The following is a 144,179-nucleotide window of genomic DNA, read 5'->3' as shown; positions in this document are numbered from 1 at the left end:
ATTGCTCTGACTAATTATTTTTAAATAGGTTCCGGATGAACGTTCTTGTAATGTTTGAAGCTTAGTGTTCAAGTAAAACAAGTAGCATTATCTTAAAAAGATGGATCATCACATTAAAAAATAGAGTATGTTGCAATTAGTAGACCAAAAATTTGGTCATTGTTTTACGGTACGCATAGAAAATGACATACTCCACGTAATTAGCAATAACAATACATTTATCAGGTTTTGAACGAGGACCTTATGCAAAATGTAAAACGTTTCGCTTTTCCGATTTTTAAATGTTCTTGTTAAAAGTATATGTCACAGTGCTAAACTCACATTCTAACCATTAACTTTAGGTTTTTACATTGAGATAATTCTTTTCGAAATTGTAAGAGAGACCCTACCTTCAATTTAGGTAACTAATTAAATTATACTGTAACGGCAAAGCGCGCATACAAATACATTATGTATGATGGTGAACAAAGTATTATAGATAGAAGAGCTCGTACCTGTTGTGTACGCGATATGTAAATAAAAGTATAGAAGAGTTTTATGTTACGCACTACCTATCTTTATACGAAATCTTTGCTCAACTCATGTAAAGAGGAAACTCTGGCTTCAACCTCAAAAATAATTTAAACTACTAACTACTTGCTCGTAATTACTCAAGCGTAAGAACTACCCGTGTCTGCTCGGGAATGGATCCAGTTTCGCTATGAGATTTCGAATCCTTCCCTTTGCCACTAAATTCTTGAATAAATGGTCAACTCATGAGTATTTAAAAAGATTAGAAGAATGCCCTCAATATTTAGTTGCCTTCAATTGTTCAGGTAGCATTTAAAAGCGTCTCATTCGACTTTTATCCAAATTATTAATTATTTATGTAAAGGGAAACATTTATTTATCTAATTAGGATTAACAAATTAGATATGATTAATGGAAATGTAATAATTGATGAAAACAGTAGAATATTTGAAAGTGAAGAACAAGGTGTAAAGAATTCCTTGATGTTGAACAAGTATGAAATTGATCGAAATAATGAGGAGAATATTGATGAAATTGATCGCATAATGTTAATGAGTGAAAATAATATTAATGGCGATGTAATAATAATATAAAATGTACAAGTAAACTTGAAACTCAGTCAATCGACGTGAACGAGAGCGAATTATCGGATGAATTGCGTTCGGCCGTGGAGAATCTGTCAACATTGAATGATACGCAGAAGGGAAAATTCTTTGATTTGTTTTCAAGCAGATGTGACGGGGCCGTCGGCTTGGCCGACCGCTTCTGTCTGTCTCTCTCTATCTCGCAAGCTCGTGCCGTCGGTGCCAGCGTCGAGCGGCTGTGTATAGCCATTGCTAATGCTCGACGTTGGTTTCAGGCAACCGTGGACGATGACGTAATCGGCGGAGAAGACCAACGACCGCCGAAGAAAAGCGAACGAGAGAGTAGCCGCGAAGAGCGTTCGCGAGAGAGAGAGCACGCACATGTGTGACTCGAGAGAGCGAGTCGCCGGCTCGTTGGTTGGTAGAGTGGGGAGAGGAGCGTGCCGCTGCCGAATATTATATAGAAACGGGACTAGTGATTAGTGAGCCTCGAGCCTAATCGACGCCCGCTGATTAGCAATTGATTTCGACGTGAGATTATCAGATTCATCAAGATATCCTCTTTCACAAAAGTAAAAATAGTTTGAATTGGAGAGTAATTATTCCTCAGTTGATTGTGAGAGATTTGATTGTCGCTATACACGTTAAATTGGGTCACCCAGGAATCTATAAGACTGAAATGTACTTGAGAGGCTACTACTATTGGCGATCTTTGCACCGAGATGTGAAGTGATACGTTGTGTCGTGCGACTTATGCCAGCGCGTGAAGTATATGTCGAGAGCGATGGAAGGTGAACTTCAATGGGTCTCATCAGAGGAGCCGAATGACCTGGTGACGGTTGATTTTTTCGGTCCCTTTCCCCGCGCTCGAGGGAGAGTGCAGTACATCCTTGTACTTTTGGACGCGTTTTCAAAACTAGTACGCTTATATCCAATGAAAGCAGCAACGACTGCCGCATCCTAGAAACCAATTTTAGAGGAATACATTCCGGAACGTGGAAAGTAAGCGCATTTTAACTGATAATATAATGGGACGCAGTATACGGCCCATGCGTGGAAGAGTAAATTCAAGGCTGAAGGGATTCGAGTTTTGTACAGTTTGATTCGCCATCCTCAGAGCAATCCGTCTGAGAGAGTAATGCGCGAAATCGGAAGGTTGTTTCGCACATATTGTCGCAATAAACATACCAATTGGGCCAATCATGTGAGTAACATACAGGCGCTTTTAAATATGACAACTCATTTTAGTACGCGGTTTACTCCAAATGAGTTGCATTTCGGAACTTCGATTAAAGACGAGATTGAGAAGCTGGTTGCATTTCCCGATAGAACTCTCATTGATCGCTCGATAATGCTTCGTATAGCAAGGGAGAATTTAATTAGTAGTTTTGATAAACGGAAAAAGGGTAGGAAACCATCCACATTGGTGATCGATTTAGGCGACAAGGTCTTGTTGAGGGTAAGACATTTGTCAAATGCCCTCGATAAGGTAACGCAAAAGTTTTTTGATTTGTACGAGGGACCTTACGTGATCATGAGAAGAATTGGTCATAATGCCTTTGTTTTAAGCAATCCGGACGATAGTGACAAAGTTGTTGGCACTTACAACCGCTTAAACTTTCGAAAATACTGCAAGGAACAATGAAAATGTGTTTGTGCGAATCTATAATTGTATAAGCCATGCCTGTAAATTCGATGTAAATATATTGCGATTCGACACCAAAGATTGTAATAATACTTGTTGCGAAATTGATATGTGATAGGGATGTATGAGTGAGCGAAATGATTGGAGTAATGTATCAGCGTTTAACGCGTGATTAATGCGAGCTAGTAGTTGGTGTGCATGGCGATCGAAGCGGGGTACGTAACGATGATTTCAACGAAGGTTGTTGGTATCATTCTCAGACTAGAGAGGGGGAGATTGTAACGGTCGTGATGGTCTGAAGTTTCTGCGTGCTGAACTTCAGATTATCCAAAGATGCTTTGGCTCTGTTCTGAGAAGAGAGCAGGGCTTTGGACCGGGCAAGTAGGTACCGCTCATCAATTAAAAGAAAGATCAGTTGAATCAGGTTGGTCGAGCAGGTCTGACGCTCGAAGGACTCTCCTCAGGTCGACGCGTCTCCCTCTGTGAAGGAAGAAAATTTTAAGAATCTTGACAATTCATCGTGAAGAATACTTGGACGTCGATAACATGAGTTATCGTCATTTTACCTGACGATTCCGATGAAGCAGGGGGAGCATGACGACGGAGAGGAGCCACCAACCGAACACCTTGAATCTACGACTCCTAATCGCAAGATAAGTAGCGTGTTTCGCGACTCGGGCGATTGCTATTTTATACTAATACTAACAGCGCGCGAAGCAAGCGAGCTCTTTGTAAAGAAACCTATGACAATTCTCCGACGCTGTAAAATAATCATTGTTGTAGATTGTCCTTGTAAGAATGTTCTATGTCTCTAGTATAATAAATTGATTTGCATTCCGAATTTCCTGTGTTCTATTCAAATTGATAAATAGTTTACAAAAGACTGTGCGCTATATTTGAAATTTAGAATCAAATAGCTGGATATCTTTATTGAGTCATTTTTATTCTGCTAATCGTGGGAATCAAGGTTTTGGTTCAGTTTCATTTATAATGAACAAGATTGCTTAATTTATTTATTATCATTTAATTTATTTATTATCAATGTATTTATCCCTGTGTTTCGGCCTAAGATAAGTGAGCGGAGAGAGAGAGAGAGAGACGCAAATACACAGGGACTTACTAGATGTAAGAGTGAGACACGGAGAGAGATAGAGAGACAGGTGCACTCCTGCCGCGTTGAGTAACCGCGTGCGCTGATTGGCTATCGCGAACGGGTCGCAAGAGAGCCCGTAAACACAAAACAATACCATTTCGGTTCACCCCAAGAGCAGACACGGATTTTTCTTTTTCTACAGCACATGCAAGAAGCACATATAAAGACGAACGACGAAGTGCACCCAGTAAAAATAACTCAGGACAGAGCTATGGAGAAGGTGTCCATAGTGACAGCATAACGGAAGGAGCAAAAAAAAAAAAGTATTGTGTGCGGTATCGGAGTTTTGCGAGGACGCATTGAAACTTATACTGTTTTTCTTAAGCAGAATAAGCGAAGACGTATCGAATGTAAGTACCTCCTCGATAGCATTCTTTCACTTGCTTAACCTAGCATCCTTTCTCTCTCTTAGCTTTGGTGTAAATTTTATGCTTATCGTCATATAAATATCTCACTCTAAATTATTACTTGATTTCGATTATTTCTTCCATCATTTATCGTTTTCTCGATTCACACTTCGACTTATTTCGCGCGTTTCAGCCACTTTAGCCGATCTACGGCGTCTATAATCCCGAACCCTAATAATCGCCCAGGTTCCAGCTAGTTTCGGATAAAAATATATATATTGTCTTTCTCTTATTTTAGCGAAACTGGGTAAACTGGGGAAATTCACCGTTACATATTTAAGTAATAATGATTTATTTACCAATTCATCTATAGGAGAGATTTAATGAGCTTAAGGAATTATCTTATCTGTTGCACAAATGTTGAGTTTGCATAAAGTATTTAAAAAATGAATCTCGTGACAAATTATAAAACGTAAAAAATACTTACCAGTAATATTTATTATTGTGAGTAAAATAAAATTGATATTCTGATGTTTTTTTTTGTAGAGCCTCTTGTTTCAATAATAATCTTCCCTTATATTCAACCACAAAATCTCCTTTGGAAAAATTTTTGACAGCTTGAATGCCTCTCCCTTTTCCCAAATAATTTTTAATTTCAAGACCATCTTGACAATTTTTGTTTATTTTTTGTTCAATTTGTTTTGCGACAAATTTTTGAAATATTTGCTCATCTTTCCGATTCAAAGGCCTATTTGGATCTAAAATAGAGTTGATAAAAATCAATTAAAAAACTAAAATAAAGCTGATTAGCAGGCTTAGGTACCTTTTGAAAGTTAACCAACTTACTGTAGAGATCTTCTACTATACAAACAAGTTTTGATGATGCCATAATATCTGCAAAAAAAAAATATCGTAAATAAAAAGTTGCAACTACGAAATAGAGTCAATAAAAAAAAATATAAAGTACAAGTATAGCTAACTATAACCGATAAGCGAGATTAATGGTGGTTTTCAGTTCGCACACTTTTAAATAGTTTGTAATTGTAGAAATGAACTGGTATTTCTTTATTTATGTTGAAATATATTGCTGAATATTATAACGAATCGCACGTAAATTCATTATGTCTCTCTCTCTCTCTCTCCAAGAAGCCAGTAATTTATATAACTAATTATAATCATAAAATATTATGTTAATTAAATAATTGCAGCACAGCGCAGACGTCAGCGAACGGGTAAGTGGCGCGACTTATGTTGGATAATCGATATCGACTCGCGGCGCGGACCTCGCGGAGAGACGCTTCCTTGCAAGGAGAGAGAGAGAGAGAGAGTAATCGAAATTAGCATAGTCCGTTTCCGACCAGCTACCGGCCGACATTCTGTGCGCGCGTAGCCACATAATTTACAAGTTTTCCCTGGATAAGTCGCGCTAATGGCCAACGGGGAGTTTTCTCGAGAAATAAAAAGAAGCAGGGAAAGAATACGGACGTCCACCATTGTTTGGCGAGGAGAAAAGTAGCACCGACGCTAAAATCGCAGCGAAAGTGGATATGCCGTCAAAAGCGAGTTCGCTAACCATCACTTGCGATCGACACATAAATAAGTGTACAAGCGACGACCATGTAAGTACCAGATTTCTTACTTGGCTTCTCTCTCTACCGCTCTCTCTCCTTTCGCGTAGATTATAGTCGCGCGTTTACGCTCATTCTTTTTTTGTGTACTTTACGCCGTTGCTACTGCCTGTATCGGCACGTTCTCTCTCGCCGCGAGCGTACTGTCGCTTTAACGTATTAGTCATACGTAAAACATGCAAGTGCGGTTTGCCGTTCGCGAGTACCCGGCTCCAGCAAGGCGATTTCGCTGTCGAGCAGCTCGACGAGGTTAAGCGCTCTCGCTTCCTTGTTCAAACGGTGCGCGACGGTTCGCTGCCGCCATTGTGCTTTGCCGCTCACAACAGAGCGAGTGCTTGCACGACCGTAACCGCGTAGCGCGTGCGCAGTTCGTTTGCTGCAACGATAAATTGTTGCGAGTTTATTTGCGCTGCGATCCTTATAGTTTGTACAGACGTGTTTTGATATTCTGTATCTTTTTTTTGTCAATTAAAGATTAAACGCCCTTTTCAATTTTACTCGAGTGTTAATCTTTCGCCGTTTCTTGAATTCCGGTTACGTGTGCGACCGTGCACGCACAAATCTCTCTCTTTGGCTGTCGCGCATCCTCACACGCAGCTTACGACACTCTCCGCGGGCCAAGTTTTCTAGAGGAAAAGGAGGCAACTGAGCTGCTGGACCCAGGACACCCGGTGCAGGAGCACCATGCTGCTCTGAAGAGCAATTTCATTTATTTTCCGCGATTCAAATTTTATGTAGCGGTTCCTGCCCAGGCGAAGCTGAGCAGAAACCCCGTTATAATATGTAATAATGATTTTTGAAACTTTAATATCAAATTCAGTTTTTATATCTATTTCAAAAATATTATTAAAAATATGTTTATTAGTTGCGTGACGGCGGAACGTTTTTTATAAGTTTTTCCAAAAATGAGGAAAAATTTAAGAGAAATCAATTTTCAAAAGAGTTTTCTTGTGTTGAATAGCTAAGCAGTTATTTTGTAACGGTTAACCATTGTACCCTATTGAGGGGGCTCAAGCCTATTTTGGTGCGGAGGCTAAGCTCAGTGCTCAGAAGCATTACGATATGAAGTCTATGATTACACATATGGCAGAGGATACTCATGTTCGAGATGCTCAGTTTACCATCACTTATGAACCTGAGCTACTCATCCATGTTTTACCCTCCAATTACTAGGGTACACCTACAAGCTGCTATTGCTGTCCTCAGGGCAATGGGATTCGGTGGCAAATATGATCTCTCCCCTATTCCCTCTCGGAATTCGGATATAGAGCTTAGCGACACAGGCTCAAAAAAATCAGCCTCCTCAATAGCAGCAACAACAAATGGGACTGAGTCATTATTTTCTGCCTTAGTCTTCGGCCAATTCCAATAACTTGCAAGCTCGGGCCGCCCTTCATTTAATTTGTTTGCGTTCCTGGTTGCTTCTCCATCTATAAGGGACCGTATTATCTGATACTCTGGCCGACTCAAAGTCCATACGGCACAGACTTGACCAAGGTCTATGTTCGGCCCATCTAACCCAAGCTCGATATCAACCTTTTAACGAAAGCTAGAAGGGTAAGCGCGGAGTTCGGATATGTCTGGCCTGTTGTTAAAAAGTCTAAGAGTTTTCTATAGATAAACTATTCACTTTTATCTGATCCCCATCGTAACCGTTGATGACTTTTTTACCTTACGCGTCGGTCGGTATGTGTCTTCTCCACTTTGACTTCAGCCTCAGCCTCAGTTTTTACTGGCACCTATGTCCGGAATTAATCATCAAATTGTTGATCTTTAGGGTCGCAAGCTCCCCACTAAAAATCACGCAACAATGAAATCCATTTGTTAATTATTAATTTAGCAACATATCTAATTTATCTGTGATCAATTCACAGGTACCTCAAAACTCTACAGCCTCATTATTATGACCCTTTACAATTTTTCCATAAGCTACTATTTCATCTTTCGTAACAGCACATATTAATATTAACGGTCTCAACTTTTTCCACTTTAACCTACTAGAAATGCAACCACAAAATAATAGCAATGAGATAATAGCCATATCCAAGACTAAATTTATATAAACAATATCGCCGATTCTCACCTCGCCCCTCAAAACTATAAATTCTTCCGATACAATCGTGAATGCAAAAAGGGTGGCGGTGTCAGATTTTATGTACGATATATTTACAATGTAAAAACTCTTGTAAACTTCTAAGTTGTGACGGTGTAGGCAAGTTCGTGCCTGCACCGTGCAACTCTCTCCTCTCTACCCTCTACCCTCTCTCTCTCTCTCGTTAGGCCTAAGCTCGCGGTCTGCGTCAGACACACATATGCTATACGAGGTGTGATCAAAAAGTAAGGTGAATTTTGAAATTTAGCGGGCTACGTCCGTTCGATCTTCGACTTTTTTATTTGGTTATGTCGGTACACTCGTCTAGAACATACGTTCCAAATTTCAGCTTTGTAGTATGTTTGGTTTGTTTGTGAGAGGCATCAAGGTTAGAAGTGTTTTGCGTGCTCCACGATTTGCTGCTGTCTAAAAACATGGATCAAAGAGTTTGCATTAAATTTTGTGTGAAAAATGGAATCAAATGTTCCAAAACACTTGAAATGCTGAAAGTGGCATACGGTGAGTCTACTTTAAGCCAAAAAAATGTTTACAAGTGGTATAAACTCTTCCAAGAAGGCCGAGAAGACACCGACGACGAACCTCGTTCTGGACGCCCCAGCACATCAACAACTGATGAGAATGTTGAAGAAGTGAAGAAAATAGTGTTGGGAAATCGTCGAATTACCATTAGAGAAATTGCTGATGATATTGGCATCTCATTTGGTTCGTGCCAATCAATTTTGACGAGTGTTTTAGACATGAGACGTGTGTCAGCGAAGTTTGTTCCGAAATTGCTCAATTTCGACCAAAAGAAACGTCGCATGAGCATCGCCCAAGAGCTACTGAATGACGTCAACGATGATCCAGATTTACTCAACAGGGTTATAACAGGTGACGAAACATGGGTATACGGTTATGACGTCGAGACTAAGACTCAATCGTCCCAGTGGAGGCATTCTGGATCACCAAGACCAAAAAAAGCATGCCAAGTTCGATCAAATGTAAAGGTTTTGCTTACAGTTTTCTTTGACTGCAGGGGCGTGGTGCATCATGAGTTCTTGCCACAGGGTAGAACAGTAAATAAGGAATATTACCTGCAAGTTATGCGCAATTTGCGCGAAGCAATCCGCCAGAAACGTCTGAATTTGTGGAAAAATAAAAATTGGCTTTTGCACCATGATAACGCCCCTGCTCACACATCGTTGCTTGTGCGCGAATTTTTGGCTACAACCAACACAGTAACGATGTCACAGGCACCGTGTTCCCCAGATCTGGCCCCCTGTGACTTCTTCTTGTTCCCAAAACTGAAGAGGCCCATGAAAGGACGGCGTTTTGCCACGATTGAGGAGATAAAGACGGCATCGAAGGATGAACTAAACAAGATCACAAAAAATGATTTTTTGAAATGCTTTGAGGATTGGAAAAAGCGTTGGCATAAGTGCATTATATCCGAGGGGGATTACTTTGAAGGAGATAAAATAAAAATTGATGAATAAATAAATATTTTTTGAGAAAAATAAAAATTCACCTTACTTTTTGATCACACCTCGTACATGTGTGTCTGACACCTTACTTTTGTTTTCCAGCGACAAGGGACGAGAGGAGAAGAGGTAAGTCGTCAGGAGAGAGAGTAAGAAAGAGAGAGCAAGATAGAAAGAGAGAGAGAGAGATGATTAGCGTTGGCGCGTGGCTGCCGTTGTTTTTTCGGCAACACTGCGTGCCGCCGTCAGCGGCATCGATAGCGGTAGGGGGTCACGCGTCAGTCTGCCTTCTGAGTTGAATAGAGAGTCCTTACATCGTCGTACCGCAAGTTTTGTGCAAGTGAGTGCAAAAGGAAAGGACCTGGATTTCCACCGTGCCACTATCTCCCGCCATTATAGTGAGGCGGGAAATAGAAGAATAGTCCAGGACAGCGACGATCGGAATAAGTAGCGGCTGGTTACGTGGACTCGTCATGTAGTTTTCGACCCTTGGCAACCCCAGCACCAGGAAGCAAGTTCATTCTCTCTTCTCTTTCTTCTCTCGGCATGGCGACTCGCGTAACCACGACCGAGGCCAGGCTTTCACGAGCCGGCCTAGCATAGCGGTGAGGTCGGCCTGCGTTTGCGTTTCCTCGACGAGACGAATCAGCCAGGCGCTCGCGCGCCGGCTATTTCATCGCCTCGTCGAGTGATTACTTATATTTAAGTAGTACCTGTAAATTAGTTGTAAGGTTTTGTATCTTAGCGTTGCGCACAGAGGTAACGTATTTATAAAGTATTATTTATATTTCTAAATCGTTTGTTAATTATTCATTTCGCGACCTCACACACCTTCATCCTGCTCACTGTTGGAGCGATCCGTCGCATCCCGTATCCCACCTAAACAATTAGTCGCGTAGTTGTGGCCTTGGCGGGCCCGATGCACTGACATGGCAATCCCTTGTGGCTTGGTAAAAAACAGTGAAGCGGTGTGAAACGTATAAGGTGGACGCGAAATTAGAAGTAGCAAACGGTAAAAGTGTAATTAATTAAATTTAAAAAATTTCAAATTTTTCTTTGTCTCGTAAAGTTATTCGGAAATTTTATTAGCAAGAGCAAGGCGTCATAATGCGACCTTTTGCTAATGAAAACAGTACCAGTGTCGGGTTGCGGCATACCAATCGTTCGCGCTATTGCGTCCGTCTTATTTCTGAAAAGTTCGAGTAGAGTCGTATGTTTGTTTTGTTATTGATCGTCACATTCCTATGCGTTTGGTGGCAAGGCGATAGCTCGCCGGCCTAAAACGCAAGGACAATCGGCCGTTTTCTAAAAATCTGTGTTTGTTTGCTGTCGCAAAGTTATTTCCGCGGAATAAATAAAGTAAAGCCGTGCATGTGTGTGTATCACTATTAAAATAATAATAATTTTTTTTTTTTATTTTATTCTTTATGGATATTAGGTTAAGAGATTGAAATTATTTCTAAATATATTTATTAATATTAATTAGTCATTTAAATATTTTCTCTAAGTTAACAAAATTAGGCGACATGCCACCCGCGCGTGGTATTAGAACGTCGATGCGTCGACTGCTTCGCGACCCACGTGTTAAGGAGGTAAAGCGTCGCATTGATTCCACAGAGCGGGTCGCTCTATTAGAATTAATGCGCTTCCGCGAATTGTCATTGCATGGTGACATAGATGATCTGAAAGAGCGATACCTTCGGTATACGATCGCGTCAGAAATGCCGGAATTAGAATTAAATCTACTTCCCGGTGATTTCCTAACGAGTTGCGTACCTGATGCATCGCAGTACACATGTGCAAGCGGCACATGTTAGCGACGAACATAGAAACCGAGCAGACGAACCTGCGCGGGTTGCTTCGCCAAAGGCAGCTGAAGCAAGAACGCCAGAGCAGGCGATGCGAACATCTGTAAACGTTGCCGCTCTACGTGAACCGTTTCAGCCGCCGGGTGTAAGGGCGTTGACTCCCGTTCGCGAGGAGGTAATGATGCCGGCAGTCAGCGAGGTAAGATCGGCTACGCGAAATAGTGACGCGCAAATGTCGGTTGTACCTGAAGTAGAGGGACGTAGTAGTAGCACTCTAGGGTAATTGTGGAGGGCAATAACAGCAGTTCCGCGATGGATCTATAGGCGCGAGATAAAACAAGATATCACCGATGGCACCAACACCGTGATACGAGTGGAAAGAGAGGCAGTACAAGGCAGAACGACTCAGGCAATGCAGCAGGCTCAACAGCCGCTGCAAGCCGAGCCGTCGGCAGGCCGCGCGGCGCTCAACGCGCCAGCGACCGCCAGCCCTGTTGTGCACAGCCGCTCAATCACTGCCTCGCGGTGTGAGTCGCCAACTCGCGCATTCCCTGCATCTAGCCATACAAGCACTATTTACGATAGGCGTTCTAAATCGGATATAGAATCTTGGGTGGAAGAATGGGAAAGGGCTATGAGGGCGCCGTGCAAGGAGTCTAGGCGTTTAAATTTACCAGCGAAAGATCACTCGGACTTAGAATCTAGGGCTTCGATGGAGGCGTCGGTGTACAAGCCCCCCAAGGCGAAAATTTTGCCGGGGTCTGGCAGCATAGCGACAATCTCTAGCGCTACCTAGTTAGATCGAAGGAAAAGAACAGAGAGTAAGAGCGATAAACCGGTAAAAATCAAGAAAAAGAAGAATAGCCCTGCGCGCGTCAAATACATAAACGGTGTACCTGTCGACGGTGTGAGCGCGTTAAGCGCGTGGTCATTGAATTTCATGGGTGACGACGATATTTCAGCGGTTAGCTATCTGTCGAGTTTGGAAGATTGTCAATGCTACTATGCGATCCCGGACGAGGAAATATTAAAAGCGATAGGTACGACGCTCCGTGGAAAGGCGCGTTCGTGGTACGAACTCAATCGTAAGAGTTGGGCTAGTCTAAATGAATTTAAAAAGAGTTTTGCAGATAGTTTTTGCCGACTGCTCAACCGCGAACAGCTATACAGAGAGCTACGTCAAAGATCACAAGGTGAACGCGATCGGATAGCAAATTATGTCGCGGCTTTTCAATCGATTTTGAGGCGTTTTGATCCACCGGTTGTGGATAAGAGGCTATTAGTAATTATAGTTGAAGGATTACACCCTCAATATAAGCGTTACTTAGAAAAAAAACGTTTAAAGATTTGAGTCACTTTAAAGAGTTAGGAATGGCGTTAGAAGATCGTATGGCAGGTTGGAAGAGGTGGACGTTACTCTAGTGCCAGAATCCACGTATCAAGAACCGAAGAAATCGATCGTTAAAACAAAAATAGTCGCGGCGTTAGACGAAGCGGAAGACGCGGATGAGGAAATTTTAATCGTAGAACCGAATAAAAATAAAACTCAAGCGAAGAAAAAGAGAGCAAAGACGAAAGACAAGGGGACGAATAGCGAAATCGCCGTGGCCGGGGCCCAAGAGTCCAAGCCGCAGGCGACGAACGTCGCCGCGCAGCCTCTCGCCGTTCAGACGCCAGTGCTCTCTGCGCCGAATCTAATTCCTCAGCAACGAAGATAGGGTAACGGGGCGCAAGCAGGTAACGCGAGAGCAGAGCGACCATTCGGTGGAGCATGTTTCGCGTGCGGTATGGTAGGCCATCGTAGAGCTCAGTGTCAGGCTGCGCAGAGCGTACAGCCGATTGTTTGCTATAAGTGCCGACAACCAGGGCATTATGCAAACAATTGTCCACTGAGAACTGCGGAGGCGACGTCGGTATGTTAGGTTTGCGGAACCGTCGGTTTTTTTTTCGCAATTATCCGACCTGTAGTCAAACGAGACAGGAAAACTCGGGCGCAGGAGCCGTGAACCGCTCTGCGACTCCTGCCTAAGGCAAATCGGGCGGTTAAGTTTGGAAAGAGAGTTGCTAAGAACGATAAGCAACTCGACAGGTGCGTCAAAAATTAGAAATTTCGAACGCACAGGTAGTACAAGGTTAGAGGAGATACTGGGCGCAAGCGAAAGTCAGCAGGTCGCGTGTCACCCGGTAAGTACGGATGAAATAAAGTTTGAGGAATCGGATACAAGCGAAAGAAAGCCAGTCGTTTGTAGGCCGGAAATGTCGCGTAGCCTTAGTACAGATGATGTAGCTGGCGGGAAACTGGGAGTACCAGGCCCTACAGATAATAAAGAGTCTTTTTCCTCGACGTTGGACGGATCTTTAAAGCCACAGAACACGAAATCGGGCAAATCGCGAAACGCAAAGCGTTCGATTAGACGTGCTAGAGCTAGAGCCGATAAAGAGCAACGGGATGAGGTAATAAACTCTTTCTCATCAGATGACGAAGCGAGTTCAGTAAATTCGCGAGCGAGGCAAGCTACAGAGGTAGGGCCGGAATCGCGGACAGATAATGAACCTGCGAACGCACGAGTATTGAGTAAGCGTACGGCTGTCTGGATAGATGCACCGTCCATTTCGGTGAGGGGGGAAACTGAGGCGAGCTCAGGTGTACCTACACCGCCGAGAAACGAATCGGAATTAGCGCGAGTAGCCGTTATAGAAAATAGATTTTTCATAAGGGTAAAAATAGGCAATGATGTCTATACAGCGTTATTAGATTTGGGTGCACAGGAGACAGTAGCCGGGCCAGAGATAGCTCAGAAATACGCGGAACGATTGAGGACGCCTACGATTTTCGTACAAGGCATTTCAGGTGAAAAGCCGCGAACATTAGGCGATCTCAGATTGAGTTTCGAGATTAGAGGTAGAGTTGCGTAGTTGATTGCGACGGCCGTGTCAGCAATGAAGCACGACCTCATTTTAGGCGCCGATTTCTGGACCGAATGGGATATTAACATTAATGTGAAGAATCGCGCCTGGCGGTCGAGAGACTTCAGTGACTGGTATCAACTCGCCGACGGTGCTAGCGAGGCGGTTGATGTTTTCGCGGAGTGCGCAGGGTTGAATAGATATGAGCAGGCTCAGAGAGAGACGATCATGGCGCTCGTTCGCCGGATCGTCCCTGAGTCTGGAGATTCGTCGGCGGTTACAAACGTGATCGAGCACGTGATAGATGTAGGTGACGCGCGCCCGATCGAAACCTCGATGCATCGAATGTCGCCGAAAATTTTAGCTTTCTTGCAGGAAGAAACCATGCGTTTATGGAAAGCGGGAATAATTAGGCCGTCGAATAGTCAGTGGTGTAGCGCGCCGGTGGTTGTACGAAAGCAAGACGGAGGATATAGATTTTGCCTCGATTTTAGGCCGGTTAATAAAGTGACGAAGATAGATGCGTATCCAATGCCAAGCATGGACTCGATCTTAGAAAGGTTACGCGGTGCAGTTTACTTATCCAAAATAGTTTTAAAGTCGGCTTTTTGGCAAATACCGCTCTCGGAGGCTAGTAATCAGTATACGGCTTACGCAGTCCCAGGGTCAGGCCTTTGGGAATTCGAAAGAATTTGCGGCCGGACAATAATAAAGTACAGCCGATCGTAGAGTACCCAGCCCCGAGCAGTGTTGCTCAGTTGCGTAGATTTCTTGGGATGGTGAGTTAGTACGCTAGATTTATAGAACACGAAAGCGAGATAAAGGTCCCTTTAACTGAATTAATTCGTAAGGATCAGCCATGGTATTGGGAAGAAGTACAGCAGCTTGCATTCGAAAGGTTGAAGCGTGCGTTGACCGAGGCGCCTCTTCTTGCGCGCCCGGACTTTAACCTCCCTTTCTATTTACACTGTGACGTTTCTTCTTTCGCGGTAGGCGCGTGTTTAGTGTAGGTTTTCGACGACGGTGAACATCCCATATGTTACGCCAGTCGAATGCTCAATACTCACGAGCGTAACTACACAGTTAGCGAGATTGAATTTTTAGCCGTTTTATTTGCTGTTAAGAAGTTTAGACCTTATATTGAGGGGTCGCACTTTATTGTAGTTACGGACCACAGCGCTCTTACGAAGATTTTGAATAAAAGAGAACTTTCAGGCCGGTTAGAGAGATGGGTGCTTGAGTTTCAGCAGCATGATTGCGAGATCGTTCATAGGAAAGGAGCATTACACCACATGCCGGACGCTCTCTCTAGAGAATTTGAAAACGAATGCGAAGTATACGCGTTTGAGGATACTAGCGATAAGTGGTATTTGCAACGGGTGCAAGACGTGTTGTCTAGGCCGAAAAAGTATAGAACGTGGCAGGTAGAAGATAACACACTTTACAAGTTTATGCAAAACCATTTACTAGATCCGATTACAAACAGAGAGGAGTGTTGGCGTATGGTAGTTCCGGTTGAGCATAGGGAGCGCGTGCTGCGAGACGCTCATTGTGAGCCATCGTCCGGACATTTGGGCCGGGAAAAGACCTACGATAGAGTGGCTCGAGAATACTACTGGCCGGGAGTTTGGTACGACGTGAGTACTTTTGTTAGTGAATGTAAGAAATGTCAGGAGTATAATACGGTACAACAAGCTCCGCTAGGTTTAATGGGAAAGCGCGCTGTCGAACGTCCTTGGGCTGTAGTAGTTACCGATGTAGTCGATCTACCTCGTAGCAAAAATAGGTTTATGGTAGTATTTCAAGATCTATTCACTAAATGGGTAGAATTGAAACCGCTTAGGTCAGCAGACGGGCCTGCACTTGCTGCTGCATTGGAAGAACTTATATTATTTAGATGGGAAAACCCAGAATACTTAATTAGCGATAATGCGAAAGCATATAAAAGCAAAGTCTTCCAAAGCATGCTGCAAGAGCATGGCATAAAGCACGTACTTTGTCCTGCCTACCATCAACAGAGCGACCCAGTTGAATGCGTAAACAAGACGCTCAAAACTATGATCGCGATGTTTGTAGAAAAAGATCATCGTAGTTGGGATAGGTATTTACATGAATTTAGACACGCGCTAAACACGGCGACGCAATCGTCTACGAAGGTATCGCCCGCATTTTTAAATTATGGTAGAGATCCTAGGCCGGTTAAAAGTTTAAGACGCGAGGTGGAAAAGAAGATGCCGATAACAAAAATCGACACACAAGCATGGACAGATAGGCTACTGCGATTAAATGCGCTTAGAGATCTAGTTGCGAAACACATTGAAACTGCGCAAGAAAAACAAAAGCGACAATACGATAAAGGTCGGAAGCAAGAGTTCTTTTAAGTAGGCGATTTAGTCTGGAGGAAGGTGCACACGCTTTCGAACGCAGCCGGGGGTAAAAACGCGAAGTTATATACAAAATATGACGGACCGTTTAAAATTATCAGTGTTTTATTGCCGGAAATCTATGATCTACAAACGGACAGCAAACATCGCAGTACAAAAGTCCATGTTTCAGAGCTGAAACGGTATATTTCACCGCGAAAGGCTAAGTTAAATGGAATTAAAATGAAATAAAAATAGACGTTTTGATGTTCTTGATATTATTCTGTTTAGATATGGAACCTGAGAAGGCAGAACCATCGTCGCCAGTCGAAGACGTCGGAGGAGGTGGAATCGGGCCAGGCAAAGGAGCTCGCCGCTTGACCTTCACAAGGTGAGCAAGCGGCTTCTTTTGTCGAGGCTGATTCCATTCGCCCTTCGAGTATCTCGGCTGATGAGTCCGCACGCGTTGATTTCGTACGACACGCGATTCCCGTTTCGCCGCCGTTACCATTGAGTCCGGCCACCGGGGCCAGTATATATGGTCTCTTCGAAGAGGTTTCCGGGCTCTTCATTACAGTTGGTTGCGCCAGTTCGAACCTGGTCCAAGGCCATCTACAAGTGCGCCTCTTATCGCCTTGCCACCCTGGCGATTTGAGAAGCGTCGGATCGCGCTTCTCTAATCGACAAAGAGCGCGGCTTAATCTGTTCTCCAGCAACATCGAGTCGACGTTGCACTCGCGGGATCCGTTGCCGTTGCCGCCGCGCGAGTTATCAGTGGTCACTGTGATCGATTTGGAAAGTGACTCAGTGACCCTGGTGACTCGTTCGACGAGCCCTGTGCGCGGGCCGCGTGGGGTGGACGTCGAACCGATGGATGTGGAGGAACCGGTGGCGTCTCTGCCGACCCTCCCGGTTCCGGTTAGACGTGAACCTCTGCCTGTTTTGCCCGTGCCAATGAGACCTGCACCGATGCAGATTGCTCGAAACACTCCAATGTCATCGGAGGTGTGCGCACTGACAAATCAGGCTCCGTCAACAGCTTTTTGCGCGTTGGATAGGCCGGTTGAGGATGCGATCCGCGAGGTTCGACACGTGAGGGGCACGTTTCTCCGTGACGTGGCATATGTGCCGTGGGATGATTGTCTAGATTTCCCACCGTACAGATGCTTTAATTGCAGAACCGGATCGCATCGCAGATCTGACTGCTCGAGGGCGCCTCTCCAACGCGATTATTGTAGAAATTATGGGAGATTAAACACCATTGTCAGCGGTGTCCGCGCTGTAGAGGCGTTTGCGATCGAGCAGGCGAAAATAGAGGCAGCAAAGGTTGTGCCTGCCAGGGTCTCGAGCGAGCCGTTGGTGAGTTCGCCGCCTATTTCTCAAGATAGGCCGGCGCTTCAGCAGGTTCCTCGTGAACCGGAGGTGCGACCAGAGCAGCCAACCGCGACCGGAACCAGCACCTCGGGCGCGATTCGCAAACATCGTCATCGCTCGAGCAAGAAGGAACGCGCGAAGTTAGCAAGTAGAAGGGCTCTGCAGCAGGCTAGCGGGGCAGAGCTCCGCAACAACAACAGCGAGTTCAACCTGTTGTCGATTGATTTGTCTGCGAATTGTTGCGATAGAAAAGAGAGCTGTAAAATGATTCAAGAGTGAAAAGACTGAATGAAAGAAGCGTAAGCGTAGGCGGTTTAGGCGATGCTTGCTGTTGCAAATCGGGTTTACTTGGGGATTCCCTATTGATTAAATAGCAATAGATTAAAGAACAAATCAGCTGAAGTGAGGCTTTAAGTTGGCCTCAACTTGCCGTTCGTACTAGCCCGAACAGGTATGATATAAATCGGGGTGGGAATAAATGTGAGTAAAGCCGCTGTCCACGCCCTGCAAGCATGCGCATCGCTTAATAAGATGCTGCATTGCTTCTTAAAATCAGCAGGTCACAACAATTTGGTTGATGACCTCATCTGAGTCTCGTTAGCGAGCTCAAGGTTGAACGGTGGAGGGCGGAGAACGTGTCTCTCCTCCGAAAGCCAAAAGAAATCATTAATGCATGTTCGGGGAGACATCAGGCAATGCTATCACCATTGGCTGTAGAGCGAAAACATGCAACTCGCCTCTGGTCCTTGTTTGAGCTATAAGAGTGGGAGGGAGAGGGGTTCTTTACACTTTTCGGCTTGCAGTTATCGACGCATAGCTCAGAACGTTTCTGACGCTTCACTAGGCGAGTACCTTTTTTTTCTAGCGCTAGAGCTCTATTTCTCGATTTTTCAATACGTTGTCTGCAGCAACTTCTATTTTATTTTATTTATACACTTAAAAACTGTTTAACTTGTGTCTAGCTATAATTGTTTATCTTTATTCTATTTGTTATTGCGTTAATTTAATTTGTTCACCTTTTGTTCTCTATTTTTATATTTATAATGGTTTAAGCCTGTCCTTCCGTTACCGGCTAAACATCGTTTGAAATTAAAATTAACATTTCTAACTATTTGTTACTCTTTTAAATTATCACTAATCCTCAACCCGAACAACTACTCCACTACTATTCATAATTTTTTTGCATTCTCTCCCCCCGTTCGCTCTTTTCCATGATCTCATAGAGCTTTCCATTCTTTTTTTCTCCTCTTTGAAAACATTTCCCTCAAGATCTCCACAAAATAGATAAAATTGCTCTTAACACCGCCCTCTCTCGAAAGCTCCAGAACTAGATTCTTCCACATCTCAAATATCCTCTCCGTCAGTAGACATCCTAGAACTCATTTTTATCTCAGCAACGATAGCTCCCTTCAATGAGCTTGCAGCTACGTCTGATCTCTATTTCGAAAAAAAATAAACGATGGGTTACTGAAGAGATCTGCTGTCATGCGTATGCAACACGCGCCTTTTAAACTAGCCAAAATTTTCCAGAACTCTCAAGCTCTGCTCCAACACAAAACTCTCATAAACGCCATTTCCAGCCAACTTGATAAAGCCAAAATAATTATACCTCACGTAATTTACAGCTTGCTAAACAGACCAAATCTAAATAGCGTACATTAGATGTTATTAGTATTCCAAATAATCGCCCACCATCTCTCGCGCCAGCTCTCGCTCGGCGAAACATCGCCGTTGTGTCCAATCGCGACTTTATTCGCACTAGACGATGAGCAAAGTCGTTCACTTCATCGCCGATTAATTATCGTGAGCCTGCAAGCTTGAGCGATTTCCCTCACCTTTCTGTTTTCTTTTATATGCTACTAAGTTGTTTAATGTTATTCGGCGTAATAAAGAGATCGCCATTTTATACTTCTTTCTAATTGAAAGAGTTTCGTTGATTTAGCCGTCCCTCTACTTTCCCAACCATCGTGTCTATTCGCGCCGTGAGAGTCAGCGCCAACTCTTTTTATAGAGAAGCAACCCGTAAATAATTCACAGGGCGTAGTCCTGGCGCAACGCGACTACGTGCACCCTCGCACTTTTCTTCCCACAACTGATATAAAATAACATGTAACGTACCATAAATTGCGCTTAGGCTGCCTTTCTCTACAATCCCAGAGTAACATAGTATTATCTCTGCTTATCAATAAAACAGTCTACACACAAAATTCTCACTATCTTACAATTTATCTGCATCACGTGAATCAAGTAATCTCTAGATATTCCAGTCATGAAAAACATCCACCAATCTTACAACAAATCTTATAAAATATATGTCAGGAGATGGAAATCAATAATTCATACATTATCAGCACTGCATGATAGGTATACTGTACGAAACCTCAGTTTGGAGTCTCAGGTCATACTTTTACAATTTTAAGATATAATATTTTTCATTACATCATATTTATTTTATATTGTTGTGTGTATATATATAAATTAATTTTTTCTATAAATAAACAACAAGCAGAATAGTAAAAACAAGTAAAAATAATAAATGGGTAGATATACAATTGTCAATTATTTTAAAGACTACATAAAATGTTTGATGGATAGATGTTTGAATAAATCATGTTTATCAACTAAAATCTGAATTTCAGATAAATTTGACTTTGAAACCATATATTTACTTAAATTAAATATTTACACAAGTTTTATAAATAGGAAAACATAATTCCTTTCGCTTACAATTCCTTTAAAACCAATTTCTATCCATCGAACAATTTATATGACTTATTGAGAACTTATTATAACTCTGCAAGTTTTTATTTAAATTATATTTGTATAAAATGTTTCATGAATGAATGACTTACCTGCAAGTTAAATTTTAAAAAAGTATCATTTGAAAGTTAAATTTATTTCAAATTACCATTTTGATTGAATAATTTCTATTCAATCATTCATTCTTGAAATATTTGATATAAATATAATTAAAACAAAAGCTTACATTTTTATAATGTTCTCATAAGGTCATATAAATTGTTCGATGGATGGATATTGGTATTAAAAAAAATGTAAGCGAATGGAAATATATTGTCTTATTTATAAAGCTTGTGTGAATAATAAATTTAAATAAATGTATGGTATGAAAATCAAATTTATCTCCAATATAAATTTTGGTTCAAAAACATTTATTCAAACATCCATCCATCAAACATTTTATGTAGACTTTAAGTATCATGAATACCTACTGTAAAAATATGAACTTTTATATGTTTCAAACTTTATTGGTTCACACAATCATCTTATATAAATATAATTTAAATAAAAGCTTACATTTTTATAATGTTCTCATAAGGTCATATAAATTGTTGGATGGATAGATATTGGTATTAAAAAAATTGTAAGCGAAAGGAAATATATTGTCCTATTTATAAAACTTGTGTGAATAATAAATTTAAATAAATGTATGGTATGAAAATCAAATTTATCTCCAATATAGACTTTAGTTGAAAAACATTTATTCAAACATCCATCCATCAAACATTTTATGTAAACTTTAAGTGTCATGAATACCTTCTGTAAAAATATAAGCTTTTATATGTTTCAAACTTTATTAGTTCACACAATTATTTTTTATAAATATAATTTAAATAAAAGCTTATATTTTTATAATGTTCTCATAAGGTATATACAGAAAGAATGCATTCTGTAAAAAATAGGAACTTTTAAATGCTTCAAACTTTATTGACAATTCATTTTACTATTTAAAAGTCTTAAATGAACAAAGGTAATCTTTTCAATAAAAAGTATTCAGATGCTTAATAACGATACAAAATATTTCATGAATGAAGAATGACTGAATAAATGATTTTCAATCAAAATGTTTATTTCCAAGAAATATGAAGCGAAAGGGAAACTGTTATTCAAGTTATGAAGTTCATTTTTGATAATTATTTTTAATTTTTAATAATTATTTTTAATTTTTAATAATTATTCAATTAATATAATTAATATTTTTACAGTTAATATTTACATTTAAGGAATTGTATTATAATTACTTAATTTTTTTATGTAAATAAAATTTAATTATGAAATATCTTATTTTATGTATCTTAATTTTTTTATGTAAATAAAATTTAATTATGATATATCGTATTTTATGTACTTAAATTAGATTATGTATTTATGTAAAATTGTATAAATACAATTTACATATTCATTGTATAAATACAAATTTTACTGTAAAAGAAACTCAATCAATATAATTATAACAATTACAATATTACTTGTATAAAATCGCGGATAATACATATAAATATTTAAAAAATATTAAAATGAAATAATATAAAAGGAAAATCAGTATACCAATTCTAGAAAATATATTAGTAATTTATATTCTCACCTTTATGACATATGGTTATTAGGTTATTGCCATTGATTACTGATAATTTTTCATATCTATTTTTATAATCATTCTCGGATATTTAAATGTAACTGATAGCAACAACCAAAAATTAATTGTTATACTGCAAAAGACATTTTATAAAGAGAAAGAAACTTACATATCTTAATTGTGCACTTGTACTCTTAGAAGCGGAAACCGGAAAGAACTTTTTCATTAATTTTAACTAGATATTTGTTTAGGCATAGATTTGATAAAGATACGAGCAGTATTGATTAACCAGTTCGAGCCCGGGAACGAACTTCAGACTTATAAAACGTTTGAGTTACTAGTAGCTAATTGTTTGTCTATTTAATAATTTAATATTCATGAATGTTGGACGGTATGGCATTTTTTTTTCAAAAATGAAGAGAGAGAATGTAGGTGAAAAATCACTTTATTTGAGCGTAGCGCACACGCGCAACGAAAAAAACTCAAGGCGCATGCGCCTCCCTCCATCCAGGGAGAGATGATTCTCAAACAATTAATAAAATAGGGATATATTAAAAATATAAAACGGTTTTAGCTTTATATAATAGGGTGAAAATTAGCAATAATTATTTTCTTATTTATCCTCGTAACAGGGATAACCACCGCCCTGTTAAGTGCGTAGTAGTATACGTTGACTCACAAAAAATTATTTAACTCATATAACTAATTTAGTACATTAAAATTATAGTTAAATCGTTTTTACAGACAATGACTTTACCGAAAACGAGGGTTATATATTCTTCAATATATTGAAGAAATTAGGTTATTGGGGACAGCAGGGAGAGGTACTGATGATTGACTCTCTCTAGCGTTCAGCCGCACGTAAAAGGGCAAGTGCATAAAAAAGTTAACACGACACATGTTAGAGCTGAAGAGTGTGTTGAAGAAGAAGAGCCCTCATCACCCTGGTCTTAAGTGTTATAAGTCTAATTTTTTCTCTCACGCCTGCGCATAGTCCATTAATTTTCTCTTTTTCCCTCTACCTCATTAGTGGAGGTAGTGGGAGCTCACGGCCATCGCTGATTGGTACTCCACAACGGTCATCCCACTCTTTCGTTCTCCGCCAATGGGAGCGCGGTGCCGTAGCTCAGGGGAAGGAGATAAAGAGTCGCGTTTTTCCAGTTGTGCGTAATTCGGAGTCCACTCCACGGGACACCTCACTAGTCACCTTGTAAGTAACCTTGTTGGTTGGCGACGAGCCTCGCTCGAAGTCCCGCCGGCCAAGAGAGTTTTCTGGTGGGTGGCGAGCTCCAAAGATTCGAGTCTTGCTAGCCCGCAAGGACCGTGCTCCACCGGCTCTTCTGACGGCTAATTCGAAAGCGACCTCCTTTGTTCGACGAGCCTCGCTCAAAGTCTCACTAGCCAGAGAGATCGTCCTCCGTAGCCTGACCGCTCCTTTTTCAGGGCCATGGTCGAACGCGCGTTCAAGCGCCTGCCTTCTCGCCGGACAGTGAGTTTCGTGACAACTCAAGGTCCCGTTAGCCGAAGAGGATCGTTCTCGTCTGGAATAAGTCAGAAGCGCAAGGAGAAGAGACGAGAGCGTAATCTGAAGCGTCTACAACGCCGGCAAACCGAGATTAAGGCCAGACTCGCCAGGAAACTAGCCAAAAAGGAGACTCTTACGAGAATCATCATCGTCGTTGGGAAGAACCGGCCCTTTCACGGATCTGAACTCACTTCAGATCCTCATTTAGCTTCATCGACACCTAAGGTTGTCAACTCTTCGACTTCCAAGGTGGTCATGGGCGTACCAGAATTGGACGAAAACCCGGTCCTCACCCGCAAGTCGACACGTGCAATTCTGAGGCCACCTCCTTCTCGAGCCCCAGTGTATGAAACCTCGGAGACACATCCCCGAGGATTTTCTAAACTCGCACCAACTCCGGTCCTACGGAACGTTGTATGTCGACTGTCACAACGACACCCTTCCGCGCGACCCGCGATCGGCCTAATAGACCGCCCCGTCCTCGTTCCTCTTTCAGATAGAAAGCCGGTTGTGCGTCGCCTTTGCCATGGGGTGAAAAAGTGCCTTTTACCACGTAGCAACTGAGCCACGGATATCTATCTGGGCTTTTCTCTTGAGAGCAGCCTTCATCTGGTCCTCTCCTTTAAGAGAGACCAAACACTGGCTTTGTATGAAGCTGACCCGATCGTATTATGAATCTCAGGACTAAGTGAGTTGGCCTGGCGCTGACATGTCGGCTACCTCGCCTTAATATAAGTATTAGTACGAGTAGTTTATAAGGACATTTGAGTATTGTTGTTACTCTCGAGAGGTAGCGTATTTGTAGTAAATTAATAAAAATTATTTGCTCGCCTTATTGTTTCAATATTAACTATTCCCGCAGTTTTTGCTTAGAGCAACACACCGTCTCGCTTACCCCCACCTTAATAAATAATTGATAACAGATGTTGTTACGTACCGACACTATTATAGGGTAGATATATGAAATTGAAGCTGTAAATATAAAAATAGTTTTTTTTTTATTTTAAGGAAGTATCGAATCTTGATCCATCTGAATTCTAGCAATTCTAGACAATAAGTGCTGAATCACGTAAAGTTTCAGCAACATACATCTATAAGGAATTAAACGTTGTATCTGATTATTTACCCTGTACGTATTCAAAAATGAATACTTCAGTTTGTTTATTTACTAGATACTTAACCCAAGCAATTTTTTATTAAACATTCTTTTTCTGTAGACGACTCGTTTGAAGTAATCTTATTACATTAGTTTGCTTTTGAAAAGCTGCTAGTAACTTAGATAAGGCCGTGTGCTTCAAACTGTTTGAAGGTTTAAGAATGGAGATAAGAATAGAAAAAATACTGTACAGATGAGACAGGGTCGCTTAGCTTATTCTGCATGATGTATGTATAGCCATAACGAATACATTTACTGCTATAGTCAACGCAGTATGACTAAACCGTACGCTTAGTTAAGACTTCGTTGTGCAGTACGACATTATTAATATTTTATTAGTTGATAATTGAGTTAACTGCGATTTTATTTGCTGTGATTACAATGCATGGAGACGAATGACCGCTTAACGACAAATTTATTGAATTAAATATTCAGCAATATATGAAAATTCTATTGTTATATTATATAAATAGGTAAATACTGGCTAGATTACTCCATTAACTCAGAATATTTTAAAATATATTTTTATACATATTCTTAAATATAATAACATTATTTTTTACGTACCTTAAATAATGCAAATACAAGAAATATTTATCATTAAACGAATAATAAAAAATGACATGTAAAAATACTTACTAAATCAACATTCAATCTCCAAATACAAAATTACATTAATAACAATTACTAAATCAACATTTTTTCATCTTCCCAAGTTGAGTGTAATAAACTGTAGGAATAACAAATCGCTGAAATCAGTTAGAGTGTAACAAACTTATAGAAACTTAACATCAATAATAAAGCTATCGTATTAATTAGCAGTATGAGGGTACAACTGTTAATTACTTTGATAATAATAGATAAATAGACTTTGGTTATATTAATAAATTTAATACGGAAAACAATTGATAAATGATTTTCAAAGACAGTTTCGCGTAAGAAAAAATATTCTTATACTAACAAGGTTTTGCTAGCGTACTCCCCTTAATCAGAATAAATTAATATTATAATTAATTCCCTTTCATAGATAGTCAGTTTTTTTAAGATAACTTGCGAAATTTTTTAATATTATAACGACTTGTAGTTCGTTATGTCTCTCTATTCTCGCAAAGCCAGTAATAGAAATGATTTATAATTATTATTTGTTATTCCATAAAGTTGTTAACAGCGCAGCGCAGACGTCAGTGAACTGGTGAGTGACACGATAATCGTTCGATATTCGATTGTAAACTCGCGACGCGGACCGCGTGGAGATGCGATAGTCTCGAGGAGAGAGAGAGAGAGAGCATAGGCGCGAACTATAGAGTTAGCTTCCGACCGACAAGTGGTCAACGCCTGACAAGGAAAGTTTTGAGTTTCGTCACAGAGAAAAAAAAAGCTTTTATGTGAAAAGCAGATAGCAATACTCGAGGATTTTAATAATATCAAGGGGAAATCGATAAGACACGCTCATGATAATTAATTTCTGAAGGAAATATCTCGGAGAACCCGAGCGTGTGCTAAAAGAATTCACTAAAAAGAGAGGAAAGCGTCTACGCAAAAATTAATTGATCGAAGGCCATTGTTGTAAAAGCGTGTACGCTATTAAAGTTTGATGAGACTACGCCAGCGTCCAGCACTGTGCGTACCAGTTCTTTATCTGGTTTCTCTCTTTTTTGCTCTCTCCTCCTGTTTTAGTTTGCCATTCGCGCATTCCTCCTTGAATGATGCTTGATTTAAGCTGATTTCTCTGTTTGCGTGCGTACCGTTGCTTTCTTGTACTCGCATACGTGCAAAATGTTCAGATGTGGTCGTGTTTCATTCGTTTTTACGAGCCGAGGTTAAGCGTGATCGCTTCCTCGTTTGGACGTTACGCGCCAATTCACTGCTGCCATCGCGTCTTGCAGCTCACAACACGGCGTGTGCTTACATGCACTCTGTCCGCGTGGCGCGAGTGCAGTGTTTTCTTGTATGCACGGACGCATCTCAGTTAAGTTGCTTGCATTGCAACTCTCGGCGCTACTTTCAACGTATGTGCTCTTTGTAACTTTAATTACGTTTACTTCGAATAAACGAGCATCTTTATTCCGAAGTTGCCCGTATTTACTCGATTTCCATTTTCCTCGAATTCCCTCTAAACGTTTACTTGCGCACACACACATATCTCTTTTTGGCGTAGCACACGACACTCTCTGCGGGCCTATTTTCTAGAACGAGAAGGAGACAAATCTGAGCAGGTGGACCCAGGACGTCTTGCGTAGGAGCACAGTATCGCTCTGGAGAAAATTTCTCTCTATTATTAATTTAATTTCCGCGGCATTTATTAGTAATCTTTATATAACAGATTCTGTTCAAGCGAAGCTAGGCGAAAACCCCGTTACGATATTTCCTAGCAATTAAACATAAACTAGAGACCTATTGAATTGACTCATATTTTACAATTGACATTTGCAATCGAGTGGAGTAATAAAAAATAAACAAAGTAGATTATCTCAAATATATCTATCTTTCACATGATACAAGATTTAATATTTTTATAGTCTTTATATCACAATTTGATATTTCCTTTTGCTGTATAAATGATTGAAAACTTGAAAATTACAAAATATATGTTCATCGTTATTGGACAACATATAAGAATGCTTTATTAGTGATCGATAATGCCCTTTTCTATTCAATAATGCATTAATACATCAAAAATTATTTTTTATTCTGATCGATTTAAGAAACATGAACTCTCTTTGAAAATCATTTGTCTATAGAATGTTCTCATCAATCACGTCAGATGTTCAAACCAATACAACCGTTCAAGTTAAAATATAAGAAAATATCAACATTTCGAAATAACTGATATTATAATCACTATCATCGAAAATTGACATGCTATGCTTACGCAACATCAAATTATAAATTAATCATCGAAACCGCATCAGGCACTTGAATTGGCATAAATACTATGTGGGACTTAGTCTCTTTGATACTCTCTCAGTAAAAATGTAACATTCTTTAAATCTCAGCTATAAATATATTATATTAGATGCGTATTAATATTGTAATTTATTGAAAACACAAAATACATATTAGTTTTCGATAGGGTGACAATTTTTTTTCTAAATAAAAAAGATATTTTAATTATATAGTTATAGTTATACATATATAATTATCTGTTTAAAGGTGATTATCTATAAAAATTAAATGTGATTGAAACAAGCTAATTTTCTATATCTATTATTTAGATTGAACGTTTTGGCTCAATTCGCTTGCAATATCCAAGAATACAATTCTTCTCTCAATAACAAACTATATATTTCCTAAATTACTTAGAATCAATATAGATTTTCAAATTTTAAAACTTACCCAACTAGAGTTACAAAAAGATAAGTTTAGAAGATACTCACCTGAAAAATAAATGAATATATAATAATCTCATTACAAAACATAAGTATTTTTCAAATAACTTTACAACTCCTACTCAAATTTATATAATTAAAAATAATCAAATTCGAAGAAAATTTACAACATTGATATGAAGTTGGCTAGAAAGTCTAGTTTGCTCAGTTAGACGATCATTTAAGAGTTGCAACGATTGTCGAAAATCGTCTAGACTCGCGTGAGCTAATAAGCGTGGCTAAGCTTAATAGCCGCGATCGGTTTGAGAGAGAGAGAGAGAGAGAGAGAGAGGGCGCGTTAGGGGCAATGACCGGGAGGGGAGAGTTAGCTAGCCAGTATGACTGCGACCTTCAGTCCGGCTACATCATAGCTATTGAGTTTTAGCTGCCAACGTACTTGATAGTTTCGAGTGAGATCCAGGGAGTTTTGGTACTTTGTGCGAGAGTGTCGAGGTGGAAGTGCGCATCGCACGTCGTGTGTATAAACAACTGACGACAACAATTAGTGTGGTGAGACGGGTGTCCGCACTGTCCAACGTGTGTGACACCGTCGCCGATAACTACAACTGAGAGCGGAGTGCCGAGTGCGCGCATTGTCGAACGTGTGCGACCTCGGCCCCGGCGCACTCAACCTCTGCAGCCACGCAACAGCAACAGCAGAGCAGCAACAGCAGAGGCAGTTGATCCGAAGCGCGCGTATCGGATACGGTTGGCCACCGTATCCCCATCAATTACGCGGTAGGTGCCCAGCCCTATTAATTGTAATTAGCGTGCGATCCCGCGCAGCGTGCGCGGTGATATTATCAAAAGCGTGCGAGCGAAAAGTCCGCGACGATCGCGAAATTCACTCTCTCTCTCCCCGTTTCTATTGTCATTCGAACTTGCGTGCGGAAGTCTCTCGGCAAATCCCTCCCTTATACGAGTTTTTGGAAGTAAATAAAGTGGTCAGTAATTTACACGTAACGAGCGTATTATTTCGTCTTCCATTTGTTCAAGATCGGTGTTCTTGTTTACATTCAATTCAAACGCGCCGGTAGTTTAGCACGAATCGCGTAGGCAACATAAGAAGCGGCTCGCCAACCGAGTTATCGGCAGTGGCCGACGGAGCGCTACTAAGCAAGCGCGCCAACGCCCCTAGCGGAGAGATCGAGAACCCAACTTCGATCGGTAAGAGAACTCGGCGCAGGCGCACACCGGGACAAGGTGAGTTAGTGTGCTTACAGCACATAGATGACACGGCGTCGTTTGACCATACGAATAGATATATTTAACAGAGATTAAAGGTTAAACGGCAGCCTGTTACAGAGTTTATCAGAAGAGGTTAAATTTTATTGAATCCCAAATGAAGAATCTCTCATCAGATGTCAAGAAAGCAATAATATTTATTAAACCATTTTATTATTAATGATAGTGGAGATTAACTAATTTTGTACGTGAAATGTTACATGGGAACTGCTACATTATAAAAATGTCAAGAATACCAAAAATTATTCAATGATGAACAAAAATCGATCTTTGCTTCCTGAATACGAAGAAGCACATTTACTGAAAAAGAAAAACCCAAATCCATCATAATTGATGATTCGCACATTCGAAAAAACTCATCAATTAAAACAACTAAAAATTAGCACTACCATTATTGAGTATTTCACAATAATACATAAAGTCCAAAACTTCGGAATAATGAGTCAACTAAAAACATAAAAGCATCAGTACGTATAACTCGTCCCTTTAATACCGATATGAATAAATTGCAAAGCACTTTAAGCGGCACCATCAAAAGGTATGACATAATAAATCATTAATATAATTGATATTGCGGAAGCAATTAAATTTAAGGGAAGTATTATTGAGAGGCTTGTAACGGTCCTATTTATGAGCTTTTTATTAAATGACTGCGACTAGTCTAACGTATTTATCTGTTTAGTCAAAACAATACATTAAGCGGCGCTACCTCACTGTTTACGCGACTGTATACAAATAAGAGTCGAATCAAAATAAACAGCATGACGTCACAAAATAATAGACATAGATATAATGATTCATGATATTAAGAAAAATATGTTAATTATAGATAATTTTAATATAACAAAGTATCGATTATATAGATTTTAACATGTAGATTCATAATATCTCATTCAATTATAAATTAATAATGAATATCAATATGCAAAGTTGATTTATTTATTAACATATGAAATATTAGAAAAATATAAATAATTTATATGCAAAATGAATAAGCATAGAACATGAGTAAGAATTGGTTTCATTAATAACAGTTGAATAATAACTGTTATTAATAAATAAACAATTAATAATTTATTTAAACAATAAGCTATATATAGAACGAAAATATTAAGTTACTACTTAATAATGATAACTTTATAATTTAGAAATCTTAGATAATTAATCTAATAATTGTATATTAAGATTAGAAAAAACCGTTACAAATATGAAAAATTAGTCATAATTCAAATGTTATTAATTAATTTAAATAATTAATTTTGGAGAATACTTCCAAAATTAATCAACTATAAAGTTATATGAAAATTTAATAATTTTCTATTGTAAATATTGTAATATCACGTTAATTAACTCTATTAGTTAATAACTTTTGACGACACTATTTGCGATAATTGTATATTGTATAAAATCAACAAATAACAAATTCTGTAAAGTTGTGACGGTAAACGTCATATTAGCGCTGACTATTTAGCTTAATTGCTGCCTGTGAGGGCAGCACCTGCCGGGGGGGACAGAATAGGTAACGAAGGAATTCGGCACGCGAGCAGACGGAACGCGCGCGAACGAATTTGAACCAGTGAAGCATCGACCATCATAGTGTCCGTCCGCTTACGCTATCGTTCCATCGATTCACGTGCCCTTGACATCCATACGCTTTGAAAACAACAGCAATTAGTGATCCAGGAGTGCAGCCGCCAAGGAGCTATCGAGTACGAGCCAGAGGCCAGAACGAGAGAGAGAGAGAGAGTGTGTGAGGTTTCGCCATCGAGGGCGAAACCAGTGTGTGCGCGCGCTCGCGATCCGCGAACAAAAACAATATTAAAACTGTTCCGTGCTGTGCGACCTATCGTAGTTTTTCTCCGATCGCCAGCAAGTAAAAGGTAAGCTGGCCAGCTTAATTTCGCGATCGCGATTATACGAATAACAATTTGATTCTAACATTCGATGCGTGCATGTAACGGCTCTAATAACAAAGAGCAGCGTGCGTACCGGCAAAGCGTGTTGTCGACGAGCGGGCGTGCATGTAAACAAACGCGCGGGCCGACCTTTTGTGAATTTTGAGGGACAATAAAAGATTCGATTTACATTACTAACAAGTGTTTTCATTGATTCTCTCATCTCACATAGCTTCCACTCAATTTAGTATAGGTTATTAACGATTATCGGTTGACTGACGCATACTTTCTCGTGCTCTCCCGGAATAGTAGTGAGCATTGACAATTTCGCGTGTCTTTTTAAGGTAATCGCGCGAATATAACAATTAAACGGTTTCACCCCGTTACAAAGTTTACATGTGTTAAAAACTCAATATTAATGGTTATTTACTTGTAAATTAAGAAAACTCATTTCTCAAAATTCGCGAAAGTCTCTCGAATTTTCGATGACATCTCTCCTGCAAAAATAAGCGGGAAAATCTGTGTATAAATGGGCCACCTTTGCACAGGCTAGCATTCACTTCTAGCCTTGCAAGGTGAGCGCATGAGTCTGAATAAACTTGGATTAATACCTAAGTTCTTTCTCTCATTGTGATTAACTAAGCAAGACTATCCTCTCCTTATAATTTGAGCTCGACTTATAGAACATCTCGCGCTATAAGAAACTTGGGCTAAATTATATCCTATCAAAGAAAGACTTTAGCTCTGCTTATGGGACAATTCGCACCATAAGAAACTAGGGCATTGTTTGACTTTCCTCGAGATATTGCACTTACTTATGTATATTTGATTTATTTATTTATTATATTTAATTTATTTATCGATTTTATTGAGAATTAGAGTAAAATCATTGGAAACAAATTCTTACTCATTAGCTAGATTACGAGAGTTCGAATTATTTTATTTATAAGTGATACGAACATCACAGGCTTCCCAAATGAAAATCATAATTGACAGCAATCTCTACCTAGTTATAGTAAATAAATGCAGAAAAACAATGTATAGTAAGGGATTATTTCTTTAAAACGCTTGTAGAAAGTTAATTCTACCCATCCTCCGTGAGAGCATAATAAACGTGTGATTCTTAATGCAGCATGAAAGTGAAAACATGGCAACCTGATAACCACTATTCTGAGTATTTTCCCGAACGTGCATACATTCACATATTTCCGGAATCTAGTCGATTCCGACGACTTCCAGTACTGAAATACTAGGTAACCTAGAGAGTGCTAAAGAATATCCAATTCTCAGAATAGCAGCTCAAATTTTTAGCAGAAGTTTTATTCAGAGGCTTCCAAATTAAAATTAAACTTTGGCAAGAGCTGCTATCGAGTTATGGGAAGAATATGAGCGAGCTTGAAGATTTTTAATTGGATTCATAATCAATATACATCTTCAAAAAGAAAATTTTTCATAATGTCTGTTTTATTAACATAGCTAAAAATAGTATTTTAGATTATTAATATATTATCAGTGCTTCTGTCTACGGTACAATTATTTCTTTCATATAGATGACAGCAACACATGTTAGTAAATAGCAAACACTACCATTATAAATCGGTGCAGTCAAATTATGTTTCTTGAGCAGAAGTTTTATTCAGAGGCTTCCGAATTAAAATTAAACTTTGGCAAGATCTGCTATCCAGTTATGGAGAGAATATAAGCGAGCTTGAAGATTTTTAATTGAATTCATAATCTATTATACATCCTTCAAATGAAAATTTTTCATAATGATTGTTTTATTGACATAGCTAAAAATAGTATTTTAGATTATTAATGTATTATCAGTGCTTCTGTCTACGGTACAATTATTTCTTTTATATTCCAATTATGAAACGTGTAAATTTCAATAGGGTTATGAATTCCATTTGTTCATAATGTTAAATGGAAAAAACTGAACATCGGGGAATAACTTTCCGTTCAGATGTTCACGCACTCGTATGATGAAGAATATATGATATGCCTGACTGTAGAGCGATAGGGACGACTTCGGGCACATAAAACTTAGAGTCCCGTTTAATCTCGAAAGTATATCTACTAAGGATAATAAATCTACGATCCGGTGTTTCTCAATGCAGCATGAAAGTGAAAACTTGACAACCTGATAACTATTATTCTGACGATTTCCCGAACATGCATACATTCACATATTTCCGGAATCTAGTCGATTCCGACGACTTCCAGGACTGAAATACTAGGTAACCTAGAGAGTGCTAAAGAATATCCAATTCTCAGAAGAACCCGTTATAGACGACAACAACACAGGCTATTAAATAGCAAACACTGCCATGCTAAATCGGTGCAGCCAAATTATGTTTCTTGAGCAGAAGTTTTATTCAGAGGCTTGCGAATTCAATATAAGATTTGGCAAGAGCTACTATAGAGTTTTGTTTAGAATATGAGCTAGCTCGAAGATTTTTAATTGATGTCATAATCAATTATACATCCTCAAAATGAAAATTTTTCATAATGATTGTTTTATTGACAGAGCTAAAAATAGTATTTTAGATTATGAATGTATTATCAGTGCTTGTGTCTATGGTACAATTATTTCTTTCATATTCCAATCATAAATCGTGTAAATTTCAATCGGGTTATGATTTCCATTTGTTCATAATATTAAATGGAAAAAACTGAACATCGGGGAATAACTTTCCGTTCAGATGTTCACGCACTCGTATGATGAAGAATATATGATATGCCTGACTGTAGAGCGATAGGGACGACTTTAGGCACGTAGAACTTAGAGTACCGCATAATCTCGAAAATAAATCTACAAAGCAATAAATCTACGTTCCTGTGAATCTCGATACAGCATGTAAGTGAAAACTTGACAACCTGATAACTATTATTCTGACGATTTCCCGAACATGCATACATTCACATATTTCCGGAATCTAGTCGATTCCGACGACTTCCAGGACTGAAATACTAGGTAACCTAGAGAGTGCTAAAGAATATCCATTTCTCAGAAGAACCCGTTATAGACGACAGCAACACAGGCTATTAAATAGCAAACACTGCCATGCTAAATCGGTGCAGCCAAATTATGTTTCTTGAGCAGAAGTTTTATTCAGAGGCTTCCAAATTAAAATTTGTAACGGGGGCAGCGCCTTATTCGGCACTGACGTCACTAATTTATTAAGGGGAAAATAAGAGGGTCACTTTCGCTCTTTAACAATCGGGGAACGAGAGGATAGGTCGAACGAATAAATAATTTTCTTTACTTGGAACATACAACTTAAATTTATTCAGACAAACAAATACAAAATCAGTTACAATTACGTTTACATCACGCGCACTTATACAGAACAACTTAAACTAACGTGGGAGGACGAATGGCCCGGCGACTAAATCGCCTTGGCCATTTACCTCCTTACAAAGGAAAGAATACTTCGAAACCTCTCTACCGCATTACGATGAGCGTAGCCGGCAAATGATCGCCTGGCTGCGTATCGTTCCTACGCGGCCGCGCATCACCATGAGAGAGAGAAATACCGGGAGAGAGAGATAACCTGACCTTTGTCCTTGGCGATGAGCCGGCAACGGGGAGTTGACCTGGCCACTGGCTGGACGTCTTCCTCGGCGTAGCCCGTGGTGAACCCACTGGAAGTCATGCCGTGCATGGCAGCGAGGGCGACACTGAATGCCCTGCTGCAGGTGTTGCCGCCACACGTTGCCTCGGCTCGCCCTGGTCTGGTCACTTCTGCACGTGTTTCTTCTTCTCTCATTGCGCTGCTACTTCCAACTTCTCTCCTCAACTTTCTTCCGGGAACTAGCTCACGCGACTTGACGCATGATCAACGTTCGCGCTCTCGCCGGGCTCTCCCACCAAGCCCACTCATTAGGCGGCGTGCGACAAAAGCGCTAATTGGTCGCGCGTCACACGCCGGCCCAAACCTGCATATTGCGTGCATAGACGGGCACTCTAGCATGCTCGCTAACTTTCTCTCTCTCTCTCTCTCTCTCTCTGTCTCTCTCTGTCTCATAGTCGCTGCGCTCTTGCTTCTTCGAGCGCTCTCAATCTTGCTCGGCAATCTTCGGCGGCTGGAAAAACATAAAGGCCAGTGTTTAAGCGCAATAAATATATGCGCCGAACGCTGACCACGTCGCCATGCCGAGTGACAAGAGGGAGAGAGAGAAGGAGGGCAGACGAGGAGCAAGCGTACTGCTTGCTCTCGTCACAAATTAAACTTTGGCAAGAGCTGCTATCGAGTTATGGGAAGAATATGAGCTAGCTTGAAGATTTTTAATTGATGTCATAATCAATTATACATCCTCAAAATGAAAATTTTTCATAATGATTGTTTTATTGACAGAGCTAAAAATAGTATTTATATTATGAATGTATTATCAGTGCTTGTGTCTATGGTACAATTATTTCTTTCATATTTCAATCATAAATCGTGTAAATTTCAATGGAGTTATGAATTCCATTTGTTTATAATGTTAAATGGAAAAAACTGAACATCGGGGAATAACTTTCCGTTCAGATATTCACGCACTCGTATGATGAAGAATATATGATATGCCTGACTGTAGAGCGATAGGGACGACTTCGGGCACATAAAACTTAGAGTACCGTTTAATCTCGAAAATATATCTACTAAGCATAATAAATCTACGATCCGGTAATTCTCAATGCAGCATGAAAGTGAACACTTGACAAACTGATAACAATTATTCTGACGATTTCCCGAACATGCATACATTCACATATCTCCGGAATCTAGTCGATTCCGACGACTTCCAGTACTGAAATACTAGGTAACCTAGAGAGTGCCAAAGAATATCCAAGTCTCAGAATAGCGCGTTATAGACGACAGAAACGAGATTCGTAAATAGCAAACACTGCCATGCTAAATCGGTGCAGCCAAATTATGTTTCTTGAGCAGAAGTTTTATTCAGAGGCTTCCAAATTAAAATTAAACTTTGGCAAAAGCTGCTATTGAGTTATGGGAAGAATATGAGCTAGCTTCAAGATTTTTAATTGATGTCATAATCAATTATACATCCTCAAAATGAAAATTTTTCATAATGATTGTGTTATTGACAGAGCTAAAAATAGTATTTTAGATTATGAATGTATTATCAGTGCTTGTATCTATGGTACAATTATTTCTTTCATATTCCAATCATAAAGCGTGTAAATTTCAATGGGGTTATGAATTCCATTTGATTATAATGTTAAATGGTTAAAACTGAACATCGGGGAATAACTTTCTGTTCAGATGTTCACGCACTCGTATGATGAAGAATATATGATATGCCTGACTGTAGACCGATAGGGACGACTTTGGGCACATAAAACTTAGTGTACCGTTTAATCTCGAAAATATATCTACTAAGCATAATAAATCTACGATCCGGTAATTCTCAATGCAGCATGAAAGTGAACACTTGACAAACTGATAACAATTATTCTGACGATTTCCCGAACATGCATACATTCACATATCTCCGGAATCTAGTCGATTCCGACGACTTCCAGGACTGAAATACTAGGTAACCTAGAGAGTGCTAAAGAATATCCAATTCTCAGAAGAACCCGTTATAGACGACAACAACACAGGCTATTAAATAGAAAACACTGCCATGATAAATCGGTGCAGCCAAATTAAGTTTCTTGAGCAGAAGTTTTATTCAGAGGCTTGCGAATTCAATATAAGATTTGGCAATAGCTGCTATCGAGTTTTGTTTATAATATGAGCTAGCTTGCAGATTTTTAATTGAATTCATAATTTATTATATATCCTTGAAATGACAATGTCTTATAATGATTGTTTTATTGACAGAGCTAAAAATAGTATTTATATTATGAATGTATTATCAGTGCTTGTGTCTATGGTACAATTATTTCTTTCATATTCCAATCATAAATCGTGCAAATTTCAATGGGGTTATGAATTCCATTCGATTATAATGTTAAATGGAAAAAACTGAACATCGGGGAATAACTTTCCGTTCAGATGTTCACGCACTCGTATGATGAAGAATATATGATATGCCTGACTGTAGACCGATAGGGACGACTTTGGGCACATAAAACTTAGTGTACCGTTTAATCTCGAAAATATATCTACTAAGCATAATAAATCTACGATCCGGTAATTCTCAATGCACAATGAAAGTGAACACTTGACAAACTGATAAGAATTATTCTGACGATTTCCCGAACATGCATATATTCACATATCTCCGGAATCTAGTCGATTCCGACGACTTCCAGGACTGAAATACTAGGTAACCTAGAGAGTGCTAAAGAATATCCAATTCTCAGAAGAACCCGTTATAGACGACAGCAACACAGGCTATTAAATAGAAAACACTGCCATGATAAATCGGTGCAGCCAAAGTAAGTTTCTTGAGCAGAAGTTTTATTCAGAGGCTTGCGAATTCAATATAAGATTTGGCAAGAGCTGCTATCGAGTTTTGTTTATAATATGAGCTAGCTTGAAGATTTATAATTGATGTCATAATCAATTATACATCCTCAAAATGAAAATTTTTCATAATGATTGTGTTATTGACAGAGCTAAAAATAGTATTTTAGATTATGAATGTATTATCAGTGCTTGTGTCTATGGTACAATTATTTCTTTCATATTCCAATCATAAATCGTGTAAATTTCAATGGGGTTATGAATTCCATTTGATTATACTGTTAAATGGAAAAAACTGAACATCGGGGAATAACTTTCCGTTCAGATGTTCACGCACTCGTATGATGAAGAATATATGATATGCCTGACTGTAGACCGATAGGGACGACTTTGGGCACATAAAACTTAGTGTACCGTTTTATCTCGAAAATATATCTACAAAGCGTAATAAATCTACGTTCCTGTGAATCTCGATGCAGCATGGAAATGAACACTTGACAAACTGATAACAATTATTCTGACGATTTCCCGAACATGCATACATTCACATATCTCCGGAATCTAGTCGATTCCGACGACCTCCAGGACTGAAATACTAGGTAACCTAGAGAGTGCTAAAGAATATCCAATTCTTAGAAGAACCCGTTATAGACGACAGCAACACAGGCTATTAAATAGCAAACACTGCCATGATAAATCGGTGCAGCCAAAGTAAGTTTCTTGAGCAGAAGTTTTATTCAGAGGCTTGCGAATTCAATATAAGATTTGGCAAGAGCTGCTATCGAGTTTTGTTTATAATATGAGCTAGCTTGTAGATTTTTAATTGAATTCATAATTTATTATATATCCTTGAAATGACAATGTCTTATAATGATTGTTTAATTGACAGAGCTAAAAATAGTATTTTAGATTATGAATGTATTATCAGTGCTTGTGTCTATGGTACAATTATTTCTTTCATATTCCAATCATAAATCGTGTAAATTTCATTGGGGTTATGAATTCCATTTGATTATAATGTTAAATGGAAAAAACTGAACATCGGGGAATAACTTTCCGTTCAGATGTTCACGCACTCGTATGATGAAGAATATATGATATGCCTGACTGTAGACCGATAGGGACGACTTTGGGCACATAAAACTTAGTGTACCGTTTAATCTCGAAAATATATCTACTAAGTATAATAAATCTACGATCCGGTGATTCTCAATACAGCATGAAAGTGAACACTTTACAACCTGATAACCATTATTCTAACGATTTCCCGAACGTGCATACATTCACATATTTCCGGAATCTAGTCGATTCCGACGACTTCTAGGACTGTTTTCTCTAGGTAGCCTAGAGGTTGACAATAAGCTTTGTTAATAATTGCAATAGTGGAAATTTTTGTTATGATTGTCCCACAAAATCAATCTTTTTCGTTGTTTTGTTAACTTCATTATTTTTTTTCATGTCTTTCTCATATTTTCAATAATTTTTCTTCACAATATAATAATAATTACGAGCATGTAATTAGTTGTTACGTATCTATTTATTCATTATACGCGTTTAATTGCTTCTGAATGTCGTTTGAAACGATTTAAAATTGTTTATATAAGTCTTCTGAAACGGTTATTATTCAAAAGTCGTCTAAAGCGAAAAAGTCGTTCAAAACGATTATTGATGTTAAGTCGTCTGAAACGAATTATAGCAAGAAATCATTCAGACGACGTCGTCTAAATAGGCAAAAGTCGTCTGAAGCGGTTACTTTCACGGTAAAAAGTCGTCTGAATCGATTTTTGACATACATATATATATATATATATATATATATATATTTGATCGCCATTCATAACTAGTTTAATTATAAATTTGCCCATCCTATTGTTTTTGAGAAACCAAATAAGTACTTAGCTAAATGTTTTCATAATTTTTTTTGAAGACTATCGAAAAATATTTCACTTAATACGCAAAATAATTAATTGATGTACAAAGCCGTTGTATATGTTTCGCGTTTACCACGCCTTCGGCATTCATGCCGCAGGTCGATGCCGCAACCCTTGATGCTACGTTGTCGAGCAAACAACTAAATCAATCCTGATAATTTAATTGTCTGAACACTTCTTTGTTTTTTGTCTAAAAATCTTATTATTGTTAAATATAATTATTTAATTAAGACTAATTATCGTAGTATGGAAGTACAATCGTGATTACAGAATTGATCAACGATATTAATTCGAAGAAGTAAAACAGTCTTTAAAAAATTATTATAAAAAAATCTTACACCCATGTATTTGTTAATTTATCAGTAACAATAATTGATATTATTTTACAAACAATATAAATGGTCTAGTTTAGTCTAAAAAATGAGGTACAGACAACCTAGCCTGTTGCATTTTGGTAAATAAACTAAATTGAATAAAACTACAGTAAATTGATAGCATTTTAGAAATTCTTGCTCGTTTAATTTTTTTTTTTTGTAAAATAAACAAGAAGCTTTTTACGTTTCGTCTAAAAATTGAGTTGAGTTCTATATACTTACAAAGAAATCTTTCCGTGCCAGTTATGAGTTTTTAATTGTCTAAATGTTATTCAATCACCATTTTATTTGCAGTAATTAAAAAATAATTAATTGATTGAATTAATTTGCCCACACAATATTACTGCAAATTATACACGATACTATAATGTAGAATTTGATAAAAACACAACAAAAAATATAATTAATTATTTAGCCGAGATTTACATGTCAAATATGTCAATATTATAATATTACACAAAATATGTATAATTTTTATGAACAAAAAATATTCTATACATATGTCTATTAAAAATAAGTTACGATTAGTATACTTAGAATAACATAAAAAAAAAACAAAGATATCTTTCGATTGACCTAACCCATATGTTAAAATGGATAACAATTATATGTTTGTAATTAAAAAATTAATATCAGAAAGAGGTTTTTGTACATAAAATTATACGTTCATTTCCATAAATCACCGTAAATTTATTTATAACATTGTTAAAACACCATTTCTTCAATTTAAAATAATTCCATGCATGTAAATAAAAATCATAAAATGACATGCATATACAAATTTTGATTATTCTTACCACTATCAGTTTAGCTTCGATTTTAAGATGAATAATACTAATATTCCACCTGAAAATGATTAATAAATACCTTCTAAATGTCTGAATTTTACTCGTAAGCTCAGCTCATGTAATTTCAGAGAAAAATAGTAGCTTGTGACTTCGCGCCAAATTGCACTTGAGAGCGGGAAACATGGAATGAGAGGAATAGAAAACAGTTGCTCGGTAGAGCGTACGGAAGTTGGCTGCGTATACAGATTCAGGGAGCCTTTTTTCCAAAGTAAACTATCGAAACTCCAGCCTGATCTCCATTCAATACTAATACTCGTCTATGAACGAAACTTACTAAGAAAAATTTAATTTAATTTTGAAGCATATATTTTAATTGATAGAACTGAATAAGATATTACAAAGTGTAAGCTTACAAGTCATTCTGTGAAAATTTAATTATTTATTAAAAGCAATAATCATGGCTATTGGAGATCTCAAAACTGAAAAAGGTGTTCAAGATTTAAATGCTTATCTTTCTGAAAGAAGTTACATTGATGGGTAAATATGTTTTTTCCCTATGTTTGTATTTTATATTTCTTCTAATTAAATTTACAATAATATTAAAGTAAAATGATATTCTTAGGGGCATGGAATAACTAGATATATTCCTTTAATTTCATTTAATACTAAACACTGTTGTTTGATGTACCCTACACTATAAGCCTGGGTGAGGAAGTGCATGCTTGCATGTGTAATTATGAAATTATTCTGTTTTCAATTATCATGCATGTATATATATGTTATGTAAGATTTGTGTACTTTATATATGATTACTTAAATTGAAACCCTAAATTTGAGTTGGACACAAAATGGAAATTCTTAAGTAACAATTATTCCTCTGTGCTCATTAATCGCTATCATAATTCCTTGAAAGTGGTTTGACATTTTAATAGTTAATCTCTAGCTGATCTTTGGAATTGTACAATAGCAAATAATGATATCACATTTATTTCAGTACTGGAAAATATAGCTTAATCTATATGATATGGTTTAATATACAATATGGTTTGGTATATCCTCTTATTTGTTACTTCATTTACTGAGAGTAAAAATGTTTTCAAATCAAATTCAATATCCTTTGCCTTTATACTATTTAAGTATAATATTAGTAAAATGTTAATTAGAGAATGATAGAAGCTGTAAATAGGAATATGGAATATTATGTTGAAAATAAGTAAGAGGTCTTCTTTTGTACAAAAACAAAGAGTCCTTTTCACAATTTTAACCCATGAGTTCTTTGAATTAAAAATTTATTGGGATTATATCTAGCAAAATACCATATTACAAGAATATGTATTTGAGTCAATAAATATATTCCCCTTGGTAAAAAGTTTTAATGATTTATTAGGTACAATCATTATATTTTAAACATTGATAACTTTAAAAAATAATATATTAAACAATTATAAACTAATTTTTTATATAATTTAATTTTTGTTGGACCTTGTCACTAAAATTTCAAGCAAAGTTATCGAAAAATATAATAGGAGTTTAAAAAAAATTTGAATTAATTGCCTATAAATGCAGTTATTATTTTTTAATTTTTATGATTTTTCACTAATTTGTTAAGAATAATTCCTATAAATCTTCTGTAAAATATAAAATTGACTGAAAAAAATTAATGTATTAATTAGGTATTCTATAGAATCTAGCTAGCTACAGTCAACAAGTTGCTGAAAAATGGAAGAATAGACTATCGAAATAATCATTCCCAACTGTCTGTCTTCATTAAAACACTCAGTAATTAAGAGTGATTAAATTAAAAGAGTGATTAAACACTCAGTAATTAAATCTTGCAGTTATTTGAATACAATATTTGAATTTATTAAAAACATAGTTATTATTGATCGTTATTTTTTGTTGAAACAAGTTAGTATACAATAACATGTAGAATTTCATTTTGATAGTTATGGAAATATTTATTAAAATATTGGAGTTTGGGTTAAGCCCTGAAAAAATAAATATGAAAATTTAAGATATATATAAGGTTAAGATATAATTTAAGATATAATTTATATATAAGGTTTGTCTAAAATTTTCTATTTCATACAAAATAGATAAAAAATTTTTAAATTAATTTTTCTTATTAATAAAAATGTATTAATTATCAATAAGTATTTTACAATTGAATGTTTTATCGCATTAATTATATAATTATCTAAGATAGCACTTTTTGTTTTTCAATGGTCATAGCAATGTAAATGATTTTTAAAAAGTCAATACAATAAATAAAATATTAAAACTCAATACAACTGCCCATTGGTGATTTATCACTTGTATTTGCGGTACCTTCAGGATCTTGTTATTACGTAAAACAACAATTATACATTATGTAATTAACAACTATAATATAATAAAAAAACCTCATGGCAACTGTTATTCTAAAATACACTTATAATACCCATAACATTCACATCATTCAATACCAGTAGCTAAAAACTATATCTTGTGTAAACTAAAAATCTATATATTTGATATGTCCATAACAAACACATATTATGTGTATAGTCACGACTTATACTTGCACACTTGAATATTATAATTGCTATGATAGATTTACAGCAATGAGTCATTTTCATTGAACGTGTGATGAAACCATGAGGGTTGGGGGGAAGTTCTATAAAATAAGTAGGATAGTCCGAGTACTAAAATCCGTCTCATTAAACCTAATCACAGCTTAAATTCTGCTATATTCAAAACTACGAAATTGAGTACCTTATTATTTATTAATATTATACATAACGGAGTAATTCAACCGTTAACTCGAAAAGTTATACACACGGCAGTCCACACAAATTATTTAACAAGGGATAATTCGGGAAGCGTGAACGTTCCAACAGCTGAATAATATACCGGATGTGTAGATTTTCGTATGCGAAACTAACGCTAGGTCAGGGATTGATGATAGACGAAACACAGTGACATTCAATTACATTAAATTTTCTTTAATTATAACACACAAAAATAAAAAATAATATAATGGCCCGCAGATCAACTCAGTTGGGATGAACTTACTGGCATTAAGACTGAATAATAAGAAATTCATAAAATTTAATGTAAATCATCAATATATGTCTTGTTGAAAATAATTAAGTCAATTTCCTACGTAATTTTCGAAGGTCATTTTCTGAGCTTATTGGACGTGTGAGGAGTTGAAGCAAAAAAAGACGTCATCTAATAACGTTATTGTATTCACACAAACTTTTTATTTCTAAATAAAATAAAAACATTTAAGGTAAAACAGTTTGCTAAAAAATAATAATGACGTCAGGTCTACTAAATGACGTTATATTTACCATCGTAAGTGTCCTTGAAAAGAATGACGCCTTCTTCAACAAACAACGTAATTAAATTATGAGTTATATAATTTTCACGTTTTCATTTTATGGTATAGGTAGGGATTGAATACTTTTTATTGACGTATTTAGAGTAATTGTTATAAAATTTATATCCTTATATATTATTAATAAGACTACAAATTTGGTAAGTTTCATTATTACATTCCATTGTAAAATTACATTTATAACTATAATCTTCGTATGTACAGATTAGCAGTCATCAAAAATCAGTTGAGCAGGTATTGATTAATTCGAAGTATACAATAAGGAGGAAAGGCTAGATAATAGGCTAGTTAACTCAGTAAAATTGTGGCCAATTTATATTTATATTTAAAATTTGGACACGTTCCATTATAAAATTTTACGTGTGTGTTCTTCACACACTTATTACAATTTATTGGATATCCATATAAATCTTCTAATGAATATCCGGAAAGCTTCTACCTAAATTCTTTGATCGCAAAGCGATGTGTACACAAGAACTCTTGAAGTCTGACCATTTGGCGTTGTTCTCTGGTTATGTTGATTTTTCGCCTCTTCGTCAATGATGAAGTTGCGAATATCTTTGCAGCAATAGTTGAAGATAGACGATCAACGGCCGTAAGATTAAAACTGAAGAAGCTAAGGTGTCTCTGTTTTATATATATGGGCGTACCCCTAATTAACTAGCAATGTCCCCTTACTATCGATGCAGAGGCGCTCATTTCAAATGACTCGTTACACCATGTAAACACATTTTATTTAAGATATTAGTATTAATAGTTTTCAAGTTTTCACTAATAGCTGATATTCTTTTTATTTGAAAGTTATGAAAATCATCATTATGAATGATGCCAGACGCAGTTATTGTTTTACATACAGTATATTCGCGCTTATTTAATCTGTCGACAATGAAAAAATCATGAACTTATTATGAGTTGTTTGCGTAAAAGAATTATTTGATTTTATTCTTATTAAATTGTAAGACAAATATATAGATTGAATTTTCACTATTTTTTTATACACTAGGGCTGAATCAGATAGATTTAATTCTCTTATCTACTGAGGCGGTAGATAGGAAAATGTATCAAAGTATCTTCCAGCGTTTGATATCAATACTTTAGCATATTCGTGTATCTAAATATATAATGTAGGTAATGATTACTAAATTGGAACATTTTGTAACATAAACTTCATAAGGGCAAACTCTCTTTCTCTTATCCTAATAATTCTACAAGTTTGATGTAGAACACCTTTAGCAGTATGTAGTTACTTAACAATTTGATCTTTGCCATTTTCAAAACTATAACCAGAATGATAAAACGATGAGTCCCAATTAATGACACTGTGCTGCATGAAGTAACAGATGCAGGTTATTGCACTTTTTAAATAATAAAATTCTGTTAGTGCCATAAATATCGTAAGTAAGCAATGTGATTCGTGTCTTTGTTCTTTATTAATACTTTTTTACTTAAGTAAATAATAAACTTTCACTAAATAAGACCAATGTATAGCACAACATTTCATTCTGAGAACCATATTTAAAGTAATAGTACTATAATATAAAATCCAACTTTATACTTCTTTAGCTTTCTAAATTTTCTGTCTCATACACAGCGACAGTTTCGCATTAGCTTACAAGAAATCTTTAATGTTTAATTACATTAACAATTTGATTGGTTTTTACATTAGTTAAGGAATAAGGCATATTAATTGTGTCAGACCGGTATTTCAGGAATTGCTTTCCAATAAATCCTTAATCAAGAAAATGCATTGGATCTGGAATAAACCCGAATACTTTATTGAAACATCTTAAACGGGTGAAAACAGTGTCATTAACAACACCGCTAACAGATTATGCAGATTAAATGGCCTGTTTCGCGTATCGCAGAGTATCTACTTCATTTCTATCGTTTATTGGTTGATTCAATAGAATGTATTTTACGCTACCACCATTACCGATTACAATGTAGTATTCCGGGTGCAAACATCAATTATACCCAAAATAGTACATTACGATACAAGCGCGGGAAAGTAGAGTCCTGTTTCGCGTGGTGTTTACACCCGAGCGAAGCGAGGGTGGAAAAGTACACGAGACGACAAACTCTTTCCCGAACATGTGCCGTACCGTATTTTTTTATACGACGTGTGGAAAGTGCGATTTTTAACGCACGTTTTTATTGGGAAACACGCACTTTGCGCACGGAGTGTAGAAATAGCCATTTAATTGAACTAGACCTTACATTGGCGCTTGTGCAACCGAATCATCGTATGAACAGACAGCATAAATATACACGGTTTAGGGTACTTTTCTAATATTGTAAATTATTCTTTCATTGAAAATATATTCATTTGTGTAACTGTGATGGAGAATTTCGGCTTGCCGGCTTCTCCTTTGTCTCTCTCTCGTCCGTTCGTTGCGCCCGGGCTGAGGGTGTATTTGTATACACTCTCATGCCTACATTTTCTCTGTTTGAGGTGCGGCGAACGGGCATTGGCGGAGCTGGAGGCGGTTGACGAAGCGACGATCCGTTGCCAGGATCGTTATGCGTGGGGGCGAGTGGAATGGGGAGAGCGCGGCCGAGGGGGGAAATCGGTAGTATCGTTTGGGCTGGCCGATCGCGTGCGCGCGTTTATTTTGTCGTCGCCGATTTCCGGTTTTTTTTCCGTTGGTTTTTGGAAGCGGTGCGGTGCTTCGCCACGTCGTTTATTTGTGGATGCGCACCCGGTGTGTGGGCGCGCATCGGTGGTTCCATTTGGTGTGAGTGTGGAGTGAGTGGCCGGGTCGCGCCCAGCCAAGCCTTGCCGCCCAGCACCGGTGTGCGCGGGTAAGAGCGAAGCCTGTACCGCCGGCGCGCGCGCGTTCGGCGAGCGAGTCCGGCGAGCAGCTGAGCAGCAGCACCAGCAGCAACAGCAGCAACAGCAGCAACAACAGCAACAACAGGGGGTTAGCGGCGGCCAGCTGCAGCAGCAACAACAACAGCAACAATATCAGCAGCAGCAGCAAGCCGCAGCCGATGGCCGAGAGCGGCCATCTTCGCCCGAGGTCGTCGTTGGGAAGGTCGGTGCCGGTTTTTTCTCTCTCTCTCTCTCTCCTTCTCTCGCTCTCTTGCATGTTCAGTGGTGCTCGCGGGTGCAACGGTGCAGGTCGGGCAGCGATGCCGGCCCCCGTTGCCGGGTGTTGAGGTCGCGAGTGCGTTCGCGGGCGCTTAGGCTTGAGCGGATTAGTGATTTTTGTATTAGGCCGATTTGCGAGACGGAGTGTGCGTGCTCCGTCTAGTTATTAATTTGTGTGTCTTTCTTTTATTTTCTTTTATTGTGTTTGTAATAATAAATTTGTAATATACATATTTGTGTCATATGTCACTGCGTCAACCCGTTCGCTTTCCGACTTTCCTTTGATTCGTGCGCGATTGGCACACACGCTCGGTGTGCCATTCAGTCGTGGGAGCATTTGTGCCTCCCGAGCCCTCCTTTTGATAAATATTGTGCGGACGGCCGCGAGCAGGTATTCTAACGAATAGTCGGCTTAAATAATTCCGTTACATGGCATCCCTTGTGGGGAGGGCGCGACGCGTGCGCGAATAGGATGATCGCGAATCGGTAGCGGTGACAGGTGCTTAACGACGCGTGTTGCGATTGTGGTTGTTTTTTTCTTTCGTTTTCGTTTTTTTTAGGATCGCCGGGCAGCGATCGCGTCGCGTCTGTCGCTCGGTCCCGTTGAGATGCCGCCCCCCGCAGCTGACGCGAATTTATTCATGCGTCGTTTATCCCGGCAACCAGAGTTACAGCACCTGAGGGCCAGCATCACCAGGGTTCCGCGGGAGGAACTGGTGAGGTATATGCGGACTCAGGGGCTGACTACAGAGGGTGGACTCCTGGTACTTCAGGACCGCGTCTTCCGCGTGTTCCTGGCGAATACGCGATCCGGAGCTGAGGTGCCCCTTCGCCCCTCTGACTTTATGTCGGGGCGCATCCCCGATCCCTCCTCTAGCGAAGCGCGCGATGTAGTGCCGGACCAGAGTTTGCTCGCACGGTTTGAGGATACTCTGGCCTGGAATCCCCTTTTCGCTCGCACGGGAGTGGGTGACGTGTCCTTGCTCAGCTCAACGGTCCAGGGGAAAGTGAAGCACTCTCCTCCTGGGCTTGGGCCGGTCTTGAGCGAGGACCAGGGCAACCGTACCCTGCTTGAGGAGAAAGTCCGGAGCGCCTCGACAGGCTCCGACTCCGGTGATACCGCGAGAGAGGCTGCGGTAGCTGCGGCGTTGCCACGGGGGGCCCACCTGGAGCAGGCTGAGGGCCCGGGGGACGTGGCTGCCGGACCCGTCCCGGTACCAGCGGTGCCAGTGTCGCCTCTGGACCCGCTATTTTTGCAGCAGGTGTTGGCGGCCTTGCAGGTCCTGGGTTATGGGCCTGTTGGTACGGCCCCGCTGGTGGCCGGGATACCGACGGTACAGCCCTCCCCGCTGCGGCCCCGGCCCCCAATGGGCCCGGGCTGCCCCGCAGCTGACCCCCAGCGGGGGGAGCGGTTAACGGGTTTGGACTCTCCCAAACGCAACTGTCCTCGCAAGCTCGCACGCGAGTGGCGACAACACTTCGCCGCCTCGAGTGGATTCGAGGAGGAGCGACGACCTGTCCTGACGAGGCCCCCGCTGCTGCTGTCCTCAACGTCAGACTCGCCTAGTGAGGCGAGCAAGGCGCATTTGAGGCCCAGGAGACGGCCGCGCAGAGGACGGCACAGCCGGGAAACCACGAGCTCCTCCGAATCCGAGCCCTCCATCGCTGGAAGTTCTTCCAGCGATGACGTAAGCGCGTGCCACCGGCGACGCCATCACCGGTGTCGTCGGGGGCGCGCACGTTTGGGCCATCGAGGCGCGCGCAGGGAGGAGTCTCGCGGCCGTTTGAATGGCAGGCCCGCCGATGCGATTTCGGCGTTTAGGGCCTGGAACGTGCGGTTCAACGGCGCCGCGGGATCGGGTGCAGAACGCTTCCTGGAGAAGTTGAAGCGCTGCGTGAGGTTATATAACCTCCCCGATCGTGAGGTGCTCCCGGCCCTGGATGCGATCTTCTCCGATCGCGCGGAGGTTTGGTTGGCGAACAACCTCGGAGGGTGGCGCACTTTCCATGATTTTGCGGTTGATTTCCGCCACCAGTACTGCCGGACATTGGACCGCGAGGAGCTCTATTGTAAGCTGAGCCGCCGGATGCAGGGTGAGGATGAGTCAATCGCTGACTACCTCATCGCATTCCAGAGCATCGTGCGGCGGATGCGGCCTCCTCCGTCCGACAGACGGCAAGTGCGGTTGGCGATGGCCGGGTTGAACCCGGAGTATGGGCGCTACCTCCGAGATAGACCCGTACACGACCTCCGCGATCTCCGTTATTATGGAGATAGATTGGAGAGGCACCAGGATCGCGAGAGGAGATGGCACCCACCTTCTGCCAAGGATAACTTGCTGGTGGAGGATGCTGCGTACCGAGGGAAGGCAAGGAAGACCCACGTTGCAGAGATTGCCGTCGAGGTCTCCCAAGCCTCCAAGGAGCAGCCGACCAGCAAGCCGAAGCAGAAGAAGAAGAAGAAAAGCAAGGGTGCCAAGTCCTCGGGAGCGCAGGTTTCGGGGCGTTCGTCGTGTGGCGGTTCGGGGGCTGAGGGGTGCATGGCGAGTGCAGTGATGCACCCAGCACCCGGGCGTTATCCCAACGCCCAGGCCCAGGGGAAGGTTGCCGGTGGGGGCACGAACCCGCGAGCAGCGCCATCCCTGCAGGCTCCAGCGCGAGCCGTAGTCCTGCAGCAGGGACCAGGTGGCGCGAGTTCTGGAGGTGGCCAGGGCCCATCCCCGTTTCGAGGTCGTTGTTTTGGTTGCAACGGGGAGGGACATAGACGGTCACAGTGTCCGTACAATGGTGGCCGCCAGAACGACCAGGCTCGCGGAGCACCTGTGTGCTACCGATGCAACCGGGTGGGCCATTATGCCCCCAGCTGCCCCTTCGGTGCCCCGGCCGAGTCGTGCCAAAACTGCCAGGCGCCCAATTGCACGTTCCGCACGTGCATCAACTGCGAGCCGATTCGTCGGTTGGCGGAAAACAGGCCAGCGGGGAACGGTGGCCCTACGCTCTCCGCCATAACTCGCAGAGGGCAGCCGGCGTGGAGCACAGCGGATGGGACCTACGAGTAAGACCCCAAGAAGATTCGGGGCCTGAGACGTGGGAATACTGGCGACAACTGAGTCGGCGACTCGAGAGCCGTTGGCAGGTGGCCGACGGAGGCGAGTCCCAGGAAGTGCGAGGTGAGCAGGAGAGCCCAAGGTCGCAACTGCGTGCGAGGCGACTTGCGAGCGAGCAATCGCAGGAAGTTGCCCCCGGTTGTCAGACCTTGCAGGGGTCCTTAGAGCGGACAAGTCAACTGCGTGGACGCGAGGTGCCGGGTACAAAGGCTTCCCCGTGCGTGAGAAACGCGACGAGAGAGCTGAAAGCCTCGTCGGTTCCGGCGGGGGTGGGCGTTGTGAGTGGCACAACGGGTTGCCCGGGCGCCTCTGTCAACGGAAATCCTGCAGTTGACATGGTAACGGAGAATCGTCCTCTGCTCATACTGCTCATCAATGGCGAGCCTTACAGTGCGCTGTTTGACACCGGAGCGCAAGTGTCAGTGGTAGGCTGCCGTGTCACGCAAGACTTCCAGGCTCAGGTGAGGAGAACTCCGGGAGCAGTAAATGGTTTCTCGGGTACATCAGTCAGTATGGTAGGAAAACTGAGGCTGGTGATCGAGATCGACACTGTGGTCCGGTCCATTGAGGCGTATGCGTGCGAGCAGGGATTGCAGTACGATATGCTCCTTGGACAGGACTTCATCCGTGCGTTTGGTTTCCGTATGGATGCCGAACACAATGCATGGAGTGTCGCAGGTCGGGAGAGTTGGCATGATTTTGCCCAATGGCAAGATGGCCGGGTGTACTTTCCCGACCAACCAGGAAAGCTCCAATTGACCGCGGAGGTAGGAGGACTCTCGGCACTGCAGGAGCCCCAACGACTCCAGGTTGAGACGTTGGTGCGGCGAGTGGTGCCGGAGAGGTCCCCTGCGCAAACGGACCTTATCGAGCACGTCATTGATGTGCAAGGTGCCAGGCCAATTAAGACGCTGATGCGCAGGTACTCTCCGCAGGTCACGGAGTTTATTCGCCAGGATATTCAGGACTGGTATCAGAAAGGAGTGATACGTCCGTCTCAGAGCGAGTGGTGCAGTGCACCGGTGGTCGTGAAAAAGCACGATGGTAGCTACCGTTTGTGCATCGACCTGAGGCCGGTGAACAAGACCACTCGGATCGATGCTTACCCCATGCCGGGGGTAGATGTGATTCTCGATAGGTTGCGAGGAGCCCGGTACATTTCTAAGATCGACCTCAAGAGTGCCTATTTACAGGTGCCCTTGCAGGAAGATAGTAGAAAGTACACGGCGTTTGGTGCGCCGGGTTGCGGGCTCTGGGAGTGTAACCGGATGATTTTTGGTCTGGTCAACGCTCCCGCAACCTTCATGCGCTTGATGGACGCGCTGTTCGGACCAGATTTCGAGCCGCATGTATTCAAGTACCTCGACGATGTGATCATAGTCACGGAAACGTTCGAGGATCACTTGGTGTGGCTCGAGAAGGCGCTGGAGCGCATGGTCCGGGCGGGGCTGGAGATCAACGTCGAGAAGAGTGAATTTGGTTGCTCCAGGGTCACGTTCCTGGGATACCTTCTCGACGAGGGTGGGCTGCGGCCTGACTCTGATCGAGTTCAGCCTGTGCTGGACTTTCCAGCCCCGCAGAACATCAAACAGCTGCGCCGTTTCCTGGGATGGTACTCCGCGTTCATCGTGGATGGTACTCTAGGTTCATCGAGCATGAGTCACATCTGAAAGTGCCCTTAACGAAGCTGTTGCACAAGGGCGAAGCATGGCACTGGGACTCCGAGCAGCAACGAGCGTTCGATGCGCTCAAGCGAGCTCTTACGGAAGCTCCCGTGCTTGTGCGACCGGATTTTTGCCGGCCGTTCTATGTGCACTGCGACGCGTCGTCTTATGCACTGGGTGCTTGCCTGATGCAGAAAGACGACGAAGGGTACGATCACCCGATATGTTACGCGAGTCGCATGCTTAATGAGCACGAGAAGAATTACACCGTGTTCGAGCTCGAATGCCTAGGGCTGCTGTTCGGAATCCAGAAGTTCAGACCATACATCGAGGGCGCGCATTTTATTGCAGTCACCGATCATACGGCTCTGACCTGGCTGAAGAACAAGAAGGATCCGACGGGGCGTCTGGCCCGCTGGATCCTCGAGTTGCAGCAATGGGACTTCGAGCTGGTGTATCGCAAGGGGACACTCCACCATGTCCCTGATGCGTTGTCTCGTGGGTTTGGGAGCGACGTGGAAGCTGCAGCATTCGAGGTCGTCAACGACCCGTGGTACCTTCAGCGGATGAAGGACGTGGTAGCGCGTCCACTTAAGTACCGCGGGTGGAAGGTTGAAGACGGAATGCTGTACAAGTACGGCACGAATGAACTCCTAGATCCAGTGACTCATAAGGAGCAGTGCTGGCGACTCGTAGTTCCGGGTGAGCATCGGGAACGTGTGATGCGGGATGCTCATTGCGAACCGTCGACCGGACATTTCGGACGCGAGAAAACGTACGATCGCATAGCGCGCGAGTACTTCTGGCCTGGCATGTGGTTTGACGTGCAGGGTTTTGTGCAGGCTTGCCCGGCCTGCCAGAGGTACAAACTAGAACAACGCGCGCCACAAGGTCTGATGAGCAAGCGTGTGGTGGAACGTCCGTGGGCAGTGATTGCCACGGATGTTGTCGAACTGCCCCGCAGCAAAAATCGTTACAAGTACCTGGTGGTTTTCCAGGACTTGTTTACGAAATGGGTGGAGTTCAAACCACTGACAGTCGCGACCGGTAAGATGTTAGGATGCGCGCTCGAGGAACTTATTTTATTCCGGTGGGAAGTTCCGGAGTATTTGGTCAGCGACAGTGGTAAGAACTATTGCGGGGCGGACTTCATGACCGTACTCAAAGAGTATGGGATTGAACACGTGCCCTGCCCACCCTACCATCAACAGGCAGACTTTTGTGAACGTGCGATCAAGACGTTGAAGACCATGATCTCTATTTTTGTAGATCATGATCATCGCGACTGGGATAAGCACCTGCACGAGTTTCGGCACGCTATAAATACGGCGGTACAGGCGAGTACAAGGGTGTCACCGGCGTTCCTCAATTTTGGTCGGGAACCGCGTCAAGCGAAGAGCCTGCGTAGGGAAGTAGAGGTGCGGGGCCCTTTTATTCGGTTGTCTCCTGAGGAGTGGGCGGACCGGCTGAGGCGCCTCAATGCTCTGAGGAGCCTGGTGGTCAGGCATATTGAGCAGGCACAGGACAGGCAGAAGCGCCACTATGATCGTGGCCGCCGGTTCGTCCAGTTCCAAGAGGGAGATTTGGTCTTGCGACGCTCCCACACTCTGTCCAACGCAGCGCTAGGTAGGAACGCCAAACTTGACCCTTTGTATATCGGTCCGTATAAGGTGCTGGAGGTGCTGTCCCCAGAATTGTATATTCTGACGACGGATAGCAAGAAGCAGGTGGACCGCGTACACGTGAAGGAGTTAAAGCGATATGTCCCTCCGTGGTTGAACCGAGCGACAGCGTGTGTGTAGAAACGGCCAATAGTTTGTAAGTCGGCGAATGGTGGGTTGAGTTTTGCGTTTTTCAGTCGTGCGAATCGTGAGTGTTTTCTTTTTGTCGTCACTCTTGTTTATGGTGTGCTGGTATTGCATGTGGTCGTTGTGGTGTCCAGACAGAGGATTATGGGATGGGCTCTAGATTGGGTTGATTTGGTTGGTTACAGGTCCAGCAGCATGTCACTGGCGGACGAGATCCGCAAACTGGGAGCCCTCGTCGGGACGGACAGCAGGGCTGGAGGTGAGGGGTCGGCCCCGATCTCGACACCGGAGCCATTGGGGGGCTCCGCGGCGGGCAGTGATGCCGCGGCGGAAGCTAAACTGGTGGCCAACTCGGTCGTTGAGGTGAGTTCTGCGCGGTTCGGAGGGAGTGTGGCCTCGGTGGCCGCCGTGATGCCCTCCGAGCCCCGGGGCAGTGGGCCTTTCCCCGTTCGTGGGTCTGGCGAGCCATGTCCGGAGGTGGAGGACGCCTCCATGTCCGCGTCTGCTGGGGACGCGCTGGAGCTCGGCAGCGGAGCCGCGCAACTGGAGCTTGCGGCGTACCTGGGGGAGGAGCCAATTTCCTTGGCGACTCCTTCCGGGGTGCTGTTTTCCGCTGTCCGATCTCTGCCGCGTGCTGAGCGGCTGGCGCGGGAACGCCGGGCCAGTGAGGCCTTGGTGGCCAGGATGGTCCCGGTGGAGGTCTCTCCACTGAGGGGTAGGTCGGAGTGGGACAATAGTCTCAACTCCGGCCCGGCTCGCCAGGCACTGCCGTTGCAGAGGGCGCTGGCCAACCTGGCCGCCCGCGGGCCGCGGCAGGGAAAAATGGTGGAGCGCCTGTACGCGGGCTCGCCCATGGGGCTCCGGACGGCACGGACCCGGGGTCTGCAGACTCTCGTTGAGCCGCGCAACCCCGGTCTGAGCACCGAGTTACGGTGTCGGGGAGCCCGGCACGTGCTCCCGGCGATTCGGGAGAGGCCACGCCCATCTCGCGGCCACTCGAGAAGGGATAAATTCCCTCTCGAGTATCGTTTCCTCCCGGCGTCGGGGGTACAAGCGGAGCAGCCGAAGCGTGTGGCGCTCCCAACTGTCGCGACCGGGGGCCGGGGCCTCTACCCTCCCGCGGGATATAAGGAGGAGGCGACCCCTCAACCGTCCCGTAAGAAGAGGTCTGAGCGGCTGCCCGATTTCACCAGGGACGTAGAGTTCCGCCACATCGGTGAGAAACCAACTCCTCGACAGGAGTAGGTTCCTCAATACCGATCGTTGGCGGGGCCGGACGCGTCCGGTGAGATTGGGTGCCCCCAGAAGGAGACGGTGAGGGCCGGTTCCCCATTTGTGGGAAACTCGGATTCGTCTCCACCCGCGGGACTGGTGGAGGGGGTCCCGTCGACGCCTCCATCCGAGGCTAGGGTTGGTCTGGTGCCGGAAGCCGCGGCAACCGCGACACCTTCACCCACCCTGGAGACGGGTTTGTCCGTCCCCGCCTCGGTGTCGTCTTCGCGTCGGGTCGTGGGTGATGATGGCATCGTCTACCGCCTTTGCGGTGACGGCCATTTTCGCCCTGTGACCCGAGCGGGGGGGCGGCGCGCGAGGAAGGGGGTTGAGGCCAAGCGGGTCTCTCCAGCACGCACCGCGGTCGACCATCAGACCGCCGATGGCGCGCTGGCAAGCCGGTGTCAGCTGCCTCGGCCCGGGTCCGGAGCCGCTGTCGCCAAGCAGGGCACGCCATCGCCCACCTCAGTGGCGGCTAAGCGTCGGGCTCGACGCCGGCTTCAGGCTGAGATCCGGGCTAGGGCCGAGCGGGGCTCGCCAACCATGGAGCCGCCAATGCTCCCGACGGCACAAGCGGCGCTATCAACATCTGTGGCGCCGGAGACGCCACTACCACCTGTGGCGTCGGCGACGCCATCACCACCATCGGTGTCACCCGTGCCGTCGGCGCCGAGGCCGTCCTCTCGTATGAGGGCCCTGGCCTATCTTGCAGGGCTGTCCCGGGAGGATTGCCTGCGCCTTGTGGAGGAGGCTGGCCTAATATCGCAGCCTCCCGCCCGCGAGGGTGGCCAGTAGGTGAGGCCACGCGAGACCCAAAGTAAGTGGCGCTCTGAACCCCGCAATGACGCATGTTTCGTTTTCGGGAGTATCGTTAGGGGATGTCGTGTGATCCCCTGTATTTGTAGTTTCTTTTGTTGTCCCGTTATAGGTAGTTATGACCCACCATTCCTGTTCGCTCGTGGTCAGCGAGATGCGAGGCTCCCCGGGCAGAATTGCCGTCGGGCCGAGTTTGCACTCGGGACCCAGCCCGGGTGTGACACACGGACGATGAGAGCGGGGGATAGCTCCCGATCCTGGTACAGGATCGGTTGCTACGGGGGGGCTGTGACGGAGAATTTCGGCTTGCCGGCTTCTCCTTTGTCTCTCTCTCGTCCGTTCGTTGCGCCCGGGCTGAGGGTGTATTTGTATACACTCTCATGCCTACATTTTCTCTGTTTGAGGTGCGGCGAACGGGCATTGGCGGAGCTGGAGGCGGTTGACGAGGCGACGATCCGTTGCCAGGATCGTTATGCGTGGGGGCGAGTGGAATGGGGAGAGCGCGGCCGAGGGGGGAAATCGGTAGTATCGTTTGGGCTGGCCGATCGCGTGCGCGCGTTTATTTCGGTGGTTCCATTTGGTGTGAGTGTGGAGTGAGTGGCCGGGTCGCGCCCAGCCAAGCCTTGCCGCCCAGCACCGGTGTGCGCGGGTAAGAGCGAAGCCTGTACCGCCGGCGCGCGCGCGTTCGGCGAGCGAGTCCGGCGAGCAGCTGAGCAGCAGCACCAGCAGCAACAGCAGCAACAGCAGCAACAACAGCAACAACAGGGGGTTAGCGGCGGCCAGCTGCAGCAGCAACAACAACAGCAACAATATCAGCAGCAGCAGCAAGCCGCAGCCGTTGGCCGAGAGCGGCCATCTTCGCCCGAGGTCGTCGTTGGGAAGGTCGGTGCCGGTTTTTTCTCTCTCTCTCTCCTTCTCTCGCTCTCTTGCATGTTCAGTGGTGCTCGCGGGTGCAACGGTGCAGGTCGGGCAGCGATGCCGGCCCCCATTGCCGGGTGTTGAGGTCGCGAGTGCGTTCGCGGGCGCTTAGGCTTGAGCGGATTAGTGATTTTTGTATTAGGCCGATTTACGAGACGGAGTGTGCGTGCTCCGTCTAGTTATTAATTTGTGTGTCTTTCTTTTATTTTCTTTTATTGTGTTTGTAATAATAAATTTGTAATATATATATTTGTGTCATATGTCACTGCGTCAACCCGTTCGCTTTCCGACTTTCCTTTGATTCGTGCGCGATTGGCACACACGCTCGGTGTGCCATTCAGTCGTGGGAGCATTCGTGCCTCCCGAGCCCTCCTTTTGATAAATATTGTGCGGACGGCCGCGAGCAGGTATTCTAATGAATAGTCGGCTTAAATAATTCCGTTACATAACAAATGGTTCGGAAAAAAACAACCATATTCGGTTTATGTTTACCATACCATAACCTGAAAATTATTGGTTTTAAAGTTCTTAACTAAAAAGGTAATTCATTTATTATTATCTGAATAGGCCAAACAGAGAAAACCGAGTTTTCCAAAAATTGGTGAACTATCTCTGTTGAATGTCGCAATTATGAAACGATCTTTTTGATAATTTGGTAAGGAGGTTCTTAGTTACTTATACATCAAACCAGTATAAAATTCTGTTATTTTATCATGATTACGGGCTGGTTGTGATATTCGTACTGGTGGTCTATTGCGTTAATGAGTAAGAATTTGTTTCAATTTTCAAAATTGCTTCGAAATATTAACTTTGAAATAAAATAATAAATGAATATCTATGATTATACGAGTTAGATTTTAAGGAAAGTTTTACCCTAGTTTCTTATGGTGCGAAGTGTCCCATAAGCAGAGCTTGAGTCTTGTTGTTGTTGTTTCGTGCAACCTTAAAACTAGGTAAAGATGTACCAATTTTTAATTCCTTCTCTTCTATCTTAGGATTTTTAGTCTTATTAAATAATGGACCAATGATGTTATTAAATTTATGACTATTATGAGCTTGTATAGGTTTTGGATTCATGCTTTTTCTATGAACGCTAGACTTTTCCAAAATTTCTCGATATCTCTTGAGATTATCTTGCGTTATTATACTTCTATCAGGCTACTTTGTCACAAGTAACTCCATTAAATCATTTGTTTTCGGATACTTAAAATCATCAACGCTTACGGTATTCTCATTAAAAGTCACTGTGGAGTTACCAAGCACGTAAGCTCCACTTTTTTCTTTGCGCACACCATAAATCAAGTCCAAAAAACTAGAGTCACTTTTATCCAAAGCATTTATGTACTATACTTATCGACAGGCAAGCTTTCATCCTCGCTTAGTTCAGATAAACTGTGATAAATTTGTATATTGTTGTGCCCAACTGTATCATCAGTATCTTCACTACTAAACTGTAGGTTTTCATAATCATCACTAACAGCACAAAAATAATTATTTTCATGTTGTGGTATTTTCTTGAAAAACTCTGTCTTTTTAACTAAAAAAACTTCAGGAGGAGGAGGAGGAGGAGGAGGAGGATTTTTAATCGCAAAATTCTTGATTGATTCTACTAAATTTTTGATTGATTCCACTTCGCTCACTATAGTATTTAGCGAATCAATTACTGGCTTGAACGTCTTATTCAAGACTTTATCATCGCAATCTTGAGCATGCTTCAGTAGATTATATTTCTTTCTGATTGCATCTTGCGCTTTCACAAGTTGAGAAAGCACATGTTTTTTTTTTTTTGATGATCCTCCATGTTGACGCTTCAACGCGTACTATTAGACTGTGTATTATATTACTGGTGTGATATATTTATAACAAAGCAGTCAAAAACCTTTTGATATCATCCATTATTTATTGCTCTACCCTTATCAATTACTAAAAATCCATATTTATCATCTAGCCAACATTTCGCGCATAGTTCTTTAAATTGATTGTAAGTCATGTCCGAATTCACGTGATCGTCAAATATATGTTTCATATTTGCTTCGTTTTGTCGAAAAACCGCCAACAAATTAACGTTATCTCGTACGAGATGTTTAGGAATACAAGCATACGTTTGTGAGAGATAGAAGCAGTCGAAATTTCTATGCCTACCCATACAAAAGAAAGCACGCACGTTGTCTTGCTTCTCGCACGCGATGTCATCGAATATCATTATCGAATTGGGTAATGCATGCTCGGGATCAATCACTGACTTACGCTCTTTGAAGGGAAAATACCTCACTCCGTCTATAGGCTTCAGCATCTCTTCCAGTAATTTATATTTTGGTTGATTGAAAGATTTCGAGTAAACGTAAACGTTTTTGAATCTAAAACCATTGGGATGAGTAATTAACGCCAAAAGACTATTGGTGTTACCACAATTAGATGGACCACAAAAAATTGCTCTGATACTATATGGAAGTAAATCCCTATGACGCTCTGGTAGTTTATCTTCCCGTACGATGACGTTGAAATTTTAGACAGGAAAGTAGATAAGCAATGTATGTTCTGGGACACAAAGGAGCCGCCCGATGAAGGTGTGACGGTAGTGACACCTTTTCATTTAAGGTGAGACCCAATGCTGAGTGTTTAAAGGGCATTCGATGTTCGTTTGACAGCTCCCGCATGCCAGTTGGCCCCTTCGACAGTGCCCCCTCCCTCACCCACCCACCCACCTTCAGAGGTTGTTAAGGTAGGATGCTGTAGAAGTCGGTAGGGTGTTTGGTAAACTATATGATGGTCTCTCTCTCTCTCTATCCCTCTCTCTCTCGCTCTCCTTCGATAGTAGGACGCTTATGCTGGCTGAGTGTGAACCCTCGGAGAGGGGGGTAGCATCTCTAGCTTACTAGGCGCGTACGCCGTATAGTGTGGATGCTGTTCTCTCTCTCTCACTCTCCTTCGATAGTAGGGCGCTTAGTAAGCTTATGCTAGCTAAGTGTGGGCTCTCGGAGAGGGGGTAGCGTCTCTAGCTTGCTAGGCGCAGCCACCACCCACCCACCCACCTCCTACCTTTCGTCTGACTACTCCCTCTTCAACCTACAGCGCCGAAACCGCTGCTTTCAGCGCCACCATAGTGCTTAAAAGCCGTGCTCGATTGGAAAAGAGCACAGTCTTTCGAGACAGCCTGCTTCACTAGCTTTCTTAGCAGTGACAAGCAGTAGTAGTAGTAGTAGTAGTACTAGTAGTAGTAGTAGTAGTACTAGTAGTAGTAGTACTAGTAGTAGTAGTACTAGTAGTAGTAGTAGTAGTAGTAGTACTAGTAGTAGTAGTAGTAGTAGTAGTAGTAGTAGTAGTACTAGTAGTAGTAGTAGTAGTACTAGTAGTAGTAGTAGTACTAGTAGTAGTAGTAGTAGTACTAGTAGTCGTAGTAGTAGTAGTAGTACTAGTAGTAGTAGTAGTAGTAGTAGTACTAGTAGTAGTAGTAGTAGTAGTAGTAGTAGTAGTAGTACTAGTAGTAGTAGTAGTAGTACTAGTAGTAGTAGTAGTACTAGTAGTAGTAGTAGTAGTACTAGTAGTAGTAGTAGTAGTAGTAGTACTAGTAGTAGTAGTAGTAGTAGTACTAGTAGTAGTAGTATTACTAGTTATCCTACTTGCATTTTCATTACAATACTATTTCTTATTTTGAAAATACAGTACGCGATTTATGGAAAGCCTATTACAATTCAGACGCTAATAAGGATGATGTTATTATATGGAAAAATATAATAATTACCGCTTTGAATTCTCTTGAAGAATATATGTTACGCCCTAATTTAAGTAGAGCAATACGACAGAGATGTCAAACATGCGCTACTCATTTGATTTCAATCGAAATTAATTTAAATAATTCCATAAAAGTCGGAGGAAATGTTAATTCATTACGAGTCAATAGGGAAAAAAACAATAGGGAAAAAAGAGAGATAGAGGAGGGAAGAGAGAGAGAGTGGGAAGAGAGGCAGTAAAGATACTATTCTGGAACGTGGCGGGGATTAGGAGCATGGAGGAAGACGACTGGGAATATGTTAGAGAATTTGATATAATAGGGCTAACCGAAACCTGGGTGAAGATGCAAGGGGCAAAAGCTGGGTTGGAGAAGTAACTGAAAGGGTATAACATAGAGTGGAGAGACTCAAGAAGAGAAGGAAGAAGAGGGAGAGAAATAGAGGGAGGAATAATGGCGGTAACAGAGAGGAAAGGGATGAGTAAGGTTGAATGGAAGAAAGAAAGAACAAGTGAGGTAATAGCAGGAGCAATAAAGATCGGAGGGAAGAAATACATGAGAGCAACGGTATATATGCAACATGAGAAAAAGGAAAATTATGAATATCTAAGCGAAGAGATAGAGGAGAACAGAGGAAAAACAGTAATTATAGGAGGAGACTTCAACGCAAGAACAGGAAATGAAGGGAGAGAATGGGAGACAGAAGAAAACCTAGAAGAAATAAAGGCCAAAGATAAAGTGATGAACGCAGAGGGAGAAGAAATGATAAAATGGCTAGGGGAAATGGGCTTAGTGATAACGAATGGGAGAAAAGAAGGAGATGAAGAGGGAGAAATAAAACATATATAGGAGCGAGAGGAATGTCAACGATAGACTATGTAGTAGGTAACGAGGAAGGTGATGAGGCAATAAAAAGGGTTTAAATAAAAAAGAGGGTAAAGTCGGACCACTTATCAGTAGAAGTGGAATTGGGACACAAAATAGCAGAAGAAAGAAAAGAAAAGGAAGAAAGAATGGTAGACGACTGGAGCTAAGAAGGTATAAGAGAGTATCAGAGATGGATAGACGCAATAGAGGCAACAGAAAAATGGAAAGATATAAAAAATAGAGTGAGGAACGCAGTCGTAAAAAAGGGGATGGAATAGATATGAAGAAATAGAGAGACTACAACTAAAATACATAAAGTGGGTATTGGGATTAGATAGAAACACGCCAGGTTACTTAATACGATGGGAAACAGGAAGACAAGAAATGAAAGAAACAGCATTAGAAAGAGCAATGAGGTATGAAAACAAAATAAGAGAAGAAAGAGATGGCTCAATAAAAAAAGAAGCATGGAGAGATCTAAAGAAAAGGGAAAGAAATGAAAAAGATAAAAAGGGTAAGAAGGAGGAGAGAGAGGAAGGCGAGAAAAAAGTAAAATATACAGAGAGAGGGAAGAGGAAGATGAAATGAGGGAAGAGTTTTGGGAAGAAATAAGAGATGAGCTAAAGAAAAAAGAAGAAAAAGAACTAGAAGAAAAACTAGAAAAATCAAGATACATAAACGAGTGGAAAGAACTGAAAGAAGAAATGAAAAGGTATAGGTTAAAGGAAATTCAAGAAGAGGGAAGAATAAAAGGCCTAAAAATAAGGGAAAGGTTTAGGTTAGGTAATGAAACGAGAGGAAGCAGGTATTGGGAAAAAGAAGAAAATAAGAGATGCAGAATGTGTATGAAAGAGGAAGAAAGCTGGAAGCACATAGTAGAAAAATGTGAAAAAAGCAAAAAGGATGGGGAAGAATGGGAAAAAATAATAATAGGAAGCAAAGAAAAGATAGCGTGGATGATGGAGCTAAAATGGAAAAGAAAAAGAAACGAAGAGGAGAAAGAAAAAGAAAAACAAGAAGACAAAATTTCAACACTCTAAGGACAGAAGGAAACAGAAGATAGAGACGCAAGAGTTGCAGGCACACCTACATACGTACACATATACACAAAACACACACACGCACACACACACACACATTATCAATTACACAAACTGGACACGAGACACAATTGTAATAGAAGAAACGAAATCCAAATATAACATATAAGTTGTAAATAAATAAACTAAACTAAACTAAACTATAAGTAAAATATCATGTTAAGGATTCAGAAGTGCTTGTTGGTTTAAAAAAAATGCGTCAATTCCATTTTTTTAAAAGCGAACAACGCCTTTGGCTCTTTGATTATTTACAGGACTTTAATCAGGGGTTACAATCAATGCAGAGGGATAGCATCTCAATTTTCTACTTTCAAATAATAATATTAATAATAATTTATTCCAGATTAGTATACATAGATGTGAAACTTCGCTCAAGGGTAGATAATTGTATGCTTTCTATGATAAATTACTTTTGATAAAATTATTTTTGGGTGTTTGGGAATAAATAAATTAAAACGCGCTATTTTCGCCTTTGCGCGCATAGGATACCATGCTTTGCAAGGGTGTCAGAGTGTACAGGGTGCGTTCCGAGGCACAAAATTTTGCTCAAGGGTAGATAATTGTATGCTTTATATGATAAATTACTTTTGATAAAATTGTTTTTGGGTGTTTGGAAATAAATATATTAAAACGCGCTGACTTCGCCTTTGCGCGCATGAGATGCCATGCTTTGCAAGGGTGTCAGGGTTAACAGGGTGCGTTCCGACGCGCGCAACTTCGCTCACGGATAGCTAGTTGTATCCTCTCCATGATGAAATTCTTTTGAGTCCTTCATTTTTGGGTGTTTTACAGTAAATAAATTAAAACGCGCTGACTTCGCCATTGCGCGCATGAGATGCCATGCTTTGCAAGGGTGTCAGAGTGTACAGGGTGCGTTCCGCCGCATGAAACTTCGCTCAAGGGTAGATAATTGTATGCTTTCTATAATAAAATACTTTTGATAAAATTATTTTTGGGTGTTTTGGAAAAATCAAATGAAAACGCGCTGATTTTGCCTTTGCGCGCATGAGACGCCAGTCTTTGCAAGGGTGTCAGAGTGTACAGGGTGCGTTCCGACGCACGAAACTTCGCTCAAGGGTAGATAATTGTATGCTTTCTATAATAAAATACTTTTGATAAAATTATTTTTGGGTGTTTTGGAAAAATCAAATGAAAACGCGCTGATTTTTCCTTTGCGCGCATGAGACGCCAGTCTTTGCAAGGGTGTCAGAGTGTACAGGGTGCGTTCCGACGGACGAAACTTCGCTCACGGATAGCTAGTTGTATCCTCTCTAAGGTAAAATGCTTTTGAGTTCTTCGTTTTTGGGTGTTTTGGAAAAAATAAATTAAAACGCGCTGATTTTGCCTTAGCGCGCATGAGACGCCATGATCATGCTTTGCAAGGGTGTCAGAGTGTACAGGGTGCGTTCCGATGCACGAAACTTCGCTCATGAATAGTTAGTTATAGTCTCTCCATGATCAAATGCTTTTGAGTCCTTCATTTTTGGGTGTTTTGGAAAAAATAAATTAAAACGCGCTATTTTCGCCTTTGCGCGCATAGGATACCATGCTTTGCAAGGGTGTCAGAGTGTACAGGGTGCGTTCCGACGCACGAAACTTCGCTCAAGGGTAGATAATTGTATGCTTTATATAATAAATTACTTTTGATAAAATTGTTTTTGGGTGTTTGGGAATAAATATATTAAAACGCGCTGACTTCGCCTTTGCGCGCATGAGATGCCATGCTTTGCAAGGGTGTCAGAGTGTACAGGGTGCGTTCCGCCGCATGAAACTTCGCTCACGAATAGCTAGTTATAGTCTCTCCATGATCAAATGCTTTTGAGTCCTTCATTTTTGGGTGTTTTACAGTAAATATTTAAAACGCGCTTACTTCGCCTTTGCACGCATGAGATGCCATGATTTGCAAGGGTGTCAGGGTTTACAGGGTGCGTTCCGACGGACGAAACTTCGCTCACGGATAGCTAGTTGTATCCTCTCTAAGGTAAAATGCTTTTGATAAAATTATTTTTGGGTGTTTTGGAAAAATCAAATGAAAACGCGCTGATTTTGCCTTTGCGCGCATGAGACGCCAGTCTTTGCAAGGGTGTCAGAGTGTACAGGGTGCGTTCCGATGCACGAAACTTCGCTCATGAATAGTTAGTTATAGTCTCTCCATGATCAAATGCTTTTGAGTCCTTCATTTTTGGGTGTTTTGGAAAAAATAAATTAAAACGCGCTATTTTCGCCTTTGCGCGCATAGGATACCATGCTTTGCAAGGGTGTCAGAGGGTACAGGGTGCGTTCCGACGCATGAAACTTCGCTCACGGATAGATAATTGTATGCTTTCTATAATAAAATACTTTTGATAAAATTATTTTTGGGTGTTTTGGAAAAATCAAATGAAAATGTGCTGATTTTGCCTTTGCGCGCATGGGATACCAGTCTTTGCAAGGGTGTCAGAGTGTACAGGGTGCGTTCCAACGCACGAAACTTCGCTCACGGATAGCTAGTTGTATCTTCTTCATGATAAAATACTTTTGATAAAATTATTTTTGGGTGTTTGGGAATAAATATATTAAAACGAGCTGATTTCGCCTTTGCGCGCATGGAATGCCAAGATTTGCAAGGGTGTCAGGCTGAGTAGGGTGCGTTCCGACCCCGGAAACTTTTTACACATGTAGGGAGTATTATTCTCTCCTTCATAAAATTCTTTTAAGCGCTGAATTTTGTGGTGTTTTTTAATACACAAATTTATAGAAGCCAACTTCGCCTTTGCTCGTGTGTAAACGGTCTTAAGGGTGGTTTTTAGGCGTTGGGAATCGAATAAATTACTGACTATAGTATTTTATATCGTTAGTTTGATATTTATAGTAATATATGGAGTCAAATCCTCATATTTAAATTTTCGATTTTTTCGTTCACGATGAACGTTGCAAACTTCACAATCATTAACATCGATGAACCTCATGTTTTCAATGTTTCCGATAATAATGAGGTTGAATATATTTTAGAAGTTGATCTACAGTATCCAAAAGAACTACACGACGAACATAAGGACCTTCCACTTTGTCCTGAACATAACACACCACCTGGATCAAGACAAAAAAAACTTTTAACAACACTGTATAATAAAGAACGGTATGTCATTCATTATAGAGTGCTAAAGCAGGCTATTAAATACGGACTCAAAATAAAACAAATACACAGAGCACTTCAGTTTAATCAAAAGCCGTGGCTTAAAACTTATGTAGATTTGAATACAGAAAAAAGAAATCAAGCTAAAAATGAATTTGAAAAGTTATTCTATAAACACATGATTAATCCAGTATACGGAAAGACTATGGAGGATGAAAAGAAACGACAAGACGTTAAATTAATTAGTGCATGGAGTGGTAGATATGGAGCAGAAGCACGGATCGCCTAACCCAACTTTCATAGTAGTTCAATCTTTGATGAAAAGTTAGTAGCAATACAGTTATCAAGGACGTCTATTAGTATTAAAAAACCAATATATATTCGACTTTGTGTGCTAGATCTCTCAAAAACATTAGTATATGACTTCCACTATGGCTACATAAAAGAAAGACTGCCTTATAAAGCAAAATTACTTTATACTGATACAGATAGCCTCGTATATGAATTTCAAGGTGTTGATATATATGAAATAATAAAAGAAGATATCAATAAATTTTATACATCAGATTACTCATAAAATAATCAGTTTAATATGCCGTTAGTTAATAAAAAAGTTCTCGGTATTATTCAAGATGAATGCAATGGTAATATTATAAGAGAATTCATTGGACTTTGAAGTAAAATGTATAGTATACTAATAGAAAACCATCAAGCAATCAAGAAAGCAAAAGGCGTAAACCACATACTGTCGTAAAAACAATAGATCATGAAGATTTTCGAAACTGTTTATTGGATTTAGAAATTATTAGGCGTGAGCAATGCAATATACGAAGTGTATTGCACCAAGTAAGAACAGAAAGAGTGCAGAAAGTAGCACTAAGTTCATATGATGATAAACGATGTATATTTGATAAAAATCCTGATACACTTCCATGGGGTCATTACAAAACTATTGAAACATCAAAGCTTAAAATCAAGAGTGCGGAACAACGCAGGAAAAGAAAGATCATAGAAATGGAAGAAAATCCTCAAGAAAGTTGTAAGCTTCCTCCAACCTCCGATAGAAGTCGCTCAGAATAGAGTAGTAATAGTGGGGAGGAAGAAGGCTTAGTTAGGAAAAGACTAAGGATAGAATAATGAGAGAGTGGGGACAACGGTAGAGTGGGAGACAACGGCAGACATGGCGACTGAAGTCTGAGGAGTATGGGCAATGGAATCATATGAGAAATTACTCAAGTGGGGATAAGGCGAAAAGAGAGGAAAATTACGGCGGCTCGAGTTCTCAGAGAGGGGACGCATGGTACAAAACGGAGAACACACCTCAGTCCGCCGCAGTTATTCAGCAGTAGGTTGAAACAACAGCAGTAGTCTCTCTTCCTAGTTCTCCTATTCGACTTCTAGATTTTCTCTTAAAAGTAAGTTTCTTGTATACGAGTAGCTCTCTAACTATATCCTAGTAGTATTAATTATTGATTTATTTTTTTTATTGTAGAATGGATTTTTCATCAATTAACAAAATAACCAAATCGGCATTCTTACCTAGAAAAACAATGTCGCAATCAGAAAATAACTGCACCTATATGATAACGAAATTAAGATGGCTGAATACTCGTTATGGATTCAGTGTTGTTATAACCGTAGACGACGAATTTGAAATTTATCTACCTAAGCGAGTAAGCTTAGCGTTAGAAAAAGACGAAGATATGTTGAAGAAATTATTCGAGACTATGGAGAAAAAGGAGTTGTTTATTTACCATCGAGAAGGCTCGAATTTTGAAATTAAAAATTAATCTAGTATAATGTGTAAATGTATACATAGTAAATAAATTTATATTTAAAATTTTAATTATGTCTTTAATGCTAATTTAATTATTCCTTCAAATCCTTTTTTTTTTTTTTTTTTGAGAGGTTGAAGTAATTACTTATGCGTTCCTTCTGCCGAGTTTCGACATAGTGTAAAGGTCTCATAAGCAATGTTAGTAGTGGAAGCACCTACAGGTGAGAGCGATGGTTGGGGCTCTAACCATTCCCTAACAAAAAAATAAGAAAGAGAGAACAGGGCGATTTCGGCGGCTCGAAAAGCGAAGTAGTGGGGTTATATTCTAAAATAGCGATAAGATGTTAATAGGAAGCCCATTCTGTTCGAAGCAGTGGTAAGAAGAAGAAGTAGTAGTAGAAGATTAGCCATGCCAGCTATAAGAGACAACAGGAGATCTCACTCCTTTTCTAAGCATGTATGGTTTGCGAAGAAAGTTAAAATACATCATCTTCCATACGAAGAAAAAGACTCTAGAAAAGGTATTTGGGAGCAAATAGCACGAGATCACGAACGTTTCCAAAGACGTATTGCTGAATTGAATAAAGTTATATCACGAGTATTACTCAAGAAACGTATATTGATGATGAATAGAATGCTTGGTCCTATATTAGAAGATCATCACACTATATATATGTTTAATAAAATGGAATTCTAATTTAAAGTAGAGGGAGGCGGTTGTGGCGGCTCGAAATCCAAAGTAGTGGGGAAAGGTTTTAAAAGAGCCGTGAGCCTCGAAGAGCTTCATTCTGCTTCAAGATTCAAGTAGTAGTAGTAGCAGTAGCAGCAGTAGCAGCAGCAGCAGCAGCAGCAGCAGCATCAGTATAAAAAGCAGTGAGAGCAGTAGTAGAAGTAGTAGTAGAAGTAGTATTAGAAGAAGAATACGTAACATTCTAGATCTCTTTACCTACAGCAAGATGAATTTTGAAATGTTGAATAACATTGGAATGAAGCTTTTCGATATACTTCCTGATAAAATTCCGCTATATTTATAGCAAAAGAATCGAATCCTTTTCTATACCGTCCGTGATTGATTGGTCTATCTCTATCAATAACTATAAATCCATGATTATCGTCTCTCCAATATTTTGAACAAATTGCTTTAAACTTCTCAAAAGTCATATCGGAGTTAACGTGATCGTTGTAAATATGTTTAATATTCACGTCATCTTGTCGAAACAAAACTAGTAAATTTACATTATCTCGAATGAGATGCTTCGGTATGCGAGCGTATGATTAACAAAGATAGAAACTAACTACTTTTTTATGTCTTCCCATACAGAAGAATGCTCTCACGTTGTCCTACTTTTCAGTGGCTATATCGTCAAAAATCATGATTGAATTTGGATTAGCTTTATCCGGTGAAACAACTGCCTCATGCTCGCTGAATGCATAATACTGTATACCATCAATCGGTTCCAATAAATCTTTGAAAAACTTATACTTTGGTTGATTGAGAGACTTTGAATAAACATAAATGTTTTCAAATCTAAGTCCATTAGGATGTGTGATTAGTGTTAGCAAACAGTTAGTTTTCCCACAGTTACTAGGATCACAGAAAACTGCTCGTATACTGTCAGGCAGTAGTTCACCATGTCTTTTTTCTCGTTTTTCCGTATCAACCACATTATCAAAATTTATGACTTGCAACTTAAGTGGTTGCTCTTTGAAGTCCATATTGTTTTCTAATCACCGATCGAACGACAAATGAGACTACTAACTATAAAAAGACTGTTTATATATTTTTAGTTTCATTAAGGCTTTGTCTTCTGATGAGGTATGATCATTTGTTACAAAAGAAAGACTGGTGGTGCTGGCTTAGTGAATAAGATCATTAATAACTTACCATTCGAAGCTCATTTGCCTGGTTATCAGTATTGCGGGCCGGGAACTAAATTGAAAAAACGACTTGCTTGTGGTGATCCTGGAAAAAATCTGCTAGACGCTGCTTGTAAAGATCACGATATTGCTTATTTTCAAAATCGAGAGAACATTGAGGCGAGAAACAAAGCCGACAAAATTCTAGCTAAACAAGCCTGGGATAGAGTGCAAGCGAAAGATAGTAGTTTTGGTGAGAAAGTTGCTGCGTTTGCTGTAGCCAACATAATGAAAGTTAAAAGTAAACTTGGTATGGATGTTAAAATTTTAAAACGAGGAAAGAAACGAGGTAAGGGATGAAAAAATCGCCAACAACAACGACAGCGACGAAAGACACATGTAAAAAGTAAAAATCTATCAATTGCATTGAAAAAAATTATTAACGCTGCCTCGAGAAGTGTTGTACCTAGTAATAAATCACTCTTTGTCATTCGTTCGGCTATAAAAGGCGCTAAAGAAGCTGTGAAGAAGGCTAGAGGAAGAATAAAAATAAATATGCCTCGTATTCTACCAATTCCTAGTAAAGTGGGTGGAGCTCTTCCTTTTTTAATTCCATTATTTGCCGCTTTGAGCGCCACTGGAGTTTTAGCTGGAGGAGCTGCTTCAATAGCAAAAGCCGTTAAGAGTGCTAAGTCCGCTCAAAATTAATTGAAAGAAGCTCATAGACACAATAAAATTATGGAAGCTATTGCTATTGGTAAAGAACTTTATTTGAAACCACATCTTAAAGGTTATGGTCTTCATCTGAAACCATATTCAAGTGGAAAAGGTTTAAAAAAAAAAAGTTCGAAGTAACTTTACCTAATCGAGCACTGACAGATAATGATATAAAAAAGTATGCTAAAATACTAAAAATTGCAAATTTTCGAGGTGTTTTTATGCGTGATACTCTACCGACCGATGGACCTCGATATTAAGAGACAGCTATTGTAAATTTAGATAATAAACGGGGACCAGTTACTCATTGGGTAGCATATAAAAAGAAAGGTGATGAGGTTATGTATTTTGATAGTTTTGGTAATCTACAGCTGCTTTATCTCAAAGTTAATAGAATCATGTATAATTATATTAGATATCAAGATTTTAATACATATAATTGCGGCCATCTTTGTCTCAAATTTCTTTTAAACAGACTATAGAAAAGACAACTAGTATAAAAAATACTCATTCGACGAATGACTGTCATCCAATTTTGATGATTGTCACGGCAAGTTTTACACGGTAGCGATGGTCGAGTTATAAGGCGCATGTGGGTACCTGCAGGAATCTAGGCGTCGAAGTCGGCAGTTATATAATAATACTTTTTATTATAAAGTGCAGAGCTCCAGAGAGATGTCTTTACAAGGCGAGATTGTGTACAGGACTGACTGCGCTTGTCCCTCTCGGGGGCTCACAAACTTAAGATAAGTCCCTACCACTTCCTTCAGGAACAAGTATATCCTGAGAACCGAGAGATTCATATAGCTTAATTGTTTATTTAGGTTTGCAGATGTCTATGTTCTATTTCATTTCTGGTCTATCATGTATTTACCGCGTACAGTTTGTTTGTTTCGGCCTATCTTATGTCTTCTACTTCAGTCGGCCCGCGTGTGCAACGAATACACGTGTATGACATATGTTCTTATAGCTACAGGAGATAACTATATTATTTTATTATTAGTTCGCATGACAATCCCTTCCTTAAGTTGATTCTTGTCCTCAAGAATCTCACAATATGTTCGCAACCTGTGGTGGCACTTTGTGCAACATAAAAGAGTTACAGACAATATCATTATTAATCGGATCGACAACAGCTTTAACGTTAGAGCAACGAGTGTAGGTAACTATATCTGAAGTGGATGCACGATTATGACAACAACAATGTCCTGTAAGACGTCTAAAAATATATCGTAAAAATACAGCTATGGCACTAAACAACCCTATCTTATAACTGATATAAATTGCTATAAGTGCGAGCGCAATGTATCCAGCGTAGTGCAGGTAATCTACGGCGGTAGCGATATAAGAGTGATGACGTTGTTCCCTTAATAATAATTCAAGCTCTTCCTCTATTTGTTTTAAATTTGACGCTTTTGTGTATAAATTCTCTAAGTGATACGTTTGTAAGGTTAATGTAGGAATCACGGATGAGGTATTTTGTGGAAGTGATGGAATGTCTATTTTTGGGTAGCTTTCAGTATGAGTACGTACGTTATGTGTGATTTCGAGTCTGTAGTCAACATTAGTAAGAAAACATCCGTCAGATAGTTGTACAACAGTTGGTTGCTCTATTTGCAAATCCTTTATATAAGAACGACAGAAGAGACTAATCTGCATCACAGCGGTAGGTAGTATGTAGGCTGGTGTTGTTTAATCTTTGTATGAAGGGTTGCGATAATGCAAAGTACTTTGGCGGGCATTTTGTTATATCGTCAAAGAGAAGTCTTTCACAATTATCTAGTGACTGCAGGCGTTTTGGAAAGAACTGAATTGGGCATAGTCTTCCTTGATCATTGCGTGAGCATGTGTTAACGTCATCAATAGTCGTGTATTTAGTGTTATCCTTTGATACGAGTATGTATTGCTGTGTTATATCGAACAATCCAAGTACGTTTAAGCGACTTTCAAAAGGTAGTGCTCGTAACTTTAAAGTGCAATGGGGTATTTAGTAACTATTGTAAGTCCTGCTTTGGATATGTATGATGAAAATGTCATGGACTGTATAATAGAGAAATAATTATTTATGTGAGGTGGTAAAAGTATGTCGATATATACATTTTGTTCATATGCTTCACGTAGACCTTGTATGAGTGTTTCTGGCTTCATAAGTGCTGGTGACAATAAACCGTTTCGAGCAATGTTTATAGCCGTAAATAACTCTGTAATATAATTATCGTATTCTTCAATCGCTACGTCGATTTCTTCAAGTGATAGATGTATCATTGTGTTTGCCTGATAGTCTGTAAATACAGATTTCATTTTCCTACTCCAATTTAACAATTCCTGCTCGTTATTTTTGAATGTATGAAATTCTTTTGAAAATTCATTAAAAGTATTCTGCATAAATATTGTTTGATTTCTTACTGCTAGCAGGGCTTTCCCTGTATGGTTATATAGTTTGTCGATTTCTTGATTATAGTACTCTGCGTTATTTGCGTCCATTGTACCAAAAAGAAATTTGTTGACTGATCCGACAAAGTTAAATAAGCCTCTTTTTTTCTGTTTTTGGCTCTACAGGGTGTGGCTGAAAAAGCGATAACTTCTGCGTTAGACTGCGTAATCGGCGATTCTGGTGTGCAATGAAATCTTTAGCTTGACACTTGTAGCCACTACACGTGGTAGTTATGAGATCTAAATGCTGTTTAATTTCTCTTCCGTTAAGTAGGAGTACAGTCAAGTTAATATGATTGACTATGGTCCAAGTATCTTCGTAAAGAAAAGCAGTGCCGAAATTCTGTCTCAGCAATGGTACAGATTGATGTGTTATACTGATTTTTCCTTGTACATTAATGAATATGTTGAGTAGCACTAAGAGTTCCCTCATCTGAAATAAAAACGTCAGGCAATGGCTTTAATTGATTAAAATGTCGTCTAAATAAAGCATTATGCTTATAATATCATTTAAAACATTTTGTATAGTAAAAACAATATAGTTTTCCTGAATGTTTCTTTTGTACATTCAAATAAATCAGAAGGTTTGCAATCGACGTCATTATATACCAGTTGAGGATGACATGATTCACACATTCTGCGTTACGATTAGCTGTAACTTTCGACTGACCGGGTTATCAAGCCACTTTTAAAAAAGGAAAATTATCTAAATACCCCTGTGATCTGTAACGTTCAACATGAATTGAATATTATGATTGAATATTATAACTGAATTAATTGATAAATGATTTTTTAATTTAGTTTCGCTTTGCGGGTGCTAAAACATCGTTCCGGTTCCATATATTCCGGATATTCTTGTTATAGTTAGAGTTACGAATATAGACGCTTATTTCTATAAAGAGGCTTAGATAGGACCTAGTTCACCAAGAAACTATCTGTACCAGCGACGCGATAGTGTTACTGTCGTTCGGTGTACGGCTCTATAATTTCCCATTATAAAGCATATACGAAAGTATCCTCGTATACCTCAATTAGGCTGGTATACTAAGATGTGTATCAAATGTATACCTTATTGCATTTATCCGATTTTTATGATTAAAAAACGAGAATAAATAGTTTTGCACAAACCACCAAACAATACATATATTGTGGTGAAAAAATTTTTATTAACACAAATAAACTAGAAATCGTAGTATTTTGCCAATGTCACCCCTAATAGAGATTATGTATCACCTATAGTGGCCTTACGGCCGGAACGATGTTTTGCACTCGTCAAGCAAAAATAAATAAAAGTATAATTTATTAATTAATTCAGTTGTATATATAATATTCAATAAATTCTTTCGGATGCTCTCGTTGCGTGATACGCGCAGTCGGCATGATTGATCAAACATATTCAATATTGTATTTTATTAATAAAACAAAAATTATAATTTTCATAATTTTCGAAAACGTGACCACGCGCAAATAAAAGTTATTAAACTTTTTTTCATCATTTTTAATGCGCAGCCAATTTAATAAAAGGAAATTATTATAAAATATTAATTTATTATTTTTAATGCTAAGAATAATATTATAAAATACTGTTACGGTTATAACCAACACTGATTTTAAATCTTCAGGTTTTTAATAGGTTTTAGTATAGATGATGTAGTAATAAAAAAACGTCTCTGTTATAATAAAATGTACTGATTAAATAAAATATTAATTGAAATAATAAATATCGACATACTACTTATCTCTGAAGAAATCTGATATGGTATGATAATTTATTGCAATTAATGCGGAGAAGAGACTACTTAACCTATGTCACAGCTCACGATTTCGATCGCTATGAGTGTTAGAATTAAATTGTCTAGGGTCCAATCCATAGTATATTTAGGATATTTTATATTTTGTATTGAACTTGTTATACATGATTAGTAATCATGAATTTTGAAAGTCTGAGGTTGAATTTTTAGAAAGCGATCTTAAAAACCTGTTTATTATTAATATCATTAATAAAAAATTGCAATATTATCATATCCTCAAACGGCTCATTTAAGGTATGGCACTTTGAGGAGATCTCCCCAAACTACTCGTCTAAGATATGGCACTTTGGGCATCTCCCCAAACTGCCTCATATATCCCCAAAGTTGCTCAATACGAGAAAAAAATCACCCTGAAGTGCTCGATTAAGGTGTGTATATATATATATATATACTGTAACGGGTTAAATCGTTTAATTATTATATTCGCGCGATTATATTAAAAGGACACGCGTAATTGTCAATGCTCACTACTTATCCGGGAGAGCACGAGAAAGTATGCGTCAGTCAACCACTAATCGTTAATAACCTATACTAAAATGGGAGTGAGTGGAAGCTATAAGATATGAGAGACTCAAAGAAAACACTTGTTAGTAATATAAATTGGATCTTTTATTATCCCTCAAAATCTACAAAAGGTCGGCCCGCGCGTTTGTTTACATGGACGCTCGCTCGTCGACAACACGTTTTGCCGGTACGCTCGCTGCTCTTTGTTATTAGAGCCGTTGCATGCACGCATCGAATGTTAGCATCAAATTATAATTCATGTGATCGCGATCGCGAAAATAAGCTGGCCAGCTTACCTTCTACTTGCAGGCGATCGGAGAAAACCACGACAAGTCGCACAGCAGGGAACAGTTGTTTCTTGTTTTTATTGTTCGCGGGTCGCGAATGCGCGCACACACTGGTTTCGCCCTCGATGGCGAAACCTCACACACCCTCTCTCTCTTTCCGGCCTCAAACTCGTAGCTGGGTAGCACCTTGGCGGCTGCAATCCTGGATCACTGACTGTTGCTTTTTCGATGCGTGTAGACGTCAAGGGCACGTGAATCGTTAGTTGCAGTAGCGTAAGCGGACGGACACTATGATGGTCTAGGCTTCACTGGTTCAAATTCGGTCGCGCGCGTTCCGTCTGCTCGCGTGCCGAATTCCTTCGTTACCTATTCTGTCCCCCCGGCAGGTGCTGCCCTCACAGGCAGCAATTAAGCTAAATAGTCAGCGCTAATTTGACGTTTACCGTCACAATACCTTAATATATATTATATATATATGGGTCAAAATTATAGTTCATCGAAAAACCGTGCGCACGGGGTCCTCCGATTTTATTGAAAATTAGTACACGTATTCTACATAAGAAAAAAAGAAACTGCCCAAAATTTCAGCCCCCTAGATAAAAAATTAGGCCCACAGGACTGTTTCAAAGATCAAAAAATCGCCTTTTTTAAGCGTTTTTCGACCTATTTTCAGTTGCTTCTCAAATCTCGAGTTTTAAAGCTACTTGAACAAGCAGGGACTCATTTTCTTTGTCTTCTCAAGAGCTTTATAGCGCCGTAATATAAAATATAGGTTCGTGTAATAATAAGAATCCTAGAGACCCAAAAGTGCAGAGTGATTTTTACGATTTTTGCCTATGTTCAAGGGCCGTAAGACAGTGAATTTTCAATATTTACAATTTTTGAAGTACGGCATTGGATAGCTCTTGAAAAGACAAAGAAAATGAGACCCAGCCCATTTCTGTAGATTCAAAAGTGACGGAGATATGCTACTTTAAAAATAGCTATTTTCGTGAAAATCGCGTTTTTTGCTGATTTTGACCTAGCTGGAAAAAAATCTGCCTGTTTCGATTTGTCTCAAAATTTCAGAGGATGTTCTTCAAGTGTTCCTCAACAGAGTGCAATAATTTTTTTTCTGTATATCGGCTGATTTGTGTGCTTTTTCAGCTATGAAATATGCGAGTTTTCAGATTTTTCGTACGAGAATGATCAATATCTATTCATCGGTTTCTCTATCTTCTAAGTTTCATAAACGTAATTTTCAGCAAACAGTCATAATTGTATACTCCAAAGATTAATTGAAAATCATAAACTATATTTACATACTTACTGTGCATAATTATTTGGGTTAGTTGCGTAGGTTTCGACAGGAACTTTACGAAGTATTACTCAAAGCTACACATTCAAGTGTTGATGTATTTCAATATAATTCAAGGGATATAATTAATCTTTCTACAACAATTGAAATAAAAAGAAATCGAATTCTTATCAGTACAGCAATAGAAATATGACTAGTCGAATATATTCACAATAAATGATTCTTGGTCGGAAGAATAAAATTTCACTTTCATAGTTTTTTGATCAATTGGTTCAAAAAAGTGATATTGTCTGGTATCCTTAACAGTTTTTGCTGATGAAAACCTCTTAGCGAGTGATTTTCCTCTTGCCTCAACTGCACTATCATCAACATACAATATTCTGTAAAGAAAGTGTACATATATAATTTGTTTGACTAAATTTTCGGCAAACTTCTATCATATTAACTTACTTTATCTTCGATTCTTTAGTGGACAAATAATCGTGCATTTGCTTTGCATTCAAAATTTGAACTCCTTGCTTCGATGCTTTTCTTGCAATGCGCTTTACCACAGCCCCTATACCATCACATGCACTTTTACCATGAGATGTAGCGAAAAAATTGTAGGAAACTATTTTCAGTCCAAAGTCTTTTTCATGATAGCACAAATTCCCAAAATGATTTCTGAAAATGATATAGAATATCAATTCTATTAAGTCTTTTCTTTGAAAGAATACATTTTTTTGATAGGAGTATAGCAACACACAAATAAAAAAAATTTTTACTATTAATTTACAACAAAATACATATATTTAAATATATTTATTTTATAAGTATTTTGTTGTAAATTAATAGTAAAAATTTTTTTTATTTGTGTGTTGCTATACTCCTATCAAAAAAATGTATTCTTTCAAAGAAAAGACTTAATAGAATTGATATTCTATATCATTTTCAGAAATCATTTTGGGAATTTGTGCTATCATGAAAAAGACTTTGGACTGAAAATAGTTTCCTACAATTTTTTCGCTACATCTCATGGTAAAAGTGCATGTGATGGTATAGGGGCTGTGGTAAAGCGCATTGCAAGAAAAGCATCGAAGCAAGGAGTTCAAATTTTGAATGCAAAGCAAATGCACGATTATTTGTCCACTAAAGAATCGAAGATAAAGTAAGTTAATATGATAGAAGTTTGCCGAAAATTTAGTCAAACAAATTATATATGTACACTTTCTTTACAGAATATTGTATGTTGATGATAGTGCAGTTGAGGCAAGAGGAAAATCACTCGCTAAGAGGTTTTCATCAGCAAAAACTGTTAAGGATACCAGACAATATCACTTTTTTGAACCAATTGATCAAAAAACTATGAAAGTGAAATTTTATTCTTCCGACCAAGAATCATTTATTGTGAATATATTCGACTAGTCATATTTCTATTGCTGTACTGATAAGAATTCGATTTCTTTTTATTTCAATTGTTGTAGAAAGATTAATTATATCCCTTGAATTATATTGAAATACATCAACACTTGAATGTGTAGCTTTGAGTAATACTTCGTAAAGTTCCTGTCGAAACCTACGCAACTAACCCAAATAATTATGCACAGTAAGTATGTAAATATAGTTTATGATTTTCAATTAATCTTTGGAGTATACAATTATGACTGTTTGCTGAAAATTACGTTTATGAAACTTAGAAGATAGAGAAACCGATGAATAGATATTGATCGTTCTCGTACGAAAAATCTGAAAACTCGCATATTTCATAGCTGAAAAAGCACACAAATCAGCCGATATACAGAAAAAAAATTATTGCACTCTGTTGAGGAACACTTGAAGAACATCCTCTGAAATTTTGAGACAAATCGAAACAGGCAGATTTTTTTCCAGCTAGGTCAAAATCAGCAAAAAACGCGATTTTCACGAAAATAGCTATTTTTAAAGTAGCATATCTCCGTCACTTTTGAATCTACAGAAATGGGCTGGGTCTCATTTTCTTTGTCTTTTCAAGAGCTATCCAATGCCGTACTTCAAAAATTGTAAATATTGAAAATTCACTGTCTTACGGCCCTTGAACATAGGCAAAAATCGTAAAAATCACTCTGCACTTTTGGGTCTCTAGGATTCTTATTATTACACGAACCTATATTTTATATTACGGCGCTATAAAGCTCTTGAGAAGACAAAGAAAATGAGCCCCTGCTTGTTCAAGTAGCTTTAAAACTCGAGATTTGAGAAGCAACTGAAAATAGGTCGAAAAACGCTTAAAAAAGGCGATTTTTTGATCTTTGAAACAGTCCTGTGGGCCTAATTTTTTATCTAGGGGGCTGAAATTTTGGGCAGTTTCTTTTTTTCTTATGTAGAATACGTGTACTAATTTTCAATAAAATCGGAGGACCCCGTGCGCACGGTTTTTCGATGAACTATAATTTTGACCCATATATATATATATATATATATATATATATATATATATATATATATTGTAACGGGGTGCGAATTCTGTTTTATTCCTTTGTCTCGCGCGATGCGCAGTCGTGCTGGAATACGCTCGGCGGGATCGAAATATTCACGTTTTGCTAACCGGAGAGCAGGAGGGGACAAGAGGCAGTCAACCAACTTACTACTATTGACAATAATGAATTATCGTTTAAATCATACATGGACTAGTTTATTCATCAAATAATTTACAACACGTTTGGCCCGCGCATTTACGCTTGCACGGCGTGCGCGATAATATCATGTATCGCGAGTACGTTCACAATCTTTCGTTCGCGACATTCGTTTGCATGCACGCTACCGATTTTCTCATAATCGCCGGTGCGAGGGAAGAGCAATCAAGAGCGGAGGTTTGACAAAAATCGCAACGCAATGCTGGCCAGCTTACCTTATTTGAATGGTCGCACTGTCAGGGGGAGCAGATTATTATCGCCTCTGATATCTCAGGTTGCCATCTCTATCACGATAAAGTGTTTATTTTAGCGGGTGGAGGGGTTCCACAACCTCGTAGTTGGCCTACGTTGTCGCTGTTACTACTCACTTCAAACGGCAATAGCAATGTAAATTATCGGTAACCTCGCTTCCGCACTCTTTAAATGTTCGTGTTTCGCTCTTCTGCGCTTCTTAACTCTTGGATGGCTAATCCTCGACTGGTTCTTTTTACCTTCGCGCGCATTCCGTCCCGTATCGGACCGAGTTCCCGTTTTTCGCTTTCCCCGGCCGGTAGGTGCTGCCCTCGTAGGTAGCCGCGTGATCGAGACGGTAGCGCAAACAAGACGTTTACCGTCACACTATATATATATGATTTGAAATATAATCAAGGATGGACTTCACTCTAGTTTCTTATGGCACGAAGAGTTTCATAAGTAGAGCCTAAGTCTTTTCTTTGAGAGGATGTGATTTAGTCCAACTTTCTCATAGTGCGAAATATTCTGACTCGAGCGTAAATCACAAGAGGAAAGAGGATTGCTTAGCTAATCACTAGAGAGAAACAACATAGGTATAAGTTTATTCAATCTCGAGCGCTCATTTTGCAAGGCTAAGAGAGAATTCCAGCCTATGCAAATTCAACATATTTATACACAAATTTTTCCGCCCATTTTCGCAATAAGGCCCTCTTCACGCAAGTATGCAAAATCATTTTCTCTTATTTTCAACAAAATAGACAGCTCTAAAGAAAATTTAAAGAAAATCTAAAGAAAATAGTTTAAAAATACAGAAGTTGATATAGATAATTTAAGGATAATTTACACTTATCGTAAAAGTCAGAGTTAAAAGTTATTAACTAATGAAGTTAGTTAAAACACTAGTGCAAAATTTACAATATAATAATAAGAAAATTTCACATATAAAAACAGTTTATCGCTTGTAGATATAATTTCAAAAATGAACTACTTAAATTAGTTAATAATATTTGAATAATAATTAATTTTCGTATTTTTGCAAAATCTTATATTTTAAATATAAAATCGGTTAATTAAAATTAATAAATTATCACAATGTTGTCATTATGTACAGAATTAACGCTTTCGGTTCATATACTTTTATTTGTTTAAATAAATTATTAATTGTTTATTTATTGATAATAATAATAATAAAGTTATTATCAAATAAACGAATTCTTACTCATATTTCTAAGAGTCATCTTAACCTCAGAGTATCCGCTTTATTACATTAATTAACATTTACAAAATTATAAACAAATTAAGTTTGCACATTGTAATTCAATACTATTCAATAGTTAAAATTATTTGAAAATATGATAATCTCAATCTATGCCCTAAAATTTATATAGAAAATACTTTGTTTCATTGAAATTACTCTTAATAACGCATTTTAATTGAACAATAACAATTATCACATCAATAACAATTATCATATCTATATCTCGTATCTATAAATAGAGTGGCATTACAGTAGTATAACAATGTATGTTCCAGCACACCTGCGGGGGGGGGGGGGGTGTATTGTTAATAATAATTGTTAATTTTAACAATTATTATTAACAATATTCGTGGGGGGTCCCTGGTTTAACCCTTGGATTCCCTGGCCTAACGCTTCAATGTTAATTATTATTAATGTTAATAATTGTATATAATTTTTTGAGGAAGGTTTCTAAGGCTCCTAGTCACTAGGGCTCCTAGTCCCTAGGGACCCTAACCTATTACTTTCAGCCTAATTAAATTTAAATATATTTTTTAAAAAGTTATAAATATATATTATGCTTTATTGAAAATGAAACGAGTAAAAAATAGCCATAATTTTTGAAAAAAATGAAGAGACAGACCGGAGAATCGAACCGGAGTCCTCTGGGTTGGCAGGCTAGCGCTCTACCACTAGAGCCAATGTCACATGTACCTTAGAAGATGCATATTGTGTATATTAGCTACACACGCATACATTTGGTTTTGGGCCTGAGCATGCGGAGGAGGGGGAGCGCATGCTGTCTATAGTTCTAACTTGAGGATGTAAGCTCTCCCCCTCTCTCTAGCTCTGCCTCAGCGTGAACCACAGCGTGCGGAGGAGTAGGTGAGCGCATATGCAGCTATGCTTACTACCTACCTTCTTATCTTAAGTTGACTATGTCTATTACAAATGTAGATCACAGGTGGTTTGAGGATGATCAAGCTTCTCCACTATATTCCGGAAGTGAGAAAAAGAGAGCAGCTATGTTTTGCTACCAACCCTCTTTATCTTATACTCCATATTGTAGAAAAATATTATCTGTTATTATTACAAGTGTTCGGTAGGATTTTCGACGGTCAGTCTCAAGGCAAACATTGAGTTAGTCATAGCACATTGTGAAATTGGTTTTTCTATTTATTTGTGTAAAAAAATTTGTGTTAGTGAAAATGGAAAGTATCGTTAATGTTTGTCAGCTTCTGGAAACCGTAAGTAATCATTTTAAAATTTAAAAATAATTATATATATATATAATTTTAATAATTTTTAATTCTAATTTACAGAATACTAATGCTATCCCGCGTGAGCTGCTGTATCGGCTGCTCATTGTTATTTTAAACGCAGTAAGGTCTTTTTTTATATTATTTAATATTTAATATTTAAATATTTAATTACTTATTTATTTTCAGTTGCTTAGGTGTGCAGGCAACGCACAACACGTTGCCCAACTCACCTAGATTATTGCGATTGTTCGTGAAGTAAGTATATTAATATTATTATTTAATTCTATACATGTACTTATACAGATTTTTCATTTTTCAGTGGATCAAAGAATCAATGACTGAAAGACTGGTCGCGCAACAATTAGTCTATTAAATTAAGAAGACCGTAGAAGAGCGAGTGAGGGCGCAGCTATGTCGCCAGAAGCGCGCAGAAATAATGAAAAAAAAACAAGAATTCTCACGATTAAAGCGCAAGAGAAAAGCTGAGCTGGCCAAGACGGTGCAGGATGAATTAGCAGACAAAATATAAAAAAGATTAGTTGCAGCAAAATCATCGTCATCAGCGTCGCCCTCATCTACATCATCTTCAGGATCGGAGACGTTGTCATCTTCGTCTACGTCAGCATCGTCTACGTCTGCGTCATCTACGTCTGTGTCTACCACATCTGTATCTGCAACATCATCGATGCCTTCGCTTGACATTTTACAATATGATGAGGCAATTGATTTGTCTACTAAGGTAAGAAAACACTTATATTTATTATAAAATTTATATATTTTATGCGTTTATTTTAAACAAAATTAATTAATATTTTTAATATTTTACAGAGAACTGTGCCGAAGAAACCACAAATCAAAAGTAGTGAAGCTATTCGGCGTAGAATAATCATGATTCCGGCTGAACCGACAACGAGAAAACCGACTCGCCCTCTCAAGGTAGTAGGAACGCATAAGAAGAAAGAAGACAAAATAAAATAAAATAATATTGTCTTTTGTAATAATTATTATAAATTTTGAATAAAATAAATTAAAATAAATAAAATGCTTTATTTTTTTTAATTAGAGAGAGGGAGAGAAAGAAGGGAGAGAGTGAGAGAACTAGTGGTAGAGAGATAGAGAGAGAGGGAGGGAGAGAGAGAGTTACATATGCTGTTATGATTATGTATTATATATTTAAAATTAAATGCTTTTATTCTTAAAATTTAACGTGATGCACTGTCTGTTACACATTTTAATTTATTTAGCTTATATTTAATTGTATTAATTCCAATTTATTTAGAGAGTCAACTATATTAAACTAATTTCTTCACATCACCGCTGATTGGATCTGCCAGTGGGCCCTCCGACAGAGTGCCTTCATCAACCACCCATCCACCTACTCCACCCACCCACCCACCAACCAACCCTCATCAACCCACCCACCCACACCCACCCACAGAGATTATTAAGGTAGGATGCTGTAGAAGTTAGTAGGATATTTAGTAAGATATATGATGGTCTCTCTCATTCTCCTTCTATAGTAGGGAGCATAGTAAGCTTATGCTGACTAAGTTTAGGCCCTCGGAGAGGGGGGTAGCGTCTCTAGCTTGCTAGGTGCGTACGCTGTTTAGTGTGGATGCTGTTCTCTCTCTCTCTCACTCTCTCTCTCTCTATGATTATAGGTAGTTTGTATTAAATTCTAACAATATATATAGTGTATATATATATAATTTTATTTTTTTATTGAAAAGCATTGTGTACATTGATCATATAATGTCTTGTTAATTTTAAACTAATTTTTTAACATCACCACTAATTGAATTATATTGTACAATACGATCGTGTAATATTAAGCAGTTGGCTGCAGTATCTTCAGGAAAATCGGTCCGAGTTTCAAATTCTAGGCGAACATCGACTGGAGCGCTTTTTAATGTTTCATTTTCTTTGGAGCAGCCTATAACTATTAACGGCACTTTATTAATGAAATCCTTTTTATTGAGTAACGGCTCGTTTTCTTTACCATAGTAAGCGTTTTGAAAATTAGTTGTAACGATTGCTTTGGAGTTTGAATTAAGCGCTCGAGGCGCTCGTTGTGCGCGTGTGAATTGCGAGTATCTGCGCACGATCTAGGATCCAATAAAATCGGAACGCACGCCGAGCTCGCTCTCTTTCCTGTCCTGCCGTGCCACCGGTCACCTAGCAGCGATGGTCAACTGACACCCGTGACTTCGCTGATCAAGGCATTCCTATACTAAAAGAGATCTCAGCCATTAACTCTTGAATCGAAATAGAATATCTGACGTTTCCGAGCTTACGTATTATCTTATTCTGCGGCCGGAGCGTTAGAAGAAGAATTAATCATTTTGGCCAACATCAAAAAATAACGGTGGTACATAAGTGGCAGCAAGGGAGCGTGCTGACGTTTGTCATCCATACGAGAGTGTAAGCATTTGTATAATTTAAATCACGACATTGTTCGAGCGTAACATGGTATGAACAAGAATAACAATTATTTGAATTTATTCTTTGACGTAAAGATAATTGATGGGGATGTCGACATAGCGAAATATTGTATAGTGTGCGTGTGTGTGTGTGCGATTGAGTGAAGACGTGATCACGTAGATGACTTTTATAATAATACATGGCAATGAATAAGAATGAATGTTTCTTATTTCAGTGAACCTTCCAATTTGTTACATATCTCGAATCGCCTTTTGCTAACTTGTTTGTTCGAGCCAATCTCTTTTATTCGTGTGTAAATACCCTGTTGACCGGACATTAATTTAGAATTTACATAGTATACGTATCGTAGAGAACAGCAAACTGATTTTGATTGATATTTAAATTGAGATTTCCATACGGATAGCATTGTGAATTGAGAAATAGCTTCACATTACTAATATTACAATGATCAAAATTACTAGAATTAACACTCGCTGAACTTTTACGTTTAGTTTGCAAAGCTAAAATAACAAAGCGAGGCTTTTCCAATTGATTGGAAGTCTTAACACTCCAAACATGCTTTGATGTACGAGGTAATTTTGGATACTCATACATTTCCCAAGTACGATAACTCATAGTAATTGCACGATCTCGTCCAATCTGATTGAGTAATTTGATTTTTTCTTTGTCTGCAACCATCACATATGGCGTCAACTATTCAACTTTAGTTAAAGTAATTTTTGATTTTTCTGAAGCATCAGGATTCCTTACTGGAATACTTGAAATAGCATTCAAATCATCTTTTGATCTTGTGAGAATAAGTTCATGCTTTACATTGACTACAATTTTCCGATAATCTTCAGCAAACCTCAGCAACATACTGAGAGGGATAGTCACATCAAAAAAACCTAGAGCGTTACATATTGAAATTTCATTGTTATCACCATTCCATCCGGCATTTTCAGCGATAGAGCTTTGACATGGATTGAGTGAAAGCCAATTTTTCATGAGGCTCGTTAAGCATACATTTTTCACTTTATCAATTTCAATAGCATTTTTTTCATATCGTATTTCCTCAAACAAATGACAGAGGGCGTTGTTGACTAAGAAAGTGTTCTCCACTGGTGTAGTACCGTCCGGCTTGGTGAACCGACCGCGAATATGAATCATACTGCGTGATGGAAGCAGAGATAAATCTTGATGTTGAATTTCTATATGGATTTCATCACTATTATTGAAATATGATAATGAATAAGGCTGATGCGCATGAACTTCATAATGAGCTCATCGAAAGCGACAGCTGAATGAATGTCTAGAATTTCCTCTATATTATTGTTGTTGTTTTATACAGCACATTAATGTGCACAATATTTTCTTCCACAATTTTCGACGACTTTCAGTCTTAAGCTTTTTAGGAATTGACTGTTCTGAGATGTGAGCGGTCTGATAGCTCGCTGTTGACTGGTTGTTGATTGACATTTTTGTCTCTTAATATAGCCTCGACCGGTCTTTATATTGTAAATGATACCAATTACTAAGATATGGTCTTTATATGTACTCGCACTGTTACGACTTCTCCTCGAAAGTTAACTAGGTTTCCGTCTTGATCAACTATACGAATTTGAAAATGATCAATGCTCCTCACAGCGACTGGAAGGTAAATGACTTGAGAGGGAACTTCTATAATCTTATATCCAGGTGGGACTGCTGGGAAAAATTCATATATAGTATGTACTTTGCAATCGTTTATGTAAGAGCCTGTAGTAATATTACACTCTACACGTAAAGCGTTGACTTTGAGAATAGTGACGGGTAAGTCAGAATTGTGTTTCGTTTTCAACGAGCGTACGTCTAATAAAGCCTAAAATTGATCCAATAGAATCTTCTGGTTCAAAATGTATTTTTTGACTGCACTGAATGACACTATGTAAAGTATTATTATTTGGTTTCAGGCTAAACGATATACCTTTAGATGCTAATGCTTCTTTGAGAAAGCTTTCAATATCTTCTATTTCGTAGCTATCAGTCGGTAAAGTGATAGCTTCTTGACCTTCAATGTAAAACTTATTATAACCAACGTCAATGTTTGGTATTGAATTAAATGTTAATAGCTCAACCAGACCAAGAACGTATTTTTTGTTTGGTATCAATTCGATCGGTGGAAAATAATATGTTTCGAGTACGAATGAGGTTCCCGAGAGACTCAATGTCAGTGTATTCTCCGTGACAGACTCATGTCAAATGATGGTCATTCTTTGATAGATTATTTTATATATTCGTCGTCTTTTCTATAGTTTGTTTAAAAGAAATATGAGACAAAGATGGCCGCAATTATATGTATTAAAATCTTGATATCTCATATAATTATACATGATTCTATTAACTTTGAGATAAAGCAATAGATCTATAGGCGGTTGTAGATTACCAAAACTATCAAAATACATAATCTCATCACCTTTCTTTTTGTATGCCACCCAATGAGTACCTGGTCCACGTTTATCATCTAAATTTACAATAGCTGTCTCTTTATATCGTGGTCCATCGGCTGGCACAGCATTACGCATGAAAACAACTCGAAAATTTGCAGTTTTTAGTATTTTAGCATATTTTTTTATATCATTATCTGTCAGTGCTCGATTAGGTAAAGTTACTTCGAGCTTTTCTTTTTAAACCTTTTCCACTTGAATATGGTTTCAGATGAAGATCATAACCTTTACGATATGGTTTCAAATAAAGTTCTATACCAATAGCAATAGCTTCCATAGTTTTATTATGTCTATGAGCTTCTTTCAATTAATTTTGAGCGGCCTTAGCACTGTTAACGGGTTTTGCTATTGAAGCAGCTCCTCCAGCTAGAGCTCCAGTGGCGCTTAAAGCAGCAAATAATGGAATTAAAAAAGGAAGCGCTCCACCAACTTTACTGGGAATAGGTAAAATACGCGGTATATTTATTTTACTTCTACCGCCAGCCTTTTTCACAGCTTTTTTGGCTCCTTTTATAGCCGAATGAATAACTACAAGAGCTCGATTGTTAGGCACACTACTTTTCGAGACCGTCTTAATAATTTTATTCAATGTAACTGACGGCTTTTCGATTTTTCTACATTTCTTTCGTGCTTGGCGTTTTTTAAATCCTCTATCTCGTTTCTTACTACCTTTCTTAATATCAACACCCATACCAAGCTTACTTTTAACTTTCATAATGTTAGTTCCAGTGAAGGCAGCTGCTTTCTCACCAAAACTGCTATCTTTAGCTTGCACTCTTTCCCAAGCTTTGTTAGCTAGAATCTCGTCAGCTTTATTTCTTGTCGCAATATCCTCCAGATTTTGCGCATAAGCAATATCGTGTTCTTTACAAGCAACGTCTAGTGGATTTTTACCAGGATCTCCACGTGCCAATCGTTTGTTCAATTTTGTACCAGGACCACAATACTGATATCCAGGTAAGTGAGCTTTAATAGTCAAGTTATTTATAATCTTGTTCACTAGATCACCACCAGTCTTTCTTTTATAGTACGTGATCATACTTCTTCGAAAGACAGCATGTTAATGAAATAAAAGATATATAAGCAGACTTTTTATACCTAATAAACTCATTCATTGAGGTGTCGATGATGAGTAAACAACATGGATTTCAAAGAACAGCCTTTTAAGCTTCAAGTCATTAATTTTGATAGAGTGGTGGAGACGGAAAAACAAGAAAAAAGACATGGCGAACTATTGCCTAATAGTATCCGTGCCGTTTTTTGCGGACCTAGTAATTGTGGAAAAACTAGTTGTTTATTAACATTAATCACTCATCCTAAATGGTCTTCGATTTGAAAACGTATATGTCTACTCAAATCCCTTAATCAGCCTAAATATAAATTTTTGAAAGATTTATTAGAGCCTATTAATGGTACAGAGTATCATGCTTTCAGCGAGCATGAGACAGTTGTTTCACCAGATAAAACACGACCAAATTCTATCATGATTTTTGATGATATAGCCACTGAGAAGCAAGCTAACGTTAGAGCATTCTTCTGTATGGGTAGACATAAAAAAGTAGATAGTTTCTATCTCTGTCAATCGTACGCTCGCATTCCGAACCATCTCATCCGAGATAATGTGAATTTACTTGTTTTATTTCGACAAGATGACGTGATATTAAACACATTTACATTGATCATGTTAACTCAGATATGTCTTTTGAGAAGTTTAAAGCAATTTGTTCAAAATGTTGGAGAGACGATAATCATGGGTTTTTGGTTATCGACAGAGCCAGACCAATAAATCATGGACGATATAGAAAGGGATTTGATTCTTTTGCTATAAATATAGATGAGTGAGTGGATGAAGATTATTTAACTTCAGAAATTAAAAGCGTAAACATGGCTGACTTTGAAAGAGAAAAGAAGGTGCTCGAGCAATTATCCATGGCTCGTGATGTCATAAGACGCAAGTATCAACTAATAAAACGCGGTAAAGCTGATTTAGAAAAGACATTGCATGAAACTTTTAAACCTATGGTTGATCCATTGAAGAAACTCGTAGAGGCAATTACTGATAAAAGTAACGCTACTACTGCTGAACAGACAACGAAAAAGAAAAAGAAAATCGCGTTCGATAATGTTTTCAAATCAGAAGTAGCAACTGACAATCACTACAAATCTAGATATTTCAATAGTACTGCTAATGAATTAAATTCTACATTACAATCGCTTGATACTACATTTGAGTCTGCTATTTCTATTGATGATGATGATGATGATCATGATGAATCATCACTTGATACAACTGCTATAAATTTGAACAAAAGTAGTTCAAATGTAACTACAGAACAGAGACAACAGCTATTGGATGATTCGATTGTAGGAAACTATGTTCGACTATTGCATGAACCTCAGCAGAAAAGTAATTTAGACAAGACATTTGGTGTTCGCTTGCATGAAAATACATATGTCATAGGTAATTCTCCAATTTCCTTCCAAAACGATAACGTGACTATGAATGATAAAGCATACAGCAAGACGCTTGGTTTAATGGAACTTTTCTTTGGTAAAGAACCTGATTCTAAATTAATCAGTTCATTGGATATTGAAAATTATATAAAAATTCTTGAAATCACTAATGCTCATCGAAAGAGATACGAAACAAATGGAGAATATCGCAATAAGCATGTAAATAAATTCAAAAAGTATATTGGTCCAAATTTATCTGAACAGTAGCACTAAGAAGCGAAAATCGACTGTTGATGGAAGAGGTCTTTTTCCTAACTATAAAATAGCTAGAAAAGGAACGTTATTTGATTATGTATATTTTGATGATCCAAACGAGCTCGTTGATCGATTGAGATTACTTATTGCCGAACAAACCGCCGGTAATTCTAGTCATGTTAATGAAATTCATTCAATTATTGAAGAATTACGCGAAGCTGGCTATATATATTAAGAGAATCCTAAATATTACTCAGTAATAAAATGAGTGTTGCTGTGTTTGGACGTATATTGAATAAAAAAAGGAGAGTAATCGAGGTCCTCCTGGTGTAGGGTATAATATCAATAAAGACGGACAATACGACGCGAATGACGAAAGAATTTGTTATCTAGCCGATTCTCAGGAGAGATCCTCGATGCTGTAAACTTACGAACGTTGCGAAAAACTAGTGAAGCTATCGTTACTAGGCGTTCGAGTATTATCTCTCAAAATCATTGGATACAATAAGATTAGAATAAGTAAAGCATCGAGTAGTTATTAGTTAGTTAGAAGAAGATAATATTAATAATAATAATAATAATAATAATAATAATAATAATAATAATAATAGGGAGAAAGAAAGAACTATTGGACCGTTTGACTTTTTAAAACAATTAAAAAAATAGATTAAAATAAAACATCAAAGAGTGGTGGATGAGTTACATAAACCAGCACGTCGACACTATCCCCGTAGAAAAGTTGATGTACGCGGAATAGATGAGACATGGCAAGCTGATCTTGTAGAGATGCAAGGCTACTCGAGAGAGAACAAAGGCTTTGGATATCTATTAACTGTCATTGATATATTTTCAAAGTACGCTTGGGCAGTTCCTGTGAAACAAAAAACTGGTGTAGATGTTGCTTATGCAATGAAGTCTATATTAAAAAAAGGACGCACTCCTAGTAATCTACATGTGGACTGTGGCAAAGAATTCTACAATTCAAATTTTCAAAGACTAATGACAAAGTATAAAATAAATCTATATTCAACCTATAGCAATCTTAAGGCAACTATTTGTGAACGTTTCAATCGCACGCTAGAAAATGTCGTGTGGAAAAAATTCAGTCTTCGAGGAAATTACAAATGGATCAATATTCTAGCTGATTTATTGAAATCTTACAATAATCGAAAACATCGTACGATAGATATGAAGCCTAAAGACGTAACTAAAGAGAATGAAATGCAGGTGTTCAGACGATTCTCTTACGACCGACGTCTTTTCATTAAGAGCCCTAAATTCCAAGTAGGCGATAAAGTACGTGTGAGCAAGTCTAAACACGTTTTCGAAAAAGAATACACTCCTAACTGGTCTACTGAGATTTTTACTATTCAACGAGTTGTGAAGACAAAGCCTATCACTTATCATTTAAGAGATTATAAAGGCAATCCAATTGTTGGAGGTTTTTACGAGCAAGAACTACAGAAAGCTATTTATCCTGATGTTTATTTCATTGAAAAAGTTTTAAGGAAACGTGGTAATCAAGTATACGTTAAATGGTTGGGATTCGAGAATTCGCACAATTCATGGATAGATAAGACTTTATACGTATGAAAGAATAAAGACGTTTATGTAAAGTAACTTTTATTCAAATAAATATCATAATAATAATAAATAATTTTTGTTTTATTTTAATGGTAAGAGCCCCAACCTTCGCTCTCACCTGTAAGGTACTTCCATTTAAGCATCATCACTTGTGAGTCCATTAGAACAAGTTGAAACCTGCTTCAGTAGAAACACCTGTAACTCATTTACCTCTCCACAATATATTTTATATTAAATTTATTGCACATACTTTATTGAAATAAAGATACATTACTGTTACATTAAATAATAAATTGAAATCTACCAGCTCTATAATATTCAATCTGTAAACAATATTTTTGTACATGATCTGAAAGTAATATATAAAGATCATAATGTTTCATTATGGCTCTTGAAATTTGATCCGGTAAAATAGTTGGAATTCAGCATCGAGCTCGAGAATGATTCGATTGTTATCTTCTTCCTTAAAGCTTGTTACTAAATAACAATGATTTTCTTCAAGTTCATAATGATTTTTCTCCGGTAGTGGATCAAAGGACTTCATAGCTATTTTATTTAACATTTCTAAGTCCATCTTGCTATCGAAGACTTGAGAATAATGGAGAAGGAAGTGGATACTACTGGTGATGATTCTTCTAACAGAATGAGGTTTTCCGAGCTCTTCTCTCTCTCTTAAGAACCTTTACCCCACTACTACACTTTTTTTCTAGCCGTCACGACCGCCTCCCTCCACTTGCTACTTCTTCCACCTTCACTTGCTGCTTCTTCCACCTCCACTTAGATTTTTAGTTTGTTAAGTGTATATACTATACAATGATTTGTTAGTATAGGTTCAAGAATATGATTCATCATTATTATACGTTTTTTAAATAGTGCTCGCGATATTATACTACTTAGTTGCATAATACAACGTTCGAAGCGTTCTCGATCTCGTGCAAGCTGCTCCCACACTCCTTTTCTTGAGTCTTTGTCTTCAATAAAAAGATGATGAATTTGAATATTATCCGAGAACCATACGAGGTGTGTTCAAAAAGTAAGGTGACTTTTCAAATTTCACGGGCAACGTACTTTCGATTATCGATTTTTTTGTTTTGTTATGTTGGTACACTCTTCCCGAACATCTGTACCAAGTTTCAAGTGTATAGCATTTTTTGTTTAGTTTTGAGAGGCGTAAAGGTTATAAGTGTTTTGCGTGCTCGGCGATTTCTTGCTATCGAAAAATATGGATCAAAGGATTTGCATCAAATTTTGTGTAAAAAATAAAATAAAGTGCTTCCAAACACTTGAAATATTGACGCACGCCAAGTTCGATCAAATGTCAAAGTTTTGCTCACTGTTTTCTTCGATTACCATGGCGTGGTGCATCAGGAGTTCTTACCATATCGACGTACGGTCAATAAACTGTATTATCTTGAAGTTATGCGCCGTTTGCGAGAAGAAATACGCAGAAAACGCCCAGAATTGTGGAAAAACAATTCATGGCTTTTGCATCACGATAATGCCCCTGCTCACTCATCTTTGCTTGTGAGAGATTTTTTGGCCAAAAACAACAATCATGCCTCAGCCATCATATTCACCGGATTTGGCCCCATGTGACTTTTTCTTGTTCCCAAAACTAAAGAGATCTATGAAAGGACGGAGATTTGCAACTATTGAAGAGATAAAGACTGCATCGCTGGAAGAGCTCAAGGCTATACCGAAAAGTGCTTATGAGAAGTGCTTTGAGGATTGGAAAAATCGTTGGCATAAGTGTATTGTGTCTGAGGGGAATCAATTTGAAGGATATAACATAAATATTGATAAAGAAATAAATATTTTTTCTTAAAAATACAAAGTCACCTTACTTTTTGAACACACCTCGTACATACTTCGAAGCACGAATGCTCTTCTTGTTTCTTCTAATAGGCGCCATGATGAATCACAAGAGGATAGTCTTGCTATAGCTATTTCTTCTCACTGAATGATGGTAAAGTAAACTATGCATCCTTCTTATAAATATCTTAGAACTCGAATAACTGCCCTCTATCGGTACTTAAGGTTAATTATAGGAATAGTGAGAGTCCCAACCTTCGCTCTCACCTGTGAGGTACTTCCTTTCGAATCGTGGCTCATAAGTCACCTTTACAATGAGATAAAATTAATTGGAAAGGGCTACATTCTGAACTTTTTTTTTTACCTCTCCACAAAAGGAAATAAGAGGATAGTTAAATAAAGGAGAAAAAAAGACTATTCAATTAGATATATTTTTTTTTATTATTCATAGTGCAGCTATTTACATTAGTATTATAATACATTTAATTATTATTCGTTGAAGATACAATTATGTTTAAATTCGAAGTTTGAACCGACAATATGGTAAATAAATAACTCCTCCTTCTCACTAGTCTGATGTAGGTTTCTCAACATTTCTTCATCTTTTTCGAGTACTATATTAACCCTTTTGGGCAGGAACACATCAAATTCATCTTCTATTGTCATTACAACGCTAAATCCATATTTCGTTGTTAATGATCTAACTTTAGTAACTTGACATAATGTATTCGATGTAAGTTGGGACATCACCTTCCGAGGAAGGAAAGTCGTCTTGGAAATTTCATTTATTGCTGAGAAATCCATTCTGTAAAATAAAAAATCAAAGAATTAATTACTTATTTATTTATTACTAAGGTATTAATAAACTAAAATTATTTAAATATCTTACTTGTTTTAATAGTTAGTGGAAGATGTATTAGAGGTTGAGGTAAGACTGTTGCTTGAGTGAGAACTGAGCAACTGTTTCGAACAAGAGTGAGCTCTTAGTTTTATAAGTAGCATCCCCACTCTTAAAGCTCAAGCCGCCGTCGCCGCTTCCCTCTCTTTCAGTCTCCCCTCTCTCATGATTCTTCATCTAAAACCATTCTCCCACTCTGTAGACTCGGGTGTCCATTGCTTCTCCCTCTCCATTACTAGTCATCAGCGCCATCTAGTAACTGTCGAAGGAGTAGAATTCTTTGGCTAGGGCTGCCTTCTAGAATTATTTTCTTCAATTCTGGATCTTTTCATATTACTATTTTGTTCTATCACTTCGTCTTCTTCTCTATACCTCTTTCTTCATAGCTGTTAAACTCTTTCTTTCATTTCAGCAATTTCGAGAGATTTATAATGCCCCCATGGAAGTGTGTCCGGATTATTATCAAAAATACAACGTTTATCATCATGAGGGCTTAGTGCTGTCTTTTTCTCTCTCTCTGTTATTACTTGATGTAATTTAGATCGAATATTACATTGAGTACGTTTAATAATTTTCATTTCGTTTAAACACTTTCGATAATCTGAGTGAGTTATTGTATTTTTTACTGTATGTTTTTTCACTCCTTTTGCCTTTTTCAAGGGATCCTTATTTATTATTTCGATACTGTATAGTTTACTTCGTAGCCCAATGTACTCCCTCATAATAGCAGCATTGCACTCGTCCTTCATAACACCAAGAACTTTTTTGTTAGCTAGAGGCATTCCAAATTGATTATCAGCAGGATAGTCTGATGTGTCAAATTTATTAATATCTACTTTCATGATCTCATAAATATCGACATCTTGAATTTCATAAATGAGGCTGTCAGTATCAGTATAAAGTATTTTACATTTTTCACCAATTTGTTGCTTCATGTAGCCATAATGAAAGTCATAGACTAATGTTTTTGAAAGATCTAATACACATAGATCGATGTATATAGGTTTTTTAATACTGATAGTTGTCCAGGATAATTGAATAGCAGCTAAATTTTCATGAAACATGGAACTACTATGGAAATTTGGTTGGGCAATTCGAGCTTCAGCGCCATATCTACCACCCCATTGATTGATCAGTTTGACATCTTTTCGTTTTCTTTCGTCTTCCATCGTTTTTCCATATACTGCATTAATCATAAGCTTGTAAAATAATTTTTCAAACTCATTTTTAACTTGCTTTCTTTTTTCAGTATTTAAATTAACGTATGGTTTCAGCCATTGTTTTTGTGTGAATTCTAGCGCTCTATATATCTTTTTGAGTTTTAGTCCATATTTGAGAGCTTGTTTTAACGCTCTATAATGAATAATGTATCGTTCTTAATCATAAAGCGTTGTCAAAAGTTTTTTCTGTTTTGATCCGGGTGGTTTAGTATGTTCAGGACAAAGAGGTAGGTCTTTATGATCATCATGCATCTCTTGTGGATACTCTAGATCTACTTCTAAAATATAGCCTACGTCGTTATCATCAGAGATATTAAAATAATTTGATATATCCACATTTGAAACCCCCAAATGGTAGTGATTGAGTCATAGCCCAACCATAAAGGTTGTTTACGTCATAATACATTAAAATTTTGTTTGGCTCATCCTTATTGAATTCTTCACCCATATATTTATTGTTTGCTTTTGAAAATCTGTTGCAGCGTTGACTAATACCTCCACGAATACCTTTTTGAATGAATAAAACCATATCTATATCTGTTAATAGTTTAAGCTTCATATTTGTATATTTTAACATCGCGTCCCATGATAATCCAGGGGTAGTGTAATGATGAGCAGGATCGAGATCATATGCATTCTTACAGGTTGATCGAAAATTTTCAAAAATATCAGCTAGTAAAAGTACATCAGTTTTCAGATAGAGATAAGAATACATTCCTAAATGTATTTTCTTCCAAATACTACCGAAAATATTCCATACGTTTTGAGCATGCTTATATTCTTTAGTAGGAATATCACTATCTGTCAATTAACTATGAAATTTTTCACTAGATGGTAACTCTGTCTTAGTCTATTTAAATTTTGGATGTATTCATATGGGAAAACTCCTTTTCTTTTGAATAAATTAATCTGTTCTAAAGTGTAATTATCTTTCTGAAATTCTCTCTGTACAATATCTAGCTGAGGTAAATAATATGCTAATTTATCTAGAGATGTAGGCATAAATCGAAAGGAATCAATGAAACGAAAGCTAATTCGACTGTTTGCAACTTCTTTTGTGAACGATATGTATCGCTCCTTGTTTTCAGCGAGAACAGAGATCTTTCCTTCAAATTCTGAATTAGCAGCAATTTCTGTTATAATAAAATGTGAGTCATAGCCTGTAAAGTTATGAAATACGACTGGTATGAAAGCAGCATTTTTATAATTCAAATTGCAATGATTGTGAGCTGCACCTCTAAATTTTCCTGTTAAATGACAATGATCACGAACTCGTTTTTGGTTATCTTGAAAATATTGGTTGCAAATATGACATTTTCTTGCCATTTTGAATGCCTGTTCATTAATAAATGATAAATCCATTTTTATTGCATTATTATATATCTTTTCTAACTCAATCACTAGGGACTTCAATTGCTTTATAAACCATAATGCTGGTGATTCGTCTTCATTTAATTTTTTTCTATATGACTTATATATCGACTTACTATCATCATAACGGCATTTTACATATAATCCAATGCTATAGGCTTCATGTTCTTGGAAACTATGTCTCTTTACATTGAGATTTATATTCGGATCTTCTATAGGTTTGAACAGACATTCAAAATCAGCGTATATAATAAATGGAACTTCCTCTTTATGCTTAAAATTTTTAAATTCTAAAGTAGCATCGTCAGGTAAATGAATCCGACACTTATTTATTTTGGAACAGTCAACTTCATGAGATTTCGAATTTTCCTCGTTAATAAAATAACGAAGGCAACGTTCGCAAAGATAAATTTTTTCAGTATGTTGAGTAACTTGTTTACGAAGGAAAGCAGATAAAGTTTTAATCCATACGTAGTGAGTTTCTAATTTGAATTTTTCATCATCTATTGATATTCGTGGTCTATTAGTATCATTTTCATCAATATATTCGTTTTGTACTAAGAGTAAGTTCACATGTTTAGTTTGTTTTAATTTCGTTATATAGCACGGTGAGGCTTCATATTTCGATCCATATTTTTTTAGTATATATAAATTTACACTTATATTATTCAACTTTTCAAATTTAGGTATACTTTTTATTTTTACAGGGAAGCTTATACCATCAAAATTCAGTTCATTCTCATAGGGCTTGTATTTAATTACTCGATTTGGATTTCTTGCAACTGGATGAAGGCATGAAAGTATAGCCCATTTAAAACATTCATTGTCTTCATTTTTAACATTAAACACAGGCTCTTTTATCATCTATGCTTGACGGTAATGATATATATGAGTATGGTTTAAATGTATTATACTTATTTATATTAATAGTGAGACCAACAATAGTTTTTAACGAACAGCCTGAGTCTCTTTCTTGAAATGCTTCGATTTGTTTAAGTATAATATCTTTAACCCTTTGTTGCATATATTTTTCTATTGAGTGGTTTTACTTAAAAATTCCTTCTGAAAATTCACGAATCTAAAGTCATAATTTCGAAATTTTTAATTCAAGATGGCGAATTCCAAATGGCGGTACCAAAATTTCCAAAAAATAGATGTATCTACTTAAAAATCGTTACTAAGGGGTTTTCGGGGTCACTGATCACGAATATGAAGTCGGAATGCAGAAATTATTGATTCAAAATGACGGATTCAAGATGGCGGCTCGGGAATTTTCGATAAATTAGATGTACAAGCTTAAAAATCACTACCCAAGGATTTTTGCGGTTGCTGATTATGAATCTGTTAATTTTTTTTTATAGTTCATTATTGTAGATCTAATATGACGAATACTACGACATAAGCAGTGGTTAAAATATTGGGGACTTTCGAAAATTTACTCTTTTTTTGCGTAACCCAGAGCTAACGACGAGCACGTAAAAGAGTACTAGCTCCATTTTTTTTTTGTTTTTTGTTTTTTATTTTTTTTTTGTTTTTTTATTCTTTTTTTAGTATTTTAGTAGTAATTTAGTAATTGTTTTGTATTTTATTCAGTTTTTAGAATTATTCAAACTATTTTTATGTATTTTCTTTTGATTGTGCCCATGAAGTTATGAAAAAGTAAGCATTATTCTTTACCTAAGTGTGGTAATTTTGGAAACAATTTCTATCTTGCAAAAGACACAATGGTACATCGGAAGTCATATATTTCCACTTTGTTCTCCTTTGATCCTTTCTTGTACTGCAATGAACACATCGTTTTGCGCTTTGAATAGAAACAGGCATATGAGCTGCTTGATTGCGTCTTTTCTCTAAAGAAACTTGTGGTTTCTGGTAACGAAAACCTTCGAATGGTCAGATTTGCGCTTTCGACCTTTGGCAGTTGGATTTTTGTGTCCTACCATTTGTTCTACTAAATTTAATCGAAATTTTTTCAAATTCAACGTTGGTTTTATATGTTTTTCTCTGTACAAAATTATAACGGGGTTTTAGCTCGAGCTCTTTTCGGGCTAAATCAGCTATATAAATAAATAATTCTCGCGGATTAATATTTTAATAAAGCGAAGTACACTATCCAAGGCGACCCTGTGCGCCAGCGCGAACAGTGCCTGGGTCCAGCTGCATCAGCTTGCCTCCTTCCTTACGTAGCAATTCGGCCCGCGGAGAGTGTCGTGAGCTACAGGTCACTTGGCGAGAGACAACCTAAAGAGTCTCGCTGCAAAGTGGTTATGCAATAAGGCAGGTGTATCGAAATAAGACACTGCGGATTTTAGTAAAAATGAATCGTGTATTTAGGCACTCGCGAGTATATGCAAGCGCGCGTGTCGACGAAATGTGAGCGGTAGCGAACAAGGCGACCACAAAACGCGACGAGCCGATCTTGTCAGCGACTGAGCAAGATCGGACGACGAATTCGCTTAAAGCGGGTCGAGGCAATACGTAATGCCGAGCAAAATGACAGAGTGCGTAAGTTGGGCAAAAAGCTAAAGTAACAAATGCAGCTTGCAAGCAATAGGAGAGAGAGAGCCAAGGGAGAGAGAAAAGAATCGAGCAGGTACTTACAGCTGTTGTCGTCGGTTGTTAGAACGACAGAAACGCGCGCACGACAGGTCGCGACCACGCTTACTCCTAGCCTATGCTCGCGCGGGCGTTCTCGCTTCTAAGCTTTATAGCTGACGGAATTCCTGTCAGCATTCACTATGAGTCTTCGCTCTTCACTGGCGATCTTCAGGCTTGTATAATCGCCACTGCGTACTCGCTTACTCCTCCGTAATCTCTCGTAGCTCAAAAAAGATGTTGCTGTCAGACTAAGCTAGCGTCTGTACCGGTCTCTGCTCGCATGCCAACTGCTCATTACGAGCTCTCTTTCTCTCTCCCCTTCGTGATCGCGGTCTCTCCGCGACATCCGCGCTAAGGACTATCGATAGTATAGATCGTAGGGCTCGACTCTTATCTTGTTCGCTGACATTTCAACTGCGCTACAAATTACAAATTATTATAATGCATGGTAAGGTATAAATATGATTAATCAATAGACTGGCCGCAGGGAGAGAGAGACATAACGAGAATGTGACTCGTTATAAAATTTATGCGTTATTTTTGTTAGATCGAGAAAATGCCAAAATATTCTAAACCACCACTTTTTAGATTTACGATCAATTTTATAAACTGAAATAAGTCGATCAGCATAATCTACATAACCCATGTGCTTATTATAATCTGAAGAAATAACAGGACAATTGACAAATTTCAGAGAGCCATCTTTTTGTCTACGATTTACGGTAGTAACTTCAGATGCATCGTGAAAGTTGGATAGAAAATAAACTGGTTTCTTATCCATCCACTTGATCCAGGTAAGACCTGTCTTGGTAGTCATAAATTCATATTCTCCTATGTCCATTTTTTTTTTGGATTTTTTATCATTGATATTCGTTGGTAGATCAGAATGATTCTGCCGAACCGTGCCACATGCGTTTATTTTATCGTCTTTCAGTGATAAAAGAAGTTCCACCCCAGTAAAAAAATTATCGAAATATACGTGATGATTGCCATCAACAAGTTCTCGTGTAAGTTTACAACTCTTGTTTCCAATTGTTTTTCAGTGTTGTCTGCTTTTCCAGTATAGATTTGAAACTGACATACGTAACCAGACTCATCTGCGTGAGTCTAGCACTTATATCCGCGCTTTATAGGATTAGCTGGCATGTATTGTTTCATAGTACTTCTTCCCTTAAATTTTATCGTAGACTCATCTACAGATTGGTGCTTACCAGGATTGAAACTTTCTTTGAAAGTTCGAGAAAGCTCGTCTAAAAGTGGTCTTACCTTATACAGTTTATCGTAATTCGGATCACCTTTTTTTGGTTCTTTAGAGTTGTTATTGACATGCATATGAGACAGAAAAAAACTAAAACGATTAACAGTCATGAGAGATGATATGTAAGAATCACGTAGCTGAGGGTTTTCACTTCAATAATCTCGGTAAGATGGCAATTTTTTTATACCCATCAGAATGTTAATGCCTAAAAATATTTTTAATTCTTCTTTTGTGATGGGATCTTGCTTACCCTTTTTTTGAGAAATGTAGAGATTAGTTTGATGTACAATATGATCCAATAGATCAGAAGAAAATAAACAAGAGAATATGTCTAATGGTGATTTCGCTGTATCTGGAATATTTGGACCAAAGCTTTTAGAAAACATAAAATCGGATCTTGGCCGACTAACAGACTCCCAAATATCAGATTGATTTGAATCATCAATGTCTTCTGCGTCCATTGATTCTTCTTCGTCATTGTTATTATTTACAGTAGAAACATTTTCGTCTAAAAGTGATCTTGAGCTCACAACGTCTTCTTCTTTGTCAGAATCTTGAAGCCCATCAACCGATTCAGAATCGCTAGGAATTTCGGTTGTAACAACATTTTTTTTTCTCCCCATATTTATAACTTTTTGTAACTTTGAATACTTTCAATGTGCAAAAAGTATCTTTTATAAAAAAAATATAAGCTCACGAAGTTATGTAAAAATATAAAATTAGTATTAGTTTTGATCAATAGCATTTGCAATGAAAAGTCAGAATTTTTGAAAATATTTCAAGATTGTAAAAAAAAGTTATTATGTTTATTTCCTATTCATAATAAAAAAAAGTTGTGATAAAAACAAAGAATTACCTCAAAATATATCACCTCATCTACGATTTCAACGATTTAGATGTAAACCTAAACTACATATAATTTTTATCTCGATTTTTATAAAGTGATTTCGAATTGGATTCAACAACAAGTAATGATTTATGAGCTGTTTTTAAAATTTTGATACTACCATCTTAGATCCGCGATTTTGAATTGGAAATTTGACAATTTTGATGTTAGATTTATGATCGGCAATCTTAAAAACCCCCAAGTAGAGATTTTCAAGTTGATACATTTATTTTTTTTTAAATTTCTGCCGCCATCTTAAATACGCCATTTTGAATTGAAAATTTGGAATTCCGACTTTATTTTTATAATCAGCGACCCCAAAACCCCCGAGTAGAAATTTTTAAGCTGATATATCTCTTTTTTTCAAAATTTTGGAACCGCCATCTTGAATACGCCATTTTGAATTGAAAATTTTGGGATTTGAACTTCATATTCGTAATCAGCGACCTCAAAAACCCCGAGTACAGATTTTCTAGTTAATACACTGATTATGTTTTTCAATAATGAATTTCTCCGAAAAAAATGACATTTTTTCATGTTTGTTTATTTATATAACAATTATAATAAACAATTTTGCCAAATAAACCATTTTTCTATGTTCTCTTACTAATAAATTAGTATATGAACAAAAAAAACCGGATGTAAATACGTTAACAATTGAATAAATAGCGAAAATGTGAAGTCAAGTTGGTGGTAACCCACGTTACCACAGTGCAACAAAGGGTTAACGTTATTTTGAAACCATCTATCAATATCAGTAGTCTTATAAATGCAAACATTTTTTGTATTGAAATACTTTATTTGAATATCTTTTTCTTGATTTTTCTTTATGATAAGTCGTGATGCCATTTCTGTATTTATTTTTAAGTTATTATGGATAGCAAGAAATTGAGGTATTTTAAGTTGTAAAAGTTAATTTGCGGCAACTAGAAATGTTTTTATATCTAAATGATGTTGATTAACTATCCAGACTGTACTAATTCGATTTTCAAAGGCTGAATGAATTGGTCTCCAAACAACTCCATCTCCTGGAATTTCATCCTGAATAGCTGTTAATGGATGTATACTTCCACCAACTTTTATAATTTTACTTAAATTGACTTCAATAGAATTCAAATGACAAGCACAAGTTTGACACCTTTGTCGAATTGCTCTACTTAAATCAGATCGTTTCATAAATTCATTAATTGAAATTATAGCATTAATTGCTAGATGTCTCCATCTAATACAACCGTCTATACCTAAGTCGTCCGAATGATTATAAGCTTTCCACAAATTTTTAATTGTTTCTTAAAAATAGGCGATAGAAGTCATGTTAGTTATCTAGTTTTTATTGTCTTGTAGAGTCACTTGTCTATAGTTGTATAAAGGATTATAATGATGAAAGGATGAAAAAGGTAGTGAACAGCTCTAAAATGAACTTGTTCTCAGTTGGTAATTAATATTGATTTGTTTAACAAATCAATAAGGATTCAACTAACTACCGAGGAACTATGTACTTGCAAATGGAGTAAGGTAAGGCAAGCTTAGCTCGCAGGCTGTCTCGAGAGACTGCGCTCTTTTACTAGGCCAAAGCGGTTTTTAAAGGTTAAGTGAGAGCGCTGCCAGCAAACTGAGGGCGCTACCTACAAAGTGAGGGCGCTGTAGCTAGTATATGGAAGGGATAGCTCAAACGAAAGAGTGGGGGTGAGCCGACTGTAGCACCATCTAACTTATTAATTTAGTATTAAAGGGTTTATATAGATCTTCAGAATAAAAATATAGTCATTATTGCTTTGAGATACGATTCAGCTCACATATCATAGAGAATAATTGGATTTATACTCTAAGATGGACTATATTTTAGATATACAAGGCTTTCAGAGTCCTAATAATATTTTTATTTGTAAGGAGTTTGCCTATTTACCAGTATGTTCTAATACTTCACCTACAGTACTATTTTTTAAGCCTCCATCTCATTGGCTCAAACTGCCTATTGAATATGAAAGTGTTAATAAGTGGTTGGAATTACATAATCATGGTATTTATTTTTATTATCGTTAATTAACATTGATTTTATTTGAAATATTTAATATAATCAATTTTATAGGTATATTATGGAGAAATGGTTTTTTACCATATTTTTTAAATTATACTATTCGTAGTCATTTACATAATTGTAGAAATATTTATGTGAAAGGATTACAAAAGAAGCAATGGCTCAAAAAAATTATTCCTGAAAAGTAGGTTCAAATAATATACAATAGTATAAAATTCTAAATTTGAATTTAATTAGTTTTTTTTTTTAATTACAGAAATATTTTAGATATCGAAACTGAAATAAGATGTCCGCGATTGGAAGATTTAAGTCTTAAATTTAAACCATCATGCATATACCATAGTCAAAATCGCGAGAATATAGTATGTGCTGCGGTAAATACACAAAAGATACACGATTGGTTGATGGAAAGACAAAAACAAGCAAAATCAAAAGGGATCGACACAGTCGAAAGATTTACAGATGACTATAATTCATATAAAAATTCAACTGAATATTTAAAAATAGCTATGTCAGACACTGAACATAAAGATTATAGACAAAGTGTAGTCTACTCAATGTATAATTAAAAATAATAAATATTAAATAAATAATAAAATGTGTACTTGTTTAAATAGTAAAATAATCATAACGATTTCAAGAAAGGGCGAACGGATGGGAATAAGGTTCTCTCCTAGCAGAGATGTTTAGGAGGAACATCTCAAGGAGGCGTCAGTCGAGCGACTGCATTCGTAGTCTCTAGCATTCTCACGAAAACAGTTCCCTTCGTGGAGAGAGCACGCATTGATTATAGACAGCATACGCTCCCCTCCACGCACCATGGTCCACGCTTAGCTAGAGCGTAGGAGAGAGAGAGCTCATGTTTACTACTACTATAGTAGCACATCCCCATCAGACTAGAACTATAGACAGCACGCTCTCCCTCCTCCTCCGCACGCTCAGGCCCAAAACCAAATGTATGCGTGTGTAGCTAATATACACAATAGGCATCTTCTAAGGTACATGTGGCATTGGCTCTAGTGGTAGAGCGCTAGCCTGCCAACCCACAGGACTCCGGTTCGATTCTCCGGTCTGTCTCTTCATTTTTTTCAAAAATCATCGCTATTTTTTACTCGTTTCATTTTCAATAAAGCAAGTAAATTGTCAATAATATATATTTATAACTTTTTAAAAAATATATTTAAATTTAATTAGACCGAAAGCACTAGGTATAGGGTCGCTAGGGACTAGGAGCCCTAGAAACATTCCTCAAAAAATTATAAACATTTATTAACATTAATAATAATTAACATTGAAGCGTTAGGCCAGGGAATCAAAGGGTTCAACCAGGGACCCCCCACGAATATTGTTAATAATAATTGTTCCAGCACACCGGAAGTGTGCTGGAACATACATTGCTATACTACTCGTTACGCTCCTTTATATGGTCATGAAATTTGACTCTAGCACTAATACAATCATATAATATATGAGAAGGCGCCATTTAATATACTAATTGATATATGTAGATTCATGAGTTTAGTGGATTGCAGTAATACAGTGAAAATAAGAGAATAGTCTAAGATCTCATAGATAGGACTATTACATACAAAACAAGTTTTTTAATAGAACGGACGAGCGGTGGTCGAAATTTTTCCGAAACATAAAATAATATAGAAACTGAAAAGGTTTACAACACGCTAGCGTGCCTGTATATAATTGTCTGCGCCAAACATGGGACCGCATTGATTTTTCTAACTTTTTGTCCGTTGCCTTTCCACTCGCTAATCGCTGATACCCGTTAATACTGATACTCATTAATACTGACTCTTTAATACTGATATACCTAATCGAACTGATACCCTTTCATTAAATGAATAAGCTACTATTTGCCTAGTCTGTTCTACTGAATGCTGAAATTTGACTTACTTTCGAGTAGTTAAGTTTCTGGCTAATTGGCTCTGTAGTCAGCTTTTCAGTCTTTCTAGTCAGTGTGGGTTGATGTTAGCTTCCCTTAGTGGCTGATTTTGGTACTAGCAAAGGATGTTCTCCTCCCTCTATGATGCTCAGTCCAGTAACCCGCAGCTTAGCAGTGAGCTACAGCATTCGAGATACCTGTGATTTTTTTATTTTTTGAAATATAAACATTGTATCATGTAAGTGAGATTTTTATTTTATATTTTCATTGATGTTCTCAAACTGTTTTAATATTACATCATTACAGACAATGAATAATAATAAACATTCTACAACAATGGAAGTTGAACAAGTTCTGGAAGATGTACTACTTCTAAATAATAGTAATAAGCTTTACTTTATTATATTTTTACTAATTTTAATAAATTTTAATTTTAATTTTTTTACTGTTTTTCTAGTTAATCCGACTTTGGTGAAATTAATTATAATGTAGATGCAGAGGAAATTAAATGAATTAGCTGAAATAAATAAGATGAACAGCTTGAAATAGAGATGTTGAAAGAAGCAATGAAAAATGATAAAGTGTTGTCTCCACCTACAATCAACGAAAAACAAGAATCTACAAAAGCAGACAATGAAAATGTCACAATGAAGTTGAAAGAAGATGTCGAAATCTTGACCTAGAAGGAGTATCAACAAAAACATCAGTTGCCATAGATTCCAATTAATAGCATATTTTCAATTTATATAATTGATAAAAGATAAAAATATATAAAAAATTGTATTAAATTTATAGATAGAAGAAAACGTGGGGGAAACATACAGAAAAGAAAGCTCTGTCGACAACGCTATTCAAACTACCAATATTCTGCGAGACATCTAAATAACTCGATAAGGAACGTCGCAGCTTTTACAGTTGCTATGGCTAATGCTGCTGCTGCTGAGAGAACCACCAAGCCAAGAGAAGGCTTTCAAAAAAAATATAAAAAATAACTGTAAACTAGTTGTAAAATAAAAAATAAATATGTTTTGTTAAGGTAGTGTGTACACGCCTCAAACATTGTTTTGATTGAGATTTATTAAGTTATTTTTTGTTTGAATGTACCATTGACTAAAAGCATACAATTTCATTTCAAATTGATCACATCATTATTTCATTTGCCATAAATGTCTAAATATTAGTAAACGTAACTTGGTTTGATAATTCATGCCAAATAATTTAATTTTCTTTGAGATAGACAGACTTATTTTCAATGTGAATAAGACATTGACTAAAAGCATACAATCTGATTTCACATTGGTTTACATAATTAAAAATGATCATATTTGCTGTGAATTATCAATCCAAGTTTTCATGTTACGTATACTAATTATTTTTTGAGTTATCATTGATTACATGGTCGAATAAAAAATTATCTTGAATAGTTTTAGTGTCTCTATGGTGTACTTATTGAAAAATTGATTCCTGGAGCTAATGAGATAATGAGTTGCCGTAAAATTATTTAATGATATTCCCAAATAAAATTGTTTTGACTTAGATTTATTATGCTATTTTTTTATGTAAATTTACCATTGATTAAAAACATATAATTTAATTTCAAAATTGATCACATCGTTATCCCATTTGCCATAAATGGCTAAATCAAGTTATTTTTTATGAATTATCATTGAAAATTATTGCTATTATAACATAATAAAAAATTAGAATATATATTAAAACTCAATGAAATATCTTAGATTTGACCACAGAATACCCTTAAATTTTTTCAGAGGTAAAATAAAATTTTTCTGAATATTTCAATTGTTTTACCTTTTTTTAAAAATAAAATTCTTTTTTAAAAATTCTGAAAAAAATTTAAGGGTATTCTTCGACTAATTTTAAGATATGTTTTTTCTTACGAGGTCTGTCTCAAAAGTATCCGATCTACCTCGATTTCTCGGCGCTTGATTTAATGTTCGTCGTCCGGAGAGTAGCATCCTTTAAAGTAGTTGTATTTAATAAGACGCTCATATAGATGTTTCCACTTATTGAAATATTCTTGAAAGTCAGACTTCGAAATCGCCTTTAGTGCATTTGTTGTATTAGTTTTAACAATCTCTTTATCGTCGATTCGATGTCCCTTAAGTGGAATTTTCAATCGAGGAAACAGTCAGAAGTCGCAGGGAGCTATATCGAAATTTTTTTAGTTTAATAACGTACAAAATAAACCATTTGGAAACTTACTAATAATCTATATTTTTTGGATGTTAATTAGTTAATGCACTTTTTGTAGATTCTATAATTTCAATTTCTTATGACAGCATATTATATAAATATTATATAATATTATATTATAAAACAATTCAATAAATAAATTATTCTACTTTTGTTTTTCAGATGGCAACCGTCACAAGCTGATGCTGCTGTTTTCCAAGCCTTAGGAACAATACAAATTGTAAATGCACACGTGTTACGATGGTATAATCATATAAAATCTTATGATCATGCAACCTTACCGGGAAGTAAGAACTATGTAGTTACCTCTGAACAACATACCGAAGATATTGATTTATTTGGTTCTGACGAAGAAGAGGATATTGAAGCCGCAAAAATTCGAGAAGAACGGCTAAAAGCTTATACTGAAAAAAAATCAAAGAAACCTACTTTGGTTGCTAAATCAAGTATTGTAATCGATGTTAAACCATGGGATGATGAAACTAATATGGACGAGATGGAGAAAGTAGTTAGATCCATCGAAGTGGAAGGACTTATTTGGGGTGCTTGTAAGTTAGTCCTACAATTTCATTTCATAAGCCGTATAAAAATCTTTACATTTAATTTTTTTAATAATGATTATAGCTAAGCTCGTTCCGGTTGGCTATGGAATAAAGAAATTGCAGATAATGTGTGTAGTAGAGGATGAAAAAGTTTCTGTTGATTCCCTTGTTGAACAAATTCAAGAATTTGAAGACTTAGTACAGTCTGTGGATATTGCAGCTTTTAATAAGATTTAAAAAGTATTTTTCATATATTGTTTGTCACTATTAATAAAAGAAAGAACATTCTGTCTAAAATCATGTTATCATTTTTGAACAATATAGATCGATCATAAATTAGAATAAAAATATATAACACGGACTATTCACCCAAGAGCTAAACACAAAGCCGTACATAGTGAAATGTTAATGATTCCGTCAATTAACCAAACCCATTAACGCCGAAATGTAGCGATTATGAGAGTTAAGTTTGAACTGTTGCTCTGAAAAACAAGATGTATGAAAAATTTTGAAAGTATAGTAGTTTATGTTTCTGAGAGTGCTTTTTCTAATGACGGCAGTTAAAATTTCTAAAAAATAACTTTTTGTCATAAAAAATTGGAAAAATATACAAAAAAAAGCGGATTTTTTTACAATTTTTGTTTAAAACTCAAATTTCGACTCCTATTCGGTTAACTATATGCCTAAAACCTATTAAAATTGTGGTATTGGGGTCAGAATTTGAACACAATATGATTGATAAAGTTGGAAAATTTTTCATAAAAATAAAATAGCGGCTGAAGTGAAATAATTTTTTATAAAACTTCATGATTTTTTTTCTCGAAAACTATAGATTTTTAAGAAAAATGTTATAGAATAAAAAGTCTTAGAATCAACCAATTAATGCACTTAAATTTTTTCAATACAATTACAAAAATTTTTAATTTATAGGAAACAAAAAATAAAAAATTTGGAAAAAAATTTTTTTTAAAGCTAAGAACATGTAGAGACATTGATGCATTACTTCTAAGATATTTTTATTCTAACATATTTTCTCTAATGTCTATCCTCTTTCAGAAAAATCGATATTTCTCATCTGACTGCATATATCTTGATATATTCATAATTTATGAAGACTTTACTAATATATATTTAAGTTACATACTTACAGTAATTTTTTAACAGTATTAAGATGAAACACTTTCATCAAGCATATTTTAGCATTTATTTTTTTACGTAAATATTATAACGGCATTGCTCAAGCGACCGTTCCCTTTCCGGCTAGCTTGTGGCCGTCTGTACAAATTGTTTAAAGAAGAGGATTCGGAAAACATGAAAGTTACGACGACTAACAAGTAAGTGATTCGCCAAGCTAAATGGATCAAAACGAGTGTTATTAAATTTTCGGAATGAGGAGTGATAAGTCGAAATAACGAAACTCGAATAAACAATAAACAAAGTTAATCAATAATAATAAACTTAATCGAATAATGTGATGAAATCTATTGTTCTAAGGCTAACGACAGTGATAAGAAAGTTGAATCTTTTAGAAGTTTTGATACTTATGAAAAAATATTGAATAACTTTTCCTTGATAGAAGCAAAGAAAACAATCACATTTTTAAATAGCAGTAGGGCGAATATCCATTCAATGATATTTTAACAAATTAAATTTTGCTCCCTGACAAAATAAAAAGTCAGTTATCATCTTGTTCTTATACAGAATTATTTGAATTATTTTTCTCTACCAAATTAGAAGAGTATATTCTTTCTTGTACTATAGATAATGATTATGATATTTCTTTAAATAAATTAGAAACATTCTTTGGGGAAATTACGACCACTATTGTTAATAGAAGACTATTTCAGAGATTAGTGGAGTACTTATTCTTTACTTAGTTCGCGAGAAATAGCATCAACAATGCCTCGAAATGAATTTGAAAAAATTAAGTCGTCGATAAAATACTCAACGTTTAATGATAAAAACGACAATAATAAAGTATGGCGTATTCAAAAAGTGCTAGATATATTTAGAAAAAATATCAAGTAATTTGAATTTTTTTCGACAGTTCCTTTGGTCAATGAAATGATGATTAAATATTTTAGGACAAATTCCCTCCAACAATTTTAAAATTAAAACCGATTAGATTTAGAATAAAGATATGAGTTTTTAGCAGTCCTGAAGGTTACTTGTTTGATTACGTCATTTGATTGACAAGAACAATGCACACACTTTTTCTACCTAACTATGCTTAGGGAAGTATGATGGTTCATCAAATGTTACAACAATTGCTTTTGAATACTGTTCCTAGAAAATATTTCAACATCATATTTATTTTGATAATCTTGTCACCAGTCCAGATTTATTAGTTCACATGAAAAGAATCGGTCTGATTATTAGAGCAACTGTAATGTCGGGAAAGAAGTTACTCAGTTTTCTCTCGAGTTTTTTTTTGCTTTGGTGCTCGTGGACCGTCAACCTAGAACAAGAAAAGTGTTGTTTGAAATAGATAGGCATTCCTAAGCTAAGATCATGAAAGAGTTGGTAGAGCTTGCAAATAAATTTCAAGATCCCAGCAAGAAAAAGGTAATGAGTCGGTAAAGCTTCTAAATAAATGACAAGATAACTATTACGTTTCCCAACAGGCTCTTAGTTACCATAGATGTAGCCAGAAGAGCTCGTATCACACGAAAATAGAAAGAGAAAGTATATAGAAACAGGAACATTTTTTTTTAAGAATGAACTTGTTTTCTTAAGGGTGTTGCCTAGTCGGCGGGGTAAAAAAATTGCTATTTTTTGGAATTTTTTTTTGAGTAGATTATGAAAGATATGGATATAAAAATACATAGGTATAATAAATTAGATCTTAAATTCCAAAAAAAAATTTTTTTTTATTCATTTTTTTCAAGTTTATTGTACGAAATACGTAGTTGAATATTGAGCGGTAATTTCAAGACAACTTAGTCGCAACATGATTTCTCAGCAACGGCTTATCTGAAACAAAAAAATCAAAGTGTTTTAGATTTGGTATGATAATAGCTACAGAATGGACGATAATTATTAAGTTTGGGCTAATTTTGTGGATTTTACTTAATAAAATGTGAAAAGTTGAAAAAAACGGCTTTTTTTTGGCATTTTTTGGAAAAAAAATAGTAAAAATCAAAATTATAACTTGTATGTGGTCCACTTTGTGGATAATTATGTATAGAATATGTGGTCTAAATTTCAAAAGGATCGGTCCACTGGTTCCGGAGAAATCGTGTTGCAGGTCCGAAAAAACGTTGTTTTGAGAAAAAGGCGTTTATAAAGTTTTTTTAAACAAAAAATATAAGAAATATCTTACCAAAATTTAATCTGCAATGCCTGCACCGTATGAAGTACCTTCTGATTGATCGAAACCTTGATTTTTTTCCAATCTAGCCTTTTTTCTCGCTGTTCTAGACTCTTTGGAAGTATTCAAGCTGTGGCGATTTGCTTCTTGAACACGTGTGGAATCGTGATCAGCGATGTAATTCACAGAGCTCGGCCCGATTTTCAAACCCATTTCCTCCATGATTTTTAAAACTGGGTTGTATCCTTCGTTGTACTCGTACTTGAGCTTACAATCACGTCCACAATTTTTCCAGTGAATTTAAGGGCAAGAGAAATTACTCCTATCAAAGAGGAAAAACCTAGTTTTGCCCAAGAGCCGTCACCCGAAACAGATAAAACATCCTTGGGAAGTCCTTTTTCCTTATGCACTTCTTGTTCCTCGCTAACGGCTTTGCGCGTTACGATGTTGAAAATACTGTTTACTGCGGCGGTAATGTGATCGAGAATACAATAATAAGCATTTTTATGTAAACCTCTGCCCAACTCCATTAATCCACAAAATTTATTAATGCCTGTTAATCCAACACCAATCAATCGCATTACAAATACTATGCGACGATTAACTTCATACCCAGTTTTAATACGCGGGCACGAATCTATGAATTTTTTTCCACATTCACACGTTACACATAATCTGAATCCTAATCCTCGTATTCCAAATTTCGTAAACTTAACACTTTTACTACAATCTTTGCACACCAAAAATGTTGCCAGCATTGAAAACACAGTCAAAAAGTTAATAATAACGTACCCAGACATTGGATCTTCTTCAACGTCAAAACATGAATTGTCAGATTCCAATTTCTCAGCAGCTTTGCTTGTTGACTGCGTTGACTTTTTTTCAGTAGTATATTGATTTCTACTGAATCTCCGTTTCTTTCTTCTGCTCGGATTCTTATTTTTCGCTTGAGGTATGATGCTGAACTGTGGATACTGCTCGCACGAAGTCTGAGCGTAAACTGCTGTTACAATAGCAGCAGAGCTCTTTCCAAGGTACGTTATTGCTCCAAAAACTTAAAGGTATACGTTTATAAATCAACACAAAGATAAATTTACAATAGAATTCAGAGAATTGTATGACTCATACAGCATCAGCTGCCTAAATGAATAGAAAAGACACGTCAGAGGGGATTAGAGCAGAGGTCTGATCGGCGCGCTCCGCGCGCAGGTATACGAGCGGTCGGGTAGGGTCGTTTCGGTTGAAAAAAAATACACTTATACTGCTCCGATCTTTATAAAAATTTAACACAAATTTCTTACATACATATACATTCGAAAAATGTAAAAAAAAAAAAAATCGATTTTTTTCAAAGTACCCGACTAGACAACACCCTTAATCGATCCGTTCGCGATTCTGTTACTCGCGCGTTAATTCGAACCGCCAAATTATTTTGCACTGTGTTTCGCCGATTATAAAATTTTCTGGGACGATTTTACGTGCGTGAGTGCAACGATATTACCGTGGCAACAAGCAGCAGCATCGCAGAAGCAGAAAATTGTAGCGGATAAGAGAACGAGGTAGCGTAGCAGATTTAGTAGAGGAGCATCGGCAGTTGATTTTCTTCTTCAACAATTACAGCTGATCCCCGTAATTGCACCGCAGGGTAGGTGCACCTCCCTTTATTATTTCGTGACAAAATACATTCCAAGGTATTTTTCAACCACGATATCGAATCTTTTTTGTATTCGTGCCGAGCGTTAGTTTCGCGGTAATTTTCCAATCTTCTCTCTTTCTCTCTCACCGAATATTAATAATTCATTGTGAATCCTATTCGCGTGCGTTAGTCGTTCAGTCCATAAAAGACTGTAATTTTTATTAATTAAAGTTAGTTAAGTTTAGTCGCCGATTACGTCATTTCATTTCCTACTAGCTTAAGCGATTTATAAAGGCTTAGGTTTTAATCCGATTTTGTTTAGGGGATTAAGCAGATTAGGCATAAAGCCACTCACACCTAAGATACACCGAGTGTCACAAGTCAAGTGACTTAAGGTGAGTTCAACTCAGTTGGAAAGAAGACATTTAAACGAAATCATCTGACGTAAAGGCGGATAAACGTATAACTATACGTGTTTGACGGAGCGGCTGTTAGCTCTGTATCGTGGGAATTTGTGCTTAAATAAATTTTCCATTTTGTTAGATAACCTCCCCCGTTACAGAACCTACAAATTAGTAAAAGCTTAGGACACAACAACATTAATGGAAAAATACTTCAAGAATTCTCTATAAAAGCAAAAAGATTTATCATTATAGTAATAAATGCAATATTTTGATTATTATATTTTCTGTTGCATGGAAAGTGGCAATAATTATACTTATTCCAACATCAGGGAAGCCATCCGAGCTATGCATATGAAAAAATAATTATCAAAAGATTAAATGAATTATTATTAGAACAAAATATAATACCTGATTACCAATTTGGTTTTCGAAATAACAGCGTGAAAATCGTACAAATTAACAGAGTTTCCGCTAAAATCAAAAATACTTTCGAAGAAAACGAATATTGTAATGTCATGTCTCTTCATATAACTCTTACTTTTCATAAAGTCTGGTACGTAGGCCTTAAATGAACTATTAATATGCAAGAGTATACTTACAAGGGTGGTCCGATAAGTACTTAGTCTACAAAAGAAAAACGAAAATTTTGGAAAAGTGGCGTTTTATTTTTCAACATAGTCTCCTTTTAGTTCGATACACTTGGCCCAACGATGCTCCAACTTCTTTAACCCGTCTGAAAAATACATTTCCTCGAGGTCTGAAAAGTAGGCTTCCGTGGCAGCGATTATCTCCTCATTCGACTCAAATTTCTGCCCGACGAGTGACTTTTTCAAGTTTGGAAACAAAAAGAAGTCGCACGGGGCTAAATCTGGAGAATACGGTGGATGGGGCAGCAGTTCGTAGCCTAATTCGACCAATTTGGCCATGGCGACGGCGGAGGTGTGAAGCGGTGCGTTGTCATGGTAGAAGAGCACTTTTTTCTTCGCCAAATGGGGCCGTTTTTTAATCAGATCACACCTTGTGAATCCCAGAAAACGGTGACCATCACCTTTCCGGCCGATGGGGCAGTCTTCGCCTTCTTCGGAGCACTTTCGCCGGGTAAAGTCCACTGTTTCGACTGTTCCTTGGTCTCTAGTGTATACCAGTAGATCCATGTTTCGTCGACTGTCACGAAACGACGCAGAAACTCCTTCGGATTGCGCTTAAACAGCGTCAGACATTGCTCTGAAGTTGTCTCACGGTTGCGCTTGTTGTCCGGAGTGAGCAAACGCGGCACCCATTGCGCCGACAGCTTTCTCATGCCCAAAATTTCATGCAGGACATGACCCACGCGGTCTTTTGAGATGCCTACGATCTTAGCTATCTCGCGCACCTTCAATCGTCGATCTGCCAATACGACACCTTATTGTCACCTTATCCTCCGTGGTAGCCGTTTTCGGAGCACCTGGACGTGGCTCTTCAAAAATCGACGTGCGACCACGTTGAAACTCGTTAAACCAATTTTTGACGGTCGCCATCGAAGGAGAAGAGTCACCGTACACAACATCCAAGCGCTTTTTGATTTCGCTGCGTGATTTCCCTTCCAAAAACAAGAATCGAATCACCGACCGATACTGCTCTTTTTCCATTTTTCAAAAATCAACGGACTCACTTGCTTTCACACGCTCTCAAAAATAAACGACAACTCCGATCCGGCTGAAATCTTGACAGTAACCATCGAGAAGGTTGTACTACGCGATAGAATATTTCTTTTGCGAGAGTGGCGCTATCGGGCGGTGAGGCTAAGTACTTATCGGACTACCCTCGTAGAGCCAATTCTGACGGTGGATTCGGATTCAGCGCACTAAAAAACATAAGTGTACTCAGGTGCGATCTTTGGAACAGCCCATTTTTGTTTTTGTGTGTGTCTGTGTTATTATTCACAAATATTAATATGTACTAAAATCGCCTTGGCGAGTATAAGACAAACGTGGAAATATCTAAAATACCACCAAAACATTTTAGATATTGTTGAAAATTTTAACACTTCAAGAATATTTAGACGCTATTATTGTTTTCATGAATTCTACGTACTTCTTATTTAATACTAAGTTTTACAAATAAATATTGGGTGTTCCCATTGTAGGTAGTTCAAATCCATGATTTGGTGAATTGGCGTTAGAATGTATGGAAAACCATTGCCTTGAATCAATGAAATCAGATATGATTCTTATAAATGTTATGTTGATGATTCAATTTGGATAGTAGGGCAGGATATGATAAAAAAATGTTTAACTAATTTCAACGAATTTGACAAATATTTGAAGTTTACCGCAGAACAAGAAGATGCACAAAATAAGTCTATCACTTTTCTAACTTCCTTTCTCTTTCTTCTTTGGGTAACCATACGGTTGTCTGTACTGATGCACCGTCCATTTTGGTGAGGGGAGAAACTGAAGGTAGCTCAAGCGTACCACTACCGATGATAGAAGAGTCAAATCAAGCGTTAATAGCCGTGATTGAGAATAGGTTTTTCTTAAAGGTGAAAATAGGCGATGACGTCTATACTACGCTATTAGACTCGGATGCTCAGGTAACAGTAGTATGATCGAAGCTTGCACAGGAGTAAAAGGAACCTTAGAGACTGCCGATGAAATTCGTACAAGCTCTGCTAAAACAAGAACATTCAACCGAATTGAAAATCCAATCCGCTTTAAGTCTATTTCTGAATCCTACAAATAACAAATGAAATTCATTAAAATAGAATGAATCCTAATTCACTTTAATGTTATTTGATCCCTTAATTAATTTTACATATTATGATAATTGATTTCAGGAAAGAAAAATATTAAAGGGGATTGACATTGATTCCACTTTAATAAATTTAAATTGTCATTTGTAGTATTCAGAAATAGACTCAAAGCGGATTGAATTTCTGATCCGGTTAAATGTCTTTGTTTCAGTAGGGAGGCATTTCAGGTGGGAGGCCACAAACATTGGGCGATCGCAGACTTTGTTTCGAGAATGGTGGTAGAATCGCTTGGCTGACCGCGACGGCTATGTTAACTTTAAAACACGACCTTATTTCAGGCGTGGATTTTTTGAATAAATGGGACATTAGCATTAATTTTGGAAATCGTAGCGAAGCAGTTGACGTGTAAGCAGAATGTGCAGGGTACGAAGAAACTCAGCGGGAGATGATCATGACGCTCGTTCGCCGAATCGTTCCTGAGTCTGGAGATACGCCGGCGGTCACAAACGGTATCGAGCACATTATCGATGACAGTGGTACGCGCCCGATTAAAACACCAATACCTTGAATGTCACCGAAAATCTTGACTTGTCTACAATAGGAAACGATACGTGTGTGGAAAGCAAAGATAATCAGGCCGTCGAATAGTCAGTGGTATAGTGCACCAGTAGTTGTACGAAAACAAGACGGCAATGACAGGCTCGTCATTGCCTGCACCGTGTATTCCTCTCTTTCTCTCTAACCTTAAGCGAAGGCTTACGGTTAGTATGAGATGCACGTTTAATTAAGTGCCTGATGTTTGCATTTATTTTTCAGCGATAGAGCTAGCCGTAACATCAGCAAGAGAGAAAGAAAGAAATAGTACCAATGAGTACGAGTAGTGAAGAACGAGAGGGAGAGTAACGGGAACTATTTTTTTCTCTTCTAAGCCAAACACATTGACTGAAATTGTGCTGATTAATCTTTCAAACCGAAGTATTTGATTTAAAAACACTGGAAATTTAATACCATCCGAATAATGACTCACAAATTTTTGTGACAGGAGCAACTAAGGTGCTTACTTCCAGCTACTCTCTGTCTCTCTCTCTCTCTTTCTCCTTTTCCTCAGCAAGGCAGAGTGGCCAACGTTGGGCGCATTTTAATATACAAATAATATAGCACCTAACTAATGGCCTTTGTATACTTTTCCAACCTTCGAAGATTGCCGAGCCTGGCCGAGATGGTCCGAAGAAGAAGAAAGAGTTTGAGAGAGAAAGTTTGAGAGAGAGAGAGAGCTCGCGCGTGTAGACAGGTTGAGGCAGGCGTACAACGCGCAACCAATTAGCGTTTTCGACGCAGGCCGCCTAATAAGTGGACTAAGTGAGGATCGCGCGGCAAAAGGTCTTTGTTCGTTTGGTTGTTCCTGTGAGTCGTTAGTCATGTGTCATCCTGTGCGACGCAGATTCCCTGGGTCAGTCCGCCTTTAAGCGCAGCTCGACGCCTTTCCACGGCGGCAGTAACGGCGACGTCAAGAAGCCCGACGACAAATTTTCATCGCTGTCACCTTCTCCTTGCGGGGATCGCCAAAGAAAGGTCAGGTCATCTCTCTCTCCTATTTATTCTCTCTATCGTGGTAATGTGTAGCTGCGTGATCTTATAGGTAGCCTGGCGATCACTCACCGTCTACTTTTGTTCCACTCTTTGCCATTATTTTGTATCGCGTAATTTATTGTAAAGGTAAAGTAGTCAGGCGTTTACTCGTTGGCTATTTCTTGCGGATTTTTATGGTAGAATAAGTCGCGTTCGTTGTTTGATTAGCGTACATAATGTTATAAGTGTTCAACTAATAGGTTTATTTTATGATTAGTTTAAGCGCGCGTTTTGAATGTAAAGTAATAATAAGGTTTTGTCATATTGAATGTGGTTTACTTTTTTATTTACTCTTCTGATTGCATTTAGAGCGACAGTGCCTCTCTTGCCTTCTCCTTTCAAATAGGTAGCAGTGCGTCAAATTTTTTACATTTTTCTACATCTCTCTATAATAAAATCATAATATTATAATCAAATCATTGTTTAGCAGGAATCGAACCATACATTTCAATGTTTTGTGTAGTGAAGTTTTTCGTATCAGAGACTATTGCTAGCCCATTTACTTAAAAGTACCAAAACAATTAAGTTGCAATATGAGGACAAATTTTCTGAAAATCTTGGAACAAGGAGAAAGATTCCATCAGGTTTTAAAAAAAATAAAGAGAAGGTAACAAGCCCAGTGGAACACAAATATGTTAGCCGACTATTATTGGAATTTGAAGTATGATGAAGTGGGTATAAAACACAAAAGAATGCGAGGGACTAAAAGTATTGAACCAACAAACAAATAACTTCGTAAATCATAATAAATAAAGATACCACCCTTAATCGTGAGAGGCCAGGAGCCTCACGTTAATCAAGCACCCCGATCATGAGAGGCAAGGGGAACTCATGTTAATCAAGCATCCCGAACGTGATTTTGAAAAATTGAAATTCTGATAACAGATTCATATTTTTATCGACCTCAAAAATTCCCGAGTTACTATTTCTAGAATACAATTAATGATTTGAAAAATTTTTCATTTGGTTATTTAGAATTCGCTATCTTCGATTTTGAAAAAAACGTAATTCTGTTGCAAATTCGCATTCAGCGACTCTAAAAATCCTCGAGTAAAATTCTTCCAGCAAAAAAAGCTTGTAAAAAAATATGTGCTTAAAAAGAATTAATGGATTTTCGAATTTCGAAAAATGTATATATATATATATATTTCTTTTTCAAAATGCTATATCTTAGCGAAAAAAAGATATTATGGAAAATTCAATGGCTTTGAAAGGGCAAGATTTGTACTTTAAGATGCATCAAATAGTTTGCTGTGAAAAAATTTTAATTTATTTATGATTCTACATTACCTCAAACTCTCCAAAAACAGTATTTATTGTACTTTTAGGTTAAGATATCATAAAAACCTGATATAATGAAACAATTATGAGGCCAGATTTGGATTTAGCATATCAAAATCCTTCGGAAATATTTCGCTTGTAAAACAGAAAATGCCCTATTATTTGTATTCCTGTGTTATCATTCAAATTCTGTTTATTAAATTGGTAATTTTGGTTTTGAATAATGTTTCGTGTATCATAAATAATTTTTTGGTGTAGAAAACTCCACTAATTTCAATGTAAATTTCATTACCTGTAGTCTTTTATAACTTCGTAAGGAAATTTTTCCTTAAGAAGCGACTTATACTATAAAATTAGACATTTTTAACTAAATTTTTTAAATCACCAACTTTTCACTTCGTGTGCGCGATATTGCGACAAAACTGATTTAAATTTTATGTAAGTTTGCTAAAATAGCATTATGGGGGTAATCCAGCGTCAAAAAAGGGGCCTCTTTCGCAAGTATAAATTCTTTCATCGCTACGGCAAGCAAGGAATCCCAGCAACGTGGGCACTCTTTACATGAAAATAAAGTCTCAGCCATTTCCTGAGATCGGTTTTCAATATTCAGTGGTTAACCTTGCCACGATCCTTTCCTACATGATAGTCTTAGAGCTCAACTCATAAAACCTTTTCTCTCATGAGAAAAAAACAGCCTCAGACTATTTCCTTTCCTAATTATATTATTACAGTCTAGAAATTTATGAGTCTAAAGTTTGGATCGTTCACAGTGAACGAAAATTTCGAAATTTCAAATTTCAATTTTCAATACGACATATTGCTTCTCAGCAATGCTATATTGATATGAACAATGATTTCACGTCATCAATTTAATTACAACCCCTATAAACTATCCTTAAAGTAACTGGCATAATGAATATTAGTGTATTACGTTGACATTTGTTATTACCAATAGATAAGATGCAGCATAATGCTTTCCCGTTAAAGTATAATTGTAATGAGAATGCGAAAAAAAATTTTCCGGTCGGCGCCCTCGCGAACTACCCCTACAGTCCATCAAAAAACCGTTAAAACAGAATTTTATCGTTTCTTTGTTCAAACATCTAACCACCAAGACATATAATGCTGAGCAATGGTTTTTTATGTAAGTATTGCTCCAAGAAAAGGACTCAGAAAAAATCTCCGGTCGGCGCCCTCGCGAACTACCCCTACAGCCCAACAAACAACCGCTAAACACAGAATTGTATTATTTTTTCCACACAACTTCTCATCACCGCTAAATTAAATGGTGAGCGATGTTTTTCTAGACAGCCATTGGTACAAAAAACGGACAGAAGAAGTTGCGCCGGTTGGCACTCTTGCAAACCACCGCTACACCACATTAAAAAACCGCTCAACATTAAATTCCATCCTTTTTTTGTTTTAACTTCTAACCACCAAGATATATGATGCTGAGCGATGATTTGTAAGTATTGTTCCAAGAAAAGGGCTCAGGAAATATCTCCGGTCGACGCCCTCTCGAACCACCCCTAAAGTTAATTAAACGACCACTAAATAGCGTATTTCGTTATCTCGTATTTACGTTTTAGTTTGTAATTATCACGAAAAAAATGCCGAGTGATTTATTACATAACATTTCCAATAAGAAGGTGACTAAAAAAGTTTCCTCCTTGGCAATTTACCCCTACATCCCATTAAATAACCACAGAAAGTAGGCTTTTATTATCTTTTGTTGTACGATCGAATTACCATGAAATAATATAAATGATTTCGCTAGTGGGCAGATTCACAAACCATCATGACAGCTACTTATAAATTCTATTTTTGAATCGTGTTTCTTTCATTGTTATGTTTAATAACTTTAAGTTACCGTATTTGAATGGAAATTCTTGATGTAATATTTGTTTTTACTCATTGTGCGGGTAAGTCTGTGTTCTCAATCTCTTTATGAGACCTACACATTTCTGTATGTAATTCTTTCATTATAAGATTTAGTGCATTTAACGTAGTAGTTTGCTCTGTTGTACACCTTAAGAACCATGCTGTTAGTCGTTTGCAATAGACAACTCCGAAAAATTCATTGTTATTTTCAGAATTTTATTAAACAAGCGTTACAAAATAATCGCAGGTTTGTATTGTCAATATTGATTATACTTATTAGCAGCGTAATTAACGCCTCTCGCATACTATAATATCCACCCCTACATCCGTTCCAAATAATCTGTATCATAGAATATAAAACTTTTTATTGTTATGTTTATTTTAATAATCATATAATATTTCTGATAATATTAGTTTTTTAAGCTTTCTCTCTGCATTTTTTAGGGCTTGAGAGCTACACATTTATGTATATACTTCTTTTCTGGAAAAATTAATATCCATATAACGTGGCTGCATTATAAACTGATCAACTGTACCGCAGTCGATTGACTGACTTCAACATTAGTTTATCAACTTTCTGAAATGTTTGTACATGCATTTAATACGGCATTTTTGCATTAATGTATTATTATTGTTAGCTACTTACCGTAAAAGTGAGAGGTAGAGAAATATTATATCGATTATTATTTTTATATTTAATCGGGTAAAGATATTTTACAAACGAGTAATTTTAATAATTTTGTATTTAAAAGTCCACTGACTCATTTTGATGCTAATGCGTATACCGTCTGCGCGAGGCATAGAAACTCTTTTGTAGTTATGGTTAATCAAGTAAAGATATTTTGCAACCGAATAATTTTAATAATTTTGTATTTAAAAGTCCACTGACTCATTTTTAGGCTATTGTGAATACCAACTGCGCGAGGCAAAGAAAAATTGTTTTTCATTGCTGTATTTAAAGTCCTCTGATTTATTTTTTCGCTACCGCGAATACTGACTGCGCGAAGCAAAGAAAAATTGTCTTTCGTGGTTGCATTAACAAGTCCACTGACTTATTATTTCGCTTTACGAATATCGACTGCGCGAGGCAGAGAAAAATTGTTTTTTATTGGTGCATTGAAACGTCCTCTGAATTAATTTTTCGTTACTACGAATACCGACTGCGCAAACCAAAGAAAAATTGTTTTTTATTGTTGCATTAAAACGTCCTCTGATTTAATTTTTCGCTACTGCAAATACCGACTGCGCGAAGCGAAGAAAAATTGTTTTTTATTGCTCTATTCAAAGTCCTCTGATTTATTTTTTCGCTACTGCGAATACTGACTGCGCAAAACAAAGAAAAATTGTCTTTCGTGGTTGCATTAATAAGTCCACTCACTTATTTTTCGCTACTGCGAATACCGACTGCGTGAGGCAAGGGAAAATTTCTTTTCTTTGATACATTGAAAAGTCCTCTGTTTTATTTATTCGCTACTGCGAATACCGACTGCGCGAAGCGAAGAAAAATTGTTTTTTATTGCTCTATTCAAAGTCCTCTGATTTATTTTTTCGCTACTGTGAATACTGACTGCGCAAAACAAAGAAAAATTGTCTTTCGTGGTTGCATTAATAAGTCCACTCACTTATTTTTCGCTACTGCAAATACCGACTGCGTGAGGCAAGGGAAAATTTCTTTTCTTTGAGACATTGAAAAGTCCTCTGTTTTATTTATTCGCTACTGCGAATACCGACTGCGCGAAGCGAAGAAAAATTGTTTTTTATTGCTCTATTCAAAGTCCTCTGATTTATTTTTTCGCTACTGTGAATACTGACTGCGCAAAACAAAGAAAAATTGTCTTTCGTGGTTGCATTAATAAGTCCACTCACTTATTTTTCGCTACTGCAAATACCGACTGCGTGAGGCAAGGGAAAATTTCTTTTCTTTAATACATTGAAAAGTCCTCTGTTTTATTTATTCGCTACTGCGGATATCGATTGCGCTAAGCTAAGAGAAATTGTTTTTCATAGCTCTATTCAAAATCTTCTGATTTATTTTTTCGCTACAGCGAATACTAGCTGCGCGAAGCAAAGAAAAATTGTTTTTCTTTGTTACATTTAAAAGCCCACTGACTTATTTTTTCATTTTGGGAATACCGACTGCGCTAAGCAAAGAAAAGTGGTCTTTCGTGGTTGCATTAACAAGTCCACTGACTTGTTTTTTCGCTTTGCGAATTCCGACGGCGCGAGGCAAAGAAAAATCATTTTTCATTGTTGCCTTGAAAGTCCTCTGATTTTTTTTTCGCTACTGCGAATACCGACTGCGCGAGGCAAAGAAAAATTTCTTTTCTTTGTGTAATGCGGTACATTACAAGGCCTTTCCTGAGTGCTGCATTATTTGCAACACCTCAGAAAGGCCATCCCCGTCCCTTGCCGCCCCGTAACCGGTTGTATAAAATAAAGTTAAGCGCGCCCTATACCGAACAATTACTCTTTTTTATGTCCGAACGACCACGCCGGAGATATGGATGAAACAAACTTGTCTAACGCGATCCGACGGACGCTCAAAGAGCAGACAGAAAAAAAGGAGCGCACCACAGAAAAAGAGAGCGCACGCACACACTCACTCACATACACTCCCAACCACGTGTTGCCGACCGGCAAAAGAAAAATGCAAAACTTGACTGGGAAATGCAACGGAAATGTATGTTGATGACACATGCAGATCCGTTACACTCCCAGACACCAACACTAACACTCCCGAGGCACTGACACTCCTGGGGCAAGCAGAAAATCGCCGATGAAGTGGCAGCCGGCAATCAGCTGTGTCGGGCTGCCGAACACCATCGGCGACATCCTGAGCGCCACACACACGAATACCAGCAACCACACACACAAACACCCGGGAGAACATCACAGAACCGACACGGGAGCGCCCCAGGAGGCGGTCCAACAACCGGCACAAGGACACGAGGCGTACGCGCTAAAAACTGAGCGGCCATCTTGAAGCGCCGATATAGACTGAGAGCGAGCGAGCGAGACAGACTGAGACAGAACGAGCGAGACAGAGCGAGCGAAGCAGACTAAGCAAGAGCGAGTGAGACAGACTGAGACAGAGCGAGCGAGACAGAGCGAGCGAAATAGACGAAACAAGAGCGAGCGAGACAGACGATACAAAATAATAGATAGAATAATATGTAAATGCGAAGATGAGGGCGCTACAAATGAAACGGCGTATATTACACAGCTCCACAAAAAAAAATGAAAGTATTTTCCCCGATATCTGACTGTATGTTCTTTATGTTTTTGAGGTCGCTGAATCCGAATCCGGGGTCCGTTTGACTCCATCACGTCAGGGTTAAGGGCATTTGAAGGTCAAATTGTGAATCGACCCGTTAAAAAATTTTTAAAAAATTCATAATATATTTTTGGGATTCCTGATTCCAAATCCAATCTTTTTTGAACCTCAACATGTCAAAATCAAGGTCAAACGGAGGTCAAATCATTCAAATCGGATGATACAATATTTTTGACTCCAGATTCTGAAAGAGCGGAAAATTTTACGTCCGAATACGTAGTAACTTTTTTTTTAAACCGACTTCTGTAGGTCGCGTTGCGGTTATCCAAAATAAGACTTAGATATCTATTTTTGGAATCTGTTGGCAGCGGTTTTTTCCATGTGTTTGCATCCAGGACACCTCCCCGTGGTGACGGCGGGCAACGGAGTTGTCTCGCTATCCGGCAAAGTTCCTGGGTCATGATGCTCATGCCGTCATGGCAAACACACCGGAAAAACTTACGATGCAGGGGGTCGGAACCCCAGTATCGGCGGCTGGTCAGGGTGAGAAAGCGGGCCCGCAGGCGTCGTCATCATGCGACCGTAGCTTTGTTAAGGTGGCTAACTTGGCCTTACCAAAGTATAAAGCTACAAGTATAGCCAGAACCTCTAGACATGAGCATGACAACCCGGAAAAACCAAATTATTTTTGTTACGTTTGTGCTGAATACGCACCATCATATAGCCGGAGAAATATCACTCGTGCTATGCGTACTGCATACAGTTATTGTTTTTCATCAGAAATATTGAATCAAGATGAGAATTGGGTTCCATATGTCGTTTGTCTGCGCTGTCATAAAATGTTGCTGACATGTTATATGAAAAAGGACCTTTCAAAGTTGGAATACTCTGTATCAGTGACATGGAATATGCCAGAAGCAAAACAAGACTGTTTCTTCTGCAATACCATTACTCACGGATACAATAGGAAAAATAAATCAAAAATCAAATATATTTTTACCGATAAAGTAATTCCAGCTGTTTTGATTTCAAAAAATAGTGGTAATGCCAAGAATCCTGTTGTAGACGTCCTGGCCAATGAAGGAATAGGTACCGAAGAAGTACAAACAGAGGAAAGTGACAGCGAGATAGAGACAGACAAAGGAAGTGAAAGTGACGAAAACCAGGATGAAAGGAATAAGGAGCCTGCAAAATTTACGCAGAATGAATTGAGTAACTTAGGAAGAGAGTTAGGACTTTCAAAGGAAGCTCATGAACTTTTGGCTTCAAGGCTGAAACAAAAGAATCTTTTGGCAGAAGGTGTAAAGATTTCAATTTATAGGAACAGAGACCAAGAGTTTCGACGTTTCTTTACTAAAGATGGTACAGTGGGATTGGTGTATTGCAATGATATCAACGGACTTATAAATAGTTTCAAAGTTAATGTCTACAAGCCGAATGAGTGGAGACTGTTTATAGATTCTTCTATTCGCAGTTTGAAAGTGATATTGCTCCACAATACGAATGTACTGGTTCCAATACCCATAGCTCACTCAACACTTCTCAAAGAATCTTACCAAAATATGAAAATTGTTTTAGAAAAAATCAATTACAAAGAACATCAATGGAGAATCTGTGGTGACCTCAAAATCATTGGAATTCTTCTTGGGATGCAGAGCGGGAATATTAAATACCCTTGCTTCTTGTGCCTTTTTGACAGCAGGGATCGTCAAAATCACTACATCAAAAAGGAATGGCCAACGAGAAATTCTCTGCAGCCTGGATCGTCCAACGTCATTCAGCCGCCGCTTGTAGATACATTAAAAATTTTAATTCCTCCACTGCATCTCAAACTTGGTTTCATGAAGCAATTTGTCAGAGCTCTAGATAAAGATGGAGATTGCTTTAGATATATAGTGAAAAAAATGCCCAAACTCAGTGAAGCCAAGCTAAAGGCAGGCATTTTTGATGGCCCACAGATCCGAACGCTCTTCAATGATCCCAATTTTACATCTCAAATGACAAAAAACCCCGCACAAAACCAATGGAAAAATACTTTCGGTTAATTTAAATCTTACACTGACAAATCGATAGTTCGTAACATACTGATCAAATGTTTCCATGGGTACCATATCCGGAAACTCGTTTTTTAGGGACAAATCAAGGGTGTTAGCTCCAAAAATACATAGTATACGTCTTAGCCATTTTAAGACGACAATGATATGCTTTTATTGAATGCATGTACATTGATTTATATTTTGTGGACATTTGAAAGTCGATGCACATATAAATACTCACAACCTCTTTCTCTGATCCGTATATCTCTTTGTTTTACGCGAAAGTGATAGTGTACGGTGACCCATTCTCAGCCGAATCCAGGATCAACGGCGTGGACGTGATGGGCGTCTGATCCCTGTGTGTGTGTGTGTGTGTGTGCGTGTGTGTTTGTGTGCGTGCGTGTGCGTGTGGGTGTACGTATGCGTGTGCGAGTGCGTATGTGTGTGTATGTGTGATTGTGTGTGAATGTATGTATTTAAATGTAAATCAGCGTGTGTATGTGTGTGTGTGTATGAGTGTTTTTTTTTTTTTTTTTTTTAATTGAGAGGAAAAAAATGCATTGACGCACGTTGTGCCGGGCTCGCCAGGTTGTTGGGTGTTAAAACAACCTGTGTGGTCTGATGGTATGACCACATCTTGGCCTTTTCATACTTATTCGTATGCCAAGTGCACTACCGACTAAAAATAACCTCTCTACACCCGGCCTTAAATCCTCCATGGAAAGACGGTGAAGTATTACATCGTGGAGGAGGCGTTAGCTGTTTCCAGCTCTTCCTTCTTAGTTGTGCTGCCTACATCCCTGCACTAACCTAGATGGCGATGGTCGGTTACAGGGTTCGGCAGCGTACTTCTTCCTTCTTCGATCTTCTTCAGTAGGATCCTCTTCTTTTCTTCATTCCGTAGGTCCTTTATGATCTCGGTCGCGAAATTCGTCGTGGCGTTCCATGCCTCTTCTGTGGTCAGCATGGCTTCTACTAGTGTTTCCGCTGTGATGCTTCGTCCTAACGTCTGTTCCAGGTTGCAGCGATAGGTCTTGTATCTCGGGCAGTGAAAAAACACATGCTCCGCGTCTTCTTCGAGTCCAGCACAAGTCGGGCACTCCACGGAATCTTCGTACTTATATTTGTACAGGTATGCCCTGAAGCATCCGTGTCCTGATAGCATCTGTGTCAGATAGTAGTTTACACTACCGTGTGCACGTTGCACCCACCTGTCAATACGGGGGATGAGTCGGTAGGTCCATTGTCCCTTGTTTGATCTATCCCAAGCCTCTTGCCAACGAAGCAGGCTTGCCTGTCTCTCCTGACGTTTAGCCTGGTCTGCATCAATCTGACTATCCTTTCTTTGATAGTAGATACGTCGTTTTTCGCCTGCGAGTTCTTCAATTGGCATCATCCCCGCGATGACCTCGATAGACTCCTTCGCAACAGTGCGGTATGCGCTTGCCACTCGAAGGGCACACCGTCGGTATACCCCTGATAGTTTTCTGCGAGATTCCTGTGTCCTTAGTCCATCTGTCCAGATGGCAATGCCATATGTAATGACTGATGTAACTACAGACGCCAGGAGCGCTCTTCTGTTTTGTTTAGGTCCTCCCACATTCGGCATGAGCCTCGACAGGGCAGCTCCGACCACCGATGCCTTACTGGCAGCGTTTTCCATCTGCTGCTTGTAGCTAAGTCGGGCATCGATCATCACTCCCAGATATCGGATACACGGCTGTGATCTGATGTTGTGTTGTCCCACTCGCAATGTAATTGTTTCAGTTACCTTTCTGCCTGTTATTAGTACCGCCTCCGTTTTATGCTTTGCGAGTTCCTGTCCAAGGTAACCTAGGAACTCTTGGTATCTCACAAAACACATATCGAAAAGGTTTCTCAGGTCTTCGAGGTATTTGCCGACGATGGCCAGGGCAATGTCGTCCGCGAACGCCACTGGTGTAACTGCTCCTGGCAGTTTAAGCCGTAGTAAACTGTCGTACATCACATTCCATAGGAGTGGTCCAAGTACCGAGCCCTGCGGTACGCCTCCTGTCACCCGGTACTCATTTGGCCCTTCCTCTGAATCATATTTCAGGTTTCTGTCCGTGAAATAGCTGGCCACCATTTTGAGAAGGTACGCGGGAACATTCATCTTCGTTAGCGCGTCCATGATGCGATCCCACCTTGCCGAGTTGAAGGCATTCTTAATGTCTAGTGCGACAACCAAGCAGTATTTCTTCTTCCCGTTTCTCCATCTTTCACCGGAGATAGCTTCTTTCGCTATGTTAGTGACCAGGTCAATAGCATCGAGTGACGACCGACCTTTTCGAAATCCGAACTGCTTATCGGAGAGCTGCTTGTCTACTACTTCCTCGATTCTTCCATGGATGATTCGTTCTAGAATTTTTCCTGCTGTGTCGAGCATGCAAAGTGGACGGTATGATGATGGTTCGTCAGGTGGCTTTTTCCCCTTAGGGAGAAGAACCAATCTCTGCTCTTTCCACTTGCTGGGGAATGACCCTTCTAGGATGCATCTGTTGTACATGCTGAGAAACATGTCTGGCGCTGCATCTATAGCCTTCTTAAGTGCAGCGTTTGGAATGCCATCTAATCCTGGGGCTTTCGCGTTTTTTACCTTCGTACATGCTTTGTTCAGTTCTTCTCTCGTCACGAGTGGGATGACTTCTCCCTCGTTTTGCGTTATATGAAATTCGCAGCTAGGTCGTTGAGGGAATAGGTTTTCTACTACCTTCTTGAGAAACAACTTGGTGATACCGTTGCCTGGCTCTTTAGCCGTTTGGTGACGACCTTATAGGGCCTTCCCCAAGGGTCAGTATCGACCTCTTCCAGAAGCTCCTTCCAGCATTGTCTTTTATTGACCTTGATCGCTTTTACCAGGTTTGAACGAGCCCTTTTGTACTGGTTTTGCAGCTCTATGACATTTCTGCCTTTCTTCCGTCCGCGTGTTACCGCCCTTCTTGCTGAGATGCACTCCTTTCGAATGGTAGCGATGTTCTCGCTCCACCAGTATATCGGTGCATGCTTGTTTCTTGTGCCCTTTCGAGCCATAGTTGCATCGCAAGCCTCAGCGACTTTCTTCATAACCTTCTCAGCTTCTTCTTCGGCGTCACGAGCGCTGATAAGGCCCGTATCAAGTGCCGTTATGAAAAGCTCAGGGTCGAACTCTTTTACTTTCCATCCCATTGCATTTGGCTTTTCTTGCATTGTCTCCTTCCTTCCTATCTCCCAGGTAATCACTCGGTGGTCATTTAAGTTGAAAATGTCATTCACTTTCCAGTTTACGCAATTTCGTACAATACCCGCGTTGACAAACGTCAGGTCAACAATTGATGATCTTCCGTCTCTTTCGTACGTTGGCATAGATCCTGTGTTGAGGAGCTCTAGGTCTAGGTACGACATAGTTTCTAGCAATTCATTTCCTCTGTTGTTGTTCCACCTGCTTCCCCACTCTACTGCCCAAGCATTAAAATCTCCTGCGACTACTGCTGGGGAGTGTTCCTTGACATCTTTCATCAGCCTATCTAGGAGGTCCGTAAATCTTCCTTGCTCTTTGTCTAATCTAGGAGGTGCATAGCAGCTATAAAAGTGTATGCCACCGAGCTTAGCTCTGACGAATCCACTTTGATTGCAGTTTGCTGTGTCCTGGAAAGGTAAGTTTCCACACGGCCAGATGGCTGCCTCTCCTGTCCTGTCGATGACCCATGACTGAGTTACTCCGGCCTTGTACGGGTCAGCTATTATGGCCACATCTATTTCCCATTCTCGTACTGTCTGCAAGAGCAAGTTGTGCGCACCGTGGTCATGGTTTAGGTTGTGCAGCAATATCTTCATTGTCGTCGTGGTCGTTTCCGCTTTTTGCTAGCTTCATTAGCAACTGCGCATCTAATACTGCCAGCTACATGTTTGCAGTGCTCTGCTTGCTTTGATTCAGCGCATAGGACGCAGTATGCATCTTTGGTGCATTCTGCAACCTTGTGCCCAGGTCCACCGCACTTCATGCAGAGTTTAGATCGGTCCACTTCACTCGTGCATATCTTCGCTATATGTCCCGGATGCCAGCATCTATAACACTTGAGAGACCGATTGCTTTCTCTTATCCTACAATTGACAAAGCCAATCCGGATTTTACCCCTTTCACCTATTGCTTTACGTGCCACTGCAGCCGGCAGTCTGGCATCATTGTTAGCGGCATTCGAAAAATAAGGTCCTTGAATATCAAGTATATAACCATTTGGAGCTACAAACATGACAGGTTTTAATAAATGTCTGTTCTTATGAACACAAAACGATTGACGCAAGGCTTTAAAACAAGAACTCTTCTCAATATTTAGATAAGTACAATCATTGTACACAATTGCCGTCGGTTCTTCAGGTGTGGCATTATACAAGCGATTTGCAAATGGTGTTATATGTCTTTCTATGTATTCCTCCCTTGTTATTGATCCAAACCCTATGTTCTCATCTAAAAATCTCGTCATCAACGATTGTCGAACTGTACTGATTGCTAAACTCGTAGCTTACCTTGAAGAATAATGGAACATTACCCATAAAAATTCATCCGAAAGACCCTGTTTTAACTTACACAGGAAACATAGAAGGTCTTTTTTAGACACATAACGATGGCCACCTGGATCGATGACAGGATCAGAGTATGTGAAAAGATCATTAAAGTTATCTTTTGAAATAGGAGAAATAGCTGCAAATTGTTCATCTGTTAAAGTGCGTTCATCTTCATATCTGCGTACAGGGCTATGCACAATTTCTTCACGCATCGCTTGAACAAATGATTGTAATTCTGGACCATTCAAAATGTATGGTCTTAATGAACCTGAAATCTTCAATAATATTGAGTGGTAATAAACCCTTTTCATCCAAATGCTCATTACAGCAACAGTATCTTGCTGGCACATAAATGTTTCGCTCTACAAAAATATGAACTCTGGATTGCAAACTTAATCTGTGAATGTTAATACGTCTATGGCACACCAAACATTCATTATTAGTACGATGAGAAAGAACATTGAGTCGAATGCAATTGGGATCAGCCTGTAACATTTGAATTTCACGGCGTATTGTTATATTACAATTGTTACAGATCCGAGTTTCAAGATCAATAGGAGCTTCTGGTCTTCCATTCTCCAAGCGTCTTGTAAAAGCGATTTCTCGTAGAAGGTCATCTTCAGCGTTAGCCAAACGTACCATTACTCTAGCATGTAAAGCGTTAGGGCAAATATAGCAAGGAATCCGAAATCTATTAGCCATTTTAACAACCAGAAATAATTATATTCTTTTGCAATGAAATCAAATCAGTACTGTACAGTTAATTATTCTCTACGATGAAGACTTGAATTTTTTGTATTCTACTGTACCCCAGTATACATTGTAAGACATGTAAATCAACAGCGTAAGCATTTATTTCTGGGTGTATAATTAATAAACGTTGTTCAAATAACAATGAATAAGGAAGTCTGAAGAAGACTGCCCTGGATTTATTCTAAACTAAGATTATTTTTAAGAATTGAGAAAAGAAATATTACAACGATCTCTCTACAAGCCACGAACTCTTCTCCGCAATATTCTGCAATGGTGGACTGCAGTGGTGGCAGCCTCATAACCATGCATATTGAGATTACAATGGCAAGAGTTGGTATTTTTAGAAAAAAAGGAATGTTTTTTTAAAAATATAGAATTGTGTATCGGCTTACGACTACTGACCGGCCATCGTCAGTACGTAACAAGTAGTCGCTTTCGTAGACACATATTGAAAAAAATAACGAAACGGTTCTACTTAAGGATTATGGCAAACAAAAAGTTCTAGAGAGAGTGAGGCTCCTATCTAGTGGTGAAAAAGTGAAATGAAATATATAAAAAGTGAAATGAAATATTCAAACTCGATTACTCCTGGACTAGTCTCTCAATAACAAGTCAGGTTTCAATATTTCATTGTGCATTTTCTGACACACTAACACGCATAATGAATAACACACACAAACACTAACATACGTAGATAATTACACATGAACTAACCCACACACACACATAAACTCACACACACACACACACACACACACACACACAGGGATCAGACGCCCATGACGTCCACGCCGTTGATCCTGGATTCGGCTGAGAATGGGTCACCGTACACTATCACTTTCGCGTAAAACAAAGAGATATACGGATCAGAGAAAGAGGTAGTGAGTATTTATATGTGCATCGACTTTCAAATGTCCACAAAATATAAATCAATGTACATGCATTCAATAAAAGCATATCATTGTCGTCTTAAAATGGCTAAGACGTATACTATGTATTTTTGGAGCTAACACCCTTGATTTGTCCCTAAAAAACGAGTTTCCGGATATAGTACCCATGGAGACATTTGATCAGTATGTTACGAACTATCGATTTGTCAGTGTAAGATTTAAATTAACCGAAAGTATTTTTCCATTGGTTTTGTGCGGGGTTTTTTCTTCAACGGTCTTTTATTGAAACAATAAAAACATACCGTTATATAATATATATATATATATGTGTGTTAAATTTGCGAGGCGCACGCAGGGAAAAGGAAGAAACTGTAGACTGTTGACTACATTTATTATTGTTGATTACAAATGGCTGCTGCAACCTGATTTACACTTATGCTCGATTCCCCAGAGCTGTGAGGATGCGAGCATGGACTGACTGCCTTTATTTAGAAGCAACTAAGAAATTGCTGTGAGGAGCTAGCTTATGAAAGACGAGCTCGCCTCGTCAGCACCGGAAATAGACTGGAGTTGCGGCTACACAAACTCTCTGCGGGGAGTGAGAGTTTGCTTGCTCGCTCATCGCATCGTAAATTGAGGAATGGCACCTTCTCGTGCCTGTTACGGAAAGCTGGGTGAGACTGTCACATATTCTCCTTCCCTGGAAGTTGCCCGATCAGAGGGCAACTCTGACGAAGTCTTGGCCAGGTGCTGGTCGGGCTTGTCCTCATCGATGTTGGCGTGACCAGACCACAGGACTGGTATCTCCCAATGAGCTAGCTGGCTGGATAAGGGGTACATAAAATAATACTGAACGAGACTATAGACGAGATCGTTTAAAGAGATGTATGCTGGTTTTAGCATAGCAGTTGATACAGTGTGTGGACTTCCGGTGACGTCTATGACGTATCGCTGGTCGTCCAACCGTCTGACTAGCCGATGAGATCCTGAATAGGGCTGTGTAAGTGGATGGTTTACTGGCACTCCCAATTTAAAAACATGTGTAGATGTATGAAGATCTCCATGTATAAACTGCTTGGTCCTGGCGTGGTGCTAAGTTGGTGTTGGTCGGATGACCTGAAAATGCTTTCGCAGATGGTCTAGGAAGGTTACTGGTGACGTCGGAAGATCCTTGACTACCAAAAATTCTCCGGGAACTCTAATTGTTGTTCCAAAAGTAAGCTCGGCATGTGAAGTCTTGATGTCCTCCTTGTAGCCTGTCCTTAGTCCTAATAGCACCGTAGGCAGCAGCTGAGTCCATGGCGAGCTACGCTGACACATTAGTGCGGCCTTGAATGTTCTGTGAAAGCGTTCAACCATTCCGTTCGACTACGGGTGATATGATATGGCGTTGTGCGTATACGTGTAGCTCTAATCAGTTTTGCCAATGAGGTGAAAAGTGCAGATTCAAACTGCGGTCCTTGATCGGTAGTAATTGTTAGCGATGTGCCAAACGTAGCGATCCAGCCAGAGTAGAATGCGCCGGCCACTTCTTCCGCTGTCGTACTTTTCAACGGGATCGCTTGTGGCCATCGAGTGTATCTATCGCTAAGAGTGAGGCAGTACCTATACTTGTTAACGAGAGGCATAGTTACTATGTCCAAGTTATATGGTTGAATCGAGCTTCTGGTACGTCCAAGCTAGCTGGCTGGTTCCGCGTATGACGATGGAATTTTGCCTTCTGGCACGGAATACATTCACGCGACCAGGTGAGTGCGTATTTGCGAATGCCAGGCCAAAAGTACTTTTGGCGAAGCTTCGTTGTTGTCTCTCAACCGCTCGGATGGGCGGGGCCATGGATGACGTTGAACGCTGTCTTCCGCAGAGCGGGTGGTAGGTACGGGCGTACCGTTCCTGTTGAAACCTCATAGAGGAAACGGTGTCCGTCCAACTTGATCTGCTGTAGATCACTCAAGTGGCCACTCTCTTGGCTAGGTAAAGCTTCGGATTTCGCCTGAGCCTCGTGAATGACTTGAGCACTGAGCTGACAAGGGAACCACCCCAACCCGACCTCACCGATTTGAATGATTTTTGGATATGTTGTAGTACTTGAAAAAAAATTAGATACGTGTTTTTTTTATCGGCCCATAAGGGCTTTAAAGGGGTGAAATCCACCCTGAAAATCAACCCCTAAAATCAGTTTTTTTAATATTTCTCAGCATCAAATGAATATTTTTCAGTAAACTCAACGTTAACAAATTTCTTTTAAAAAGGCGCTTTTAAGGACATAACATTTATACCGAAGGGTTGCAACCCCCTTTTTAATAGGGGTAAATACACTATTTTTTGTACTGTTTTACGACATGTAATATAGTAAATCAGCTCGAGTGATTTAAAAATCGCACTGATAATGAGAAAATACCAAAATTAAATCGACGTGTTTCCGGATTTAAAAAAAAATATGATTATAAACAAAGAGCCATAGAATTTTGGAGGAGCGGAAAAAACAAAAACTTAAAACTGGATACTGTACAACATAGATTCAAAAAAGTTTCATCTATAACTCAACTCAAACGTTGGGCGAAAACAATTAATAAAAATGGAACTTACCGAGAAAAAATTGCGCAAATTTGCCTATACACGTTTGATAATTGAAAAGCTGCTATTGCAGCTGGTACGATAGTGCATGATCGAGATATACGGAAATGGGCATTTAGAGCTCAAAAAATTGTTGGCCATGAAGATATAAGATTTAAGGCTTCTCAAAATTGGGTACTAAAATTTAAAAAAGCTCATAGAATAGTATCTAGAAAAATAAATAAATTTATCACCAAAAAAACATTAGAAAGTAAAGAAGAACTACAAACTAATGCTGATGCTTTTGTAGCTGATGTTAAATTATGTATACCAGAAATCGGCATTGCAAACTTTTATAATTCAGATCAGAGTGGTTTCCAATTAGAAATGCACTCGGAAGAACTTAGCAGTTGAAGGAGAAAAGCAGGTGCAATGTCTGGTACAGTCGGTTTCATCGACAACGCACACTTATACAATTCAGCCAACTATATCAGCAACCGGGAAACTTTTATCATCACTTTTTATAGTATTAAAAGAAAAAAGTGATCAATTCGGTCCTATAGTGGAATCTTCATTATTTAGACCAGAAAATGTGCATGTGGAAGCATCTAAATCTGGAAAATTAACGACAAATTAGAATATTTTTGTTTATTATAATGCAATGACATGAAAAAATTTTTACATTTTTTTATTTTAGATCATTTTAAAATTTTTTACCCAAATGTTGGACTTCAATCTGTACTTTTACTCGACTCTTGGAGTGGATATTACGATAAAGCTGTAAGGGAACCGATGCCGACAAACAAAATTGTTAATAAAAAAAATTCCCACAAGAACGACAGGGTACATCCAACCACTCGATGTTTATGGATTTCGTATCTGGAAAAACTTCGTTCGACGTTTATCAGATCAAGTAATTTTGATGGACTATGAAATGAATCTACATTTAAGAAATAACATCATAAAAATGCAACCACTTGTCCATAACCAGCTTTCTTCACCAAGATATACAAATATTTTTAAATACGCTTGGTATAAAAGCGGCTACATTGCTGAAAAACCAGCTAAAACAGATAACCCTGTTGATTTTAGTTTTGTAGATTCTTGCAATATACATTGCGAAGTAGAAACATGTAAATATGTTGCTATAATACGGTGTAGTTGGTGTAAAAGATCATTATGTTTCAAACACTTTTTCGATGATTATTATTTCTGTAAGGAATTGGTTGAATGATAGATTTTAATTTACCAATAAAGAAAAAGTTGAAAATTATTATGAGAAATCAAAATATATGTAGTATCGCGTACGATGGCTCTTACGTAAATATATTTATGTATCTACATACGAATATAAATATATATGTATAGATCTATAAATGATAATTAGACCTCGTGTTATTCTCGTGTTTATTTTTAAGAGATATTTCTCGCCATTTTGGTACTATTAAAATAAAATGTATTAAACATATTTTTATTTTCATAAATTATGTTTGAGCTACAGATATATTTTATCAAATGAAATGGGATACCCCACGTACGGTGTAGAAATCAATTATCTTAAGAAAAAGCAACTGATAAACTCAATTCTCCCAAAGTTATGTCTATTAGCCGACATTTGGTTGGGTAAGGATGGTTTATGGGGGTTTGGTGGGTTAGAGGAAGGTTGGTTAGTTGAAGTAGCTCGCTCAGGCATAAGATTAAATTATTTCATGAAATAACAAACGACTTAACTCGTGTTTCCCAGAGTTAGGAGATTTAGCCCGTATGTGGTACGGTAAGGGTGGTTTATAAGGGTGGGAGTTAGATAGGTTAGGGGTAGGTGGATAAGAGGTATGTGATTCAGCTGGGATAACTCGCTTATGGTGTAAAATTCAATTATTTCAAGAAATAACAAACGGCTAAAGTTGCTTTTCCCAGGATTAGGTGGGTTAGCCTGCATGTGGTTCGGTAAGGGTGGTTTATGGGGGTTTGGTGCGTTAGCGGCAGGTTGGTTAGTTGAGGTAGCTCGCTCATGCATAGGATTAAATTATTTCAAGAAATAACAAACGACTAAACTTGTTTATCTCAGGGTTAGGTGGATTAACCTGCTGATAGTTTGACTGGTGTGGTTTCTAGGGGGTGAAACACCCCTTAAACATTTTTATTTTAAATCCGGAAACACGTTAATTTAATTTTGGTATTTTCTCATTATCAGTGCGATTTTTAAATTACTCGAGCTGATTTACTATATTACATGTCGTAAAACAGTACAAAAAATAGTGTATTTACCCTTATTAAAAAGGGGGTTGCAACCCTTCGGTATAAATGTTATGTCCTTAAAAGCGCCTTTTTAAAAGAAATTTGTTAACGTTGAGTTTACTGAAAAATATTCATTTGATGCTGAGAAATATTAAAAAAACTGATTTTAGGGGTTGATTTTCAGGGTGGATTTCACCCCTTAAAAGCCCTTATGGGCCAATAAAAAAACACTTATCTACTTTGTTTTCAAGTACTACAACTGTAACGGTCGTTGATTTCTTCGTAGATAAATCGTCGTCCGCTAACAAGATTTCTGTCACCGCTGTTTCCCTCTTTTGGCTAGCTCTGTGCTGGGCGCTCAGCCTGAAAACGAGCGCGAAAGCACGAAACAACAAAGAAGAGCGATGGTTGTAGATTCTCAGAAAACGTTGCGAAGGAGAAGGGAACGTAGAGAAAATCTGGTATTGTCGAATAAATTCGCCGTCTTACTCATTACAATCAGAGCGGATTTTATTCGTTATTTGTTTACACACTTGTGCGCATTCCGCATTGGCCGAGAGATTCGCGGCGCATGGTCTCCTTAAACGTACGCGCGAGAGAGAGACAGGTAATACGATTTCGGTCGGCGCGCAGGCCGCGCAGACTTCCGCACGCGAATATTACAATATCTAGGTGGACTTACGCGAGCGAACGCTGCTGCAGACAGCTTCGCCTTATATCCAAGTTTAATCTCGCGAAGGTCGTCGCCCAAGGTCGTCGAAGTCAGGCGAACTATGTTTCGATCCTTGTTTACTATGGGCGACGATCCGCAACTAGCCGGATTCCCTTGCTCGGATGGTGTCTCCCAATCCGACCACTCTGACGCGATAGCCACCGCTGGACACCAACCTCAATCGCCACACTTCCTCTTCACGATACTCGTTACACCTTACTCGATTTCTTCACGCACACGAAAATGACAAAAAAAGGAGATAAGAAAACAATGGAACCTCGAACGCGTGCTACCCGCTTGCCGGTCTCACGTGTACTCTCTCGAATCGGCGTGTCGTAGCTATCTCTCTCTCTCTTGCTCGCTGCGCGGGTCTATTGCCCATGGCGCGCTATTTTAAATCTCGCTCATCTACCCCTTAACGAGCCTACTCGTTACACAACATATCCCAAAATCATTTAAATCGTTGAGGTCGGGTTGGGGTGGTTCCCTTGTGAGTGATCATGTTGATGATGCAGATTCGTGACAGCGCATCAGAGACGACGTTCTGCTTCCCTGGAATGTGCAAGATCGTTGTACAGAATAGACCTTTATAGTCCAGTTGATGTAGTTACCGTGGAGATGCCTTATCCGGGCGTTGCTGGAAAGCTTTGGTGAGCGGTTTGTGGGTAGTCCGTATGATGAACTCTTTGCCTTCAACTATGTGTGTAAAGTTTTTGAGCGTTGCGAATATTACAAGCAGCTCACGGTCGTACGGGCTGTAATTGCGCTTTGCAGCGGATAGCTTCTTAGAAACGAAGTCAAGTGGAGAGTGCCTTCCTTCGATTAACTGCTCGAGGGACCCTCCAATTGCCGTTGCAGACGCATCTGCTGTGAGAATGATGGGCGCGCTTGGATGCAGATAAGCCGAGGATGTTACCGCTGCGAGCGATTTCTTGCTATCCTCGAATGCATTTTCCAACTCCGGCACCAGGCTATTGGCGTTTTGTCCTTTTTCTTCATGCTGCTGGTGCACTCGTTGAGCAGAGCTTGCGATTCAGCTGCATGTGGAATTAGCAGCCTGAAGTAGTTGATTGCTCTCAGGAACCTCTTCATGTCATGAATAGTTGAAGGTTTCGGGATATTGAGAGTAGCCTCAACCTTCTCGGCCGGCGGCCTAAACCCATCGGCATTGATCTTGAAGCCCAGAAAGTTGGCTTCCTGTTAACCGAACTGACACTTGTTCCAATTGATCTTAAGACCGTTTTCGAGTAGAATATCAAGGACAGTACGCAGGTGATTAAGGTGCTCGTTCATGCTGCTGGATGAGATGAGAATGTCGTCTATGGAGACGGAAACGAAGTTGAGGTGTCCAAATATACTATGCATGTATCTCTGGAACGTCTGGGTGGTATTTTTTAAAAAAAGGGGCATTCTCAGAAAGTCGAACAGACCAAACGGGGTTGTGGTTGCTGTTTTCTGGACGTTCTTCGGAGCTACGGGGATCTGGAAGTACGTCTTTTTAAGATCGATGGTCGAGAAGATTTTCTTACCATGAAGAAGGAGCAAATCGCTGATCCTAGGGATTGGGTAGCGATCTGGAACGGTCTGGGTATTTAGACTTCGGTAGTGATCCGTCGGGCGAAGGTCTAGCCATAGTCCCTGAGGAAATCAGCCCCAACAATTGAGATTTTTACGTCGGCTAAGACAAAAGACCACGGGAACACTTTCCGTAGGCTTAAATCTACCAAGACTGTTCAACAACCACGAGTCGTTATGGTTGACCCGTTTGCTGCAGAGAGGTGTATGTCGTCCATAGCTGTCTTGCCCTGACCGCGAGCCGGGATGATGGAGACGACCGAACCACTGACGACCAGGAAGCGCATGCCTGACGAGCGGTCGATTACAAGCAGTCGGTTCTTCGTTAGAGGCTTGTATGATGAGGTTAGGGTGACCGATGAGCTGCTGCCTGTCGTTGGGTTGACGCTGTTGCGACTGATGGCCAAAATAGGTGCAGGGGCGGTGACAGTGGTTGAACGCCTCGCCAAACCTATTGTAATAATAGCACATGCCATTCGTGTGCGGCCTCGACTTAGAATGTGAGCTACTTTGATTAATGGCTCCTCCTTGCTTACTGTCCCGTCTGGACTGGTATGCTGGGGCGACGATTTCGGCCACGCGGGTGGACAGATCACGGGTTTGATGAGCTGAAACAGGAGTGATTTTATTTCGGCCAACTCAGAAGCGCGGTCTTGCCCGACCGTTACGGCAGCAATTGGTTCGACCGCGATTACGGACGGTGCGATCGGAATATCCACAATTGTGTCAGCAGTGTCGAACAGCTCATTCGTTGTACTGGTTTTGAAAATTTTCAGAACGCTCTGAGCATGGCGCAGCAACATACCGAGCCACTTGACCTTGATTAGATCCTCAGTAGCGTTACCTCCGGCAAGGTCAACCATTTATCTATATAGTTGAGATGGCTTCTTGTCGCCAAGGTCGAGACGCGTCAACAGTGTGTCGAGCTTCTTGTCGGCCGTTGAGCGAAAACGCTCGATGAGGCGTGTCTTAAGCGTGTCGTATTTGTTTTGCTCCGGTTTTGCTTTCAAAATATCTGAGATTTCCCTAAGCACGCGTATGTCAAGGACACCGATTGTTAAATGATATTTCGAATTGTTAGACCGTATACGGCTCACTTGGAATGCCGACTCTGTTTTTGCAAACGAGAGCTAGGGTTCATCCGTCCCAAACGGCAAGAGTTTGCATGTTATAACTGCCGCTATGCTATTAGCTTCGGCATGCATATCAGCCATACCTGACATCTCGTCGTCGTCAACGAAATTGAAGTCAAGCGTACGAGGTTGGAACTTCGGATGTGGAATGTGCTTCGAGTTCTGCTGTTGTGTTGATACTTTAGTGCTGCTAGAATGCGAGCTGTTGGATGTCGGAGTATTGATTGTATCGTCAAGGTCAACCTTGTTGTGAGAGTTTGTTTGCGCGCTCGTCGCACCGTAGACTGAGGAATGGCGCCTCCTCGTGCCTGTTGCGGAAAAGTGGGTGAGACTGCCATATATATATATATATATATATATATATATATATATATATATATATATACACATATATATGTTGACCGCAATATAGCTATTCATTGATAACGGTTTCTAAGGCTGATTTGTTTTTGATATAATTTGAATCAACCGATATTTTCTCAAACTTATCCGATTTTTGTCATTCAAAAACGAAAATTATAATTATTTGAATTATGATCAGTAATTTATTATTCCACATTTCAAAAATTATTATTTACAAAAATTATTAGGCATGTACTCGCTACATATATATTTGCATTATCGTGTAATTGTTACAGAAATTCCCAGTAAACGTGAAAAAGTATGTTTTACATAGATAATTAATAAATAGGAATTACTTACGCTCTTACATGAATATCTTAATAATAATGAATTTATATATTATAAATACTATGAATTACAAATTAACTGCGCGCCTTAACAAAGTTAGTAGTAAAATCGTTTTGTAAAATCAAGCATGCATGTTCTACACGCGAAAATTTATCGATTGTTAATATTTTAGTAAAATCTTTAATTAAAAATAATACTTATAATCTGTCTAAAAGTTTTGAAAAAAATACGAAATTTTTTAACGGGGTGAATTTTTAACCACGCCATCTGTTTTCGAGCGCTCGCCTCCACGTCGGATCCTCACGCAACTAGTTCGCGGTCACGTCGGTCTTCTAATGAACGACAAGGTTACTCGGGTAATTGAAGCAATTCTTAGTGTTGAATAATAAAGTCCAACTCTTTATCTGTAAGTTAAAACAAAATTAGTCACTTAATTTTAATAATTAAAGGAGCTGCGATTTAAATAAAAACAAAAATCATCCTAGCTCTAAATGAAGTTGGAGAGTCCATATTTTCAAATGGTAGGAAAAAAAACCAAGAATTAAAAAATAAACAATACTGATAATACATTTTACACTTCGTGTTATATTTATGCAATAAACAATTGTGTTTTGAAGTAACAATTTCATAAAAATAACGAAATATTATGGATGATTCTTGTGCTAGAAGTCTTGACAAGTCAAATGACATGACACAGACAATCGTATGAATTTTTTTTCATGTAATTAAAGCAATTGATAATGAAGCGATCGCAATGTAATAAATTGTATATTGAACTAACTATACCAAGTTTCGTACAAAAAAATCAAGCAGGTTTTGATGATGAAAGTGCATCATTTCAGACTACTTACTATTATTTTTGATATTTATTGCAAAATAAAAAACTATTCCAAAAATGGTGTTGTTTAACGGTTTATTGTTAATAACTAATTACTTTATTGATTGATTTTGACGAGCGATATCACATATTAATTTTTTCAGCGCAATTTTATTTTTGTCGAAATTGAGCAAAGTAATGTTTGTAACGTAAAATTCAACATTCTTTCAATTAGTCTATATTATTTTAACGTTTTCCAAGCCGTTCGCGAGATATAAACAAAAACAACTTTCGAACGTTTATTTAGCCTAGAAATCGTGGACCGAGTGGGCTGAAAATCTTTAATATAAATCGATGAACTTTTACTAAATTCAAGATGTATTAGAAAAAATATTCGAAAAATAAATTTTACCTACGATAATTGAAATGTAAATTAAATAAAATTCCGAAAATTTTTAAAAAACCACTAAATTTTTAGATTTAAATAAATAAAACACGATTTTTTAGATATATTTCAAACGTCATTTTCACCTAGAATCACCTGTTCTTTTGGCATAAAACCTATAAAAATCTTACAATTAAACCTCGAACTTAAAAGTTATAAACTTCAAAAAACAAATTTCATGTTTCCTAATTCAAAATAGCGTCCAAAATGGTGCAATGTTAAGTTAAACTTTCATTATTTTTCAACTGACGGAGGGTCAATTTTAGAAAAAAATGTTATAGAACAAAACGTGTTTACAATCATGTTAAAAAAACGTATGAATTTTTAAAAAATTTTTGGAGATGTTTTTGAGTTTTTAAAAAAGAACAGTCAAATCCAAAACTCTCAAAATATTTAAAAAAAAACAAAAACTTTTGAATAATTTTAAGCAATTTTTGTTCTATCAAATTTTTTTCTAAAGTTGATTATTATCCTTTACAAACGTCATAAATATAGAAAATTAGCAATTAATGTACAAATATGATTAACATTGAATATTAATTTTTAATATATGATTATAAGACCTTTTAGCCATTTTTCAACCTATAAAAATGTTTCCAATTCTAACCACATGAAGGTACGAGGGGGGTCATAAGTTTTTACAAAATCCTAGAGATGGCGCTCGTCACGCTTAAGTTATGATGTTTTTGGCAAGCAATACTACTAACTATATATCGTACAAAGTTTCAGCTCGATTCATTAAGTCGTTTTTTTGTGAGCGTTGGTTGAACAAAAAGTTATTGGTTTATTTGAAAAATGGAAAAAACAGAGTTTCGAGCGGTGATAAAACATTATCATTTGAAAGGCCTTACAAAAGAAATCACAGTTGAGTTGAACGCCGTTTATGGCAAGTCTGCCCCTGTGTTTAAGAATGTTTATAACTGGGTAAATGAATTTAAACGCGGCCGTACAACAACAAAAGATGAACCTCGTTCAGGATGCCCCGTACAAGTGAGTACGCCCGAAATGGTCAAGAAAATCCACGATATGGTGTTGAGTGATAGAAGATTAAAATTGCGAGAATTAGTTGAGGCCACAGGGGTATCAAAGGGTACAATTATTTCAATTTTGCATGAAAAATTAGGGATGAAAAAAATTTCAGCAAGATTAGTGCCGCGTTTGCTCACTGTTGAAAACAAACGAATCCGCTTGGTCACCTCTGAGGCTCTTTTGGCACGCATATGTCGTAATCCGGAAGACTTTTGGCGTCGACTCGTAACTGTAGACCAAACATGGGTATACCACTACAATCCTGAAACCAAAGAACAGTCCAAACAATGGATTACCGCAGGAGAACCAGCCCCAAAGAAGGCAAAGAGAGTAAAATCAGCTGGCAAGATTATGGCCATGGTTTTCTGGGATGCATATGGAATAATCTGCATCGACTACTTGGAAAAGGGCCAGACGATCACTAGAAAATATTATGCGTCATTATTAGGTCAGCTGAACGAAAATATCACAGAAAAATGTCCTCACTTGAACAAAAAAAATGCCTCTTTCTTCAAAACAATGCTCGAGTTCACACGTGTGCAGTTGCGATGGCAAAAATTAACGATTTAAAGTTCGAATTAATTGACCATCCACCATATTCGCCTGATTTGGCTCTCAATGACATTTACTTATTTCCTCACCTCAAAAAATGGCTTGCCGGACAACGATTCACGTCGAATGAAGAAGTCATCGCCGAAACAAATGCCTATTTTGGGGGTTTTCAGAAATCATATTTTTCTGATGGTTTAAAAAA

At 38.5% G+C, this 144,179-nt stretch overlaps 2 protein-coding genes across 2 annotated transcripts; one reads left to right on the top strand and one right to left on the bottom strand.

Moving 5' to 3' along the window:
• Window positions 1-41,261: 41,261 nt before the first annotated feature.
• LOC131672549 (elongation factor 1-beta') lies at window positions 41,262-108,233 on the top strand. Its single transcript, XM_058949854.1, has 3 exons — window positions 41,262-41,508; window positions 107,463-107,848; window positions 107,925-108,233. Exons 1-3 carry the CDS (start codon window positions 41,429-41,431, stop codon window positions 108,077-108,079), a joined length of 621 nt encoding a protein of 206 aa, XP_058805837.1. The 5' UTR covers window positions 41,262-41,428; the 3' UTR covers window positions 108,080-108,233.
• Window positions 108,234-128,751: 20,518 nt separating this feature from the next.
• LOC131672972 (uncharacterized) lies at window positions 128,752-129,858 on the bottom strand. The gene has a single exon (XM_058950575.1). It carries the CDS (start codon window positions 129,856-129,858, stop codon window positions 128,752-128,754), a length of 1,107 nt encoding a protein of 368 aa, XP_058806558.1.
• Window positions 129,859-144,179: the final 14,321 nt, after the last annotated feature.

The sequence above is a fragment of the Phymastichus coffea genome, unplaced genomic scaffold (genome assembly GCF_024137745.1).
Source record: "Phymastichus coffea isolate CEN01 unplaced genomic scaffold, Cenicafe_Pcof_1.1 PCOF00012, whole genome shotgun sequence".
NCBI classification, from domain to species: domain Eukaryota; kingdom Metazoa; phylum Arthropoda; class Insecta; order Hymenoptera; family Eulophidae; genus Phymastichus; species Phymastichus coffea.
This window is presented reverse-complemented; position numbering and strand designations above follow the sequence as displayed.

Bases quoted from the DNA above. Each gene is read 5' to 3' on its own strand.
- LOC131672549 (XM_058949854.1), top strand. From the start codon at position 41,429: ATGGCTATTGGAGATCTCAAAACTGAAAAAGGTGTTCAAGATTTAAAT. The intron at 41,509-107,462 runs GTAAATATGTTT...TTTGTTTTTCAG, and splicing joins GAAAGAAGTTACATTGATGG to ATGGCAACCGTCACAAGCTG. The intron at 107,849-107,924 runs GTAAGTTAGTCC...TAATGATTATAG, and splicing joins AGGACTTATTTGGGGTGCTT to CTAAGCTCGTTCCGGTTGGC.
- LOC131672972 (XM_058950575.1), bottom strand. From the start codon at position 129,858: ATGAAGATATTGCTGCACAACCTAAACCATGACCACGGTGCGCACAAC.